Below are 127,209 nucleotides of genomic sequence, written 5' to 3'. Positions count from 1 at the left end.
GCACCTGGAGTATTGCGTGCAGTTCTGGTCACCGCATTATAGGAAGGATGTCGAAGCTTTGGAAAGGGTGCAGAGGAGATTTACTAGGATGTTGCCTGGTATGGAAGGAAGGTCTTACGAGGAAAGGCTGAGGGACTTGGGGTTGTTTTCGTTAGAGAGAAGGAGGAGGAGAGGTGACTTAATAGAGACATACAAGATAATCAGAGGGTTAGATAGGGTGGATAGTGAGAGTCTTTTTCCTCGGATGAGGATGGCAAACACGAGGGGACATAGCTTTAAGTTGAGGGGTGAAAGATATAGGACAGATGTCAGAGGTAGTTTCTTTACGCAGAGAGTAGTAGGGGCGTGGAACGCCCTGCCTGCAACAGTAGTAGACTCGCCAACTTTAAGGGCATTTAAGTGGTCATTGGATAGACATATGGATGTAAATGGAATAGTGTAGGTCAGATGATCGGCGCAACATCGAGGGCCGAAGGGCCTGTACTGCGCTGTAATATTCTAATTCTAATTCTAATTCAGAGTTGCTGAGCTGTTTCTGGCACTTTGTGTTTCCAATTCTTGTGCCCACTTTACATGGGTGCAAAGCAGCATGGCACTGACTGTAATTCATTTTACTACCTGAATGAGACCAGTGCCCAACAGAGCTTACTGGTGCCCAGCTAGTTTACCCCCACTGGGCATGTGATGGGAAATCACCTTGGATAATCAGAGTGTGTAGAACATCAAGTCATACCAGCGAGTTTCAGCTGTGTTGGAACTTATGTTAAACTTTTATCAAACCTTGGTTAGACGGTGTATGAGTACAGTTTTGGTCTCCATGTTTTAAAAAGAATATAGAGTCACTGGAGAAGGTGCAAAAAATATTAGCTTGGATAATGGCAGAACTGAGAGGTTATACCTATCAGGAAGGAGTGAACAAGCTGGGTCTTTTCTCCAGAGAAGAGAAGGCAGAGGAGTGATCTGTCAAAGGTCTTTATAATTATCGAGGGAGTTTGATAGGGTAGAGATAGGGAAAATGTTTCCACTTGTGGGAGGGTCCTAAATGAGGGGCTATATATATAAGATAGTCACCAATAATTTTTAGTAGGAAATTCTGAAGAAACTTCTTCGCCCAGGGAGTGGTTAGCATGTGGAACTTGCTACCACAGGGAGTAGTTCAATTAAATAACATTGATGTAATTAAGGGAAAGCTAGATCAGTCGAGAGAGAAAGTAATAGGATTAGATGAAGAGGGTGGGAGGAGGCTCTTGCACAGTATAAACACCGGCATAGATCAGTTGGGCCAAATGACCAGTTTCCGTACTTGCATTCTACGTAATTGGCAACTGACACTTGTTAACCGGTCACACTTCACGATCACTAATTAATATATAACATGATTACTTTAAAGCCTTGGATCTTGGATCTATATGGGCACAACTCAAAACAAATTAGGCAAACTCGGCAACGTCAGTAACATCAAATTGAACTGTCTTCCCAGAACAATGTTAGCCAACAATCTAATCCAAGGTTCCTAAAAGTTAAACGCCTACACATCCTGGAAATGTTATAGTGAGATGACCCAGCTAGTTGTTGGTTCCTACATCCCAATTTTAGCGTTTCAACCTTGTTTCGAATGAAATGATTGTGCCCAAAGGTAGGTGCATATTGTCCCCTGCTGCTGCTTTGTGGTACTGCAGAATTCATTTGAAAAAGAAAGACTGCTGTTTTCCATTGCATCTTTCAGCTCCTCAGAATGTCCCAAAGTGTTTTATGAACATAGAAACATAGAAACCGGAGTAGGCCATTCAGCCCCTCGAGCATGTTCCACCATCCAATTAGATTGTGGTTGATCTGCACTTCAGCTCCAAATCACAGAATAATACAATGCAGAAGAGGCCCTTTGGCCCATCGAGTCTGCACCGATGCATTAAAACACCTGACCTGTTTATCTAATCCCATTTGCCAGCACTTGGCCCATAGCCTTGAATGTTATGACGTGCCAAGTGCTCATCCAGGTACTTTTTAAAGGATGTGAGGCAACCTGCATCTACCACCCTCCCAGGCAGGGCATTCCAGACCGTCACCACCCTCTGGGTAAAAAAGTTCTTCCTCAAATCCCCCTTAAACCTCCTGCCCCTCACCTTAAACTTGTGACCCCTCGTAACTGATCCTTCAACGAAGAGGAACAGCTGCTCCCTATCTACCCTGTCCATGCCCCTCATAACCTTGTACACCTCGATCAGGTCACCCCTCAGTCTTCTCTGCTCCAGTGAAAACAACCCAAGCCTATTCAACCTCTCTGCATAGCTTAAATGTTCCATCCTAGGCACCATCCTGGTGAATCGCCTCTGCACCCCCTCCAGTGCAATCACATCCTTCCTATAATGTGGTGACCAGAATTGCACACAGTACTCCAGCTGTGGCCTTACCAAAGTTCTGTACAACTCCAACATGACCTCCCTGCTTTTGTAATCTATGCCTCAATTGATAAAGGCAAGTGTCCCATATGCCTTTTTCACCACCCTATTAACCTGCCCTTCTGCCTTCAGAGATCTATGGACAAACACGCCACGGTCCCTTTGTCCTCGGAACTTCCCAGTGTCAGGCCATTCATTGAATACTTCCCGTGTCACATTACTCCTTCCAAAGTGTATCACCTCACACTTTTCAGGGTTAAATTCCATCTGCCACTTTTCTGCCCATTTGACCATCCCGTCTATATCTTCCTGTAACCACTCGGCCAATCTTTGTGTCATCCGCGAACTTACTGATCCTATCCCCCACATAGTCATCTATGTCGTTTATATAAATGACAAACAATAGGGGACCCAGCACAGATCCCTGTGGATACTGGCCTCCAATCACTAAAACCAAGAGGAAGGAATAGCACAACCAATTACAGGCTGCTCAGCCTAAACTGAGTGGTGGGCAAGTAATTGGAAAAAATTCTGAGAGTATTTATTTATTTAGAGATACAGCACTGAAACGGGCCCTTCGGCCGACCGAGTCTGTGCTGACTAACAACCACCCATTTATGCTCATCCTACATTAACTGCATATTTCTACCACATCCCCACAATTCCCCTACCTATACTAGAGGCAATTTATAATGGCCAATTTACCTATCAACCTGCAAGTCTTTGGCTGTGGGAGGAAACCGGAGCACCCGGAGGAAACCCATGCAGTCACAGGGAGAACTTGCAAACTCCACACAGGCAGTACCCGGGTCGCTGGAGCTGTGAGGTTGTGGTGCTAACCACTGTGCCACTGTGCTGCCCTCTCATAAATCGTCATTAAGAGAGGCATGTGTTAATTAAGGATAGTCAGCATGGATTTGGTAAGGGGAGGTCACGTCTGACTAACTTGATTTATCCCTTCTTGTTACCTCCTCAAAAAATCAATGAGGGTATTGCATTTGGTCTATTCTATATGGATTTTAGCAAGGCTTTTGACAAGGTCCCACATGGAAGACTAGTTAGTTAGTTAAAAGCCCATGGGATCCAAAGGTAAGTCGCCAGATGGATCCAAAATTGGCTCAGTGGCAGGAAGCAAAGGGTAATTGTCGACGGGTGTTTTTGTGACTGGAAGGTTGTTTCCAGTGGGGTTCCGCAGGGCTCAATACTAGGTCCCTTGCTCTTCGTGCTAAATATCAATGATTTGGATTTAAATGTCGGGGGCATGATTAAGACATTTGCAGATGATATGAAAATTGGCTGTGTGGTTGATAGTGAGGAAGAAAGATGTAGACTGCAGGAAGGTATCAATGGACTGGTCACATGAGCAGAAAAGTGGAAAATGGAATTCAGTCTGGCAAAGTGTGAGGTAATGAATTGGGGAGGAAAAACAGGAAAATAAATGATACGATTCTGAAAAGTGTAGAACAACTTGGGACTTGGTGTGCATGTCTACAGATCCCTGATGGCAGCAAGACAAGTAAGTTAAGGTGGTCAAAAATCATAAGGGATACTTTCTTTTATTGGCCGAGGCATGGCGTATAAGAGCAGAGAGGTTATACTGGAACTGTATAAAACACTGGTTAGACTACTATGTACAGTTCTTGTTACCACGTTATAGGAATGGGGTGATCGCACTAGAGAGGGTACAAAGCAGATTTACGAGGGTGTTGCCAAGAATGGAGAATTTTAGCCATGAGGAAAGATTGAATAGGCTGGGATATCAATCATCAGTAAAGTGATGGGAGGTGTCATCAACAGTGCCATCAAGTGGCACTTGCTTAGCAACAACCTGCTCAGAGACGCTCAGTTTGGGTTCTACCAAGGCCACTCAGCTCCTGACCTCATTACAGCCTTGGTTCAAACATGGACAAAAGAGCTGAACTCAAGAGATGAGGTGAGAGTGACTGCCCTTGACATCAAAGCTGCATTTGACTGAGTATGGCATCAAGGAGCCCTAGCAAAACTGAGGTTAATGGGAATCAGGCAGCACAGTGGTGCAGTGGTTAGCACCACAGCCTCACAGCTCCAGCGACCCGGGTTCAGTTCTAGGTTCTCCGTGTGCGGAGTTTGCAAGTTCTCCCTGTGACTGCGTGGGCTTCTGCCGGGTGCTCTAGTTTCCTCCCACAGCCAAAGACTTGCCGTTGATAGGTAAATTGGCCATTGTAAATTGCCCCTAGTGTAGATAGGTGGTAGGAGAATGGTGGGGATGTGGTAGGGAATATGGGATTAATGTAGGGTTAGTATAAATGGGGGGTTGTTGGTTGGCACAGACTCGGTGGGCTGAAGGGCCTGTTTCAGTGCTGTATCTCTAAATAAAACCCTCTGCTGGCTGGAGTCATACCTAGTGCAAAGGAAGATGGTTGTGGTTGTTAGAGGTCAATCATCTGAGCTCCAGGACATCACTGAAGGAGTTCCTCAGCGAGTAACTCACCTCCTGACTCCCCAAAGCCTGTTCACCATCTACAAGGCACTTGCCTGGATAGGTGCAGCTCCGACAACACTCAAGAAGCTTGACACCATCCAGGATAAAGCAGCCCGCTTAATTGGCACACCATCCACAAACATTCACTCCCTCCACCACCGATGCACAGTGGCAGCAGTGTGTACCACTTCCAAGATGCAATGCACCAAGGCTCCTTCGACAGCACCTTCCAAACTTGTGACCTCTACCAACAAGAAGGACAAGGGCATCAAGTACATGGGAACACCACCACCTGCAAGTTCCCGTCCAAGTCACACACCATCCTGATTTGGAACTATATCGCTGTTCCTTCACTGTCGCTGGGTCAATATCCTGGAACTCCCTTCCTAACAGCACTGTGGGTATACCTACCCCAAATGGACTGCAGCGGTTCAAGAAGGCAGCTCGTCACCACCTTCTCAAGGGCAATAAATGCTGGCCTGGCCAGTGATGCCCACATCCCATGAATGAATTTTTAAAAAACAAAATACTGCAGATGCTGGAAATCGGAAATAAAAACCGAAAGTGCTGGAAATACTCAGCAGGTCTGGCAGCATCTGTGGAGAGAGAAGCAGAGTTAATGTTTCAGGTGTGTGACCTTTCATCAGAACTGTTCTTGAGCTTCTTGGATAGGCTGGGGTTGTTTCCTTTGGAACAGAGGAGGCTCAGATGAGATTTATTTGAGGTGTAGAAAATTATGAGGGAACTAGATGCAGTGGATAGGAAGGCCCTAATTCTGTTAGCAGAGAGATCAATAACCAGGAGGAATAGAATTAAATTAATTGTTAGAAGGATTAGAGGAGAGTTGAGGAGTAATTTTTTCAGTCAGAGGGTGGTGGGTGTCTGGAGCTGACTGCCTGAAAGGCTGGTAGAGGCGGAAACCCTCATCACATTTAAGAAAACACTTGGATATGCACTTGAGGTGCTGTAACCTACAGGTTATGGACCAGGAAATGGACAATGGGATTAGCTCCTTTTCAACCGGCATGAACTTGATGGGAAAATTGCCTCCTTCTGTGTCGTAAGTCCGTCTTTCTAAATCGCCTATACTCAAGGAAATACAAGCCTCGTCTATGCAACTTTTCCTCCTAATTTAACCGTTTTAGCCCTGGTATCATTCTGCTGAACCAGCGTTTAGTATTCCAGATGGCACTACTAGCACTAGAGCTCTGTGCAGCTGTAACATAATTGGCTCCCCTTGTTCTCCAACCCTCTTGGGATAATGGCCAACATTCCATTAGGCTTTTAAATTCATTTTTGTACCTGCCTACTGGCTTTTAGTGATTTCTGTATATGGGCCCCTATGGACAGAGTTCCATGTAGAGAAATCTCCCTGCTGTTCCACAGTTCCCAGCCTCATGTCATTTAGAAAATACTCCAATCTATCCTACTTATGTCCAAAGTGCCTCACACTTTCCCACATAAAACTCCATTTACCACAGTTTTGCCCACTCACTTAGTCGATCAATGTCCCTTTGTAACTTTATGATTCTATCTACACCTAACTTTGTTTCATCAGCAAACTTGGATATCCAGCTCTCCATCCCTTCAAATAGGTCACTAAATTGAGGATCCAGTACCGATCTCTGGGGGACACCATTCCTAATATCCTGACAATTCAAGTACATGGCCATTATTGCTACTCTCTGTCTCCAACCTCTTAACCAATTCCCTACCCATACAACAAGAACAACAGAAACAACTTGCATTTATATAGCACCTTTAATGCAGTAAAACATCCCAAGGCACTTCACAGACATGTTAGCAAATAAAGTCAGACACCGAGCCACTTAAGGAGATATTATGGCAGATGTCCAAAAGCTTGGTCAAAGAGGTAGGTTTTAAGAAACATCTTAAAGTCCTGCTTTTTGTGTACATTGCCGGTAGATGCCAGTGTTGTAGCTGGAACAGCTTGGCTAGGGGCGCAGCAAGTTCTGGAGCACAGGTCTTCAGTACTATTGCCGGAATATTGTCAGGACCCATAACCTTTGCAGTATCCAGTGCCTTCAGTCGTTTCTTGATATCACGCGGAGTGAATCGAATTGGCTGAAGTCTGGCATCTGTGATGCTGGGGACTTCAGGAAGAGGCTGAGATGGATCATCAACTCGGCACTTCTGGCTGAAGATTGTTGCAAATGCTTCAGCCTTATCTTTCGCACTGGTGTGCTGGGCTCCCCCATCATTGAGGATGGGGATATTTATGGAGCCACCTCCTCCAGTTAGTTGTTTAATTGTCCACCACCATTCATGACTGGATGTGGCAGGACTGCAGAGCTTAGATCTGATCCGTTGGTTATGGGATCGCCCAGCTCTGTCTATCGCATGCTGCTTATGCAGTTTGGCACGCAGATAGTCCGTTGTTGTAGCTTCACCAGGTTGATACCTCATTTTGAGGTATGCGTGGTGCTACTCCTGGCATGCCCTCCTGCACTCTTCATTGAACCAGGGTTGGTCTCCTGGCTTGATGGTAATGGTAGAGTGGGGAATATGCCGGGCCATGAGGTTACAGATTGTGGTTGAGTACAATTCTGCTGCTGCTGATGGCCCACAGCGCCTCGTGGATGCCCAGTTTTGCATTGCTAGATCTGTTCAAAATCTATCCCATTTAGCAAGGTGATAGTGCCACACAACACGATGGAGGGTATCCTCAATGTGAAGGCAGGACTTCGTCTCCACAAGGACTGTGCGGTGGTCACTCCTACCAATATAGTCATGGACAGAAGCATCTGCGGCAGACAGATTGGTGAGGGCAAGGTCAAGTATGTTTTTCCCTCGTGTTGGTTCCCCCACCACCTGCCATAGACCCAGTCTTGCATATATGTCCTTTAGGACTCGGCCAGCTCGGTCAGTAGTGGTGCTACCGAGCCACTCTTGGTGATGGACATTGAAGTCCCCCACCCAGAGTACATTTTGTGCCCTTGCCACCCTCAGTGCTTCCTCCAAATGGTGTTCAACATGGAGGAGTACTGACTCATCAGCTGAGGGAGGGAGGGCGGTAGGTGGTAATCAGTAGGAGTTTACGTGGCCCATGTTTGACCTGATGCCATGAGACCTCATGGGGTCTGGAGTCGATGTTGAGGACTCCCAGGGCAACTCCCTCCCTATTGTAGACCACTTTCCCGCCAGCTCTGCTGAATCTGTCCTGCCGGTGGGACAGGACATACCCAGGGATAGTGATTGCAATGTCTGTAAGGTATGATTCTGTGAGTATGACTATGTCAGGCTGTTGCTTGACTAGTCTGTGGATCAGCTCGCCCAACTATGGCACAAGCCCCCAGATGTTAGTAAGGAGGACTTTGCAGGGTCAACAGGGCTGGGTTTGCCGTTGTCGTTTCCGGTGCCTAGGTTCGATGCCGGGTGGTCCATCCGGTTTCATTCCTTTTCATTGACGTCGTAGTGGTTAGGCACAACTGAGTGGCTTGCTAGGCCACTTCAGAGGGCACGTAAGAGTTAACCACATTGCTGTGAGTCTGGAGTCACAAGTAGGCCAGACCAGGTTAAGACAGCAGATTTCTTTCCCTAAAGGACATTAGTGAACCAGATGGGTTTTTACAACAATCGACAATGGTTTTTTGGCCATCATTAGACTAGCTTTTCATTCCAGATTTATCAATTAAATTCAAATTATTAATTAAATTACATCACACCACTCTTCCACAGCCCATTGTTACGACTGGGTGAGGAAGGGGTCTCAGGCTCCCCTCTAGCCCCTTTCCCAGTTTGGCCATAACAGGGTTTAACTTTTAAAAACACAGTTATTTTAGCTTAACCTCGATGAGTCCTTACTCACTGCTCTCTAATTGTAATTGTAAATGAACCAACCAGACAGGCTCTCTTAGGTTTAAACAAGAAAGATGTAAGTTTATTAACCTTATCACTCTAAATCAGTTAAAATAATTAAAAATACGCGACGCAACCACGCTAGGTTACATATGAGATAAAAACACACACACATAGATACAGAGAAGAAGAAAGAATTAAAGGGGGAGGGTTTGGAGTAGTAGATAGAATTCAGCTACCGTTTTTAGTTTGGATGTAAAGTCCTTGATTGGTGTTAAGTCTTTCAGTTCTCGCTGGGGCCCAGTGCACACTTTCAAACTTGTTTTGCTGGTACCAGAAGGCTGAAGGGGTCCTCTGTCTTTAGGCTTAAGTTGTTTCCATGGATCCCTGGGACTTTGCTAGAGGGTGGGCGGGGGGGGGGAGGTGCTTTCTTCTAGGAGTTCAATTACAGTCTGCCCTTTCTGTATGGCACAATTCAAAAAGTCCCCAGGTTGGCCAGCAGGTTAATCATGTGAACAACTCTTTGTTTGAAACAGCATCGTCTGCGAGGATTGTTGATTTCAAAAGTTGATCCAGTCACACTCAGTACGGGGTGGAGTGCTAGCTCTGACACAGACAGTGGCTCTCAATGTCTTTTGATCATCACTATTGACACAACCCATCTTGCTAATTGAATCAGGGGGCACTCCCTTTGTCTCTCTTTGCAACTGTCTCTCAGAATGCAAATGTGCAGCCATGTTTTCAGCCATTCAGCTCTGTGGTTTTTTTAAACAAGTTATGTTCAATGTCCAGTAAAAGTTCAAATAGTATTCCATATGATGAAATTAATATGTTTCCATTTGGCTGATGTGGTTTCCATCACACCATAAAATTCCACCCCGTGTTTCTGAATGATCTCTGAGGGGCAGAATGTAGATGGCAAATAGGAGGGGGCCAAGGATAGATTCTTATGGTATCCAGAGGTAACGGTTTGAGAGTAGGAAGAGAAGCTATTGCAGAAGATTCTCTGGATACGATTGGATAGATAAGAATGGAACCAAGCGAGTACAGTCCCATCCAGCCAGATAATGGAGGAGAAGGGTTGGAGGAGGACAATGAGGTCAAAGACTGCAGAATAGCTAAGGAGGGATAGTTTACCTTTGTCACAGTCACATAAGATGTTATTTATGACTTTCATAAGAGCCATTTCAGTACTGTGGCAGGGGCAGAAACCTGATTGGAGCAATTCAAATATGGAGTTGTGGGAAAGATAGACAAGGATTTTGGAGAGAACAGGGTAGTTTGAGATGGAGCAGTAATTTGTAAGAATAGAAAGGTCAAGGTATGTTTTTTATAGAGGGAGGTGACAATGGAAGATTTGAAAGAGAGGGTGACAGTCTGTGAAGAAAATGAGTGTGCAGGAACCAAGGGACCTTGGGGATGCATGTGCATAGTTCTTTGAAGGTAGCAGGACATATTGAGAAAGTGGTTAGTAAAGCAAATGAGATCTTGGGCTTCATAAATAAAGACATTGAGTCTTTAGCAGAGAAGTTATGCTGAACCTTTATAAAGCACTGGTTAGGCCCCAACTGGAGTTTTGTGCCCAGTTCTGGCCACCATACTTCAGGAAGGATGTGAGGGTCCTTGACAGGGTGCAGAGGAGATTTACCAGAATGGTTCCAGGGATGGGGGATTTTAGTTACAAGGTTAGTTTGGAAAAGCTGAGTTTGTTCTCCTTAGAACAAAGGAGATTGAGGTGAGATTTAATAGAAGTGTACAAGATTGTGACAGGCATAGATTAATTGAACAAGGAAAAACTGTTCCCATTAATAAATGGTATAAGGACTAGGAGACACGGATTGAAAGTTTTGGGCAAAAGATGCAGGGGGAATATGAGGAAGCACTTTTTCACACAGTGGGTGGTAATGACCTGGAACTCACTGCCCACAAGGGAGGTGGAAGCCGAGAAAATCAATGACTTCAAGAGGAGATTGGATGCTCACCTGAGAGAAATAGACTTGCAGGGCTACAAAGATTGAGCTGGGAGTGGGACTGTCTGTAGAGCTCCGTGGAGACTTGGCATGGACTCGATGGGCCGATTGGCCTCCTTCTGTGCCATGAATGACGCTATGACTCTATGAATCTATGAAACCTCAGGTCTGTGACCTTTCATCAGAACTGGCAAAGGTTAGAAATGTAATAGGCTTTGAGCAAATGAACGGTGTTGTACGATCGCTTCAAGAGTGATGTCCCTTTAAGAACTCAGTATGCTAATGAGCTAAGTACCAGGATGTAGTCATGTGACTAGAAGCTATAGCCACTCTGCAACTGTAACTCTCTGAACAATGGTTCTGTACCTAGTTTGATTTGTATTGTATATACTTGTTAGCTGTTAAGAACCTGTTAGAGATCATCAAAGAACTGAAGCAATGTACCTCATTGTGTTGCTTAAGTTGACACAAAGAACACATGATATGGTGGCAGCTGTGATTAAAAAAATAAGCTAAAATCTTGAAGACCTTGGGCAAAACAGCAAACCAGTGAAGAAACTTTAAAAAAAAGTACCTGAAAAGAGTAAAAGAAATACTGGCCGAAACACTGGAAAGAAGAAAAAACTTACCACCAGCTGAGGGAGACAGAGGCTGCAAATACATTCCTGTGATTGAGTGAGTCATTGTACCGACGGTCGAGGGATCCTGGTTTTAAAAAAAAGCTTTGAAGTGCTTTAAAAATTGATTTTTTAAAAGACTCCATGGGAGAGAAAAAAAAGGAGAAAACACAATCCCTCTCTCAGGCTGATTGAGGTCGGCGCCATGACAGGAGGTGTCCAAAAAAAAAGCGTGGGAAACCCCTGAACACTGTAGAGTCTCCATTGAAGCAGTCAAGCTGAAAAGTCATCAAACCACTCAAACCTGAAGAACATAAACAATCTCCAGCAAAAAAAAACAAAGGGGAAAGCTCTTGAACTGCCTATTGAACAGCTGTGTAAACATACAGGCTAAAGTGCAGAAAGCAAAGTAAACAGAGAACACTGTCAAGCAGCTGGTACTCTCCATCAAAGCAATTAGTCTAAATAAAAGAACTTCTTAAAGAGGAACAGCACAGAGTTAATAGAACAAGTCTTAAACCAAGATAGAAAAGTTATAATAAATACAGTATTGTAGGCACACACACAGCTGAACAAGACTAAATATTGAGCAGAAAGCAAAAGAGCAGAAAGATGGATAACAAATTTCCCAGCATGAACCGAAAGGCCATTGATATCCTATCCAAGTTCAAACTTTTTAAACAGACCAAGTTGTTGTAGGAGAAGAGAAGCAAGCTGTGAAAACATTGATAACAATTGGAAATGAGGGGTGATACAGAATCAATACCTCTGGCTTATCTGAAGAGAACCAGAAAGATCCCGCAAATATACGGAAAGTGCTAGAAGATTAGTGACAGGTAAGAATGAATTATAGAATCCATCGCCTGGAATTGATGTCCTACAGGCAACAGCCACAGAATCAATAGATAAATTTATCAATAGATGCTGTAGTAAGAGCAACGAATGTGATTTTTCAGAAACTGAGCTGTCGGTACATAAATGGAGCTGGTGATTGTCTCAACACCAATTGTAGCATTTCAAACAGACCTCTTGGGGAAAAAGAAAGGTCACAGTATTGATGCACTGCTAGAAGATGGCAGGAAATATGAAGCTATTGTAGTTGGACAACAGGATCTGTAAGCACTAGATTCAGCCGACAGTATTGGCACAGTAACCAGGTCACAAAAAGCAAGCAAGTTGTGTAGCAAGAGTGATTTGTCCCACTCACCGTGAAGTTGTCCTGCATTTCAAGACCTGTGCAAGGTGTGCGATGCAAAAGGACACTGGGCCCGCCTATGCAAGAAATCTGCCTCCAAAGACACAGCCAGAAGTCACAGTAGGACACAAACAAACAGAAGACAGGCACGGCAACAGCAGCAAGGAGAGTGCCAGGGATCTCCATAAACGCAAGCCTATACATAAAGTACACAGACCCGAGACAAGGCTCAGAGTGGAGTGATTATCAGCCAGAACACATTCAGGCATTTCACATTGTGAACCTGACATATTGTGTTGATGACGTCAAACAACTGGAAGTTTTTGCTACTGTCAATATCATGTGTCCAAAACACACACTCTGGGCTAAGATTGACACGAGAGCTAGTGCAAACATCCTACCAGTCTGAATTCTGAAGGATATGTACTGGGGAAATTAATGATACAACCGACAACTGCAATGTTAACTGCATACAACGGGTCACTCATCCCTTGCAGTGGCACACTAACAATACAATGCAGCTATGACAAGTTGGCATGGAAACCCCAAATATTTTACCTGGTAGACACGGGAGGACCAGCAGTGGCAGGACTACCAGCGTGTAAGGACCTCAACATCGCAACCATCCATGAGATCACCAAGCTACCCATTACAGCAGAAGAGACCAAGGGCACCTGCATTGAGTCACAGTCCTTCCAGGATCTCAGTGGTTCTGGTTTGGAGAGTATCAACACCTTCCCAGAGACACCACACCAAGAGAATGAAGATCCAAATCCAGATGGTAAAAGTTCTTTGTCAACAGGCCGGCCAGAAGCTAACGTGACCTGGCGGGGCAGCAGTCTGCGAAGCAGAAGCAGGTACCGAAGGCGCTCCCACTCCACGCTCAACTGCTGCCGCGATTGAGCTCTAGCGAACCAATTAGCGTCTGGCCGGTGGAAGGTCAGCGTCAGCGGGGGTGGGGCAAAATCCAGAAGAAAGTGCTGACAGCCATTTAAAAGGGCTGTCAGCACCTTCAGTGGCTCTGAGAACGCTGCTTGCTTCTCAGAGGACGGTGGGAGGAGCAGGAGCGACATTGCTGACATATAGAGCAGGCTGAGGGGAACAGGAGCTGTCCTCTGACTGAAAGGGAAACCCACCGGACTTTGTCAGAAACCAACCTGAGACATTGAAGGACAAGAACCCACTTGCAGCAATGGCAGAGAGAACCAACCGGGTGACCCTACAGTTGACCTACAGATGACTCCCTGCATGTCCTCCTCCAGACGGCTGAGGCAAGGCGGGAGGTCCCACCAGACAGAAGGAGGAGGCCTCCCCAGATCACCAGGAAGGACTGGCTGGAGGTTGCAGAGGAGGTGAGCAGCTGCGGGGTTGTGAGAAGGACATGGATCCTATGCCACAAGTGGGTCAATGACCTTCTCTGCTCTGCCAGGGTGAGTGGCATATCTCAGTCCTCATTGCTTTGTACTCAGAGGGGTGGGTATCCAGGTGTTGATGCTGCAAAGTAGAAGCCCTCCATCTGGAGTGAATGGCTGCAGCCCTGTCATGGGGCATACGCCGGGCACATCTGAGCCACACAAGGGACCAGAAGTGTGCCAACCTTACACTGGAATGGCAATGGTCCCAGAGGCAGCATGCAACAAGAGGGATGAGCGGGTGTTCCTTCGTCAAGTAACTGAAATGATTGTCATGTGTCTCCACAGGAGAAGAGAGCCCAGATTGCCTGTGAGAGGGCAGGGGCTGGTGGCAGAGTTCCAATCCTTGCCCTTCTCATTGCTGTGGAGGAGGAGGCATTGCTAACTTCTGGTGAGGACAGAGGCCGGTCAGTTGCTGATGGTGAGGCTGGAGCACCTGGCCAGGAGGCTGGGTTCCTCAGAGTGCGGGCATGGCGGGGGGTTGGGTGGTGGTGGTGGGGGGGGAGCGGTTCAAACAATGAAGGTTGTTCACGCGTTCAAACTCAGACATGTGACCACACTGGGGTCTAAGACATATACTTCAGTCCAGAACGTCACTCAGACCTGACCATTCTGTTTTCCCCTGCAGGTGAATCACAGCTGCTGCCAGGTGACATATCCCGGGGACATCTGTCCACCTCTGAGGAGGAGGAGGGGACCTCAGAGGGTGCAGCAACACATCCTTTCCCCGCACCAAGCACCAGTTCAGATGTTGCAGGTGAAGCGTGAGGTGCGTGGAGATCTGGCGGAGTTACCAGAGACAATGTGTGCTCTGGCTTGGATTTTGGAGGCGTCCTTCCAGGCCATAAGTTCTTCACAGTCCCTGTCATCTGAGCGATTGTCTTCCTCCATTGACAGATTGTGACTGCTGTGGAGAGCCAGCTCCAGCAGGCCATGCAGTGCCTGCCAGAGATGCAGATACTTGCACACCATCGTCGTGTCAGTGAGCTCCATGTATCAGTGGCAATGCGAGAGAGGGGCAAGGCACCTGGAGTCTCCTCCAGATGGTCATCCCGCTCAGGTCAGCAGGGAGGCCCAAATGAATCTCGTGATGGCACAGGAGCAACAGCATTCTCCATTTGTGGGCTTCTCTCAGGGCGCTTCTGATCCATACAGTGGCTCCTTGGCCGCTACAGAGCATTGGTCCCAACGATATGGATAGAAAAAGAGATGAGGTCCTGCAGGCTGAGTTTAGGGAGTTAGGGAAGAGATTAGCGAGCAGGACCTCAAAGGTAGTAATCTCTGGATTACTCCCAAGGCCACGTGCTAATGAGTATAGAAATAGGACAATACACCAGATGAATGCATTGCTGGAAAGATGGTATAGGAGGGAGGGATTCAGATTTCTGGGGCATTGTGGACTGGTTCTGGGGAAAGTAGGAACTGTACAGCTGAACAGGACCAGGATGAATATCCTTGCAGGAAGGTTTGCTAGTGCTGTTGGGGATGGTTTAAACTAGTTTGTAGGGGGATGGGAACCTGAGGGCAGTTTCAGATAGGACAAATTCAGGCCAGGGAATGGGACGCAGAAAATTAGCAAGTGACTCTGAAAGACAGAAGAAGCAAAGGTTAAAAAGTGTGCAGCACGAGGATTTGGCAGAATTACTGAAAATAGAGACATGCTGTCGAAGCTTTTCGTCTTGCACTCATCAGGACAATACGCAAGAATAACCAATGTAAGGGAAAACAACAACTTATACTGCATGAGAAGAGAGTGCTGCTTGGTTGGCAAGTGAACTTTGATTGGTAGAGGCATTGCCTTGGCAAATGCACCAGTTTACGGTGACTGACAGCTAACTGCCAAGCTTTGTTTAAAATTTAAACCAGGCAGCTTGACTCTGATTGGCCAAGGCATTGCCCTGAGGAATGAAGCAGCGAATGGTTATGGTCCACCTTTCCCTCTAACACACCATGGCCCACTGGTGCACCTTCCCCCAGTTCTCCATCTCATGCAGAAGTAAAGGTTCACCTCATAGATCATCAGTTACTTGAGACATAAATAAGCCAAAGGGAAACTCTTATAAAGTTTATGGGAAGTTGCACAAAAGTTAACATGAATCAAAATCACACCAGTGAAACCTAAGTGCGGTTACTGTGATTTCTTCAATCTTTTCCGAGTGCTCACGCGTGTCGATTCCCCTTTGCCGTCAGCTATGATGGAGGCAGGTGGCATATTTGTAGATGTGAATGCCCGAAGTTGGATTGACATGTCAGTCGCTGGCAGACTGCATGGGTCATGAAGCTCAGGTCAGGAGAAACGCCTGAGTATTAGAGCCACCCAACTCCTGCAAACCTCCAATTTCTTCCCCCAGTTGCCCCCTCCTCATCTGAGGATGCCTCGTGCTGAACAATTTCCTTGGCATCCAGGGCCTCCCCCTCTGCAGCGTCAGATTAAGAAATGCGCAGAAGACAACTACAATGTGAGATACCCTTGCTGGCGAATACTGAAGGGCACCACCTGAGTGGTCCAGGCACCTAAATGGTCTGCTCAGTGGTGACTCTGGTGGTCGTATGGCTCGCACTATATCGTTCTTCTGTTTCATTCTGTGGGTTCCTCACAGCTGTCATCAGCCAGCTCTTCAGCAGGTCACCCCTGTCGCCAAATATCCATCCTTGCAGGCACTCAGGGGGGCTGAAAATCTTTGGCAGGTGGGAGTCCCGGAGAATGAATGCGTCGAGACTGCTTCCTGGATAACAAGCACACACCTGCAATATACTTTTACGGCGGTCACAGGCAAGTTGCACATTCATCGAGTGAAATCCCTTTCTATTAATGAAGGCCCCTAACAAACCTGCAGGAACTCTGACGGCCGCATGTGTACAGTCAATCACGCCTTGGACCATGGGGAATCCAGTGATGTCGCTGATGCCTCTGGCTGTCTTGGTCTGACTGGCAGAATCAGCCTTGAACTTGATGAACCGGTTGGCCACCTGAATATGACATCAATTCCCCCCCCTTACACAGTGCTGAGTAAATGATTGTGAGATTCTGCACACGTCTCCTGTGGAAGCCTGGAATGAGCCTGATGCATAGAAGTTCAGAGCGACTGTGTTCTTTAGAGCCACTGGCATTGGATGGTCACCCATGCAGTTGGACCTGACCTCCGCTGCCATCATCTCACAGAGATGGCACAGTCTCTCATGACAGGTACCGTTTTCTAAGGCACTGGCACTCTGACATCTGCAGATAGCTCAACCGCGGGTGGTACACCCTGCCCAATGGGTAGACTCATCTCCTCACAGGTCTTTGCTGCCAGTGAACTCTGTGACCTTCTGCCCCTCCCCCTTTACCAGGCTGCAGCTGACCAGCAGGTCTCTGATTTCCTTGGTCACGTGGCCCCCTGTTCCTCCTCGCGACAGGACCCTCCTCCAGAGTGGACAACGCACATGGCAGCAGTGTCCCAAAGATATATTAGGGACAGCGTTTTGCTGCCCGTTGCAAGGACAGGCACTCCCCCACCCTCCCCCACCCTCCCCCACCCAGGATAAATCACAGATACTGTGGCCCAACCAGGAGTATTACTCATTCAAGTGAGCTCTAATGAGCCAGAAATATCAGCCCCGACCTTGGAATTTACTGATAAATACAACACACAAAACAGAAAATTCAAGTACCTCCAACTCCTGCAGTGAGAGAGAGGTTGTCATTCATTAAAGCTGTCTGCATCCCCCTGTGTGACCCTTGCGCAGAACATAAACTGGCACAGGCGACGTAAAATCGCTGTCAATTGGCTTTTTAATCACTTCAATTGGTTGTCAATTGCCTTTAATCAGACGGCGAGTGGCGTCCCCATCTCGCCTGCCATACGACGAGCATAAAATGGGGATTCGGCATCATGACTTCAGGGACTGTTCTGACCTCATCACCCGCCATTTTTCGCTGCAGCCACCTCCGAGGGCACCTGATTAGGGATGGTAAAACTCCGTTCGCAGTGTTTCTTCGCACTCCAGCGACAGAAGAAGAGAATGACGTTGTAACCATTGAGAAGCAAAGGTTGGCAGTGAGGAGCATTGCCAAGGGGAAATCTCCAAAGGTCGGAACCCACTCACAGACTCTGGCCAGTATCAAATGGTGCAGCCTGGAAACCCAACAACAGTACAACTATGCCATCCCTTCACTTCTGCTCTCTAGAGAACTGCCAGCATCAACATGAGCCAGAACAGACAGGTACCTCCATGAGGCCAAGTACTCCTCCCCCTCGACTTTGAGACCTGGGCCTTCAGACACAGAGGATGAGGAGAGGTGAAGGACACACAATATCCTGAAGAAGCAGAGGATGAATGAGTTGAAGCATTGTCTGTTGGCTCTTCGAGATGAGGTGCCAGAACTTTCAACAATGACTAGGCCTCAAAAGTTGTCATCCTGAGAAATGCAAAAGAGTATGTTAGCAGATTGAAGGCACAGCAACAGAAACTGAATGTAGAAAGGGAGAAACTTCAGAAAAAACAGCAACGGCTGAGACGCAAATTCTTCGAGCAAGAGTTGGCAAACCATCGAAACGATATATGGAATCTTAAGCTTCTGCACATGTAAATTTCACAATCTCTATCACTGTGTAAATAATTTTGATGTTATCCAATTTTATGTGTTTTTACTTATAGCGTATGAGACTTATCTTTGGAAAGAAAGGGGTTGTAGTATGATCGCTTCAAGAGTGATGTCCCTTTAAGAACTCAGTATGCTAATGAGCTAAGTACCAGGATGTAGTCATATGACTAGAAGCCATAGTCATTCTGTGACTGCAACTCCCTCGACAAAGGTTCTGTACATAGTTTGCTCTGTATTGTATGTACTAGTTAGCTGTTAATAAACCTGTTAGAGATCTTCAAAGAACTGAATCCACGTACCTCATTGTGTTGCTTAAGTGAACACAAAGAACACATGACAAAAGGGGGCAGGGGAAGAAAAACAAAAGTGAAGGACTGTGATAGGTCGGAGGACAAGAGATTAAATGCCAAAGGTTTCATGGAATAAAAGGTAAAGGGAGTAGTAATAGCCATAGTAAAAGCCAAAGCATTTGGCTAGAGTGTTGATGATAGAATAATGAACAGCTCTGTCTGAAAGCAAAAACACAAAAAACAAGTTTCAGGCTGGTACATGGTATATTGGTTGGAGTCGTACCTAGAGCAAAGGAAGATGGTTGTGGTTGTTGGAGGTCAATCATCTTAGTTCCAGGACATCACTGCAGGAGTGCCTCAGGGTAGTGTCCTAGGCCCAACCATCTTCAGCTGCTTCATCAATGACCTTCCCTCCATCAGAAGGTCAGAAGTGGGGATGTTCGCTGATGATTGCACTATGTTCAGCACTAGGTGCAGCCAACAGTATTGGCACCATAACCAGGTCACAAAGGGCAAGCAAGCTGTGTGGTAAGTGTGGTTGGTCGCACTCACAGTGAAGTTGTTCTGCTTTTCGAGACCTGTGCAAGGCATGCGGTGCAAAAGGACATTGGGCCCGCTTATGCAAGAAATCTGGCTCTGAAGACGCAGCCAGAAGTCACGGCAGGGAGCAAACAAACAGACAATAGGCGCATAAACAAGGCAACAGCAGCAAGGAGAGCTCCAGAGACTGGTGTAAATGCAAGCCGATACACAAAGTCCATGGCGAAATAGACCTGAGACAAGGCTTGGACAGAAGTAATTCTCAGTCAGAAGATGAGCAGATGTTTCACATTGTGAAGCTGACACATCATGTTGATGAAGTCAAACAACTGGAAGCTTTTGCCACTATTAACATCATGTGCCCAAAGAAAGCTGGAAAACATACACTCAAGATTAAGATTGACACCGCGCCAGTGCAAATATCCTACCAGTCCGAATCCTGAAAGATATGTACTGGAGTCATTGGAGATCAATGCTACAACTGACAACTGCCAAGTTATCTGCATACAACGGGTCACCCATCCCTTGCAGTAGCACACTAACAATGTAATACAGCTATGGCAAGTCGGCATGGAAACCTCAAGCATTCTACCTGATAGACATGAGCGGACCAGCAGTGACAGGACTACCAGCGTGTAAGGACCTCAACATCGTGACCATCCACGAGATCACCAAGGTACCCATTACAGCAGAAAAGACCAAGGGTACCTGCATTGAGTCAGTCCAGGACCTACAACAAATGTACTTGGACAGGTTCGACGGCACAGGAGATTTCACAGGGGATGCCGTACTGCACCTCAGAGAGGGCGCAATTCCGTCAATCGACCCTTCCAGAAAATGCAGCGTGCATATTCAAGAAAAGCTTAAGCGTGAGTTAGATGACATGGAATGCAATGGCATCAGCCAGATGTCACGGCAGGGAGCAGACAAACAGATGATAGGCGCATAAACAAGGCAACAGCAGCAAGGAGAGCTCCGGAGACTGGTGTAAATGCAAGCCGATACACTGGTGCAGCTCAATTATGTGCGTACTGAAGAAGGATGGAGCAATCAGGGTTTGTCTACATCCGAGGCGTCTAAACCTCTCCCTAAAGAGATGCCCCCACAAAATTCCGACATTAGAGGAATTGAATCCCAAGTTCACAGGAGCCAAATTCTTCTCCACGTTGGATGCTAAACATGGATATTGGTTGGTACACCTGGCTAAAGAATCTCAGGAAGTCACCACCTTCAGAACGCCATTTGGAAGATTCTGCTTCCAGAGACTACCTTTCGGCTTATCTGTCAGTCAAGATCTGTTTCAGCAGCATATGGACAGAATTATAGAAAATGTGCCTGGATGTATATGCATTGCCGATGATATCGCGATAATGGGCAAAACCAAAGAAGAACATGATCGAAATCTTTACTCACTAATGGAAGTAGCTCGTCATGAAGGGCTTATTTTTAACAGCAAGTAGTGCCAGGTGAATGTAAGTCAGATCAGTTTCTTTGGTTCCATCTATTCAGGTTGCGGAATCCGTCCTGACCCAGGTGAAGTCGAAGATGTAAGGCATATGCCTACTCCACAGGACAAGGAAGACCTCCAGAGATTTTTGATTTAGATTTAGATTTAGAGATACAGCACTGAAACAGGCCCTTCGGCCCACCAAGTCTGTGCCGACCATTAACCACCCATTTATACTAATCCTACACTAATCCCATATTCCTACAACATCCTCACCTGTCCCTATATTCCCCTACCACCTACCTATACTAGGGGCAATTTATAATGGCCAATTTACCTATCAACCTGCAAGTCTTTTGGCTGTGGGAGGAAACCGGAGCACCCGGAGAAAACCCACGCAGACACAGGGAGAACTTGCAAACTCCACACAGGCAGTACCCAGAGTTGAACCCGGGTCGCTGGAGCTGTGAGGCTGATGTCTTGGATTTTTCAACTTCTTGGCACCATACATTCCAAATTTTTCTGACAAAGCATCATCACTGAGAGAGCTCTTAAAGAAAGACATACCATATGAATGGCAGGAGGACCATCAACAGATGTTTGAGTCTCTCAAACAAGCATTGTCAGCAGAAACCTGTACCCTGCAGTACTATGATCCAAGGAAGAAGACAATCCTGGAAGTCAACGCCTCACAGAAAGGGCTAGGAGTGTGCATCCTGCAGGATGGCAAACCAATTGCATTCGGGTCCAAATGTTTATCCTCAGCACAATCCAATTAATCAAACATAGAGCGTGAAACATTTGCTCTGGTGTTTGGGATCACAAGGTCCCACACCTACCTGTTTGGTAAGCAGTTCACGGTGTAAACCGACCACCAGCCACTGGAGATGATCTGGCGCAAACCATTGACAAGCACACCACCTCCACTACAGCGACTCTTAGTGAAAGTACAGGGGTACGGCTTTTACGTCTGCTATAAATCCAGTACCAAAATGGTCACCTCGGATATGCTGAGCAGATTGCCAAACTTGAGCAAGAATGAAGAAGTTCCACTGGATCTACAAGTAGACAGCGTGGACATCGAGGTGGAAGATGTGCTCAAAATTGATTTATTGGTCAGCACAAATGTAACCAACTATAATCAGAAACAGCCAAGACCCACAACTGGAGGCCCTGTGGAGAGTCATCATAGAAGGTTGGCCTGATACGGTAAAAGAGGTGCCAGAAACCCTCAACTGCTTTTGTCCTTATAGAGATGAACTCGGTATCTCAAGAGGTGTAACCTGCAAGAGAAAACAAGTGATTGTGTCTAAAGCTCTCCGACAGTACATCTTATCACAACTTCACCAAGGCTATATGGGTATAGAGCGAACAAGACACAGTTTATTGGCCAGGGATCAACGGTGACATCGAAAAGATAGTGAGGATGTGCGAGGCATGCCAGAGGCACCAGCTACAACAACATAAAGAACCTCTACACCCTCATGAGATTCCGTCAGTCCCTTAGTCCAAAATAGCCACTGATCTGTTTTCAGTTAATGTGAATGGAGATGACTTTATCTTAGTCAGTGACTATTTCTCCAAATTTCCAAATGTCAGACAGGTAAAAGACACTTCAAACGTGGTCTCACAGACACATTGAATGCCATTTCAGTCTATTCGGTGTACCTGAAGAAATTATTTCTGACAATGGGCCACAATAATCGGGCAGACCTTTCAGGGATATATGCGCCAAATGGGGTGTAAACCATGTGACGTCCTCACCACATTATTTCACATCTAACGGTCCTGCCGAGCGAATGGTTCGCACAGTTAAATTGCTTATCCTGAAGTGTAGGACAATGAAACAAGGTTTTCATGTTGCCATGTTACACCTCAGAGCTACACCTATGGATATGGGCTTAACGTCACCAGCAGAGATCATGTTTGGCAGACAAGTGCAGACGACTCTGCCAAGCCATCATCTGTCCAAATTCTCCAAGATGCAGGAAACACTGCTCGAAAAACAGGGGAGAATGAAGATGGTGCATTACCGACATGCAGAGGCGGAACTACCTCATCTACATGTAGGACAAAAGGTCAGGGTCATGCACCCCACTGTGAGAACATGGTTGCTGCAGAGGTCTCTGGAGTGTGCGGTGAGCCTAGGTCCTACGAGATTACAACATCTAGTGGAGCGGTGTTGAGAAGGAACTGAAGCCAACTGACAGAGGTGTGCAGTACTCCAATTACACACGGCGGACACGAGGGAGAACGCTCCGATGGTGGGGGTGTGACAGATCAACAGGATGGCAGACAACGCATTGACAACCTGCCTGCAAACCTGGGAGAGACAAGGGTGAAATCCACATCCCCGGAAGGTTATACCATAACCAGATTGGGAAGAGTTGCCAAATCATCAAAACAATATATGGACTCTTAAGACTCTGCATTTGTAAATTTCACAGATGAGACACAAACTCCCCGAGCAAGAGTTGTCAACCCACCGAGACGGCATATGGACTTCTGAGCCTCAATATTTGTAAATTTCACAATCTCTATCCATGTGTAAATAATTCTGATGTTTTCTAATTTTATGTATTTTTACTTTTAGCATATGAGACTTACGTTTGGAAAGAAGGGGGGAGGTGTTGTTTGATTGCCTTTAAGAGTGATGTCCCTTTAAGATCTTAGTATGCTAATAAGCCAAGTATCAGGATGTAGAACCATAGAACCATAGAAAAATTGCCACACAGAAGGAGGCCATTCAGCCCGTCATGTCCGTGCCAGCTGAAAAAATTAGCCGCCCAATTTAATCCCACCTTCCAGAATCTGGTCCATAGCCTTGCAGGTTATAGCACTTCAGGTACATGTCCAGGTACCTTTTAAAAGAATTGAGGGTTTTTGTCTCCACCACCGTTCCTGGCAGCGAATTCCAGACGCCCACCACCCTCTGGGTGAGAAGGTTTTTCCTCATGTCCCCTCTAATCCTTCTACCAATTACCTTAAATCTGTGCCCCCTGGTAATTGGCCTCTTCGCTAGGGGAAACAGGTCCTTCCTGTCTACTCTATCTAGGCCCCTCATAATTTTGTACACCTCAATTAAGTCACCCCTCAGCCTCCTCTGTTCTAAGGAAAACAACCCGAACCTATCCAATCTTTCCTCATAGCTGCAACTTTCAGTCCCTGGCAACATTCTTGTAAATCTCCTCTGCACTCTCTCCAGACCAACTATGTCCTTCCTGTAGTGTGGCGACCAGACCTTTATGCAATGCTCCAACTGTGGCCAAACCAGCGTTTTATACAGTTCCAGCGTTACATCCCTGCTTTTGTATTCTATACCTTGGCCAATAAAGGAAAGCATTCCATATGCCTTCTTCACCACTTTATCTATCTGTCCTGCCACCTTTAGGGATCTGTGGACATGGACTCCAAGGTCTCTCACTTCTTCTACCCCCTCTCAATATCCTCCCATTTATTGCGTATTCCCTTGCTTTGTTTGCCCTCCCCAAGTGCATTACCTCACACTTCTCCAGATTGAATTCCACTTGCCACTTTTCCGCCCATTCAACCAAACCATTAATATCATTCTGGAGTTTACAGCTATCCTCGTCACTATCAACTACACGACTAATTTTTGTGTCATCAGCAAATTTCCCAATCATGCCCCTAACATTTAAGTCCAAATCATTAATACATACCACAAACAGCAAGGGACCCAACACTGAGCCCTGTGGAACACCACTGGAAACTGCTTTCCATTCACAAAAACTTCCGTTGACTACTACCCTTTGTTCCGGTCACTGAGCCAACTTTGGATCCAACCTGCCACATTCCCCTCTATCCCATGGGCTTTCATTTTACTGACCGGTCTGCCATGTGGTATCTTGTCAAATGCCTTAATAAAATCCATGTAGACCACATTCACTGCACTATCCTCATCAATCCTCCTTGTTAATTCCTCAAAGAATTTAATTACATTAGTAAGACATGACCTTCCCTTAACAAATCCATGCTGACTATCCCTGATCAATCCGTGCCTTTCTAAGTGGCAGTGTATCCTGTCCCTCAGAATTGATTCTAACAATTTACCCACCACCGAGGTCAGACTGACCGGCCTATAATTATTTGGCCTATCCCTTGCACACTTTTTAAACAATGGTATAATGTTCGCAGACCTTCAATCCTCTGGCACCTCACCCGTATCCAGTGAGGATTTGAAGATGATCCTCAGCACATCTGCTATTTCCTCCCTGGCTTCCTTTAACAGCCTGGAATGCAATCCATCCGGCCCTGGCGATTTATCCACTTTCAAGGATGTCGGACTCTCTGGTACTTCTTCTCTCATTATGCTTATCATATCTAATATTTCACACTCCTCTTTTACTACAATGTCTGCATCAACCCTCTCCTTTGTGAAGACAGAGACAAAAAACTCATTAAGAACGCTGTGCATATCATCTGCATCCACGTGTAAGTTCCCTTGAACATCTCTGATAGGCCCTACCCTTTCTTTAGTTATCCTCTTGCTCTTAATGTACTGATAAAACATCTTTGGGTTTTCCTTGATTTTACCTGCCAATATTTTTTCATGTCCCTCTTTGCTTTTCTAATTTCCTTTTTTACTTCACCCCTGCACTTTCTATACTCCTCTAGGCTTTCTAAATTATTAAGTTTTTGTGATCGTCATACCTTGTAAGCCTCTAGATAACCAAGGGGCTCTAGATTTGGCAGGATCACCCTTTATCTTTGTGGGACATATCTACTCTGTGCCTGGAGAATCTCGCTTTTGAATGTCTTCCACTGGTTTGCCACTGATTTTCCTTCCAGAATTGGCCTTTATAGCCACTCCAGGCGCTGCTTCACAAACCACTGACCACCTCCAGGCGCGTATCCATTGTCTCTCGAGATAAGGAGGCCCAAAAGAAAAAAGAAACCTGTATCCAGTCTACTTTCGCCAGATCACCTCTCAGTTTCGTAACATTTGCCTTCCCCCAATTTAGAACTTTAACTCCTGTCTTATCTTTGTCCTTTTCCATGATTTTGCTAAAACTAACTGTATTTTGATTGCAGTCTCCAAAATGGTTACCCACTGCTACTTCATCCACTTGCCCAGCTTTATTACCGAAGACTAAATCTAGAATTGCGCCCCCTCTCACTGGGCTTGTTATGTGCTGGCTAAAAAAGTTCTCTTGAATGCAGTTCAAGAATTTTGTGCCCTCTGTGCCTTTCACACTGTTTGTATCCCAATTGATATTAGGGTAGTTGAAATCCCCAAATATTATTGCCCCATAGTTTTTACACTCAGAAATGTGCCTACATATTTGTTTTCCTATCTCCCTCACTATTTGGGGGTCTACTGTACTAGTAGTGTGGTTGCCCCTTTTTTATTTCTGATCTCCACCCATATGGCCTTATTTTATGATTCATTTACCATATCATCCCTCCTCAAAGTTGTTATTGATTCCTTAACTGATAATGCTACACCCTCCTTTTTCTATCCCCCTCTCTATCCTACATGAAAACTCGATATCTAGGGATGTTGAGCTGCCATTCTTGCCCCACTTTAAGCCAGGTTTCCATTATAGCAATGATATTGTGTTGCCATGTGTCTATCTGTGCCCTCAGCTCATTGGCTTTATTTACTATACTCTTTGCATTTAAATAAATACCTTTTAACACTGCCAAATTCCTGTGCTGCACACTTTTTAACCTTTGCTTCTTCTGTCTTTCTGAGTCATTCACTAATTTTCTGCCTTGTGTTCCCTGCCCTGAAATTGTCCGATCTGAAACTGCCTTCCGATTCCCATCCCCCTGCCAAACTAGTTTAAACCATCCCAACAGCACGAGCAAACCTTCCTGCAAGGATATTCGTCCCGGTCCTGTTCAGGTGTAGACCGTCCGGCTTGTACAGGTCCCACCTTCCCCAGAACCGGTCCCAATGCCCCAGAAATCTGAAGCCCTCCCTCCTGCACCATCTCTCCAGCCACGCATTCATCTGATGCATTCTCCTATTTCTATACTCACTAGCACATGGCCTTGGGAGTAATCTGGAGATTACTACCTTTGAGGTCCTGCTTGCTAATCTCTTTCTTAACTCCATAAACTCAGCCTGCAGGACCTCATCCCTTTTTCTTCATATATCGTTGGTACCAATGTGGACCACAACCTCTGACTGCTCCCTCACCCTCCAGAATGCCCTGTAGCCACTCGGTGATATCCATGACCCTTGCACCAGGGAGGCAACATACCATCCTGGAATCACGTCTGTGACCACGGAAAGCCTATCTGTTACCCCAACTATAGAATCCCTTACCACTATTGCTCTCTTGTCTTTTCTCCTCCCTCCCTGCACAGCTGAGCCACCTATTGTGCTCTGGTCATGAATCTCGCTGCACTCTCCAGAGGAACCCTCTGTCCCATCAGTACTCAGAACTGAATACCGGTTAGAAGGTGGGATGCCCTCTGGGGACTCCTGCACTACCTGCCTTGACCTTCTTGGCTGTCTGGCAGTCACCCAGTCCCTCTCTGCCTGTGCTCTCTTAAACTCTGGGGTGACTAACTCCTGAAACGTGCTTTTCACGTAGCTCTCTGCCTCGTGGATGCGCCGCAGTGACTCCAGCTGCTGCTCGAGTTCTGAAACCTAGAGCTCAAGCTTCTGCAACCGGTGACACTTCCTGCAGATGTGTTTGTCAAGGACACATAGTGTGTCAACGACTTCCCACATACCACAGGAGGCACATTCCACTTGGCCGAGCTGCCCTGCCATACCCTAGCTTTGCAAAACAATATTTCTTTTGCTAATGTAGTAAGTAGAATAACTTAACAATTACTTGCCAATCAGCTTCTTCCCCTGTACCGTGGAGGCAGAGAATAAAGGGACCAAAGAGCACCTCCTTCCCCTAGTCAGTAAAATCCCTCACACAACTGACAGACTCACTCTCTGTCGAATAGCACAATTCTAATTCATTAGTAATTATTATTAAATTACACTAACTAAAACCTTACTAGTACCAACCTTACCACTATTTGAGGGTTTAAGAAAATAACTTTTTTTCTGTTTTTTTAGCTGTTTACAGGAAATGAGAGCTGTTACTTACCAACCAATCAGCTTACAGATTTTTTTTTTAACTCAGCACATGCCGACACAGCCGGACAGAGAGAGAAACCGCTGTCTGCCACCCCGCTCCCAGTGTTGATTTTTATAGCTGCCACTCGGGTTTGCTTCCTCCTATGCCCGCATTCTGCCACTCTGCTCCCGGGTGAGTAAGGGCCTCAAGCCCCGGTCTTGATTTTTATAGCTCCCGCTTGGGTTTGCTTCCTCCTGGGTCCGCTCCCAGGTGAGTCATGTGACCACAAGCCAGATTCTATCTGTAACTAACACCTTGAGTAAGGTTCTGTAAATAGTTAGCTCTGTACTGTATCTAATAGATTAGCCATTTGAGATCTTCAACCAACTGGACTCCATGCATCTCATTTATGTTGCATCTGACAACATAAAAAGAACTCATTACATGGTGGAAGCTCCTCATTACAATAGTCGGTGGTCTTATAATGATTCTTCTGATGTTCTGGCCAATGTTTATCCTGCAACTAACATTACAAAAGGAAACAGATGTTTTACAGATAATCTTATCTCATTGCTTCTTGTGGAACCTTGCTGCGTACACATTGGCTGCTGCGTTTTCTTACATTACACATGTCAAAAAGTTCTTAATTAGCTGTAAAATGCTTTGGGATGTCTCGAGCTTGTGATAAGGGTTGTAGAAATAGAACATAGAACATAGAACATTACAGCGCAGTACAGGCCCTTCGGCCCTCGATGTTGCGCCGACCTGTGAAACCATCTGACCTACACTATTCCATTTTCATCCATATGTCTATCCAATGACCACTTAAATGCCCTTAAAGTTGGCGAGTCTACTACTGTTGCAGGCAGGGCGTTCCACGCCCCTACTACTCTCTGAGTAAAGAAACTACCTCTGACATCTGTCCTATATCTATCACTCCTCAACTTAAAGCTATGTCCCCTCGTGTTTGCCATCACCATCCGAGGAAAAAGACTCTCACTATCGACCCTATCTAACCCTCTGATTATCTTATATGTCTCTATTAAGTCACCTCTCCTCCTCCTTCTCTCTAACGAAAACAACCTCAAGTCCCTCAGCCTTTCCTCATAAGACCTTCCCTCCATACCAGGCAACATCCTAGTAAATCCCCTCTGCACCCTTTCCAAAGCTTCCACATCCTTCCTATAATGCGGTGACCAGAACTGCACGCAATACTCCAGGTGCGGTCTCACCAGAGTTTTGTACAGCTGCAGCATGACCTCGTGGCTCCGAAACTCGATCCCCCTACTAATAAAAGCTAACACACCACATGCCTTCTTAACAGCCCTATTAACCTGGGTAGCAACTTTCAGGGATTTATGTACCTGGACACCAAGATCTCTCTGTTCATCTACACTACCAAGAATCTTCCCATTAGCCCAGTACTCTGCATTCCTGTTACTCCTTCCAAAGTGAATCACCTCACACTTTTCCGCATTAAACTCCATTTGCCATCTCTCAGCCCAGCTCTGCAGCCTATCTATGTCCCTCTGTAACCTACAACATCCTTCGGCACTATCCACAACTCCACCGACCTTAGTGTCATCCGCAAATTTACAAACCCACCCTTCCACACCCTCATCCAGGTCAGTTATAAAAATGACAAACAGCAGTGGCCCCAAAACAGATCCTTGCGGTACACCACTCGTAACTGTACTCCAGGATGAACATTTTCCATCAACCACCACCCTCTGTCTTCTTTCAGCTAGCCAATTTCTGATCCAAAGCACTAAATCTCCTTCAATCCCATACTTCTGTATTTTCTGCAATAGCCTACCGTGGGGAACCTTATCAAACGCCTTACTGAAATCCATATACACCACATCCACGGCTTTACCCTCATTCACCTGTTTGGTCACCTTCTCAAAAAACTCAATAAGGTTTGTGAGGAATGCAATCCATTCCTTCCTTACACTTGAATGATGGGAGCTTCCTGGATAGTACACTCTCGGAAGCAAAGTGATATGCTGGACATCACACACTAGCTGTGCTTTAATAGAATGAAACTCCTCCTTGTTGGTACAATTATAAGGGTCTTTAATGCATTTAACTAGGGAAAGTGTTTCTGTCCCAAGAATGTTAACTGCTCGCTCTCTATGCTGACAGAGTCCATCAAGAAGGTGAACAGAACACCTGTGACCTTCTTAATACAGCGATGCACAGCGGAATGACTGAGACTGAGGCAAGCCAAGACAGCCTGAGATAAAAATTCAGCCAGCACTCTGGTCCCTGGTCATCGGGGCTACGATTGGGGGAGGGGCCACTCCTCTCCCATTGGACACGAGTAACCTCCTGGATGTCAACCCAGCATTCGGAGACCAGAACTCTAGACTCCACTCAGTAAAGCAACACCTAAATTAAACCAATTTAATAATCCCTGAGGAAATATCAAGTAAACAGAAAGGCAACCAAGAGGAATCAATCGGGGTTTTAAAAAGAAATAAATTAAAAGGGAGCAACAGAAGAATTCTAACGTGAAAGGGAAACAGTGAGAGAGGAAAACTGATGCAGAGTCTTTGAGGTATGTTAGCTGCAGGGTATGATACAACAGAGATGCAGAAACTGTGTGTTCATCAGTAAATTTCAGGAATAAGTTATGGCCTGGAGAGGGAACAATACAAGAACATACAGGGGCAAAAAAATTGCACCTGGCTGTTAGTCTTACAGTGTTCAGGATATGTGGATCATCCTCTCTTTATAGCACCTGCCCGGTTCTCATTATATTAAGGCCAATAGAGTGAAAAATCAGATGTGTTCTACAGTGGGGTCATGGGTCAGCAGTGATCCACACTGCCAGATTACTGGAGGTAAACATCTATCCCCTGGGTGTGGGGTCACTGAACCTGCCAGGAATGTAACCCCATGTCACCTGGACAGAGGTGGCACTGGCACTGAGCATTGACACTCTCACCTCAGGACTGGCACTGCCAACTCCCACAACCCCCCAGGACTGGCACTGACAACCCCCCTCACCTCAAGGACTGGCACTGCCAACTCCCACAACCCCCCAGGACTGGCACTGACAACCCCCCTCACCACAAGGACTGGCACTGACTGAGAACTCCTCACCCCTCGGATTGGAACTGAGGACCGACCCCCTCAACCCAAGACTGCAGAGCACTGCTGTAAAATGTTCACCAGGACGGGTAAGGTAACACACTGGCCGCTGTTGCCTTCCTTGTCCACCATATCCCGCTCTATGGCTCTATGACTCTATGGCAATATGGCTTACATGGTTCTTCTTATGGGAGATGTCGAGGTTGTCAGTTAGTGGCTGAGCTCCTGCACTCTCACCCGGGTACTGCAGTGAAGAACGACCCTCACTTCACTGTCTCCTTAGCTTCTACCCTCCTTTCCTGTAGATCAGCCACAACAACAGGAGGAAGATGAGGAGGAGGAGAATCTGTGACAATATTTCTCCCTTGTCACATACATGATGAGGGTGATGATGATGAAGAGGAGGATGATGCCCGTGACACCTCCCTTGTGTAGCTGGTCGATTCTGCCCCAAACCCCTTCAAAATCACCCCCTGCAGCATGTGCTCCTTCACTCCCAGGCACCAGCTCAGGGACTTCGCCAGGGGGTAATTATATAGCAGTAAGGAGCTGCAGCACCGGGGGCCTCATAAAGTGAAAGGGAGCAGAGGAATTGGGAGCAGGTGAGGAGGGCCCAACTTCCCACTGATGGCTGAGGAGAATGCTGCTGATGGCTTCAGACTCACGGGGCCCAGATCTCATGGGCACCCGCCTGAAGGGAAGATGTTAGAGGCTCTGAGGTCAGTCTCTGAGGATGTGCAGCTATTGAAGGCTGTGACTCTTGAATCTACAGCTCTCCTTTACAACATCACAGAAGCTTTCTCATCCTGGCAGGCACCAAAAAAGTGGCAACTTCACTGGAATTTCCAGCATATCTCAAGGAGCAGTTAAGGCTTTGAGGACACAGACTGCAGCTTCAGAGGCAACTGGGGACAGAATGAAGCACATCATGAACAGCTGATTCCAGACCACGGCGATTGTTCTGTCTCAGGGCTTTCAAGATCTGACAGCTTCCATTAGATCAGCCATTCCACTGATCAGCGGGGACTCTGTTCCAGGGCATGTCTGAGCAAAGAGGACCAAGGCATTATCATCTTAATAATAAATATTATCATCTTAATTGAGGGAAAATCTCTTTATTTGCAAGTGGGGGTAAAAGAGGTCAGGCTGATAGACAGAGGAGAAAATATGCAAGACACATGTTGTAGCTTTAAGTGAGTACACCTCCCAGTGCAATCCATCCTGTTAGTCTGCTCCATCCATGGACGATGCTCTGCTAACATGCCAAGTTCAGGTATCCAATTATCGAGTCATTCACAGAGTAGGTTCCCATCATGTCATCAAGGAGCTACCTATAGCTATACAGAGACTCTGATAACCCCTCAAAAAGTCAATAGTTCCTATACAAAACAGAAGGAAAGAAAGAAGTGATAATTAACTTGTTGAGCAATACTTTGCATTGTGACTGCAACTGTCAGCGGAAGGACATGTTGCATTCAGTACTGCATCCCATAGCCTGTAACAAAAGACAGTACCCACAGACTGTACCCACTGACAGTACCCAGGGTCTCTACCCACAGACTATACCCACTGACAGTACCCAGGGTCTGCACCCACAGACTGTACCCAGGCTCTGCACCCACAGATTGTATCCACAGACTGTATCCAGGGTCTCTACCCACGGACTGTACCCGAGGTCTGCACCTACAAATGGTAAACACAGACTATGCCCACGTACTGTACCCAAGGACTGTACCCACGGACTGTACCCAAGGACTGTACCAGGGACAGTACCCATGGCCTCTATCCATAGCTTGTATCCATGGACTGTACTGCAGACGCTACTGTTATACAGTCAATACAGGACATATCACTGTGTTGTGATCACAAGCAGTGTAATGCTAAACATCACTCAGTACTTTCCTGTGTTGCAATTAAGTGGCCGTTGAAATCTAGACTGGTAGACCTTATCTGCAAAATATTGCAGTGCCGTTAACATCATTGTCAACACTAATATCCCTAATTGTTTCTCCTTGACTATTTGAGGTGCGATTATCATTAACACGAATAACAATTTAACAGGAGCACGGTACAGTTAATTTTGGAGGACAGCTTGTCATTAATTTCGGAGCTAATTTAAAGTTGCCAGTGATTTCTTGTGTGTGTGAGTTCCTCCTTTAAAGCCATTCAGCTGGGAATGGAGACCTGCCACAGAGGAAGAAGGCCCCCAAATGTTTACATTAATGACTAAAAATAATGTGCTTGTGAGGGAACTAGGGCAGGGGGTCCTTGCATTTCCTTGTAGGGCTGCCCTTCCTCCTGCCAGTTCCTGAGAGGCTGCAGAGTTCTGGTATTGTGATAGCAGAGCAAAGTGTGTGTTATCAGAGGATGACAGGGTGCTGACTGCAGGGCTTCTACATGAACACAAAGCTGCTCTGGGACTTCAAATGCATCTCGTTTCACACAGGTCATCGAAGACTTCCTCAGCAATGAAAATTCTTCTGTCTGGTAACCCCTCCAAGATTACTGAGGTTATGGTTGAGTAAAACAACCTGGCAACCACAGTTACTGTTTAATTTCAGCACCAAGAACTAAAGTGTTCTCAGCTACAAAAGAGTCACAGTTAGAATTTTACTGATGGTTCAGTGTGTTACACTCTTTCAAAAAATCAATGGCATTCGCTATCAATAAGTTTCAATTGTTTTGTTACATTGGATGATATTGAGAAACAGGGATTGGATTTGCAGTCACCCATGAGGGTGAGTACGGCTGCGGGCACACATTGAAAATAGCGCTGCCGATGGCATCACTGGTTCACCACACCTCCACAACATGACAAAGGGAGGAGGGGGGAGCTAGCAAACCATTCGTGACTCCTCAGATACTGAAGCTGTCCGAATAGAAATGCAGCAAGATCTGGACAATATCCAGGCTTAGGCTGATAAGTGGCAAGTAACATTCGTGCCACACAAGTGCCAGGCAATGGCCATCTCCAACAAGAGAGAATCTAACCATCTCCCCTTGACATTCAACGGAATTACCATCGCTGAATCCCCCACTATCAACATCCTAGGGGCTACCATTGACCAGAAACTGAACTGGAGTAGTCATATAAATACCGTGGCTACAAGAGCAGGTCAGAGGCTAGGAGTCCTGCAGCAAGTAACTCACCTCCTGACTCCCCAAAGCCTGTCCACCATCTACAAGGCACAAGTCAGGAGTGTGATGGAATACTCTCCACTTGCCTGGATGGGTGCAGCTCCAACAACACTCAAATAGCTCAACACCATCCAGGACAAAGCAGCCCGCTTGATTGGCACCCCATCTACAAACATTCACTCCCTGCACCACCGACGCACAGTGGCAGTAGTGTGTACCATCTACAAGATGCACTGCAGCAACGCACCAAGGCTCCTTAGACAGCGCCTTCCAAACCCGTGACCTCTACCAACTAGAAGGACAAGAGCAGCGGATGCATGGGAACACCACCATCTGCAAGTTCCTCTCCAAACCACACACCATCCTGACTTGGAACTATATCACCGTTCCTTCACTGTCGCTGGGTCAAAATCCTGGAACTCCCTTCCTAACAGCACTGAGAATGTACCTACCTCACATGGACTGCAGAGGTTCAAGAAGGCAGCTCACCACCACCTTCTCAAGGGCAATTAGGGATGAGCAATAAATGCTGACCTAGCCAGCGATGCCCACATCCCATGAATGAATTAATAAAAAATTAAAAACCGCACGCCTCAAATTAACTGGCTGTTGAGCTCATTGTGGACCTCATTAACAGGCTTTTGAGCAGCAGTTTTAGATATTCAATGGGGAGCCATGGGGAAAATGGAGGGTTTGGTACACATTAGGTGCAGCTATTGTGAACACAGCAGGGAACCATGAGTTTTAATGGATTCACTGGTCAACAAGCATAAGAAACATAGAATTATACTCAGCTTCTCAACCAGTGGCACAGAGTTGCCATCACTGTTGCTGAGAGGCTTGCATTTGTGAACAGTGAGTGTTTGGACTCCTGAGAGGGACATGAGGCTGCTGGCATCACTTGGGCAGCAGAGGTTACCAGATGAATCGCTGGTGAATGAATGTGCAGCAGCTGAGGGAGTTGAGCTGGGAGCAGGTTATTCTGACATTGGAGAGAGGAATGAGGAGGAGCTTCAGCAGATGCATCCTCCTGGTCAAGAGGAAGCCAGAGGAGCACAGCTGCAAGGGGCAGAAGGCACTATCCAGACATTGGCTGTACCCCCTTAAGAGTCAGCTACCTGCAAATGACAAAGTGCCATCGCCGTAGGAAGCTGGATTCCCTCAGGTCTAGGAATGTCATCAATTGCACCCACGTAGCCATCAAAGCACCAACAGACCAGCCAGCCTGAACAGAAAAGGCTTCCAGTCAATGAATGTCCAGCTGGTCTGTGACCAAAAATAGTGAATCTTGCAGGTCTGCACGCCGTTGCCGGGCAGCTGTCGTGACCCCTTCATCTTGTGAGAGTCCAACTTCCAGACTCCGTGCTGGGGGAACAAGGGTTACCCTCTGAAGAGGTGGCTCCTGATGCCCATCCAGGACCCAGCCATGGAATGCGAAAGGCATTACACAGAGAGCCATCTACTGGCACAAACCGACAAGATGTGCTTTCATTGCCCTGACTGGTCGGGCAGTGCCCCCCGTACGAGTCAGCCTGAGTGCCTCGTATTGTGGTCATCTGCTGCACCCTGCACAATGTGACAATGAAAGAGGCCTGGAGATGGATAACGAGGAGGATCTGGGACACCACTCTTCCTCAGAGGTGTTCAGGCTAAAAGAAGAAAAGGAGGAAGAGGAGGATGAGGAGCCCAGTGCCCAGGCATTGGAGGAAGACCACCAAGGCCATCCCAGGCACACAGCGATCAGCAGGCTGGCACGGCTGCAAGGGTCACGATAATTCAACAACATTCACTTGAGCGCCTCCCAGCCCTTATGACAGGTGTAACTCACCTTCCATCAGAGGGAGAAATAATCCAGCAAACACACACATCTGAATAATCCCATTGTCACCCAAATAGATTGAGAATGGGGTCTCCACCACCAACATTCTCCCCCAACACAGACCATGGCACCACAGCAAACTCAGCCCCGCCCCCCTGCCTCAACCCACCCCTCCCCCCATGCCCCCACCCCGCCCCCAACGTGCCTTAACTCCATGGCCAGAATTTAGTCTTTGTGACTGGGGTCTCAACTACCAGCAAATGTGCCAGTGAGAGCCCCCGCCATCTCCTCTGGGGGAGGCCCGCCAAATCAAGTGTCAATTAGGCACTTAACTGGACCGCGGCAGGTCTTCCCCAAGATCAAGGACCCCGGCGATGGAAGCCCATGCCTGCTGAGAGCTGCCGGCCAATCAGAGACTGGCACCTCTTTTACTGAGTAGTGTCATGGCAGCGGTAGTGGCTGCTGCCAACAGATCACTCACCTGAGGCCCTGGACGCAGGCCACAGGTAAGTCAGGGCGGAAGGGGTTTCTCGTGGTGGGTGTCGGGGGGATTAAGATGGAGGAGCGGCCGGCAGCAAGAGCAGGGGTTTGCTCTCAGTGGGAACCCCCTTTCCAATGCTGGGTCCCATTAACAAGGGATTTCCCCCCCACCCCACCCCCACCGTCTCCCCCGGAGCCAGCAAGCAATCCACACGGGTTTGCTTGAGGTGCTCCACATGCGACAACAGGCCCGCTGCCACTGGGGTAATTAGGCATTAATTGCCCACTTAAGGGCCTCAATTGGCAGCAGGTTGGGAAGGCCATTCACAGCCTTCCTGCCCCAGACTTAAGTTGGTTGGAGGCAGATCCTGCCCGATTATATACTCTCCCCGCCTCCATACCCAACACGGGGAAGAGCATAAAATTCCCCCCATGTTCCTTTCTTCATCAAGCAATAATAACACAAAAGTCTGATTGTAGGCATAAGCAATTATTAAAGTAAATGTTAATGACCGTACAGACTGAGAAAAGATCACCCAGGTGACCAATTAAATGCATCGAACAGCGTGGCGCCTTGCGTTCCCATCCACTTCCGGGGGTTCTCCCAATGTGGCTGAGGAACAGGTGGAGCAGCCTGCTCCCTTGTTTGTGCTCATGCCTGAGATGCCCGTGGTTTCTGTTCTCGACGTGGAGGTGCCTTGGGGGCTTCTCCAGAGGTTGCAGCGCCTGCGTCCTTGAAGGAGCTACCTCTGTCACAGGACCTTGTGGCATGGATGGTTCCTCTGTTGGAGGGGCTGAGGAGGTGAGGGATGACGCCAATGCCTCCTGAGGGGTGTCCCCCTCACCAGCCTCTTTGACTGCCTCAGCCCTTTCATGAGGTCTTGCATGCTGGATGAAGTCACCCGCTGGGACGCAGCTGGCATCCACTCCATGCATCTCAGTGCCATCAGCGACACTGAGCAGACAATGCTATACAAAGTGTCACTCTTTCTGAGCATGTCAGTGCGCTGCTCCTGCATCCACTCAGAATGCTGCTGCATATAGTTCTCCATGAGGTTGGCAACATTCTCAATGGAGGAGCTCATGCACTCAAAATCCTGAGTCATTATGGTGCATATATGCTGCATGGACACCTCCATTGTCTGCCCATGGCTCCACAATGCCTCAGGGATCTCCAATATTCGGGAATTCATCTGCCTCTGATGCTCCAGGAAAACCCTCCTTGTTTGTGACACCCAAGGGCCAGCATCTTAGCCCAGCAGAGCATAGCTGTGTCTGTCCTCCGTCCTCCGAGGACAACTGTCAACAGCTGACTCTGCCTCACTCTCCTCCTCATGCTCATTCATGATGTGCGGTTCACCCAGTGCTCCCTGTTCTGTGTTAGATTGAGGCTGAACCGTGGTGAGTGTGTCTGTGCTGGTGGACGGTGCGGAGGAATGATGTGACGGTGCAGGCTCTGGAGCATCTCTCCTGGCTGAGGAGGCCGCGACAACTGGGCTGGGACATTCTGCTCACCCTCTGCAACTGCACTGGGCAGAAATATCCTGCATGCCCTTCACCTGAAGCTAGAGCAATCAAATGACCCTGCTCTTCATGGCTTCCCATCTCGCCATCACTCATGACCTGTTGCCATGGCACCCTCGTCAGCTCCAGCACTGCCTCCTCCATCAGGGTCAGAGTGTCGAGCTGCGGCACAAGACCATCCATCTGAGACATTTCCCTCGAATTGTGTCCACTCGCTTCTCCTACAGGATGAAGAACGATTTACGAGTAGGCTGCCCTCCCTCACCTATTCCATCATGAGATCCACATGAAATGTTGTGCTCCTCAGTGACACTCCCTCTTCAGTTATGCCCCCTAAACTTATAATGGAGCTCACCTTATTGTCGGCTGACACTGCAGAGCAGCACTGAGGCAGTACGGATGGCGGCGACGATGTCTTTCAGATGAGATGCTAAACTGAGGCCTTAATACTCTCTTAATATAGCGAACTGTGTGGAGAATAGTGGCCTTTATAAATAGAGACACAGAGTACAAAAGCAAGGAAGTTATGGTGAACTTTTATAAAACACTGGTTAGGCTTCAACTGGAGTATTGTGTCCAATTCTGGGCACCACACTTTAGGAAGGATGTGAAGAGGGTGCAAAAAAGATTTCGGAATGGTTTGTCAGATGAGGGACTTCAGTTACATGGGTAAATTGGAGAAGCTGGAGCTGTTGTCCTTCGAAATGGCAAGAGATTTGATCGAGGCAGATTCATTTGTGGCTTTCAAGAGGGAATTTGATAAGCACTGAAAGAGAAATCATTTGCAGAACTACAGGGAAAAGGCAGAGGAATGGGACTAGAGAGCCAGCATGGGCATGATGGGCTGAATGGCCTCCTTCTATGCTGTAACCATTCTATGATTCTATGGTTGTAAAAGACCACACAGCACTATTTCAAAGGAGAACAGGGGATTTATCGTTAGTGTCCTAGCCAATATTTATCCCTCAGTCAACATCACAAAAAAACGATGATCTGGTGGTTCTCACATCGTTGCTTGTTGGAGGTCTGTCTACCTTCCTTCCTTTCTCCCTTTTTTCCTTCCTTCGTTCACATAGAACCATAGAAAAGTTATGGCACAGAAAGAGGTGATTCAGCCCATTGTGTCTGCACCGGCTGAAAAACAAGCTGCCCAATCTCACCCCACCTTCCAGAACCTGGTCCGTCATCTTGCAGGTTACAGCACTTCAGGTGCAGGTCCAGGTAACTTTTACGTGAGTTGAGAGTTTCTGCCTCCACCACCGAGCCGAGCAGTCAATTCCAGACACCAACCACCCTCTGGGTGAAAAGGTTTTTCCTCATGTCCCCTCTAAATCCTTCTACCAATCACCTTAAATCTGTGCCCCCCGGTAATTGACCTCACCGCTAGGGGAAACAAGTCCTTCCTCTCTACTCTATCTAGGCCCCTCATAATTTTGAACACCTCAATTAAGTCACCTCTCAGCCTCCTCTGTTCTAAGGAAAACAATCCTAGCTGATCCAATCTTTCTTCATAGCTACAACTTTCAACATTCTTGTTAATCTCCTCTGTACTCTCTCCAGAGCAATCATGTCCTTTCTATAATGTGGTGACCAGAACTGTACACAATACTCCAGCTGTGGTCTAACCAGCATTTTATACAGTTCCAGCATTACATCCCTGCTTTTGTACTCGATACCTCGGCCAATAAAGGAAAGCATTCCAAATGCCTTCACCACTTTATCTCCCTGTCCTGCCACCTTCAGGGACCTGTGGACATGTACTCCAAGGTCTCTCACTTCTTCTACCCCTCCCAATATCCTCCTATTTATTGTGTATTCCCTCGCTATATTTGCCCTCCCCAAATGCATTTCCTCACACTCCTCCGGATTGAATTCCATTTGCCATTTTAACGCCCACTCAACCAAACCATTGATATCTTTCTGGAGTTTACAGCTATCCTCTTCACTATCAACTACACGGCCAATTTTTGTGTCATCTGCAAATTTCCTGACCATATCTCCAACATTTAAGCCCAAATCATTAATATATACCACAAACAGCAAGGGACCCAACAGTGAGCCCTGTGGAACGTCACTGGAAACTGCCTTCCATTCGCAAAAAATCCGTCAACCACTACTCTTTGTTTCCTGTCACTGAGCCAATTTTGGATCCAACTCGCCACATTCCCCTGTATCCCATGGGCTTTTATTTTTCTAACTAGTCTGCCATGCAGGACCTTGTCAAGTGCCTTACTAAAATCCATGTAAACCACATCCACTACACTACCCTCATCAATATTCCTAGTTACTTCCTCAAAAAATTCAATTAAGTTATGACGACACGACCTTCCCTTAACAAATCCATGCTGACTGTCCCTGATCAGTCCGTGACTTTCTAAGTGGCAGTTTATCCTATCTCTCAGAATTGATTCTAATAATTTGCCCACCACTGAGGTCAGATTGACCGGCCTATAGTTATTTGGCCTATCCCTCGCACCCTTTTTAAACAATGGTGCAACGTACCCAGACCTCCAATCCTCTGGTACCTCACCTGTATCTAGTGAGGATTTGAAGATGATCCTCAGTGCATCTGCTGTTTCCTTCCTAGTTTCCTTTAACAGCCTAGATACAATCCATCTGACTTGGTGATTTATCCACTTTCAAGGATGTCAGACCCTCTAATACTTCCTCTCTCATTATGCTCATCGTGTCTAATATTTCACACTACTCCTCTTTTACTACAATCTGCATCATCCCTCTCCTTTGTGAAGACAGAGACAAAAAAACTCATTAAGAACCTTGCCCACATCTTCTGCATCCATGCATAAGTTCCCTTGAACATCTCTGATAGGCCTAACCTTACCTTAGTTATCCTCTTGCTCTTAATTTAATAAAACATCTTTGGGTTTTCCTTGATCTTACCTGCCAATAATTTTTCATGTCCTTTCTTTGCTTTCCTAATTTCCTTTTTTACTTCACCTCTGCACTTTCTACACTCCTCTAGGCTTTCTCATGTATTAAGATTTTTGTGATCATCATAAGCTTTCTTTTTCTGCTTTAACTTACCCTGTAAGCCTCTAGATAACCCGGGGCTCTAGATTTGGCAGTGCCACCCTTTACCTCTGTGGGGACATGCCTACACTGTGCCTGTAGTATCTCGCTTTTGAATGCCTCCCACTGGTTTGCCACTGATTTTCCTTCAAGTAGCTGTATCCAGTCTACTTTCACCAGGTCACCTCTCAGTTTTGTAAAAATTGCCTTCCCCCAATTTAGAACTTTTACTCCTGTTTTATCTTTGTCCTTTCCATAATTATGCTAAAACTAACTGTATTATGGTCACTACCTCCAAGATGGTCACCGACTGCTACTTCATCCACTTGCCCAGCTTCATTTCCTGAGACTAAATCTAGAATTGTGCCCCCTCTCATTGGGCTTGTTACGTGCTGACGAAAAAAATTCTTTTGAATTCAAGAATTTTTTGCCCTCTGTGCCCTTCACACTGTTTGTATCCCAGGTGATATTAGGGTAGTTGAAATTTGATTTTTTATTCGTTCCTGGGATGTGGGTGTCATTGCCTAGGCTAGCACTTATTGCCCATTCCTAATTGACCTTGAGAAGGTGGTGGTGGGCTGCCTTCTTGAACCGCTGCAGTCCATGTGGTGTAGGTACACCTACGGTGCTGTTAGGAAGGGAGTTCCAGGATATTGGCCCAGCGACACTGAAGGAACGGTGATAAAGTTCCCAGTCAGGATGATGTGTGGCTTGGAGGGGAACTTGCAGGTGGTGGTGTTCCTATGCATTTGCTGTCCTTGTCCTTCTAGTTGGTAGAGGTCACTGGTTTGGAAGGTGCTGTCTGAGGAGCCTTGGTGCGTTGCTGCAGTGCATCTTGTAGATGGTACACACTGCTGCCACTGTACGTCAGTGTTGGAGGGAGTGCATTTTTTTTTTAGATTTAGATTTAGAGATGCAGCACTGAAACAGGCCCTTCGGCCCACCGAGTCTGTGCCGACCATTAACCACCCATCTATACTAATCCTACACTAATCCCATATTCCTACCACATCCTCACCTATCCCTATATTCCCCTACCACCTACCTATACTCGGGGCAATTTATAATGGCCAATTTACCTATCAAACTGCAAGTCTTTTGGCTGTGGGAGGAAACCGGAGCACCCGGAGGAAACCCACGGAGACACAGGGAGAACTTGCAAACTCCACACAGGCAGTACCCAGAATTGAACCCGGGTCCCTGGAGCTGTGAGGCTGCGGTGCTAACCACTGCGCCACTGTGCCGCCCCTGCATGTTTGTAGATGGTGTGCCAATCAAGCGGGCTGCTTTGTCTTGGATGGTGTCAAACCTCTTGAGTGTTGTTGAAGCTGCACCCATCCAGGCAAGTGGAGAGTATTCCATCACACTCCTGACTTGTGCCTTGTAGATGGCGGACAGGCTTTGGGAAGTCAGGAGGTAAGTTACTCACCGGAGAATTTCCAGCCTCTGACCTGGTCTTGTCACCATTGTATTTATGACTATTCTAGTTCCGTTTCTGGTCAATGGTAACCCCCAAGATGTTGATAGTGGGGGAATCAGTGATCAAAGAACAAAGAACAAAGAACAGTACAGTAATATAAAAGCAAAATACTGCGGATGCTGGAAATCTGAAACAAAAACAAGAAATGCTGGAATCACTCAGCAGGTCTGGCAGCATCTGTGGAAAGAGAAGCAGAGTTAACGTTTTGGGTCAGTGATCCTTCTTCGGAACAGTACAGCACAGGAACAGGCCATTCGGCCCTCCAAGCCTGCGCCGATCTTGATGCCTGCCTCAACTAAAACCTTCTGCACTTCCCGGGTCCGTATCCCTCTATTCCCATCCTATTCACGTATTTGTCAAGATGCCTCTTAAACGTCTCTATGGTACCTGCTTCCACCACCTCCCCCGGCAACAAGTTCCAGGCACTCACCACCCTCTGTGTAAAGAACCTGCCTCGCACATCCCCTCTAAACTTTGCCCCTCGCACCTTAAACCTATGTCCCCGAGTAACTGACTCTTCCACCCTGGGGAAAAGCTACTGACTATCCACTCTGTCCATGCCGCTTATAACTTTGTAAACCCCTATCATGTCGCCCCTCCACCTCCGTCGTTCCAGTGAAAACAATCCAAGTTTATCCAACCTCTCCTCATAGCTAATGCCCTCCAGACCAGGCAATATCCTGGTAAACCTCTTCTGTACCCTCTCCAAAGCTTCCACGTCCTTCTGGTAGTGTGGCGACCAGAATTGCACACAATATTCTAAGTGTGGCCTAACTAAAGTTCTGTACAGCTGCAGCATGACTTGCCAATTTTTATACTGTATGCCCCGACCGATGAAGGCAAGCATGCCGTATGCCTTCTTGACTACCTTATCCACCTGCGTTGCCACTTTCAGCGACCTGTGGACCTGTACGCCCAGATCTCTCTGCCTGTCAATACTCCTAAGGGTTCTGCCATTTACTGTATACTTCCCACCTGCATTAGACCTTCCAAAATGCATTACCTCACATTTGTCTGGATTAAACTCCATCTGCCATTTCTCCGCCCAAATTTCCAACCGATCTATATCCTGCTGTATCCTCTGACAATCCTTATCACTGTCCGCAACTCCACCAACCTTTGTGTCGTCCACAAACTTACTAATCAGACCAGCTACATTTTCCTCCAAATCATTTATATATACTACAAACAGCAAAGGTCCCAGCACTGATCCCTGCGGAACACCACTAGTCACATCCCTCCATTCAGAAAAGCACCCTTCCACTGCTACCCTCTGTCTTCTATGACCAAGCCAGTTCTGTATCCATCTTGTCAGCTCCCCTCTGATCCCGTGTGACTTCACCTTTTGCACCAGTCTGCCATGAGGGACCTTGTCAAAGGCTTTACTGAAGTCCATATAGATAACATCCACTGCCCTTCCTTCATCAATCATCTTCGTCACTTCCTCAAAAAACTCGATCAAGTTAGTGAGACACGACCTCCCCTTCACAAAACCATGCTGCCTCTTGCTAATAAGTCCATTTGTTTCCAAATGGGAGTAAATCCTGTCCCGAAGAATCCTCTCTAATAATTTCCCTACCACTGACGTAAGGCTCACCGGCCTATAATTTCCTGAATTATCCTTGCTACCCTTCTTAAATAAAGGAACAACATTGGCTATTCTCCAGTCCTCTGGGACCTCACCTGTCGCCAATGAGGATGCAAAGATTTCTGTCAGGACCCCAGCAATTTCTTCCCTTGCCTCCCTCAGTATTCTAGGGTAGATCCCATCAGGTCCTGGCGACTTACCTACCTTAATACTTTGCAAGACACCCAACACCTCCTCCTTTTTGATAATGAGATGACTGAGACTATCTGCACTCCCTTCCCTAGGCTCATCATCCACCAAGTCCTTCTCCTTGGTGAATACTGATGCAAAGTATTCATTTAGTACCTCGCCCATTTCCTCTGGTTCCACACATAGATTCCCTTCTCTGTCCTTGAGTGGGCCAACCCTTTCCCTGGTTACCCTCTTGCTCTTTATATACATATAAAAAGCCTTGGGATTTTCCTTAATCCTATTTGCCAATGACTTTTCATGACCCCTTTTAGCCCTCCTGACTCCTTGCTTAAGTTCCTTCCTACTGTCTTTATATTCCTCAAGGGCTTCATCTGTTCCCAGCCTTCCAGCCCTTAAGAATGCTTCCTTTTTCTTTTTGACTAGGCTCACAATATCCCTCGTTATCCAAGGTTCTCGAAACTTGCCAAACTTATCCTTCTTCCTCACAGGAACATGCTGGTCCTGGATTCTAATCAACTGACGTTTGAAAGACTCCCACATGTCAGATATTGATTTACCCTCAAACAGCCGCCCCCAATCTAAATTCTTCAGTTCCTGCCTAATATTGTTATAATTAGCCTTCCCCCAATTTAGCACCTTCACCCGAGGACTGCTCATCCTTATCCACGAGTACCTTAAAACTTATGGAATTATGGTCACTGTTCCCGAAATGCTCCCCTACTGAAACTTCAACCACCTGGCCGGGCTCATTCCCCAATAACAGGTCCAGTATGGCCCCATCCCTAGTTGGACTATCTACGTATTGTTTCAAGAAGCCCTCCTGGATGCTCCTTACAAATTCTGCCCCATCGACGCCCCTAGCACTAAGTGAGTCCCAGTCAATATAGGGGAAGTTAAAATCACCCACCACTACAACCCTGTTACCTTTACATCTTTCCAAAATCTGTCTACATATCTGCTCCTCTACCTCCCGCTGGCTTTTTGGAGGCCTGTAGTAAACCCCCAACATCATGACTGCACCTTTCCTATTCCTGAGCTCCACCCATATTGCCTCGCTGCATGACCCCTCCGAGGTGTCCTCCCGCAGTACAGCTGTGATATTCTCCTTAACCAGTAATGCAACTCCCCCACCCCTTTTACATAATCATAATGGCATTGAACGTCAAGGGGAGATGGTTAGATTCTCTCTTGTTGGAGATGGTCATTGCCTGGCACGTATGTGGCAAGAATGTTACTTGCCACTTAGCAGCCCAAGCCTGGATATTGTCCAGATCTTGCTGCATTTCTACTCGGGCTGCTTCAGTATCTGAGGAGTCACGAATGGTGCGGAACATTGTGCAATCATCAGCGAACATCCCCACTTCTGACCTTATGATTGAAGGAAGGTTATTGATGAAGCAGCTGAAGTTGGTTGGGCCGAGGACACTACCCTGAGGAACTCCTGCAGTGATGTCCTGGAACTGAGATGACTGACCTCCAACACCACAACCATCTTCCTTTGCGTTAGGTATGACTCCAACCAGCAGATAGTTTTCCCCCTGATTCCCATTGATTCCAGTTTTGCTAGGGCTCCTTGATGCCATACTCGGTCAAATGCTGCCTTGATGTCAAGTGCAGTCACTCCCACCTCACCTCTTGAGTTCAGCTCTTCTGTCCATTTTTGAACCAAGGCTGTAATGAGGTAAGGAGCTGAGTGGCCCTGGCGGAACCCAAATTGAACGTCACTGAAACAAAAACAAGAAATGCTGGAATCACTCAGCAGGTCTGGCAGCATCTGTGGAAAGAGAAGCAGAGTTAACGTTTCGGGTCAGTGACCCTTCTTCGGAGCTGACAAATATTAGAAAAGTCACAGATTATAAACAAGTGAGGTGGGGGTGGGGCAAGAGATAACAAAGGAGAAGGTGCAGATTGGACCAGGCCACATAGCTGACCAAAAGGTCACGGAGCAAAGGCAAACAATATGTTAATGGTGTGTTGAAAGACAAAGCATTAGTACAGATTAGGTGTGAATACACTGAATATTGAACAGCAGCAAGTGCAAACCTGAAGAAAAACAACCTGAAAAAAACTGAGTAGGTTATTGCTAAGCAAGTGCCACTTGATAGCACTGTTGACGACACCTTCCATCACTTTACTGATGATTGAGAGTAGACTTTTGGGGCAGTAATTGGCTGGGTTGGACTTGCCCTGCTTTTTGTGTACAGGACACACCTGGGCAATTTTCCACATTGCCGGGTAGATGCCAGTGTTGTAGCTTCACCAGGTTGACACCTCATTTTGAGGTATGCCCGGTGCTGCTCCTGGCATCCGCTCCTGCACACTTCATTGAACCAGGGTTGGTCTCCTGGCTTGATGGTAATGGTAGAGTGGGGGATATGTAACCATGAGGGTACAGATTGTGGCTGAGTACAATTTTGTTGCTGATGATGGCCCACAGCGCCTCATGGATGCCCAGTTTTGCGTTGCTAGATCTGTTCGAAATCTATCTTTTAGCACGGTGATAGTGCCACACAACACGATGGAGGGTATCCTCAATGTGAAGGCAGGACTTTGTCTTCACAAGGACTGTGCGGTGGTCACTCCAACCAGTACAGTCATGGACAGATGCATCTGCGGCATGCAGATTAGTGAGGACGAGGTCAAGTATACTTTTCCCTCTTGTTGGTTCCCTCACTACCTGCCACAGACCCAGTCTAGCAGCTATGTTCTTTAGGACTCGGCCAACTCGGTCAGTAGTGGTGCTACCGAGTCACTCTTGGTGATGGACATTGAAGTCCCCCATCCAGAGTACATTTTGTGCCCTTGCCACCCTCAGTGCTTCCTCCAAGTGCTGTTCAACATGGAGGAGTACTGAGTCATCAGCTGAGGGAGGGCGGTAGGTGGTAATCAGCAGGAGGTTACCTTGCCCGTGTTTGACCTGATGACATGAGACTTCATGGGGTCCAGAGTCGATGTTGAGGACCCCCAGGGCAACTCCCTCCCTACTGTATCCCACTGTGCCGCCAATTCTGCCGCCAGGGATGGTGATGGCAGTGTCTGGGACATTGTTTGTAAGATATAATTCCGTGAGTATGACTATGTCAGGCTGTTGCTTGACTAGTCTGTGGGACAGCTCTCCCAACTTTGGTACAAGCCCCCAGATATTAATAAGGAGGACTTTGCAGGGTCGACAGGGCTGGGTTTGCCGTTGTTTTTTCCGGTGCCTAGGTCGATGCCTGGTGGTCCGTCCGGTTTCATTCCTTCTTGACTTTGTAGCAGTTAGATACAACTGAGTGGCTTGCTAGGCCATTTCAGAGGGCATGTAAGAGTCAACCACATTGTTGTGGGTCTGGAGTTACATGTAGACCAGACCAGGTAAGGACTTCCTGGTAAGATTTCCTTCCCTAAAGGACATTAGTGAACCAGATGTGTTTTGACAACAATTGACAATGGTTTCATGGCCATCATTAGACTAGCTTTTTAATTCCAGATTTTTATTAATTGAATTCAAATTCCACATTCTGCCATAGTGGGATTTGAACCCATGTCCCCAGAACAATACCCTGGGTCTCTGGGTTACCAGTTGAGTGACAATACCAATATGCCACCAACTCCCCTCAAAAAAATCCCCAACTATTATTACCCAATTGTTTTTGCACTCAGAAACTTGCCTACATATTTGTTCTTCTATCTCCCTCTCACTATTTGGGGGTCGAGAGTACACTCCTGGTAGTGTGGCTGCCCCCTTTTTTATTTCTGAGCTCAACCCATATGGCCTCATTTGATTCATTTAACATATCATCCCTCCTCACGGCTGTAATTGATTCCTTAACTACTAATGCTACACACCCTCCTTTTATATCTCCCTGTCTATCCTGCCTGAAAACTCTATATCCAGGGATGTTGAGCTGCCATTGTTTCCCCTCTTAAGCCAAGTTTCCGTTATAGCAACGATATCATTTTGCCATGTGTCTATCTGTGCGCTCAGCTCATCGGCTTTATTTGCTATATTCCTTGCATTTAAATAAATATCTCTTAACATTGCCAAATTCCTGTGCTGCACATTTTTAAATCTTGCTGCACTAACCTGGCCCATGTGAGAAGGATGATGAAGCCCAGCCATGTTCGTTTGATTTAAGAATTCTAAACTAACAGCAGCTGTGCTGATTAATTTTTGTCGGCGCACACTTCACAACAATGGGGGTCATTTTCAGTGTCTCCCCATCCTGTTCACCTTCTCTACATAGAGAGAGGTTTGAATGCTTTGGCACTGCTGCTGTTGTTTGTCTCACAGTCTGTCTGCCAGCACACATGGGTGGTCTGATACATGCCTCTGGATACAGAGCACGACTGGGACAACCAAAGCAAACACCACAGAGCAGGAGAAGCTGCCAGAACAGGCAGGAGGAGGGGGGCACTCAGGAGGAGCAGGCCATACCCACAGAGGGCGTCTCCTACCTCAACTTTACTGAGCAGCAATCAATGAGGTGCCTTCACTTTACCAAGGGGGCTGTTGCAGAGATATATCACCCACTGCAGCCACAATAAAATCAGAGCCGGCCATTCAGGAGAGAAGTGAGGAAATACCTCTTCACACAAAAGGTGGTGGAAGTCTGGAACTCTCTTCCACAAAACATGTAGAATGCCTTGCATGCTCCACATCAGTACCCTAGAATATTTATCAATCGAGAGAGATTCCACTCCCTCAATGTGCAGCTGGTTTGTGGCCATCGTGCAGGTCGGTGCCCGTTATCCCGGCAATAGTCCTTTCCTCCTGTGCCATGTTCATTCCAGCCAGGTTGCCAGGTTACAGGCTGGCTATTGGGTGACAAGGGTTATCCCTCCAGACCTGGCTCAGAACTGCAGTGAGGATTCTGTGCACATCTGCACAGCAAGAGTACAATGAGAAGCACACTGCCACAAGGAACATCACCAAGGAAACAACTTCTGTACTCAAACAACACTTCCACTGCCTGGATCATTCCAGGGGGGACTTCCAGTAAAGTCCTCAGTGGATAGCCTGGTTGGTGATCGTCTGCTGCAGGCTCCATAACTTCTCCATCATGAGGACCCTTATCCCCACCTGAAAATCAACAAGTTCAGGGGAGAGAGCAGGAAGAGGAGGAGGAGGAGGAACAAGCAGAGGAGGAGGAAGAGGCGGAGGGGGAGGAAGAGGCAGAGGAGGAGGAAGAGGCGGAGGGGGAGGAAGAGGCGGAGGGGGAGGAAGAGGCGGAGGGGGAGGAAGAGGCGGAGGAGGAGGAAGAGGCAGAGGAGGGAGGAAGAGGCAGAGGAGGGAGGAAGAGGCGGAGAGGGAGGAAGAGGAGGAGGGGGAGGAAGAGGCGGAGTGGGAGGAAGAGGCGGAGGAGGAGGAAGAGGCAGAGGAGGAGGAAGAGGCGGAGGGGGAGGAAGAGGCAGAGGAGGAGGAAGAGGCGGAGGGGGAGGACAAGGCGGAGGGGGAGGAAGAGGCAGAGGAGGAGGAAGAGGCGGAGGGGGAGGACGAGGCGGAGTGGGAGGAAGAGGCAGAGGAGGAGGAAGAGGCGGAGGGGGAGGAAGAGGAGGAGGGGGAGGAAGAGGCGGAGTGGGAGGAAGAGGCGGAGGAGGAGGAAGAGGCAGAGGAGGAGGAAGAGACGGAGGAGGAGGAAGAGACAGAGGAGGAGGAAGAGGCGGAGGGGGAGGACAAGGCGGAGGGGGAGGAAGAGGCAGAGGAGGAGGAAGAGGCGGAGGGGGAGGACGAGGCGGAGGGGGAGGAAGAGGCAGAGGAGGAGGAAGAGGCGGAGGGGGAGGAAGAGGAGGAGGGGGAGGAAGAGGCGGAGTGGGAGGAAGAGGCGGAGGAGGAGGAAGAGGCAGAGGAGGAGGAAGAGACGGAGGAGGAGGAAGAGACAGAGGAGGAGGAAGAGGCGGAGGGGGAGGACAAGGCGGAGGGGAGGAAGAGGCAGAGGAGGAGGAATAGGCAGAGGGGGAGAAAGAGGCGAAGGAGGAGGAAGAAGCGGAGGAAGAGGAAGAGGCTCAGGAGGAGGAAGATGCGGTGGGGGAGGAAGAGGCGGAGGGGGAGGAAGAGGCGGAGAAGGAGGAAGAGGTGGAGGAGGAGGAAGAGGCAGAGGAGGAAGAGGCGGAGGGGGAGGAAGAGGGGGAGGAAGAGGCGGACGAGGAGGAAGCGGCGGAGGGGGAGGAAGAAGTGGAAGAGGAGGAAGAGGCAGCGGAGGAAGAGGCAGAGGAGGAAGAAGAGGCGGAGGGGGAGGAAGAGGCAGAGGGGGAGGAAGAAGTGGAAGAGGAGGAAGAGGCAGAGGAGAAAAAGGCGGAGGAGGAGGGTGGAGGAGGAGGAAGAGGCAGAGGAGGAAGAGGCGGAGGAGGAGGAAGAGGCAGAGGAGGAAGAGGCGTAGGCGGAAGAGGCGGAGGAGCAGGAAGAGACTGAGGAGGAGGAAGAGGCAGACAGGGAGGAAGAGGCGGAGGGGAAGGAAGAGGCGAAGGAGGAGGAAGAGGCGGAGGAGGAGGAAGAAGTGGAAGAGGAGGAAGAGGCAGCGGAGGAAGAGGCAGAGGAGGAAGAAGAGGCGGAGGGGGAGGAAGAGGCAGAGGGGGAGGAAGAAGTGGAAGAGGAGGAAGAGGCAGAGGAGAAAAAGGCGGAGGAGGAGGGTGGAGGAGGAGGAAGAGGCAGAGGAGGAAGAGGCGGAGGAGGAGGAAGAGGCAGAGGAGGAAGAGGCGTAGGCGGAAGAGGCGGAGGAGCAGGAAGAGACTGAGGAGGAGGAAGAGGCGGACAGGGAGGAAGAGGCGGAGGGGAAGGAAGAGGCGAAGGAGGAGGAAGAGGCGGAGGAGGAGGAAGAAGTGGAAGAGGAGGAAGAGGCAGAGGAGGAGGAAAAGTCGGAGGAGGAAGAGGCAGAGGAGGAAGAAGCCAAGGAGGAGGAAGAGGCGGAGGGGGAGGACGAGGCAGAGGGGGAGGAAGAGGCAGAGGAGGAAGAAGCCAAGGAGGAGGAAGAGGCGGAGGGGGAGGACGAGGCAGAGGGGGAGGAAGAGGCATAGGAGGCGGAACAGGCGGAGAGGGAGACAGAGGCAGAGGAGGAGGAAGAGGCGGAGGGGGGAGGAAGAGGCGGAGGAGGAGGAAGAGGCGGAGGGGAGGAAGAGGCAGAGGAGGAGGAAGAGGCGAAGGGGGAGGAAGAGGTGGAAGAGGCGGAGGGGGAGGAAGAGGCAGAGGAGGAGGAAGAGGCGGAGAGGGAGGCAGAGGCAGAGGAGGAGGAAGAGGCGGAGTGGGAGGAAGAGGCGGAGGAGGAGGAAGAGCCGGAGGGGGAGGAAGAGGCAGAGGAGGAGGAAGAGGTGAAGGGGGAGGAAGAGGCGGAGGGGGAGGAAGAGGCGGAGGAGGAGGAAGAGGCAGAGGGGGAGGAAGAGGCAGAGGAGGAGGAAGAGGCGGAGGGGGAGGAAGAGGAGGAGGGGGAGGAAGAGGCGGAGTGGGAGGAAGAGGTGGAGGAGGAGGAAGAGGCAGAGGAGGAAGAGGCGGAGGCGGAGGAAGAGGCGGAGCGGGAGGAAGAGGCGGAGGGGGAGGAAGAGGCGGAGTGGGAGGAAGAGGTGGAGGAGGAGGAAGAGGCAGAGGAGGAAGAGGCGGAGGCGGAGGAAGAGGCGGAGGAGGAGGAAGAGGCGGAGGAGGAGGAAGAGGCGGAGGAGGAGGAAGAAGTGGAAGAGGAGGAAGAGGCAGAGGAGGAAGAGGCAGAGGAGGAGGAAGGGGCGGAGCGGGAGGAAGAGGCGGAGGAGGAGGAAGAGGCGGAGGAGGACGAAGAAGTGGAAGAGGAGGAAGAGGCAGAGGAGGAAGAGGCAGAAGAGGAGGAAGAGGCAGAGGAGGAAGAGGCGGAGGAGGAGGAAGAGGCGTAGGAGTAAGAGGCAGAGGAGGAAGAGGCAGAGGAGGAAGAAGAGGCGGGAGGGAGGAAGAAGCGGAGGAGGAGTAAGATGCGGAGGAGGAGGAAGAGGCGAGGGGGAGCTAGAGGCAGAGGAGGAGGATGAGGTGCAGGGGGAGGAAGAGGCGGAGGAGAGGAAGAGGTGGAGGGGGAGGAAGAGGCGGAGGGGGAGGAAGAGGCGGAGGAGGAGGATGAGGCAGAGGGGGAGGAAGAGGCGGAGGAGGAGGAAGAAGCGAAGGAGGAGGAAGAGGCGGAGGGGGAGGAAGAGGCGGAGGAGGAGGAAGAGTTGGAGGAGGAGGAAGAGGCGGAGGGGGAGGAAGAGGCAGAGGAGGGGGAACAGGCGGTGGGGGAGGAAGAGGAAGAGGAGGAGGATGAGGCGCAGGGGGAGGAAGAGGCGGAGGAGGAGGAAGAGGTGGAGGGGGAGGAAGAGGCGGAGGGGGAGGAAGAGGCGGAGGAGGAGGATGAGGTGGAGGGGGAGGAAGAGGCGGAGGAGGAGTAAGAAGCGGAGGAGGAGGAAGAGGCGGAGGGGGAGGAAGTCGCGGAGGGGGAGGAAGAGGCGGAGGAGGAGGATGAGGTGGAGGGGGAGGAAGAGGCGGAGGAGGAGTAAGAAGCGGAGGAGGAGGAAGAGGCGGAGGGGGAGGAAGTCGCGGAGGGGGAGGAAGAGGCAGAGGAGGAGGAAGAGGCAGAGGAGGAGGAGGCGGAGGAGAAGGAAGAAGTGGAAGAGGAGTAAGAGGCAGAGGAGGAAGAGGCGGAGAAGGAGGAAGCGGCAGAGGAGGAAGAGGTGGAGGAGGAGGAAGAGGCGGAGGGGGAGGAAGAGGTTGAAGAGGAGGAAGAGGCAGAGGAGGGTGGAGTAGGAGGAAGAGGTTGAAGAGGAGGAAGAGGCAGAGGAGGAGGAAGAGGCAGAGGAGGAAGAGGTGGAGGGGGAGGAAGAGGCAGAGGGGGAGGAAGAGGCAGGGGAGGAAGAGGCGGAGGAGAAGGAAGAAGTGGAAGAGGAGTAAGAGGCAGAGGAGGAAGAGGCGGAGGAGGAGGAAGAGGCAGAGGAGGAAGAGGTGGAGGGGGAGGAAGAGGCGGAGGGGGAGGAAGAGGTTGAAGAGGAGGAAGAGGCAGAGGAGGAAGAGGTGGAGGAGGAGGAAGAGGTTGAAGAGGAGGAAGAGGCAGAGGAGGAAGAGGCGGAGGAGGAGGCAGAGGCAGAGGAGGTGGAGGAAGAGGCGGAGGGGGAGGAAGAGGCAGAGGTGGAGGAGGAAGAGGAGGAGGGGGAGGAAGAGGCGGAGGAGTAAGGAAGAGGCGGAGGGGAGGAAGAAGTGGAAGAGAAGAGGCGGAGGAGGAGGAAGAAGTGGAAGAGGAGGAAGAGGCAGAGGAGGAAGAGGTGGAGGAGGAGGAAGAAGCGGAGGAGGAGGAAGAGGCGGAGGAGGAGGAAGAGGCGGAGTGGGAGGAAGAGGCAGAGGTGGAGGATGAGGCGCAGGGGGAGGAAGAGGCGGAGGAGGAGGAAGAGGTGGAGGAGGAGGAAGAGGCGGAGGGGGAGGAAGAGGTGGTGAAGGAGGAAGAGGTGGAGGAGGAGGAAGAGGCAGAGGTGGAAGAAGCGGAGGCGGAGGAAGAGGCTGAGCGGGAGGAAGATGCGGAGGAGGAGGAAGAGGCGGAGGAGGAGGAAGAAGTGGAAGAGGAGGAAGAGGCAGAGGAGGAAGAGGCAGAAGAGGAGGAAGAGGCGGAGGAGGAAGAGGCGGAGGAGGAGGAAGAGCCGTAGGAGTAAGAGGCAGAGGAGGAAGAGGCAGAGGAGGAAGAGGTGGGGGGAGGAAGAAGCGGAGGAGGAGGAAGAGGCGGAGGAGGAGGAAGAGGCAGAGGAGGAAGAGGTGGAGGAGGAGGAAGAAGCAGAGGAGGAGGAAGAGGCGGAGGAGGAGGAAGAGGCGGAGTGGGAGGAAGAGGCAGAGGTGGAGGATGAGGCGCAGGGGGAGGAAGAGGCGGAGGAGGAGGAAGAGGTGGAGGGGGAGGAAGAGGCGGAGGGGGAGGAAGAGGCAGAGGAGGAAGAGGCGGAGGCGGAGGAAGAGTCGGAGCGGGAGGAAGAGGCGGAGGAGGAGGAAGAGGCGGAGGAGGAGGAAGAAGTGGAAGAGGAGGAAGAGGCAGAGGAGGAAGAGGCAGAAGAGGAGGAAGAGGCGGAGGAGGAAGAGGCGGAGGAGGAGGAAGAGGCGTAGGAGTAAGAGGCAGAGGAGGAAGAGGCAGAGGAGGAAGAGGTGGGGGGAGGAAGAAGCGGAGGAGGAGGAAGAGGCGGAGGGGGAGGAAGAGGCAGAGGAGGAGGATGAGGCGCAGGGGGAGGAAGAGGCGGAGGAGGAGGAAGAGGTGGAGGGGGAGGAAGAGGCGGAGGGGAGGAAGAGGCGGAGGAGGAGGATGAGGCGGGGGGAGGAAGAGGCGGAGGAGGAGGAAGAAGCGAAGGAGGAGGAAGAGGCAGAGGAGGAAGAAGTTGCGGAGGGGGAGGAAGAGGCGGAAGGGGAGGAAGAGGCGGAGGAGGAGGAAGAGTTGGAGGAGGAGGAAGAGGCGGAGGGGGAGGAAGAGGCAGAGGAGGGGGAACAGGCAGTGGGGGAGGAAGAGGCAGAGGAGGAGGATGAGGCGCAGGGGGAGGAAGAGGCGGAGGAGGAGGAAGAGGTGGAGGGGGAGGAAGAGGCGGAGGGGGAGGAAGAGGCGGAGGAGGAGGATGAGGCGGAGGCGGAGGGGGAGGAAGAGGCGGAGGAGGAGTAAGAAGCGGAGGAGGAGGAAGAGGCGGAGGGGGAGGAAGTCGCGGAGGGGGAGGAAGAGGCGGAGGAGGAGGAAGAGGCAGAGGAGGAGGAGGAAGAGGCAGAGGAGGAGGAGGAAGAGGCGGAGGGGAGGAAGAGGTGGAGGGGGAGGAAGAGGCGGCGGGTGAGGAAGAGGCGGAGGGGGAGGAAGAGGCGGAGGTGGAGGAAGAGGCAGAGGGGGAGGAAGAGGCGGAGGAGGAGGGAAAGGCTGAGGGGGAGGAAGAGGCGGAGGGGGAGGAAGAGGCGGCAGGTGAGGAAGTGGCGGAGGGGGAGGGAAAGGCAGAGGGGGAGGAAGAGGCGGAGTGGGAGGAAGAGTCGGAGGGGGAGGAAGAGGCGGAGGGGGAGGAAGAGGCGGAGGGGAGGAAGAAGTGGAAGAGGAGTAAGAGGCAGAGGAGGAAGAGGCGGAGGGGAGGAAGAAGTGGAAAAGAAGAGGCGGAGGGGGAGGAAGAGGCTGAGGAGGAGGAATAGGCTGAGGGGGGGGGAGGGCAGATGAAGGAGGTAGAGGCGGAGGGGGGGGAAGGGCAGGAGGAGGAGGAAGAGGCGGAGGGGGAGGAAGGGCAGGAGGAGTGGCAGCGACCAAGAAAGCCTGTCCCTGTTGATAATTTTGCTGACCCCATAAGACTGTTATCGATGAGAAGTTTAATTAATTCACATCGATCACTATTCATTCACCAACTGTCCCACAAACGTTCCCTCTTCTTAATCCACCGTCATGTTGCTTTCCTTCACTCCAGTTCTCACTTCAGTATGAACACAAATCCAAATCCAAAAACAAATTTACCAAATAAATAATCTTGGCCTTTCCAGAAAATATGACAATTTATCCTCATGCAGACGCTTGGTGCTTGCCTTTTGTGTTCCTTTGCCTACCCTTGTGTTCCTGTGAGGTTTATTTTCCCAGTATCTAAAACTTGGGAGGTGGAAGGCTGCTGTGCTTCCAATGAGGACACTGCAGATGGTCTTGGAGGGCAACTTTGAGCAGTTCTGGGTCTGAAAGACCTGGCCTCAGACTGGACCATGTCAGCCTGGGCTGTAGCAGTCTGAGCCAGCTGGCTGACAGGCCTGCTGAGGCACTGGCAGAATGGCTGGCTGGAAACAAGATACGCTGTCATCCTGAGAGAGGACAACAGTTTTGTGCAGCATGAAACCAAGGCCACTCTCCTGTGGCCGCACCTCATCACTCCGAGTGCACTGCTTGAGAATAGAGTGCTGGAATGCTGTGACACCCTGGAAGCTCCTTTCGACACTGGCACCCAGAGTCAAGATGGCAGCTGTCCAATCTTCCATGGCAGCAGTTAATGCAGTGAAGGAAGTTATAAGATTTGTCATGAGGCACTGCATCGTGATGGGTTCCACTGCATTGCTGATGGAGCTAATCACTCGGTCTGTGTTGGCCAGAAAGGTATCCATGCTCTGAAAATCCATGCACTAAGTTGGAGCTGGTCTCCCATGAGCATTTCCAGATGTCTGCCCATTAGATTTCTTTCATCGCCTGGTAAATTGAAGTCTGCATCTGAATCATTTGCAGCAGACCTGGTATGCATCCTCATCCTCAGGCGAGCTGGTACTTGTAGTGTCCCAACCATCGGAACATAGGAACAGGAGGAACCTTGAGCCTGTTCCACATTCAGTAAGATTATGTCTCATTGGTGAACTAGCTCCACACTGCACTTTACAGCACCTAGAAAAACTAGCGATGACCTGACCAGATCTAACATTGAGAAGATAACTTTACATCACGTATCTTTACCCAGCCTTTGTCTATATCCCTTAAAATCTCTGCATAACAAAAATCAATCAATCTCAGATTTAAAATAAACAATTGATTCAGCATCAATTACCATTTACGGAAGAAAGCTCTGAACTTCTACCACCCTTTGTGTGTTTTTTTTATTCTTTCGTGGGATGTGGGAGTCACAGGCCAGGCCAGCATTTATTGCCCATCCGTAATTGCCCTTGAACTGAGTGGCTTGCTGGGCCATTTCGAGGGCATGTAAGAGTCAATCACATTGCTGTGGATCTGGAGTCACATGTAGGCCAGACCAGGTAAGGACAGCAGATTTCCTTCACTAAAGGACATTAGTGAACCAGATGGGTTTTTACAACAATCGACAATGGTTTCATGGCCATCATTTGACTAGCTTTTTTAATTCCAGATTTATTAATTAAATTCAAATTCCACCTTCTGCCGTGGTGGGATTCGAACCCATGTCCCCAGAGCAATACCTGGGTCTTTGGGTTACTAGTCCAGTGACAATACCAGTACGCCATCGCCTCCCCTAGAAGTGCTTCCTCATTTCACTCCTAAAGGTCTGGCTCTAAATTTTAGACTAGGTCCCCTTGTCCTTGACACCCCAACCAGAGGAAATAGTTTATTTCGATTTACCCTATCACTTCCCCTTAATATCTTGAAAACTTTAATTAAATCACCCCTTAACCTTCTAAATTCCAGAGTATACAACCCTAGTTTGTGTAATCCCTCCTTGTAATTTAACCCTTGGATCCAGATATCATTCTGGTAAATCTGCTCTGCACTTCCTCCAAGGCCAATATATCCTTCCCAAGGTGTGGTGCTCAGAACTACTGACAGTAACAGCAGGTGTGGTCTAACCAGGGCTTTGTATAACTGTAAGTATGACTTCTACCCCCTTGTATTCTAGTCCAATAGATATAAAGGCCAGTATTCTATTAGCCTTTTTTATTATTTTCTGCACTGGTTTGTGACGTATTAATGATCTATGTACTTGAGTCTTTTTGGATCTCACTTTTCACTCTTTACAAATTACACTGTTCTATCCTTTTTAGGTCCAAGGTGGATGGCCTCACATTTGCCTATATTGAAATCCATTTGCCACAGTTTTGCCCAGTCACTTAATCTGTCAATATCTCTTTGTAATGTTATGCTTCCACTGACACTGCTTACAATGCTGCATATCTTGCGTCATCAGAAATCTTGGATATGACTCTTTCTATCCCATCATGTAAGTCCTTAATATTCAATGAGGCTCGTTGAGGAGTATAGGAGGGCATGCCAGGAGCAGCACCAGGCGTACCTCAAAATGAGATGCCAACCTGGTGAAGCTACAATACAGGACCACATGCATTCCAAACAGGGGAAGCAGCATGCGATAGACAGAGCTAAGTGATCCCACAACCAATGGATCCGATCAAAGCTCTGCAGTCTTGTCACATCCAGTCGTGAATGGTGGTGAACAATTAAACAACTAACAGGAGGAGGTGGCTCCACAAATATCCCCATCCTCAATGATGGGGAGCCCAGCATGTCAGTCCAAAAGACAAGGCTGAAGCATTTGCAACCATCTTCAGCCAGAGGTGGCAAGTGGATGATCCATCTCAGCCTCCTCCTGAGGTCCCCAGCATAACAGATGCCAGTCTTTAGCCAATTCAATTCACTCCACGTGATATCCAGAAATGGGCCCTGTCAACATCCCAGCTGTAGTACTGAAGACTTGTGCTCCAAAACTAGTCACATCCCTAGCCAAGCTGTTCCAGTACAACTACAACACTGGCATCTACCCGGCAGTGTGGAAAATTGCCCAGGTATGTCCTGTCCACAAAAAAGCAGAATTTCCGCCCTATTAGTCTACTCTCAATTATAAACAAAGTGATGAAAAATATTGTTGACAGTGCTATCTAGTGGCATTTACTCACTAATAACCTGCTCACTGATGCTTAGTTTGAGTTCCACCAGGATCACTTAGCTCCAGCCCTCAATACAGCCTTGGTCCCAACATGGAAAAAAGAGCTGAATTCCAGAGGTGAGAGTGCACTTAACGTCAAGGCAGCATTTGACCAGGTGTGGCATCAAGGAGCCCGAGCAAAATTGAAGTCAATGGGAATCGAGTGGAAAACGCTCCACTGGTTGGAGTCATACCTAGCACAAAAAAGGTGTTGGAGGTGAATAATCTCAGTCCCAGGAAACATTACAGGAGTTCCTCAGGGTAGTGTTCTAGGCCCAACCATCTTCAGCTGCTTCATCAATGACCTTCCTTCAATCATAAGGTCAGAAGTGGGGATGCTCGCTGATGATTGCAGTGTTCAGCACCATTCGTTACTCCTCAGATACTGAAGCAGTCCGTGCCCACATGAACAAGATCTGGACAATATCCTGGCTTGGGCTCATGCCAGACAAGTGCCAGGCAATGACCATCTCAACCAAGAGAGAATCTCACCGTCTCCTCTTGACATTCAATGGCATTACCATCGCTGAATCCCCCACCATTAACATCCTGGAGGTTACCATTGACAAGAAAATTAACTGGACCACCCATATAAATGCTGTGGCTACAAGAGCAGGTCAGATGCTGGGAATTCTACAGCAAGTAACTCATCTTCTGACTCCCCAAAGCCGGTGCACCATCAACAAAGCACAAGTCAGGAGTGTGATGGAATACTCTCTACTTACCTGGATGGGTGCAGCTCCAACAACACTCAAGGAGCTCGACACCATCCAGGACAAAGCAGCCTGCTTGGTCAGCACCCCATCCACAAACATTCACTCCCTCCACCACTGACGCACAGTGTTAGCAGTGTGTACCATCTACATGATACACTGCAGCAACTCACCAAGATTCCTTTGACAGCACCTTCCAAACCCACGACCTCTACCATCTAGAAGGACAAGGGCAGCAGATGCATGGGAACACCACCACCTGCAAGTTCCCCTCCAAGCCACACACCATCCTGACTTGGAACTATATCGTCGTTCCTTCACTGTCACTGGGTCAAAATCCTGGAACTCCCTCCCTAACAGCACTGTGGTTCAGGAAGGCAGCTCACCACCACTTGACCAAGGGCAATTAAGGAAGGGCAATAAATGCCCTTGCCAGCGACGCTCCCATCCCATTAACAAACAAAAAAAAAATACAATGAATATTTAAGGCCCCAACACAGATCCTTACAGGACACCATTAGTTACATCCTTCCCATTATCCCTACTCTCTGTCTCTGACACTCAGCCAGTTTTCTAACCATGTCAATAACTTGTCTTCAATTCCATGAGTTTCAACATTAGCTAATAGTCTCTTATGAAGGACTTTATCAAATGCCTTCTGGAAGTCCTTATAAATAACATCCATAGACATTCCCCTGTCCACTACTATAATCACCTTTTCAAAAAATTCAATCTGATTCATCAGGTATGACCTGCACTTTACAAATCCACACTGGCTCTCTCTGATCAGCTGAAAATTTTTAGGTTGTTCAGTCGCCCTATCCTTAATTATCGACTCTCGTAATTTCCCAACAACAGGTGGCAGCATATCTGGTCTATAATTTCCTTTATCTTAGCTACTGCAAGCTTGTGCCTGGTGAGTCACCATGTGCAGTTTCCTACTCTGAGCGTCTCTCTAACATTCGCATGGTGTCAGCATTCGAGCTAATGGCTCTGAGAGTCAAATACAGCTCAGGGTGGGTTGCAGATGTGATGTGAAGGTATTTGAACAGTGAACTTACCTTGACAACTCTAGTCAAATTGTTGAACTTCTGCTGGCAATGCATCCAAGACCTGAAAGCAATGGTCCTGGCATTGACCTCAAAGAACAAAAAACAAAGAACAGTACAGCACAGGAACAGGCCATTCGGCCCTCCAAGCCTGCGCCGATCTTGATGCCTGTCTAAACTAAAACCTTCTGCACTTCCGGGGTCCGTATCCCTCTATTCCCATCCTATTCATGTATTTGTCAAGATGCCTCTTAAGCGTCGCTATCGTACCTGCTTCCACCACCACCACCATCTCGTCCCACTGCCTCAGCAGTAGCAGCTTGGAAGGTTTCCTTCCCTCAGCAGATAAATGGATGCCCTTCTTCATCTCTACATCCTGCAACAAGGCCTCCAGTACCGCATCAGAAAACTCTGGTGCCGCGATCTCTCTCCTTCAGCCATTTCAATGATATAAAGGACTTCTGCTCGGCACTTCTTGTATCCACAACTCACCACCCCTTGAAGAGGTGCTGGCTGCCTTTAACTAGCCCACTCACCCCTGAGAGGCAGCCAATGAATAATGCAAGTTTACCACTGGCTGCTTACACAGACCATTGAAAAGAGCAGACAGCATGGATTTCACATACTGCCTGCACTCCTCTCACTGGGCATGGATTAACATGGCATCAGCCCCACAACATGCATTTTACCGTGTTATTGCATATCAGCCTTGGCTCAGTGGGTAGCACTCTTGCCTGTGAGTTAGAAAGTTGTGGGTTCAGAGACTCCAGAGACCTCAGCACGTAATCCAGGCTAACTCACTCAGTGCAGTACTGTCACTCTGAGGGCCTGGAATCAGAGGTCGAGGGGGGGTGCCTGGTTTCCGAGGTTGAAGATTTGGAGTCACAGGGGTCAAGGGAGCCTCATGATAGGGGTGGCCTAGGTCACAGGGCTTTGGCGGCCTCGTCTTAATGATTGGGGGAGGCCTGGGTCACAGAGGACCTGGTATTAGGGGTAGGGGAGGACTGGGATCACAGTGGTTGGGGGCCTGGTGTTAGGGGTAGGCAAGGCCTGGGATCACAGGGTCGGGGGAGGCCTGGTGTTAGGGGTAGGCAAGGCCTGGGATCACAGGGTCGGGGGAGGCCTGGTCTTATGGGTAGGAGAGGTCTGGGGGTCACAGAGGTTGGGCGGCCTTGTCAGTGGTTGGGGGAGGCCAGAGGTCCCAGGGTTCAGGGAGCCTGGTCTTAGTGGTTTGGAGGTTTTGGAATCACAGCAATTAGGGGAGTCCTGGAGTTGCTGCCTTGAAGTCAGAAGAGTTATGGGTGCCTGGAATCATCGGGTAGGGAGATTGGGGTTTGGGTGAGCTGAGGGCAAGTTGTGGAGTCTTTGCTGTAGAGGATCCTGAGGACTCGTTTCCCTAGTGTAGTCTACAATGGTGCCAAATGTCTTCGGGCAAACCAGGCACCCACTATATGCAAAGGGCCCAATGCCTGCGCCAGCTGTGGGTGAAGGACACTGCTTGTTTGTCCTTACCCATTGGGGCAGTTAACACAATTCCAGCCAGAAATATGTGCACCCCTCCTGTCTGCCCCCTTTCGGGGCCTGAGATGTCCTTGTCATGCCTGATAAACAAGTGCTGCAAATTCTTAGGCCATTAAGTTTAAAAGAGCCAACACAGGCAAAATAAAATATATCCCCTGGGGAGAGAGTGAGAGGGGATTCACTGGATTTGCTAGATTCCCCTGGGGAGAGAGTGAGAGGGGATTCACTGGATTTGCTAGATTCCCCTGGGGAGAGAGTGAGAGGGGTTTCACTGGATTCCTCTGGGGAGAGAGTGAGAGGGGTTTCACTGGATTCCTCTGGGGAGAGAGTGAGAGGGGTTTCATTGGATTCCTCTGGGGAGAGAGTGAAAGGGGTTCACTGGATTCACTGGATTCCCCTGGGGAGAGAGTGAGAGGGGTTTCACTGGATTCACTGGATTTGCTAGATTCCCCTGGGGAGAGAGTGAGAGGGGTTTCACTGGATTCACTGGATTTGCTAGATTCCCCTGGGGAGAGAGTGAGAGGGGTTTCACTGGATTCACTGGATTTGCTAGATTCCCCTGGGGAGAGAGTGAGAGGGGTTTCACTGGATTCACTGGATTTGCTAGATTCCTCCGGGGAGAGAGTGTGAGGGGTTTCACTGGATTTGCTAGATTCCCCTGGGGAGAGAGTGAGAGGGGTTTCACTGGATTTACTGGATTTGCTAGATTCCCCTGGGGAGAGAGTGAGAGGATTTCACTGCCTCTTTGTGAATCGATGTGTTTTGTTTGTGAGACCTGTTTTCAGTGTTAGCTGTACAGAGAGAGATCGAAAGATAGGCCCATATTGATCACCACATCCCTCAGTAACAGTCTGATACTCACATTTATGGACTAGAATTGTGTCCCGTTGCCCTTGTCCAACTGCAGTTAATGACAAATTGTCCATTTTATTTACAGGCACCTCAACAGCACCTAAGTTCAGCCAGATCCTAACTCTCAGTAAGCCCACTCACCCATCCCCCGCTGTGTTTGCTATCCTATGTTGGCTCCGGAACAAACAACACTTCTATTTTAAAATTTTCATTCTTCTGTTTAAATCCCTCCATGGCCTCGCCCTTCCTCTATAACTTCCTTCAGCCCTTCAGCCCTCTGAGATCTCTGTGCTCCTCCAATTCTGGCCTCTTGTGCATCCCCTATTTTAATTGCTCCAACATTGACAGTCGTGCCTTCAGCTGTCTAGACTCTAGGCTCTGGAATTCCCTCCCGAAATGTCTCTGCCTCGCTCTGCTCCTGGAAGACATCCTTGAAAACCTATCTCTTTGATCAAGCTTTTGGGCCCAGTCCTAATATCTCCTTCTCAGGCTCAGTGTTGAACCTTTGCCTGATCTGTTCCTGTGAAGCAGAGTGGAAGGTTTTGCAATGTTAAAGGTGCTACACAGATACATATTGTTGTTGAAGCTCCCTCAGCTACATCAGGCATCATTTAAATAAAATAAACCTCAATTCTGTATTGTAAGTTGAATTAAAACACCAGAGAAGCACCTAGACTAATTGAATTCCAGGCATTTATATTTTATTACAATCACTCGGAACAACTGCCAAGTTAATTATGTATCTGGAGCACGGTGTTCCCAAGTACTGATTCATGGACAGATTGGCCAGGACTGCTCCCAGTGACTGAAATGCCACAGTTTCAGGTCCAAAACAAGGAGCAAACACACTCACACACAGGTCACAGTGACCACAGCAAAGTCCTTACTTTAGAGTGCTGGGTCAAATCAGGGATGTTTTCTTGTGCTGTTCATAGTATATATAAATGATTTGGAGGAAAATGTAGCTGGTCTGATTAGTAAGTTTGTGGACGACACAAAGGTTGGTGGAGTTGCGGACAGTGATGAGGATTGTCAGAGGATACAGCAGGATATAGATCGGTTGGAGACTTGGGCGGAGAAATGGCAGATGGAGTTTAATCCAGACAAATGTGAGGTAATGCATTTTGGAAGATCTAATGCAGGTGAGAGGTATACAGTAAATGGCAGAACCCTCAGGAATATTGACAGGCAGAGAGACCTGGGCGTACAGGTCCACAGGTCACTGAAAGTGGCAACGCAGGTGGATAAGGTAGTCAAGAAGGCATACAGCATGCTTGCCTTCATCGGTCGGGGCATAGAGTATAAAAAATGGCAAGTCATGTTGCAGCTGTACAGAACCTTAGTTGGGCCACACTTAGAATATTGCGTGCAATTCTGGTCACCACACTACCAGAAGGACGTAGAAGCTATGGAGAGGGTACAGAAGAGGTTTACCAGAATGTTGCCTGGTCTGGAGGGCATTAGCTATGAGGAGAGGTTGGATAAACTCGGATTGTTTTCACTGGAACGACGGAGGTGGAGGGGCGACATGATAGAGGTTTACAAAGTTACGACTGGCATGGACAGAGTGGATAGTCAGAAGCTTTTTCCCAGGGTGGAAGAGTCAGTTACTAGGGGACATAGGTTTAGGGTGCGAGGGGCAAAGTTTAGAGGGGATGTGTGAGGCAAGTTTTTTACACAGAGAGTGGTGAGTGCCTGGAACTTGCTGCCGGGGGAGGTGGTGGAAGCAGATACGATAGCGACGTTTAAGAGGCATCTTGACAAATACATGAATAGGTTGGGAATAGAAGGATATGATCCCCGGAAGTGCAGAAGGTTTTAGTTTAGACAGGCATCAAGATCGGCGCAGGCTTGGAGGGCTGAATGGCCAGTTCCTGTGCTGTACTGTTCTTTGTTCTTTGTTCTTTTTTCTGTGTGTCACAAAAACCTAATGAAACACTTTGTAGCCTGAGCTCCGAAGAACGGTGTCAGCCAAGGCTCAACTGTTGCCTTAGTCACGAGATCTTGGTTTCAAGTTCCACGCCAGAATCTTCAGTAAATAATCCCAGGCTAACACTCCAGTGCAGTACTGAGAGAGTGCTGCACTGTCAGAGGTGCTGTCTGCTCAGGTGGATGTAAATGATCCCAGGGGACTCTTTGAAGAAGAGCAGGGGAGTTCTCCCCATTGTCCTGGCCAATATTTAACTTTAAACAGTAAAACAGATGATTTGGTCATTATCACTATAGTGTTTGTGGGAATTAGCTGTATGCAAATTGGCTGCTGAGGTCATGAAAAGGTGCTTTATAAACTCAAGTTGTTTCTTATTTCTTTCCTACAATAGGACAGGGATTATGTTTTAACAGTTTATTACTTGGCTTTGGGACGTCCTGAGATCAGGATGGAAATATAAGATTTCCTTTCTTTTGCCAGGGATGTGGAGCATGTCTGACTCTGATGAGTCAGGTTGAGGTCCACTTATTTCTTACTGTCACAATTTGGCAAATTAGTTTACTCTCTCGATTATTTATTTATTTACTTTTTAAAATTTTATTAATTATTTATACTCCTCACTTTTTTTCAGAAAATGTATTTCCTTCCTCTCTCTTCAGTCTCCCCACCCTGTCCATTCCACACACTGTAGTGAATATTATTCAGGGGCCACGCTCCGCGGCAGTGACCTTTCAACTCAGCAGGGTGCCCTCATTTAGCAGCTGCTGCAGAGCATCTGCGATATTACGCGCGGAGGCTCATTAGCATTACTGTGCCGAGCCGCCCTCCCCATATTACGTGGGGAGAGGTGGGACATTCGGCGCAGTGAGGAACTCTTTGACAGTTGTGCAGCAGGTGCTGGGGGCCTATTTTAAAGCGCCCCAGCACCTGCTTCCTGACAGTTGTCAAAGAAATATTTACCTGACTGCTGAAGAGTGGGGCTGCTGTCAATCTGGCAGCAAAGCAGAAAGTGCTGCAGAAACTCAGCAGGTCAGGCAGCATCTGTGGAGAGAGAAGCAGAGTTAACTTGTCCAAGTTCACAGACCTGAAAGTTAACTCTGCTTCTCTCTCCACAAATGCTGCCTGATCTGCTGAGTTACCCCAGGACTTTCCGCTTTGCTGCCACATACTTACCCTACTGTGTCCCAGTGTCCTGTGAAGTTGCGATCCACTTCTTCCACTCAAGTGTAACATTCCTTCTTGTAGGTGTGCCGCACCTGGGTGAATAATCGTAAATTTGCACATTCCAGGATGTGACTTAAATAGACCATAAAAGGTATTACAGAGGTTTATAGAGAACACACTGACACAAATGGGAATGCAGGGGTGTCACAGCAATGTAAATACAACTTTCACTAAATGTTCCTCACCAACATGTGTGTCCTTTTCTCTGTGGGAATGATGTGTGCCAGCATGTAACGCCAATGTCACATCTCTTTGCACCGTTGGCCCTTCAGGAGAGCCGACGTATGCAATAACATCATTGTCATGCCACCATTACTCATGAACGTCTCCATGGACTCAGTGACATGGACATTGGCTCAGTCAGCTGCTGCCTCTAATGGTTTACACAGGGATGCTGCAGATGTGGACTGGTGCACAGCAGGTGAGCGAGGGTGATGTGTGGCTTGCAGAGCTCATGTCAGTTCCTATGGAGCAGACAGCCTTTGTCTGATAAGCCACTGCCGTACATCCCTCGCTCACTGCTAGCCCTGCGTGCAGAGCCTGGATGCCATCTGCCCTCCCACGCCTCTTTCATGTTGTAGGTCATCAGAGTCCTCATAGTCCGAGGAGGAATCCTGTTGACGTCTCTCCTCATCATGACAGGCCTGGCCCCTATTTGGTGCGTAGTTATGCAGAGCAGCAAAGAAAGGAGCTGGCCTTTTCGGCCCGTAGTACAGGGCATCAGCCTATCCATACAGGCATTGGAGGTGCTCTTTCAGCATGCCGATCTCCTGCTCAATGGTGGCTGATGTAGCTCAGTGGCTGGCTTTGTATCTCTCCTCTGCAGCAGTGGTGGAGTCTCTCACCAGTGTCGGGAGCCATGTCTGCAAAGGATAGCCCATATCTCCAAGAAGCCACCCCTCCATCTGAGCCAGTTCAGTGAACAGCGGTGGCAGCTGGGACTGGAGCAAGACCTAGGTGTCATGTCAGCTGCCTGAGAAGCGGTTACACATTCGCTGCAAGCATCTGCAGTGTTCACATACCAGCTTCACCTAGATTGAGAGGGCTCCTTTAATGGTGTCGTCTGCAGGCGGTAGCCTGGCAGTAGGCCTGATGGCCACATGAGTGCGGTCTATGAACATTACAACCGATGGTTCTCTGGCAATGGTGTCAGAACCAATGGCCCTCTGGGCCTGGCTGTGAGAGTCCGTCCTGAAGTGGACATATTCACTGGCCCTCCGGTGCGGGGCATTGGTGACCTCCCTGATACAGCGGTGCACTGCTGACGGGACCCCACAAAGGTCTCTGGTGGACCCCTAAAAGTCTGCAGAGGCATCAGGCATGAGAACCACTGCCACTATGAGGAACAAAGGCGTGGCATGTCCACCGGAGCCCATGGGCTGCAGGTCACCCTTGATCAGGGCGCAGAGTCGTGTCACCACCTTCTCTATATGCGCAATCTCCTCTGACATTGGTGCTCTGACATCCGATGGCATGTCATGTGGGGCCTGTAGATGCATGGCAAACGTAATGGTGAGCTCTCCTTGGGGGCTGCTGCTTGTGACTGGGGGCCTCTACGTGGATCGCACCTGCCTGTTGATTTTGCCTCTGGTGCATACAGATCCTCACACGCAGAGAATCACACATTGTAGGATGAGCCATACCTATTTCCATGTGATAAATAAAGTTGAACCCTGCATGTAATCAAAGGTTCCTAACAGGGCAGGGATTGGTGTTGACGGGTACATCAGCTGCTTTCCTGGATCAACTATGTGGTGTGCCATGGCATTGCCCATCTTGGCCAACACTCAGAGTGGCACAACATGACCACATCAAGATCCTACCAGCTGAATCGATTGCCCCCACCATCCATAAAACCTTAATGCTCCTGCCCTTTCTGGCACCCTCCCCAAACACAGGGTGCCCTGTGTGCCATTGCCCCCTCACGAACACAGAGCATACACCGTTAACGGAGGGATGTTACACGGTACCTCTCTTCATGCCAGCACAGCTTTCCCTCCAGTAATCTCAGACCCCCTTCTTTCCAGAGTGCAGAGTTAGACCCCTGAATAACAGAACCTGGCTTCACTGGCGACAACGTCTGCCTCTGAGGACCCGCCGGCTTTTCAGATCGTAAATGGGACGGCACGTGATGGCCACCCGTTCAGCAAAAAATATGGAAGTGTCAGTGGAGAGGCAGTGGGCTGCATAATCAGCAAAGGTAAGTAATCTTTACCATATGTTAATTGTGGTGCCACCGCCGTGTGGCGGGGGGGGCTGCACCGAGGTCCTGCCACCGCCGGTAATATGCGACAGGTCCTGCTCGACGTCGCGTATCCTGGCGGGCCTCTCCCCGCAGCATTTTACTGGACCCCGTGCCGTGACCCGTCCCGTCGAGGGGCCGTTAAAATTCAGCCGACTGTAGTGAATTTTCACTTTTACCGTCCATTTTACACACTGCTCGATCTTAACTTGCACTGGAATTACTCAATCTTGCGATGTTGGTGTTGCTGTAAAAAGCTGCATTGGCAGACCATCGCAAAATGCGCTTGATAAGCCACCTACTTGAACCACTGTAGTCCCTGCATTGCAGTCCAGCGTGCTGTTGGGGATTTGGCCCAATGATTTTCCAAGTCACGATGCTGCTCGACTTGGAGGAGAACTTGGAAGTGGTGGTGTTCCCATTCCCACACAAAGCTAGGTGGGAAAGCAAGCTGTGAGGAAGACGTAAAAAGGCTGCAAAGGGATATTGAGAAGTTAACTAATTGATAGGAAGAACGGAAAAGCACAATACTCTTGTTTAGAGACAAGTAACTGTTGCGATGAAGAGGGATTTGGGTGTCCTTATACACAAATCATGGAAAGTGAACATGCAGGTACAGCAAGCGATTTGGAAGACAAGTGGTATGTTCGCCTTTATTGCAAGAGGATAGCAGTACTGGAGTAAGGAAGTCTTGCTGCAGTTATATTGGGCTTTGGGGAGACCACACTGCAGTATTGTGTACAGTTACCTAAGGATGGATATATTTGCCTTAGAGGGAGTGCAACAAAGGGTCAAAAGATTGATTCCTGGAATGAAAGGTTGTCCTATGAGGAGAGATTAAGTAGAATGGGCCTATATTCTCTGGAGTTCAGAAGAATGAGAGGTGACCTCATTGAATTCTTGGAAGACTTTACAGTATAGATGCTGAGAGAAACTGTTCCCATTGACAGAAGGGTTGAGAACCAGAGGACACTGATATTTCCCCTGGCTGGCGGGTCTAGAACTAGGGGTCACAGGTTCAGAAAAATGGTTCAGGCATTTAGAACTGAGGTGAGGAGAAATCTTTCACTCAGAGGGTTGTGAATCTTTGGATATCCCTACCTCAAAGGGCTGTGGATGATCAGTCATTGAGTATATTCAAGACTGAGATCAATAGATTTTTGGGCACTAATGGAATCAAGAGATATGGGGATAGGTCAGGAAAGTGGAGTTGAGGTAGAAGGTCAGCCATGATCTTGTTGAATGGTGGTGACTTGAGAGGCTGAATGGTCTACTCCTGTTGTAGTAGACTTTTAAGTGTGAGTGGTTACATTTTCAGTACACCTTGCTAGACAGGAAAGATTGTATCATACCATGTGACTGAGTCTCATCCTCAGTCTGCTACTGATCATCAAACAGGCCAGCCATTACAGATGTTCTCTTGCAATGTAATGCCATGTTTCTACTGTCAATAAAGGAACCCACTATTGAAGTGTTAACTGACCCCGATGCGTGGTTACTGTTTTGATGACCAAAGTCTTAGTAAGCACAAGGAAAAGAAACACAATATGGTGGCAATGGTGGAGTTTTTTTTTCAATTTGGAGCCCACCAAATACAACATCAGCAATGAAGATTTGAAGAGTTGAAGGCTCGAAGATTCTTGGAATCTAAGTTCACCGGGGCAATGCGGAACCATCGATAGTGGAGAAACTGGAAGGGACTGGTAAGCAACAATGAACTTCGAAGTTAAAGTCGTTCAGTCTACAAAGAGAGAGAAGTGTAAAAACCGAAGACCACTACACCGCGAGTTCTGTAAGTTATAAAAATCGGAACAGTGTGTCGAGAGGTATAGCAGGGGGCAGTGCTCAGCTCGGGAAGGCAAGTTATGGGGACATGGACAGCCAAATTGATCGTGAGCAAGGGAAATGGGAACCATCATTGAAATTGGGCTGAGAAGGATTAGGAAAATGAAAGTACGAGTCTAGAAAAGTCTGCGTTGGCATTACAGGCTGTGCAAGCATCATTGGTGCATTCCCGCCACAACTGAGCTTCATGGGTGGAGTCAGGAAAAAGCACAGGAAAGCAACAACAGCGCCACCCATCTTAACTAGTGCTTCAGCAATAGGACAAGCTGAGGAACTGCAGTGTCTACAGTGACTGCAGCATTCAGACCCTGCACAGGGTCTGACGACAGGGACATCATTTTAAAACACAGAAAGCAGCAGGAAAGTCCTGGAAAACCAGAAAAATTACCACAAAATTTCCAAGCATCATTTGGAAAGCCGCCAATTTATTATCGGAGTACAGGCTGTTCAAACAAAGAACATTGCTATAGTACGTCAAGCTGGGAGTGTCTGAGCCAGATAAGCAGGCTATCAAAATCCGTATTGTGATTGGAAATGAAGGCCTACATTGATTAAATTCATCTGGGCTCACAGAAGATGACCAAAGGGATCCAAAGAAAATCTTATCATCTCTAAAAGACCAGTTAAGAGTCCAAATTATTTTTTGCATCCATTGACAAGAGTTTATGGCGTTTTGTTAGCAACCCCATGAGTCCATTAACCACTTTATTAGTAGGTGCAGGGAAAAGGGTGCATACTGTGACTTTTCAGACACCGAGCTAGCAGTAAGAATCAGCAAGCTGGTGGTTGCGTCCACACCGATTGATGCATTTCAGAAAGACCTGCTAGATAAACCTAAAGGTTGCAGCATTGATGAGCTGCTCAAGGACAGGTGCAAATATGAAGCCATCATTGCGGCCGACAGAGTCTACAAGGTCTATGTACAACCTCGATGATGAACACACTGACGAGAGTATCCAAGCCTGGGAAGCTGTGTAAGAGATGTGGACTCCTGCACGTGGAAAAGAGATGCCCAGCATTCTTTGATATCTGCAAAGCATGCGGCATGAAGGGTCACTGGCAGAGGCAATGCAGAAGAGTAAAGGCTGAAGGAGTTGCGAGGTGTCGTGCAAAGATTCCAGCGGACCACAAGCAGACAGTACCTTCAGGCAGCAATAAAGACTGGAGCAGATTCAGCAGGAAAAGCATACACGGGGTAGTGGACAAAGAGGCCAGTGGCAATGAAGAGTAAGCTGATTCGAGGCGAGGTGAGAACACTTTCCATACTGTCATTATCACAGAACACATCAATGTCATCGCACCATCTGAAGTTTGTGCCATGATCCAAATCATCTGTCCACAAAACGTTCATTATTGGCCAAAATAGATGTGGGGCGAGTGCAAATATACTTCCTCTGCCAATTCGACAAGAAATCTAGCCAAGCAAATGGAAAGCCATGGTGAAACCAACTGCTATAAAATTGTCTGCATGCAATAGATCAGCCATTCCCTGCTTAGGATCCATCATGATGGAGTGTAAATATCATCCCGGATGTTGCAAACATTCTACATTGTAGAGACAAAAGGTCCAACAATTGGGGATCTACCGGTGTGCTAGGATCTAAACTTGGTGACGATACATGGGATCAACCAGGTGCCGGAAGGCAAACCAGTATCAGAAGATACACCCATCAGTCAGCGATCTAACAGCACGGCACCCAGATTGCTTTGATAGAATTGATAGCTTCAAGGGAGCCGCAACTTTACATCTGAGAGGGGATGTTGTACCATCAATTGACCCACCTCACAAATGCAGTGTCCACATTCAGTCCAAGTTGAAAGTCAAACTGGACAAGATGGAAACCAATGGGATCCTCAGAAAGGTACAAGAACATACGGATTGGTGCAGCTCAATAACAAGTGTACTCAAGAAAGACAGAGCACTTAGAGTCTGCCTGGATCCGAGAAGGTTGAACAAACTGCTCAAGCTTTGCCCTCACAAGATTCCCACACTGGAAGAGCTTAACCCGAAATTCACAGGAGCCAAATTTTTCTCAAAACTAGATGCAAAGAATGATTATTGGTCAGTACCTTTGGCTAAGACGGTTCAAGAGCTAACTAAGTTCCGTACCCCATTCGGTCGGTATTGTTTTCAATGGTTATTGGTCAGTACCTTTGGCTAAGACAGTTCAAGAGCTAACTACGTTCCGTACCCCATTCGATCGGTATTGTTTTCAATGCCTTCCTTTTCGACTATCAAAGATCTCTTTCAGGCACAAATGGATTCTATTACTTGTGAAGTACCAGGTTGCAAATGCATCGCGGACGACATTGTCATAGTGGGAAGGACGAAACAGGAGCATGACAGAAATCTACATCTCCTAATGCAAGCAGCACACAAAGAAGGGCTGGTCTTCGACAACTACAAATGCGAGATCAATATACAACAATTCAACTTCTTTGGGTCAATATACTCGAGTGCAGTTATTCATGCTGACCCGAGCAAGCTAGAGGATGTTCGTGTGATGTCAACACCCCAAGATAAGGAGGATCTCCAACATTGCTATGGTCCCTTCAATATTTTATCTCCATATATCCCAGATTTTGTGCAGAAAGCATCGTCTTGATGGGAATTATTGAAGAAGGAGGTGCTTTTTCTTTGACACAAAGACCACCAACATCTTTTTCAGGAAGTGAAGAAGTCAATATCGGAAGCATCGTTGTTACAGTTTTATGACCCCAGAGAGGTGACCATTCTCGAAGTTGACACATCCCAGAAAGGATTAAGAGCATGTATCTTGCAGAAAGGCAAGTCCTTTGCATTTGCATTGAAATCTTTGTCTGCAGCGCAGTCAAACTGCTCAAATATCAAGAGAGAAACGTTAGCCTTGGTGTTTGGATTTATGTGTTTTCACACATACCTGTTCCAGAAGAGATTTGTGGTAGAAACAGACCACAAATTGCTCAAGATGATTTGGAGGAAGCCATTGACTAGCGCGCTGCTCAGATTGCATTGCCTATTGATAAAAATACAGGGTTACGACTGTGATGTGCGGTACAAACCTGTCAATCTGATGGTTACGTCCGACACGCTAAGCAGGTTACGCAATCAGGCAAAGATTACAGAAGTAAAGGTCGGTTTACAAGTGGATTTGATAGACGTGGAGCTGGAGGATGCACTCCATGTGGAGCTGATGAACTTGGCACAGCAGAAATGGCAACAATTCCAGGTTGAGTGAACAATCCAACACTACAGCTTCTTTGGAACATGATCATAGAAGGATGGGCAGACTCGATTCAGGATGTCCATGAGCATGTGAGACACTTTTGGGCACATCGAGACGAACTTGGTATATCCAGGGAGTTATTTTTGAAGATAAATAGGTCACCATACCAGAAGTAGTGAGACGTGACATACTACAATATATGGGCATTGATCGGACCAGAAGACTAGCCAGAGAAACAGTCTGTTGGCCAGGCGTCCACGTCGACATTGAGGTCACAGTGAAGCAGTGAGAGGCAAGCCAATAAAACATGCCAAGTCAGCAAAAGGAACCGTTCATCCCTCACAAGGTGCCCACTCAGTCATGGGTCAAAATAGCGTCTGATTTATTCCATGTCCATGAGGATGATTTCTTAGTTGTCACTGACTACTTTTCAAAGTATCCCATCATCTGTCAATTGCACAATATGTCGAGCACAATGGTTGCTGAAACACTAAGTGCCATTTTCAGTCTATTTGGAGCACCCAGGGAGGTTATATTGGAGAATGGACCTCAGTTCATAGGGAAACCATTTGGGACACATGTGAAAAATGGGGCATTGACCACACTACATCATCTCCACACTACCCAAAATCCAACGGCATGGCTGATAGAATGGTTCGTACGATGAAATCACTAATTCAGAAGTGTAGGAAAACCTTGCAGGATCTACACATTGTAATGTTTCACTTCAGAGCCACTCCTCTGAGCTCATCAATACCCTCACCAGCTGAACTATTATTTGGCAGGCTATTTCGTACAAATTGACCTCATTTCCATTGCTCAACCCTTCCAGGAGTGAAAGAGGCATTTTTTGAAAAACAGGGGTGGATGAAAGATGTGCATGACAGGAAAGCAGGTAAAGATTTGCCAGATCTAAGAACAGGACAGAAAGTAAGAGTTTAGCATCCCACAGAAGGTACGTGGCAGCCAGCTGAAGTAACACGGATCTGCCCAGTGCCAAGGTCATACGAGCTCAGTGCACCCAGTAGAGCAACTGTGACAGATCTGTTCTCACCCCACTGAAATTGGCCCTCCTCTAATTAAATATTTTTATTCAAGATTGTTCCTTGTCCTTTCCCATGGCTAACCTGAACCTTATGATATTATGATCACTGTTCCCTAAAAGTTACCCAACTGATAACCTGATCCACTTGACTCACCTCATTCCCCAGTACCAGATCCAGCAAAGCCCGTTTCCTCACTGGGCCAGAAACATACTGATCAAGAAAATTGTCCCGAACACACTACAGAAACTCTTCCCCCTCTCTGCCCTTTATACTATTACTATCCCAGTCTATATTAGGATAATTGTTGTCCCCCATAATCACTTCTCAGCCCAAGTCCAGGTATTGCTGCACGTGAGCGTGGACTGCTCATTATCTGAGACATTGCAAATGGAACTGAACACTGTGTAGTCATCAGCGAATATCCCACTTCTGACCTGTTTCTGCCTGAAATAAATGGAGCTATAGCTTTCTGTCAAACACTGCAACTGGAATCTTTGAAATTGACAATAATGCAAATGGTTACTATTTTTATCTTTTTGGCCGATATTAGTGACTGCCCCTTTTGAATGTGGAAGTTTTAAGTCGTGGTGGCTGTATGTTCAAGTCAGGATGGTGTGTGACTTGGAAGGGAATTTGAAGTCGTGGCAATCCTGTGATATTGCTGCTTTCACCTTCTTGGTGGTAGACAACACAGGTGAAAGACTGGCCATAGAATAATACAGCACTGAAGGAGGCCATTCGGCCCGTGGTGTCTGTGCTGACACTTTGAAAGAGCTATCCAATTAGTCCCACTCCCCCACTCTCCCGCCGCCAGTCCCTACCCCAAGCTCCACCCTGCTTAACCTTGCGGAGTTGCTGCAGGGAATCCTGTAGGCAGAGAGCGCCAGTGATGGAGGATCTCAAAACTGAGTCCATTGGCATGGGTCTCAATTAAGTAGACTTGTCATGAGTTGTATATTTAGGGCTGTTATCAAAATTTATTTCTTTCCTGGAAAAGTGTTGGTTTTTGCCAGTTTTCTAAACTGGCCTCTATGAATACAAGAAAGACAACATGAGTTATTGTGACTTTCTGTATTAAATATCACTGTGCATGATTGCGATTACAGCTATTCAAGCCTCTTTATAGGAAAAAAACATTTTCATATTAACAGACAGTGTCTGGAGGGGCAAAGGGGCTATTCCCTGCTCCAAGTTAACCCACAATGGACTTTGAGCACCAGGTATTCTGTGTCAAAAGAGACATTCCAGGGTCGCTAAGACAAGAGAATCCACAAACAGATGTAGTCAAACCAGCTAGTCACATGACGAACCTGCTTGGCAATCTGGGTTTTTTTGAATTATACAAAGAGTTTGAACGGGGAAAGACTGTTTGCTCCTGGAGTGAGAAGACCTCTCCTGTCTGCTCCCATTTCTTTCTCACAAGCCTCTGAACCCATTGAGGACACATGAACTTCAAAAGAGAAAAGTCTCCTACATCGAAAAAGGTTTAAGAAAAATACTGGGCCTCAACGAAAAGGAAGACCTACCTACAATCAAGGAGTCTACAGGGAACTCGAAGGACAGTAACTAAAACCATCTGCAGATATTGCCTCAAACTTTTCCACTTTTTTTTTGCTCTTTTCTACCTCTGTCTGCATGTGTGTATCGCATATGCATGCTAGCGTAGGCGTGTCACGTAACAGTGGGTGTTAACCGAATTAGAGTTTAAGTTTAATAAATTTCAACCTTTTTTCTTTAAACCTAAGAAAACCTGTTTGGCTAGTTTCTTTGCCTTATAATTGGAAGTTAGCGAACAAGGATTCACTAAGGGGGAACTAAAAAATGGTGTGTTTAAAAATTAAACCCTGTTATGGTAATACCAGGTGAAAGTTGAGAGGATCCCCTAGACACCTTTCTCACCTGGATGTAACACTTGTGAAGTTTCACTGTATCTAGTCCAAACTCATTGTTTGTATTTAATACTCTACATGTGCAGGTAATTAAGGACCATGATGTCTCTTTGCTCAATTTTTGTTTTCCTGAACCTAAACCAGGCCAAGTCTGAATTTCTTGGAACCCACTTCTCTGACAAATAACACTTCAAATATCCTAAATATGCCAGATTTTGCCTTTCTTGCATTCCATGGTTAGTCAATGAGTCATTACACAAATCTGCAGCGGGAATACAACAGGGAAGGTTTCCTCTGTGTGCTAAATATGGAAAATATAAAAATCACTAATCCATTTATAAAGGTCAGCATATTGGGTTTGCACCTCTGATTCATCACGGACTCCTATGGCCAATTGAGAAGGCAGGCACTGAGCCCAGAACATGTGCGATCCCAGAGAAGGAAGGGATGATTTATTGCAGTATGAATAAAAAATAACTAAAGTACACGATGGACTTGTTCAACCTGTGAGTGGTGGAGAAACCATGAGAGACTCCAGGTGAACTTTATTGGAGGCTCGATATAACATTGATGTATATACTGTGTTTGGAAAGTCAGTACCACCATTGTGCAAATAATATAAAGGACATTCTTTGCAATCTTGCAGCTTTACATCTGAGCCACATATTCCATCTCCCCTCCCTGGCCACTGTCTCAAGCTGAACCTATTTGACACAGAGCTCAGTCTCTGACCCCAAGATCCTCTCCAACAGAAAGACAGACACCATCCAGCCCTGATTTACATATTTAAACAAAGAACCCACAGATTTAAGGCGTGTCCATTTCATTCTGATCTGAAAACAATGGTGAGTCACCTGCTTAAATATAACTGCCCGCACACCCACTATAGCACTGTAACTGCAATTTTCCCTGAAACACTGTACCTGCCGACATACCCATTTCTCTGTAACACTGTAACTGCCCACACACCCATTTCCCTGTAGCACTGTAAATGCCCACACACCCATTTCCCTGTAGCACTGTAAATGCCCACACACCCATTTCCCTGTAGCACTATAACTGTCCACACACCCATTTCCCTGTAGCACTGTAAATGCCCACACACCCATTTCCCTGTCGCACTATAACTGTCCACACACCCATTTCCCTGTAGCACTGTAAATGCCCACACACCCATTTCCCTGTAGCACTATAACTGTCCACACACCCATTTCCCTGTAGCACTGTAAATGCCCACACACCCATTTTCCTGTAGCACTATAACTGTCCACACACCCATTTCCCTGTAGCACTGTAAATGCCCACACATCCATTTCCCTGCAGCACTGTAACTGTCCACACACCCATTTTCCTGTAGCACTGTAACTGCCCACACACCCATTTCCCTGTAGCACTGTAAATGCCCACACATCCATTTCCCTGCAGCACTGTAACTGTCCACACACCCATTTTCCTGTAGCACTGTAACTGCCCACACACCCATTTTCCTGTAGCACTGTAAATGCCCACACACCCATTTCCCTGCAGCACTGTAAATGCCCACACATCCATTTCCCTGCAGCACTGTAACTGTCCACACACCCATTTTCCTGTAGCACTGTAACTGCCCACACACCCATTTCCCTGTAGCACTGTAAATGCCCACACACCCATTTCCCTGTAGCACTGTAACTGCCCACACACCCATTTCCCTGTAGCACTGTAAATGCCCACACACCCATTTCCCTGTAGCACTGTAAATGCCCACACATCCATTTCCCTGCAGCACTGTAACTGCCCACACACCCATTTCCCTGTAGCACTATAACTGCCCACACACCCATTTCCCTGTAGCACTGTAACTGCCCACACACCCATTTGCCTGTTGCACTGTAACTACCCACACACCCATTTCCCTGTAGCACTATAACTGCCCACACACCCATTTCCCTGTAGCACTGTAAATGCCCACACACCCATTTGCCTGTTGCACTGTAACTACCCACACACCCATTTGCCTGTAGCACTATAACTGCCCACACACCCATTTCCCTGTAGCACTGTAAATGCCCACACACCCATTTCCCTGTAGCACTGTAACTGCCCACACACCCATTTGCCTGTCGCACTGTAACTACCCACACACCCATTTGCCTGTAGCACTGTAAATGCCCACACACCCATTTCCCTGCAGCACTGTATCTGCCCACACACCCATTTCCCTGCAGCACTGTATCTGCCCACACTCAGACCCATTTCCCTACAGGGCAATATTGAATACACTTCAAATGTTCTTCACCAGCTGTGGATTACTGTGGGATTTTCTGCGGAAGTGCAAGGTGCAGGACAAATCCAGATCCTGTTCTTTCTAGTTAGTGGATAAATGTGGACGAGTTAAACCAGAAAGTGAGACAATTAAGAATGTTGAGTCTTCGAATTCAGCGTTTCATTCTAACTGTGTGAGATTCAGCAAAGGTAGCATCAGTAATCAATCTTTCTTTACAGAAATAAAACGGTTTGGTAAAAATTGAAGTTAAATATTTTACTGCAAATATCAGCTTGGAATGGAGCAGCTACAGTATAGGTTTCTAATCACAAGTTTGATCAACATAAAAAAGGATCAATGAGGGACAATTGTAGTCTTCCAAAGGGCTTTAAGCCTTAATGCAGACATAAATGATAAGCTGCAAATGAGTGATGGATCTAAATATCACAGGGCTTAATGTTTCCTTTGGTGTTCGCAACAGACTTTCTTGTACTGTTTTCCTGCTTAAGATGTCCATATATACATTTAAGTGGGTTTGAGAGAATCTCAAAGCAACTCCATATTGTCACCCACCACTTAAAGCTTCACATTTTTTATACATGATAAATATTTCCTATTTTTTAAAATATTTAAATCGTAAAGCTTTCACCACATTCACATGTTCCTTTTATATTGGGTTGTTGAAAATAAGGCTTTTGAAAATGGTTTGTCCCAGGCAAATGTTTGGCAACGGTGTCGTGACCAGTGTTCAGTGAACAGTGAGTGGTGACCAGTGGCCAGAAACCGGTGACCAGTGACTGGTGAGTGGTGACCAGTGAGTGGTGACCAGTGACCGGTGAGTGGTGACCAGTGGAGGTTGGCTCCTGGATCTTCAGAGCCTGCAACCCCTGGCCTGTAAAGGAAGATATTTGGATATTTCCTGGGTATGCTCATTTGCATTTCTATTTGTGTAAGCATTGAGATAAAACCAGTGCAAGCAGCTGAACAGCAGGAAACATCTGTGCAGACTTTCAGAAGCACTGTTCACGCGATGCTACTCAGCAAGAAGATAAGGAAGAAACACTCTTTGATCGTGCTCTCAAATTTTTTCAACTGTATGTGTTCCAATATTTTTCTTACACTTGATTAGAATTATGGAAATTTAAGTGCCATCTGTGCCAAGAGGGCATCAAGGCCTGGCACACCAGAAGAAAAAAATGCACAAGTTTACCTGTACAGATCTCAAAGCCCTCCTGAGGGGAACTGGGGACAGGATGAACAGACTCCTGGGTGTGTTGTCAAGGTAGGGAGGAAGGGACAGCCCAGTCCCCCTAACCACGGTGATGGGCACATTATTGGAAAAATTTCTGAGAAACGGTATAAGCCATCATTCCAAAGACAGGGATTAATCAAGGACAATCAGCATGGATTTGTTAAGGGAAGGTCATGTCTGACCTGAGGAGTTTACAATAAGGGTCAATGAGGGTAGCACATTTGATGTAGTCTATGGATTTTAGCATGGCTTTTGAACAGGTTCCACGTGGGACCTAAGGGAAAGCAGCAAGTTGGATCCAAAATTCACTCAGTGGCAGGAAACAAAGAGTAATGGTCCATAGATGTTTTTGTGACTGTAAGGCTGTTTCCAGTGAGGTTCCGCAGAGCTCAGTACTAGGTCCCTTGCTTTTTCTGGTATATAGCAATGATTTAGATTTAAATGGAGGGGGTATCATTAAGAAGTTTGCAGCTGATACAAAAGTTGATTGTGAGGTTGATAGTGAGGAAGAAAGCTGTGGACTGCAGGAAGTTATCAATGGACCAGTCAGGTGGACAAAAAAGGGCAAATGGAATTCAATCTAGAGAAGTGTGGGGTAATATATTTGGGGAGGGCAAACAAGGCAAGGGAATACACAATAAATGATAGGATATTGAGAAGTGTAGAGGAATAGAGGGACCTTGGAGTGTATGTCCACAAATCCCTGAAGGTGGCTGGACAGGTAGATAAGATGGTCAAGAAGGCATATGGGACACTTTCCTTTATTAGCCAGGGCATAGAATATAAGGGCTGGAAGGTTATGCTGGAACTGTATAAAATACTAGTTAGGCCACAGCTGGAGTACTGCATGCAGTTTCAGTCACCACACTATAGGAAAGATGTGATTGCACTAGAGAGGGTACAAAGGAGATTGACAAGGATGTTGCCTGGGCTAGAGAATTTTAGCTATGAGGAAAGATTGGATAGGCTAGTGCTGTTTTCTTTGGAACAGAGGAGCTGAGCGGAGATTTAATTGAGGTGTATAAAATTATGAAAAACCTATATAGAGTAGATAGGAAGGACATACCTCCCTTAGAGAGGTCAAGAAGCAGGAGTAAAGTAATTGGCAGAAGGAATAGAGGAGAGTTCAGGAGAATTTTTTTCACCCAGAGTCTAAAGATAGGCACTTGAGGTGCAGTAACCTACAGGACTAAGGACCAAAAGCTATAAAATGAGATTAGATGAATGGCTCTTTTTAAGTCAGCACAAACACTATGGGATGAATAGCCTAACTTCAGGGAGCAGAGAGGAGCCGGACCTGCAAGGGAGCAGGAAAATAGAGAGCGATGCTCGGGGCCTGCACCTACCTTCAGGGAGTGGAAAGGAACTGCATCTGCAAAGGAGCTTCAGGAATTGATGCGCGTTGACAGAGTTTGAAAAAAGAATCACATCACAGAAAAGCTGTAAGGCGATTGGTTGGTGAGTAACTGCTATTAGCGGGTGTCTGTAAATAGCTAGGTTAGTACAGTGCTGTTAGCGTGTGTGTGTTAATGGCTGGAAATTAGAAAAACATAAAATAAAAATATCAAAATTTAAGTAACTACATTATAATTAATTAAAACACACAAGCCAAAGGGAAGTAAGAAACTGGTGAGTCTACTATTTTGCTTTATTTTTAAGCAGACAGTTTTTCTTATTCTTTCATGGGATATGGATGTCACTGGAAAGGACAGCATTTGTCGCCCATCCCTAATTGCCCTTGACAACTGATTAGCTTACTAGGCCATTGCAGAGGACAATTAAGAGTCAACCACATTGCTGTGGGTCTGGAGTCACATATAGACCAGATAAGGTAAGGACAGCAGATTTCCTTCCCTAAAGGACATTAGTGAACCAGATTTTTTTTTTACAAAAATCAAAAAGAGTTCCATGGCACCATTACTGAGACTGGCTTTCAATTCCAGATTTTTATTAATTAATTGAATTTAAATTCCACAAGCTGCCATGATGGAATTTGAACCTGTGTTCTCTTCCTCAAAAGGCGGTGGAAGCAGAGACTTTGAATATTTTTAAGGCAGAGGTAGATAGATTCTCGATAAGCAAGGGGGTGTGGAAGGTTATCGAGGGTAGGTGGAAATGTGGAGTAATCAGTTCAGTCATGAACTTATTGAATGGCATAGCAGGCTCGAAGGGCCGAGTGGCCTACTCCTGCTCCTAATTTGAATGCTTGTATGTTCCCAGGGCATTAGCCTTTATCTCTGGATTGCTAGTTCAGTGATATTAACACTACACCACTGTCTCCCTTTATTGTAATACCAAGGTTTAAATTTGTACAATATGTGCTGGTGAGGAGAGGCATTCATTTTTTAAAATTAAGAAAATAATTAATTAATTAGTTAATTAATACACAGTAAGGATGGCAGAGCAGGTGATGAGTTGACGCTGCTGTATGTGGGAGCTCATCGACACCAGTGTGATCCATGCAAACATGTCTTCAGTAAGTCTCTACGGCTCAAGGAGCTTTGGCTCAGAGTCAGTGAGCTGGAGGCAGAGCTACAGACACTGCGATGTATCAGGGAGGGGGAAAGTTACCTGGACACTTTGTTCCAGAAGACAGTTACACCCCATAGGATAGGATCTTCTGATTTGGTCAGTGGTCAGGGACAGGGGTGTGTGACTGAGAATGAGGCAGGTAAGGGGATCGGGAAGGCAGCAGTGGAGGAGCCTCAGCCCTTGCAATTGTCCAACAAGTCTGAGGTTCTTTCAGCTTGTATGGATGAGAGCGAGGGCTGCAGGGTGGATGAGCAAACTGACCATGGTACTGTGGTACAGGAAGTCATTCAAGTAGGGGGAGTAAATAGGAATGTAATGGTAGTAGGAGACAGTTTAGTCAGTGGGGTAGATACAGTTCTCTGCAGCTGACAGCGGGAGTCCTGACGGCTGTGTTGCCTGCCCGATGCCTTTGTTCGGGACATCTGCTTAGGGCTAGAGAGGAACTTACAGTGGGAGGGGGAGGATCCAGTTGTCGTTGTCCACATAGGTACCAATGACATAAATAGGACTAGGAAATTCTGCATAGGGAGCATGAGCAGCTCAGGGCAAAGTTAAGAAGTAGAACCTCAAAGATAATAATCTCTGGATTATTACCTGTGGCACGAGCAAATTGGTGTAGGTAAATAAGATTAAGGAGTTAAATGCATGGCTCAAAGATTGGTGTGGAAGAAATGGGTTTCAATTCATGGGGCACCGGCATCAGTACTGGGGAAAGTGGCAGTTGTATTGGGATGGTCTTCACCTGAACCGTGTAGGGACCAGTGTTCGGGCACGTCATATAATTAGGATGGTAGTGAAGGCTTTAAACCAAATAGTGGTGGGAAGGGATCATGTGGGAGGAGATGTAGTAAATCAAAGTGAAACAACGAGGTAATAGAGCAGGGTAGCGATTTGGATAATGATACCCAGAGTGTGGCAGGAAGGAACAGAGCGTACAAATATAAGACCGCACCAGCAGATAAGTCCAAAGTGATGGTGGTATAGTGGTGAGTATAGCTGCCTTCCAAGCAGTTGACCTGGGTTCGATTCCCAGCCATCGCAATGCCCAATCCGAGGTCAGCCTCAATTCTGGGGCAGCGCAGTGGTTAACACGGCAGCCTCACAGCTCCAGCGACCCCGGTTTGATTCTGGGTACTGCCCGTGTGGAGTTTGCAAGTTCTCCCTGTGACTGCATGGATTTCTGCCGGCTGCTCTGGTTTCTTCCCACAGCCAAAGACTTGCAGGTTGATAGGTAAATTGACCATTGTAAATTGCCCCTAGTGTAGGTAAGTGGTAGGGAATATGGGATTAATGTAGGATTAGTATAAATGGGTGGTTGTTGGTCAGCGCAGACTCGGTGGGCTGAAGGGCCTGTTTCAGTGCTGTATGACTCTCTATTGCAGAAATGGTACAAAGACAGACATAAAGGTCCTGTTCTGAATGCATGAAGCATTCATAACAAAATGGATGAATTGTTAAGACAGATAGAAATAAATATGTATGACCTGATAGTCACTGCAGAGGTATGGTTGCAAGGTGGTGAAGACTGAATATTGAACACTTTGAAAAGACAGGAAGCTATGAAAAGGTGATAGGGTAGCTTTGTTAATTAAGGATATCATTAGTATAGTAGCAAGAGATGACTTTAGCTCAGAAGAGCAAGATGTAGAATCAGTTTGGGTAGCGTTTAGAAATAGGAAAAGGAAGAAGGCACTTGTGTACTTGTATTTCCAAAAGGCATTTGCTAAGGTGCCACATCAAAGGTTACTACACAAGATAAGAGCACATGGTGAAGGGGGAAACATATTAGCATGGATAAAGGACTGGTTAGCAAACAGGAAGCAGATAGTAGTGGTAAATGGGGCATTTTCAGGTTGGCAAGCTGTAACGAGTGGAGTGTCACAGGGATCAGTGCTGGGGTCTCAACTATTTACAATTTATATCAATGACTTGGCTGAAAGGACTGAATGTATGGTAGCTAAATTTGCTGATGACACCAAGATATGTAGGAAAGTATGCTGTCAAGAAGAGGTAAAGAGTCTACAAAATGATATAGATAGGTTAAGTGAGTGGGGAAAAATTTGGCAGATAGAGTATAGTGTGGGAAAATGCGAACGTGTCCTCTATGGCAGGAATAGAAAAGCTGTATACTATTTAAATGGCGAGAGATTGTAGAACCCAGTGGTACAGAGGGATCTGGGTGTCCTGGAACATGAATAACAAAAGGTTAATCTGCAGGTACAGCAAGTGATTAGGAAGGCAAATGGACTGTTGGCATTTATTGCAAGGGGGATCAAGTATAAAGGTAGGCAAATTTTATTGCAACTGTACAGAAGCTGTACAGGGCGGCACAGTGGCACAGTGGTTAGCACCGCAGCCTCACAGCTCCAGGGACCTGGGTTCGATTCTGGGTACTGCCTGTGCGGAGTTTGCAAGTTCTCCCTGTGTCAGCGTGGGTTTCCTCCGGGTGCTCCGGTTTCCTCCCACATGCCAAAGACTTGCAGGTTGATAGGTTAATTGGCCATTATAAATTGCCCCTAGTATAGGTAGGTGGTAGGGAAATATATAGGGACAGGTGGGGATGTGGTAGGAATATGGGATTAGTGTAGGATTAGTATAAATGGGTGGTTGATGGTCGGCACAGACTTGGTGGGCCAAAGGGCCTGTTTCAGTGCTGTATCTCTAAACTAAACTAAACTAAACTAAGCTTGATGAGATCATATCTGGAATATTGTGTACAGTTTTCTCCTTATTTGAAAAAGGATAACTTGTATTAGAAGCAGTTCAGAGAAGGTTCATTCGACTGATTCCAGGAATGAAGGGCTTATCTTAAGAAAGGTTGAACAGTTTGGACCTATACCCATTGGAGTTTGGAAGAATGAGAGGTGATCTTATGGAAACATATAAGATCCTGAGAGGACTTGATAGACTGGAGGATAGGGAGGATATTTCCCCTTGTGGGGGAGACTAGAGCTAAGTGACACAGTTTAATAATTTTTCCCCACTCACTTAACCTATCTATATCCTTTTGTAGACTCTTTACCTCTTCTTGACAGCATACTTTCCTACATATCTTGGTGTCATCAGCAAATTTAGCTACCATACATTCAGTCCTTTCATCCAAGTCATTGAGTTCCGATGAAGGGTCACTGACCCGAAACGTTAACTCTGCTTCTCTTTCCACAGATGCTGCCAGACCTGCTGAGTGGTTCCAGCATTTCTTGTTTTTATTTCAGATTTCCAGCATCCGCAGTATTTTGTTTTTAATTAAGAATAAGAGGTCTCCCTTTTAAAATGGAGATGAGGAGAATTTATTTTCTCAAAGGTTCGTTAGTCTGTGGAATTCTCTTCCCCAGAAAGCAGTGGAGGCTGGGTCATTGAATTTGTTCAAGGCTGAGTTAGATAGATTTTCGATAGACAAGGGAGTCGAGGGTTATGGGGGGCAGACAGGAATGTGGAGTTGAGACCGCAATCAGATCAGCCATGATCTTATCGAATGGCTGAGCAGGCTCGACGGGCCAAATGGCCTACTCCTATGCTTCTCCTTCAGGGCTATAAATATTTTATGTTTCTGTTTCTATGTGTGGGAACCACTTGGTCACCCCCACCTCCACCACCTCCCCCCCCCCCCCCCCCACCCCCCGAAGGGAGGTGGCACTGACCCTGACTGCCAAGCTCCTCACTCCCAGGACTGCCACTGATTCCCAACCCCTTCACCCCAAGACTGGCACTGACTGCCAACCCCCTCACCCCTGTGCAAGATGAGGAGTTCGGTAGAATTTTGTTGGTGCAAAGTTGCTGACTAACTGCCTGCACCTTGGCATCCTTGTGAGGCATCATACAGACACAACCTTCAGTCTCCTAAATGTCAAGGGGATGATCACTGGCTCTTAGCTTTGAGTCTCCCTTTCTGCAGTTCCATCACAGCAACGAGCACTAGGTGGAGGATGATGAAAATGATGATGGTAAAGAGGAAGTTGAGACCAGGTCACTCAGTGGTCACGGTTGCCCAATACCATTGTCTCTCAGAACACCCACACCAGGGGTGAGCTGTGGTTGAGTGGTAGCACCCTTACCTCTGATTCAGGAGCTCATGGGTTCGAGACTTAAGCACAAAATCTAGGCTGGCACTCCAGTGCAGTACTGAGGAAGAGAGAGTGAGACAATAGACAAAAGCCCAGTCTGTCCTCTCAGGGGGACATCAAAAATCCCACGGCATTATTGAAAGGTGAATGAAGAGCAGTTAGAATGTGGAACCTGCTACCAGAAGGGGAACCAGTAGATGTGGTGGACTTGAATTTCCAAAAGACATTTGATAAGGTGCCACATCAAAGGTTACTACATAAAATAAGAGCATATGGTGTAGGGGGAAACATATTAGTATGGATAGAGGATTGGTTAGCTAACAGGAAGCAGACAGTAGGGATAAATGGGTCAGTTTTGGGTTGGCAAGCTGTAACTCGTGGAGTGCCAAAGGGATCAGTGCTGGGGCCTCAACTATTTACAATTTATATCAATGACTTGGATGAAGGGACAGAATGTATGGTTGCTAAATCTGCTGATGACACCAAGATAAGTAGGAAAGTACGTTGTCAAGAGGAGGTAAAGAGTCTACAAAAGGATATAAATAAGTTAAGTGAGTAGGCAAAAAGTTGGCAGATGAAGTATAATGTGGGAAAGTGTGAACTTGTCCACTTTGGCAGGAAGAATAAAAAAGCAGGATATTATTTAAATAGAGAGACTGCAAAACTCTGCAGTACAGAGGGATCTGGGTGTCCCGGTACATGATTCACAAGAGGTTAGTATGCAGGTACAGCAAGTGATTAGGAAGGCAAATGCAATGTTGTACTTTATTGCAAGGAGAATGGAATATAAAAGTAGGGAAGTTTTGCTAGAACTGTACAGGGTGACAGGGCTTTGTTGAGACCACATCTGGGGCACTGCGACCAGTTTTGTTCTGCTTACTTAAGAAAGGATATAATTGTGTTAGAAGCAGTTCAGGAAAGGTTCACTTAACTGATTCCTGGAATCAGTGTTATCTTATGAGGAAAAGTTATACAGTCATACAGCATTGTGGCGCAGTGGTTAGCACCGCAGCCTCACAGCTCCAGCGACCCAGGTTCAATTCCGGGTACTGCCTGTGTGGAGTTTGCAAGTTCTCCCTGTGTCTGTGTGAGTTTCCTCTGGGTGCTCCGGTTTCCTCCCACAGCCGAAGACTTGCAGGTTGATAGGTAAATTTGCCATTATAAATTGCCCCTAGTATTGGTAGGGGAGTATAGGGATAGGTGAGGATGTGGTAGGAATGTAGGATTAGTATAAATGGGTGGTTAATGGTCGGCACAGACTCGGTGGACCGAAGGGCCTGTTTCAGTGCTGTATCTCTAAATCTAATTCTGAAACAGGCCCTTTGGCCCACCAAGTCTGTGCCAGCCATCAACCACCCATTTATACTAATCCTACATTAATCCCATATTCCTACCACATCCCCTCAATTCCCCTACCTACACTAGGGGCAATTTACAATGGCCAATTTACCTATCAACCTGCAAGTCTTTGGCTGTGGGAGGAAACCAGAGCACCCGGCAGAAACCCACACAGTCATAGGGAGAACTTGCAAACTCCACACAGGCAGTACACAGAATCGAACCTGGGTTGCTGGAGCTGTGAGGCTGCAGTGCTAACCACCGCGCCACAGGATAGGTTGGCCCTATATCTATTGGAGTTTAGCAGAATGAGAGGTGATCTTATTGAAACATATAAGATCCTGAGGGGACTTGACAGGGTGGATGCTGAAAGGATGTTTCCACTTATGGGAGAGACTAGAACCAGGGAACACAGTTTAAAAATAAGGGGTCTCCGATTTATAATGGAGATAAGGAGAATTTTTTTCTCTCAAAGGGTTGTTAGCCTGTGGAATTCTCAACCACAGAGAGCAGTGGAGGCAGGGTCATTGAATATTTTTAAGGCTGAGTTAGATAGATTCTTGATTGACAAAAGAGTCAAAGGTTATAGCAGGCAGATCGGAAGTAGAGTTGAGTCCACAATCAGATCAGCCATGATCTTATCAAATGGCGGAGCAGGCTCGAAGGGCCAAATGGCCTACATCTGTTCCTAATTCGTATGTTCGCATGTAGGTAATGAGTAATTGAGGTCAATAGCATCAACGCATTTAATGGGAAACTATATTATCACACAATACTCAAAGTAATACATAGATTTGCAGCACAGAAACAGGACATCGGGCCCAACAGGCTCATGCTGGTATTTATGCTTCACATAAGCCTTCTCCCGCCCTTCTTCATCCAATATATCATCAGAGAGGCAGCGAGGAGCACCCCGCAGAGAGACAGCCAGGAGCACCCCCCCCCCCCCCCAGAGAGACAGCCAGGAGCACCCTGCAGAGAGACAGCCAGAAGCACCCCCCCCCAGAGAGACAGCCAGGAGCACCCCTCAGAGAGACAGCCAGGAGCACCCCTCAGAGAGACAGCCAGGAGCACCCTCCCCCCCCCCCCCCCCGCAGAAAGGCAGCCAGGAGCACCCTGCAGAGAGACAGCCAGGAGCACCCCACCCCCAGAGAGACAGCCAGGAGCACCCTGCAGAGAGACAGCCAGGAGCACCCCCCCCCCCCCCCCCAGAGAGACAGCCAGGAGCACCCTGCAGAGAGACAGCCAGAAGCACCCCCCCCCCAGAGAGACAGCCAGGAGCACCCCTCAGAGAGACAGCCAGAAGCAACCCCCCAGAGAGACAGCCAGGAGCACCCCCGCAAAGAGACAGCCAGAAGCACCCCCCCAGAGAGACAGCCAGAAGCACCCCCCCAGAGAGACAGCCAGGAGCACCCCCGCAAAGAGACAGCCAGGAGCACCCCCCCAGAGAGACCACCAGGAGCACCCTGCAGAGAGACAGCCAGGAGCACCCCCCCAGAGAGGCAGCCGGGAGCACCCTGCCGAGAGACAGCCAGGAGCACCCTGCAGAGAGACAGCCAGAAGCACCCCCCCAGAGAGTCAGCCAGGAGCACCCTGCAGAGAGACAGCCAGGAACACCTCCCCCCAGAGAGACAGCCAGGAGCACCCTGCAGAGAGACAGCCAGAAGCACCCCCCAGAGTGACAGCCAGGAGCACCCTGCAGAGAGACAGCCAGAAGCACCCCCCCAGAGAGACAGCCAGAAGCACCCCCCCAGAGAGACCACCAGGAGCACCCTGCAGAGAGACAGCCAGGAGCACCCCCCACCAGAGAGACAGCCGGGAGCACCCTGCCGAGAGACAGCCAGGAGCACCCTGCAGAGAGACAGCCAGAAGCAACCCCCAGAGAGACAGCCAGGAGCACCCCCCCAGAGAGACAGCCAGAAGCACCCCCCCAGAGAGACCACCAGGAGCACCCTGCAGAGAGACAGCCAGGAGCCAGCTGCCCAGGGTCAAAGAGCATGATCCCTCTGTGCAACATGAGGAGCATATCACTTTGAACAATCCTGTCCCTCGGCTGGCACCTTGAAGAAGCACAATACCAGGTGCCCATAGGGGATAACATTCCTGCTGCCAATACGTTTGACTTGGGGTTAGGGAGGAAGTAGTGTTTTTAAATTTGTTAAAGCTCCTGGAAGGCAGTCAGAGGCAAATACAGGATGAATGCAAAAATAAATCTTAAAAATCTTTTCTACATTGAGAAATCTTCAATAAAAGACCTGCGTCCTCTTGTATTTGATGAGCTCCTCATTTGCAGCCTTGACATCTGGTCCTGTAACCCACTGCTCCACATACAACCAGATGTAACTTACACTTAATTTGCAAACAAATGAACAATGATGAACAGGTAAAGATCCTCTGATTAATCCAGCTAGTCCCACACAATTGTGATACCTGTTGTCTCATAATATATACAGTGTCCAGCCCACCCAGAACCGTGTTATCTCCTGGGAGAAGCGAAAAATCGGATAAAAACCCAGGCCAATTTGGGAGAAAAGTTCTGGGAAATTCCCCTCCCACACATATAGGCAATTGAAACTAGTCCAAGAGATCACAGAGGAGTCAATCATGAGTTAGTCGGTAGCACTCTTGCCTGAGTCAAAACTTGTGGGTTCAAGTCCCACTCCAGAGACTTGAGCACAAAATCTAGACTGACGCTCCTAGTGCAGTCCTGAGGGAGTGCTGCAATGTCAGAGGTGCCATCTTTCGAATGAGACATTAAACTGAGATCCCTCAGGTGGACACAAAAGATCCCATGGCACTATTTGTAAAGAGGAGTTAGGAGTTCTCCTCAGCATCCAGGCTGATACTAATTGCTCAACCAACATCATTAAAGCAGTTTATCAGGTCATTACCACATTGATGTTTGTGGGAGCTTGCTGTGCACAAACTGGCTGCTGTGTTTCCTAAATTATAACAGTGACAATATTTCAAAAGTATTTAATTTGCTGTAAAATGTTTTGTGACATTCTGAGGTCAGGAAAGATGCTGTATAAATGCGAGGCCCAATTCTTTTGTCTTTTTTCTTTTGGGCCTCCTTATCTCGAGAGACAATGGATACGCGCCTGGAGGTGGTCAGTGGTTTGTGAAGCAGCGCCTGGAGTGGCTATAAAGGCCAATTCTGGAGTGACAGGCTCTTCCACAGGTGCTGCAGAGAAATTTGTTTGTTGGGGCTGTTGCACAGTTGGCTCTCCCCTTGCGCCTCTGTCTTTTTTTCCTGCCAACTACTAAGTCTCTTCGACTCGCCACAATTTAGCCCTGTCTTTATGGCTGCCCGCCAGCTCTGGCGAATGCTGGCAACTGACTCCCACGACTTGTGATCAATGTCACACGATTTCATGTCGCGTTTGCAGACGTCTTTATAACGGAGACATGGACGGCCGGTGGGTCTGATACCAGTGGCGAGCTCGCTGTACAATGTGTCTTTGGGGATCCTGCCATCTTCCATGCGGCTCACATGGCCAAGCCATCTCAAGCGCCGCTGACTCAGTAGTGTGTATAAGCTGGGGATGTTGGCCGCTTCAAGGACTTCTGTGTTGGAGATATAGTCCTGCCACTTGATGCCAAGTATTCTCCGAAGGCAGCGAAGATGGAATGAATTGAGACGTCGCTCTTGGCTGGCATACGTTGTCCAGGCCTCGCTGCCGTAGAGCAAGGTACTGAGGACACAGGCCTGATACACTCGGACTTTTGTGTTCCGTGTCAGTGCGCCATTTTCCCACACTCTCTTGGCCCAATAAATGCGAGGCCCAATAGGCTGTGGATTAAGACAGGCCCAACCCCATTTCACATTTGACCCTATCAGTCTGGGTCTGCTACAAACCTCAGCTTCAGGAGAGAAAGGGCAGTGTGATACACCACTGTGCCATGACACCTTCCGCCACTGCACTACTGCAACTACATCGCAAATGTCAGCCAGACTTAAACGTTGAGGTGGTGGCCCCGCCCACCAGCTGAAAAGTTGGGGACGAGCCCGCCTCCATCAGGCCTGGAAGCCATCCTGCTGTTTTTGCGAGGCTCAGGCCCTTAGTTGGCCTCGGTCAGGACTTCCACCCCTCAGAGGCAGGAAGTTCCACCTCCAAGAGCTGCCAGCCAATCAGAGGGCTGGCAGCTCCTCAGGCTCAGCAGCGCCATGGGTGGCCACTGCTGAAACTGCACCCAGTAAGAAGAGGACGATGGACGTCGCCCTTCAAAGAGGTAAGTGGGGGTTGGGCCTCACCAGGAAAAATCGGCCAGGCCATGACAAGGTGGGGGTGGGTCAGAGATCAGGGCAGGGGGAGTAGTTTTAGTGGGGGTGGCCCATGCTGCTGGGGGCATTCCGTGGGGCACTGCGTGCCTGATCAGGAGGAACCCCCCCCCCACCCCCGAGCCTGCAAGGAGGCCGCCATGTATTACTAGGCGACCTCCTCAGGTGCCAAAGTGCCCATACGCTAACGGTAAAATACCGGCAGTGGTGGGAAGTGGCCCTTGTGGCAATTTATTGGCCACTTAAGGGCCTCAATTGGCCTGGGGCAGGCAGGCCATTTGCCACCTCCCTCGCTCCTGATAAAATAGCTGCAGGGGCAGGTAGGCAATGGGCAGGGAACCCCCTGCCTACCATATGATTTTACGCCGTCCCCACCCCCTCAGCCTCCTAGCTCACTCCCGGGAGGGGATTTAAATTCCGGCTGTGACGTCAACCCAGTTACTGCATGGAAGTGGAATCTACAACTCACTTCCAGCCTGCAGTGAGAGCAACCCCAAGGAATTTCAAAGCCTTCAGACTCTTTTAGAAATGAGAAGAAAAATACTTAAATCTCCTTAAAAAGAACACTTAACAACTTAAGTAAACATCTCCCAGACACACCCCACCCACACTCAATGTTGCACAGTTAAACTACCAGATGACTGATAACCTCGCAATTCAAAATAAAAACAAAAATGGCTGTTGCCAATAGCTAAAGTTCAAAGGTTAGCAGATTTTCATGTAACCTAAAAAGGGCCAAAGGTTGCTGTGGTTAGTGAAGATTGCTCACTCTGCATTGTTAGAGGATGTTGTCATTCCAATATATCTCTGAGACCCAGGCTGTGAAGAGCATGTCACAATCCCCAGCCTGACTGCACTCTAAAGAATAAATCCTCACTGTCTCAACTCAATCCAGTGTCTCATTAAAATCAGAACTTCATTGTAGGAGTTTTCTCTGTTACATTCTGCCCATTCCTTCAGTCAATTGCTATAAAGAGGGCCCCCATCTGCAGAATTCACATTTTGGGGGAGGGTGGGGAGAATTCTTTCATAGCGCAGGGTTGAAACAGGCCCTTCGGCCCACCGAGTCTGTGCCGAACATCAACCACCCATTTATACTAATCCTACACTAATCCCATATTCCTACCAAACATCCCCACCTGTCCCTATATTTCCCTACCACCTACCTATACTAGTGACAATTTATAATGGCCAATTTACCTATCAACCTGCAAGTCTTTTTGGCTTGTGGGAGGAAACCGGAGCACCCGGAGAAAACCCACGCAGACACAGGGAGAACTTGCAAACTCCACACAGGCAGTACCCAGAATTGAACCCGGGTCCCTGGAGCTGTGAGGCTGCGGTGCTAACCACTGCGCCACTGTGCCGCCCTCATTACTTGTCATTAATGCAAGTGTGACAGTGAAGATCTGAGCTGCAGGCTGCAGAGATTATCTGTTGTGGAGTCCACAGTGTAATGAGGAGCTGCCACCATGCACTCAGTTCTTTTTATGTTGTCTGATGCAACATAAATGAGATGCGTGGAGTCCAGGTTGTTGAAGATTTCAAACAGCTTTATTAACAGCTAACTATTATATACAGTACAAAGCTCACGATTTACAGAACTTGCCTCTTGGTGTTACAGTTGCAGAGTGCTGCAGGCTCCTAGTCACATGACTGCCTACTGGGCCATAGCTCATTAGCAGACTAAGATCTTAAAGGGACATCACTCTTAAACACAATCACACAACAATTATCTGTTGTGGAGTTCACTGTAAAATACCAACACCAGGCCGATTAGAAACTGTTTCGGGACAACCTCGAAATGAACACAGCCCCAGAGAGTGGGCAAATATTCAAAAATACAATGGAGAGAAAGGAACTAGATAGACACCTTACACTAGGATTGGGAACTAGGGGAATGGTTTCATATACATTATACATACATTTAGGGAAAGCAAAAATGAATACACAATGTAACCAAACAAATTAAAGATAATAGACTGAGACACAGAGAGGCAAACCAGCTGGAGTCAGTAAATCCTGAGAATTGGAGAGGGAGGGGAGGGAAAGAGGGAGTGTGACAGAGGGGAATGGAGACTGCAAGATTAAGTGGAGTGAGAGAGGGATGCGAGAGAGAATGAGATGGAGTAAGAAAGAGCTGGTGACAGCATGAGAGAGTGAAGTAGTGTAAGAGAGAGAGAGAAAGAAGAGGATGGCAGTGCAAGAGGGAGCGGCAGAGAGGGAGAAGAAGGCCTTGAACCCCACAGCCCCCTGAGATCTCTGTGCTCCTCGAATTCTGGCCTCTTACACATCCTCGATTTTAATTGTTCCACTATTGGTGATCTTGCCTTCAGCTGGCAAGGTCTGGAGCTCTGGAATTCCCTAACCTTCTCCGATTCTGTACCTCTCTCTCCCCCTTCAAGATGCTTCTTAAAACCAGCTCTTTAACCAAGTATTTGGTAACCTGCTCAAGGGGTCGAATGGTCTACTCCTACTCCTATTCCTTATGTTCTTATTATAAGCCACCCCACCATGTTAGAGTAGGCAAAAAAATAGGTTTCCAGGGCCCTCGGCTGAAACACCTGGCTCACTGGCTTCAGGAAAACCATATCTATATGTGGCCTAACAGAAAGTCCTTAAAGGAACTACTGTAGGCCATAACCAACAAGGGAAGTGTTTAACATATACTCATCTGAATGTGGAGACAGGAGGAGCAGGAAACAGCATTTTCAAAGACTGGGTATCGCTGCCAGACACACATGCCCCCTACGCCCCAATCAGCACTCGTCCCAATCACTCCCTCCCAATCACTGCCCTAATTACCCTCCATCTTCCCCCGATCACACCCTAATCATACCCTATCATCTCAATCAACCCCCATCATCCCCCATTACCCCAATCAGCCCCCCAATCACCCCCGTCAACCTCCCAATCACTGCCCCATTACCCCAATTACTTCCTGCCGATCACCCCACCCCCACCTCCCACAATCCATCCCTCTAATCTATGTTCTCTTCAATGCCTTACCTGAGGACCACCACTAGTGTCACAGGGACACAGAATCAGAGGAAGCCTATTCTACCATTACAGCCGCTCATGGCTGAACTATGTCTTAACTCGTCTTGCTTCCGTAAATCCTTGTATTACAAAAAATGTTGAAATGTTCAATTGATTTCCAGCCCCAACAGCTTTTAGGAATCCAGATAATACCAGATTTCCACTAGCCTTCATTTGAAGAAGATCAAATGGCCTAGCTCTCATTTCATGGGTATGTCCCCTCGTTCTGGACTCCTGCACCAAAGGAAATAATTTCTCCCTCTCTATCCTATCAAATCTTTTAATCATTGTAAATATCTCAATTCATGCACTCCTTCAATTTTCAAGCAAATACGAACATACATACGAGCATATGAATTAGGAGCAGGAGTAGGCCAATCAGCCCTTCGAGCCTGCTCCATCGTTCAATAAGTTCATGGCTGAACTGATTACTCCACATTCCCACCTACCCCCGAGAACCTTCCACCCCCTTGCTTATCAAGAATCTATCTACCTCTGCCTTAAAAATATTCAAAGACTCTGCTTCCACCGCCTTTTGAGGAAGAGAATTCCAAAGACTCACGACTCTCTGAGAGAAAATATTTCTCCTCATCTCTGTCTTAAATGGGCGACCCCTTATTTTTAAACAGTGACCCCTAGTTCTAGATTCTCCTACAAGGTGAAACATCCTTTCTACATTCACCCAGCCAAGACCGCTCAGGATCTTATATGTTTCAATCAAGTCGCTTCTTACTGTTCTAAATTCCAGCGGATACATGCCTAGCCTGTCGAATCTTACCTCGTAAGACAACCCGCCCATTCCAGGTATTAGTCTAGTAAACCTTCTTTGAAAGGACTTCCAACGCATTTACACCCTTCCTTATATAAAGAGACCAATACTGAGCACAGTACTCCAGATGTGGTCTCACTAATGCCCTGCAAAACTGTAGCATAACCTCATTACTTCTATATTCAATTCCCCTCACAATAAATGATAACATTCTATTAGCTTTCCTAATTACGTGCTGTACCTGCACACTAACCTTTTGTGATTCATGCACTAGGACACCCAGATCCCTCCGCATCTCAGAGCTCTGCAATCTCTCACCATTTAGATAATATGCTTCTTTTTTATTCTTCCTGCCAAAGTGGACAATTTCCCACTTTCCCACATTATAGTCCATTTGCCAGATCTTTGCCCGCTCACTTAACCTATCTATATCACTTTGTAGCCTCCTTATGTCCTCTTCACAACCTACATTCCTACCTATCTTTGTGTCATCAGCAAATTTAGCAACCATACCTTCGGTCCCTTCATCTAAGTCATTTATATAAATTGTAAAAAGTTGAGGCCCCAGCACAGATCCCTGTGGCATACCACTCATTACATCTTGCCAACCAGAAAATGACCCATTTATGCCTACTCTCTGTTTCCTGTTAGCTAGCCAATCTTCTATCCATGCCAGTATGTTACCCCCTACACCATGAGCTTTTATTTTCTGCAATAACCTGACAAGCTGACTTTATACAACCCGTCCTCATAATTTAACCCTTTGATCCCCAGTATCATTCTGATGAATCTGCACGACAACCCCTCCAAGGCCAGTATATTCTTCCTGAGGTGCGGTGTCCAGAACTGAATGGAGTATTCCAGTTGGGGTCTAACCAGAGCTTTATATAATTGTAGCTTACTTTTCAGTGCTCTTTACCAGCAAGCTGCCTGGGGACACCCATCAAGCTGCCTGGGGACACCCAGTAAGCTTCCTGGGGACACCCAGCAAGCTGCCTGGGGACACCCAGCAAGCTTCCTGAAGCTCACCAGCTCAATGGTAATGAAGCGTGAGGCCCACAATTATGTACAGCTCAGGTGTGGGAATCGAACCTGTGTCCCCGTTTCTCAGTCACTGTCTCTACCAGATGAATGCTGAGAGTGGAGTCATTATTGAGGAAACCTTATGTTGGAAGAAGGATCCAAACTTAGAAAGAAAAAGAAAGGACTCGACTTTATATTGCATCTTATATGACATCAGGACACCCCAAAGTGCTTTTCAACCAATGAAGTAGTTTTGAGTGTAGTCACATTTGTAAAGCAGAAAATGAGGCAATCATTTTGTCCACAGCAAGATCCCACAAACCGTCATGACCAGAAATGAAAACGAGAAACGCTGGAAATACCCAGCAGGTCTGGCAGCATCTGTGGAGAGAGAAGCAGAGATAATGTTTCAGGCCCTTAAACATTAACTCTGCCAGACCTGCTGATTATTTCCAGAGTTTCTTGTTTTTATTTCAGATTTCCAGCATCCGCAGTATTTTGCTTTTAGTCATGACCGGATAATCTGTTTCGTGATGTTTGTTGAGGAATGTACATCACACTGGACACTGAGAAGCACTCAAAATAGGGACAGGGGAGCTTTGACTCATGGACAAGCACACACAAGTCCCTTTGAAGTTCAACACTTCCCAGACTCTCACCATTTAAGAAATACTCTATATTTCTGTTTTTCCTACTAAAGTGGATAACCTCACATTTTTCCACATTGTATTCCATCTGCCAAATCTTTGCCCACTCGCTTAGCCTCTCCAAATCCCCTTGAAGCATCTTTGCATCTTCTTCACTACTCACACTTCCACCTAGCTTTGTGTCATCTGCAAACTTGGAAATATTACATTTAATCCCACATCCAAATCATTGATATAGATTGTGAATAGCTGGGGCCCAAACACTAATCCTTGCAGTAGCCCACGAGTCACAGCCTGCCAATCCGAAAATGACCCGTTTATTCCTACTCTCTGTTTTCTGTCCGTTAACCAGTTCTCAGTCCATGCCAGTATATTCCCCCCAATCCCATGTGCCCTAATTTTGTTTACCAACCTCTTGTGTGGGACCTTATCGAAAGCTTTCTGAAAATCTAAATATACCACATCCACTGGTTCCCTCTTATCTATTCTGCTAGCTACATCCTCAAAAAAATCCCAGGTTTGATAAACATGATTTCCCTTTCATAAATCCATGTTGACTCTGACCATGCCTACTATTATTTTCTAAGTGTCCAGTTATCACATCCTTTATTATAGATTCTAGCATTTTCCCTATGACTCATCTTAGGCTAGCAGGTCTGTAGTTCCCTGTTTTCTGTCTCCCTCCTCTTTGAAATAGTGGGGTTACATTTACAATAAGGGGCAGGCCACTTAGGACTGCGATGAGAAGAAATTTCTTCACTCAGAAGGTGGTTAATCTTTGAAATTCTCTACCTCAGAGGGCTGTGGAGGCTCAATCATTGTGTATGTTCAAGACAGAGAATGATAGATTTCTAGATATTAAGGATATCAGGGATATGGGGATAGTGCGGGAAAATGATGTTGAGGTAGAGGATCAGCCATGATCTAGTTGAATGGTGGAGCAGGTTCGAGGGGCCGAATGACCTCCTCCTGCTGCTATTTTCTATGCTCCTATGTTTCCGGTGCTGTTGTCGGGGTCCATAGACTTTGCGGCATCCAGTTAACTCAGCCGTTTCTTGATATCACATGGAGTGAATCAAATTGTCTGAAGACTGGCATCTGTATTGCTGAGGACCTCAGGAGGAGGCCCAGATAGATCATCCACTCGGCACTTCTGGCTGAAGATGGATGCAGGTACTTCAGCCTTGTCTTTTGCTCTTGCAAGCTGGGCTGCCTCATTGAGGATGGGGATATTTGTGGAGCCTCCTCCTCCTGGTAGTTGTTTAGTTGTCCACCACCATTCACGACTGAATGTGACAGTACTGCAGAAATTTGATTGATCCGTTCGTTGTGGGATCGCTTAGCTCTGTCTATCGCTTGCTACTTCTGCTGTTTAGCATGCAAGTACTCCTGTGTTGTGGCTTCACCAGGTTGGCACCTCATTTTTAGATATGCCTGGTGCTGCTCCTGGCATGCTCTCCTACACTCTTTATTGAACCAGGGTTAGCCCTCTGGCTTGATGGTAATGGTAGAGTGAGGGGTATGCCAGGCCATGAGGTTACAGATTGTGGTTGAGTACAATTCTGCTGCTGCTGATGGCCCACAGCGCCTCATGGATGCCCAGTTTTGAGCTGCTAGGTCTGTTCTGAACCTATCCCATGTGACATGGTGCTGGTGCCATATAACATGAAAGAGGGTGTGCTCAGTGTAAAGATGGGACTTTGTCTCCACAAGGACTGTGCGGTAGTCATTCCTACCAATACTGTCATGGATAGATGTATCTGCGGCAGATAGATTGGTGAGGACAAGATCAAGTAGGTTTTTGCTCATGTTGGTTCTCTGGTATAATGGGCAGACATGTGTCAAATGAAATTTTATGCAGAGAAATGTGAAGCGAGACAGTTTGGTAGGAAGAATGAGGTGAGGCAATATAAAAGGGTGCTAGTATAAAGGGGGTGCAGGAACAGAGAAATCTGGGGCTATTTGTGCACAAATCATTGAAAATGGCATGGCAGGTTGAGAAAGGGTCAATAAATGTTACAGCCACATGGAGTTACATGGGTGGTACCCACTGTTCAACTCCCCACCTGACCTCAGCAAGTATATTTGTTTAAGTATTTGAATTTAGCCCCTTGGTATTTTGTTTTTCAAATAACTAGACAGCGACAGGTTTCCTTGTAGGTTTTGAAAACAGAAAGTCAATTGTTTATTGATCAATGCACCTTATTGTCACAATCGCATCCACTCACACATTCACTCACATGCATTCACTCGCACACAGTCACACAAGAAGAAACAGATAGAGAAGCGAAGGAGGAAAATGGTTTTTAGTGCGGGAAAAAGGTTGAATTCTCTTGTGACTCAAGTTCTAGATGGTTGCAGGCCTGAAATGATTGTAGATTTCTCTCTTGATTGAAGGTTCTGTTGAAGATGGTGGCTCACTTCCAGCTCTCTCTGCTGTATCATGTAGATGCCAGATATTTTCAGCAGGGTATGTGCTTTCTGACTTGCTGGAATGCCAGCAGTTACAAGTAGCTTCACCTTCTGAGTCAGTCTCTCTCTCTCTCTGGCTGTCTTTGTTTTTATGTAAACACTCTGGTTTCTTCCCCTTGGTGATTACACAATGGCCCAGGATGTAGCTACTTCACACTTCCTTGGTTTCAGAAAAAGACATTCAGTTCTGGAATGTTCTCAGGATAGGTGTAAGATGGGTTTCATTAGCACCTTTTGGCTTTGAAGATTTGTCCTTTGCCTTGTCAGACTGTTTGAATACACAAAAGGCTAATCCTCTTTTTCTTTGGTGACCATTATGGACCATTGTTCACTTTTTAAAAATAAAGTTTCATTTTTTAAAGACAAAGTCCATTTTTTCATAACTCTTCAGAGTTAGCCCATGAATGTTGTATCATCACACATCCGGTGTACGAGACATAAGGCATAAGGAATCCTGGGCTTTACAAATAGAGGCATAGAATTCAAAAGCAAGCAAGTTTTGATGGACTTTTATAAAACTCTGATTTGGTCTCAATTGGAGTGTTATATCCAATTCTGGGCACCGCAATTTAGGAAGAATGTCACACCTTTAGAGATGCTGAGGAAAGATTTACAAGAATGGTTCCAGGGATGAGGCAATTCAGCATGCAGATAGATTGGAGAAGCCGGGATTGTTCCCCTTAAAAAAGAGGAGGTTGAGAGGAGATTTGATAGAGGCATTCAAAATCATGAGGGTCCTAGGCAGAGTCGACAGAGAGAAACTGTTCCCAAACAGATAGGGAGACTCTTGTCTCCTGTCACACAGAGAGAGAGGGTCCTGTCCCCTGTCACAGGAATAGAGAGGGTCCTGTCCCCTGTCACACAGAGAGAGAGGGCCCTGTCCCCTCTCACAGAGAGAGAGAGAGTCCAGTCCCCTGTCGCAGGAAGAGAGAGGGTCCTGTCCCCTGTCACACTGATAGAGAGGGCCATGTCCCCCGTCACAGGAAGAGAGAGGGTCCTGTCCCCTGTTGCACAGAGAGGGTCCTGTCCCCTGTCACAGGAAGAGAGAGGGTCCTGTCCCCTGTTGCACAGAGAGCGAGGGTCCTGTCCCCTGTTGCACAGAGACAGAGAGTCCTGTCCCCTGTCACAGAGAGAGAGAGAGTCCTGTCCCCAGTCACAGAGAGAGAGAGACAGTTCTGTCCCCTGTCGCACAGAGAGCGAGGGTCCTGTCCCCTGTTGCACAGAGACAGAGAGTCCTGTCCCCTGTCACAGAGAGAGAGAGAGTCCTGTCCCCAGTCACAGAGAGAGAGAGACAGTTCTGTCCCCTGTCACAGAGAGAGAGGGTCCAGTCCCCTGTCACACAGAGAGAGAGAGTCCTGTCCCCTGTCGCAGGAAGAGAGAGGGTCCTGTCCCCTGTCACACTGATAGAGAGGGCCATGTCCCCTGTCACAGAGAGAGAGAGAGAGTCCTGTCCCCTGTCACAGAGAGAGAGAGGGTCCTGTCCCTTGTCACAGAGAGAGAGAGAGAGTTCTGTCCCCTGTCACACAGAGAGAGGGTCCTGTCCCCTGTCACAGAGAGAGATAAAGGGTCCTGTCCCTTGTCACAGAGAGAGAGAGAGAGAGAGAGTTCTGTCCCCTGTCACAGAGAGAGAGAGAGAGAGTTCTGTCCCCTGTCACAGAGAGAGAGGGTCCAGTCCCCTGTCACACAGAGAGAGAGAGTCCTGTCCCCTGTCGCAGGAAGAGAGAGGGTCCTGTCCCCTGTCACACTGATAGAGAGGGCCATGTCCCCTGTCACAGAGAGAGAGAGAGAGTCCTGTCCCCTGTCACAGAGAGAGAGAGGGTCCTGTCCCTTGTCACAGAGAGAGAGAGAGAGTTCTGTCCCCTGTCACACAGAGAGAGGGTCCTGTCCCCTGTCACAGAGAGAGATAGAGGGTCCTGTCCCTTGTCACAGAGAGAGAGAGAGAGTTCGGTCCCCTGTCACAGAGAGAGAGGGTCCTGTCCCCTGTCACAGAGAGAGAGAGAGGGTCCTGTCCTCTATCACACATAGAGATAAAGTCCTGTCCCCTGTCACACAGAGAGAGAGAGTCCTGTCCCCTGTTGCAGAAAGAGAGACGGTCCTGTCCCCTGTCACAGAGAGAGAGGGTCCTGTCCCCTGTCACACACAGAGAGAGAGAGAGTCCTGTCCCCTGTCACAGAGAGAAAGAGGGTCCTGTCCCCTGTCACAGACAGAGAGGGTCCTGTCCCCTGTCACACAGAGAGACAGAGTCCTGTCCCCTGTCACAGAGAGAGAGAGAGAGTCCTGTCCCCTGTCACAGAGAGAGAGAGGGTCCTGTCCCCTGTCACAGACAGAGAGGGTCCTGTCCCCTGTCACACAGAGAGACAGAGTCCTGTCCCCTGTCACACAGAGAGAGAGAGTCCTGTCCCCTGTCACACAGAGAGACAGAGTCCTGTCCCCTGTCACAGAGAGGGAGGGTCCTGTCCCCTGTCACACACAGAGAGAGAGAGGGTCCTGTCCCCTGTCACACAGGGAGAGAGAGGGTCCTGTCCCAGGTCACAGAGAGAGAGGGTCCTGTCCCCTGTCACACAGAGAGACAGAGTACTGTCCCCTGTCAGAGAGAGAGGGTCCTGTCCTCTGTCACAGAGAGAGAGGGTCCTGTCCCCTGTCACACAGAGAGACAGAGTCCTGTCCCCTGTCACAGAGAGAGAGGGTCCTGTCCCCTGTCACACAGAGAGAGAGAGTCCTGTCCCCTGTCGCACAGAGAGACGGTCCTGTCCCCTGTCACACAGAGAGAGAGAGTACTGTCCCCTGTCACAGAGAGAGGGTCCTGTCCTCTGTCACAGAGAGAGAGGGTCCTGTCCCCTGTCACAGAGAGAGGGTCCTGTCGCCTGTCACAGAGAGAGGGCCCTGTCCCCTTTCACGCAGAGAGAGAGGGTCCTGTCCCCTGTCACAGAGAGAGGGTCCTGTCCCCTGTCACAGAGAGAGAGAGAGAGTCCTGTCCTCTGTCACAGAGAGAGAGAGAGTCCTGTCCCCTGTCACAGAGAGAGGGTCCTGTCCCCTGTCACAGAGAGAGAGAGAGAGTCCTGTCCTCTGTCACAGACAGAGAGGGTCCTGTCCCCTGTCACAGAGAGAGAGAGAGTCCTGTCCTCTGTCACAGAGAGAGAGAGAGTCCTGTCCCCTGTCACAGAGAGAGGGTCCTGTCCCCTGTCACAGGGAGAGAGAGAGAGAGTCCTGTCCCCTGTCACAGACAGAGAGGGTCCTGTCCCCTGTCACACAGAGAGAGAGAGAGGGTCCTGTCCCCTGTCACACAGGGAGAGAGAGGGTCCTGTCCCGTGTCACAGAGAGAGAGAGTCCTGTCCCCTGTCACACAGAGAGACAGATTACTGTCCCCTGTCACAGAGAGAGAAGGTCCTGTCCTCTGTCACAGAGAGAGAGGGTCCTGTCCCCTGTCACACAGAGAGAGAGAGTCCTGTCCCCTGTCGCACAGAGAGACGGTCCTGTCCCCTGTCACACAGAGAGAGAGAGTCCTGTCCCCTGTCACAGAGAGAGAGGGTCCTGTCCCCTTTCACACAGAGAGAGAGGGTCCTGTCCCCTTTCACACAGAGAGACAGAGTCCTGTCCCCTGTCACAGAGAGAGAGGGTCCTGTCCCCTTTCACACAGAGAGACAGAGTCCTGTCCCCTGTCACAGAGAGAGAGGGTCCTGTCCCCTTTCACACAGAGAGACAGAGTCCTGTCCCCTGTCACAGAGAGAGAGGGTCCTGTCCCCTTTCACACAGAGAGACAGAGTCCTGTCCCCTGTCACAGAGAGAGAGGGTCTTGTCCCCTTTCACACAGAGAGACAGAGTCCTGTCCCCTGTCACAGAGAGAGAGGGTCCTGTCCCCTTTCACACAGAGAGACAGAGTCCTGTCCTCTGTCACAGAGAGAGTGGGTCCTGTCCCCTTTCACACAGAGAGACAGAGTCCTGTCCCCTGTCACAGAGAGAGAGGGTCCTGTCCCCTTTCACACAGAGAGACAGAGTCCTGTCGCCTGTCACAGAGAGAGAGGGTCCTGTCCCCTTTCACACAGAGAGACAGAGTACTGTCCCCTGTCACAGAGAGAGAGGGTCCTGTCCTCTGTCACAGAGAGAGAGGGTCCTGTCCCCTGTCACACAGAGAGACAGAGTACTGTCCCCTGTCACAGAGAGAGAGGGTCCTGTCCTCTGTCACAGAGAGAGAGGGTCCTGTCCCCTGTCACACAGAGAGACAGAGTACTGTCCCCTGACACAGAGAGAGAGGGTCCTGTCGCCTGTCACAGAGAGAGGGTCCTGTCCTCTGTCACAGAGAGAGAGGGTCCTGTCTCCTGTCACAGAGAGAGGGTCCTGTCCCCTGTCACAGAGCAAGAGAGAGAGTAATGTCCTCTGTCACAGAGAGAGAGAGGGTCCGGTCCCCTGTCACAGAGAGAGAGGGTCCTGTCCCCTGTCACAGAGAGAGGGTCCTGTCCCCTGTCACAGAGAGAGAGAGAGGGTCCTGTCTTCTGTCACAGAGAGAGAGAGAGTCCTGTCCCCTGTCACAGAGAGAGGGTCCTGTCCCCTGTCACAGAGAGAGGGTCCTGTCCCCTGTCACAGAGAGAGAGAGAGGGTCCTGTCCCCTGTCACAGAGAGAGAGAGAGGGTCCTGTCCTCTGTCACAGAGAGAGGGTCCTGTCCCCTGTCACAGAGAGAGAGAGAGAGAGTCCTGTCCCCTGTCACAGAGAGAGAGGGTCCTGTCCCCTGTCACAGAGAGAGAGAGAGGGTCCTGTCCTCTGTCACAGAGAGAGAGAGAGTCCTGTCCCCTGTCACAGAGAGAGGGTCCTGTCCCCTGTCACAGAGAGAGAGAGAGGGTCCTGTCCTCTGTCACAGAGAGAGAGGGTCCTGTCCCCTGTCACAGAGAGAGAGAGAGCCCTGTCCCCTGTCACAGAGAGAGGGTCCTGTCCCCTGTCACAGAGAGAGAGAGAGGGTCCTGTCCCCTGTCACAGAGAGAGGGTCCTGTCCCCTGTCACAGAGAGAGAGAGAGGGTCCTGTCCTCTGTCACAGAGAGAGAGAGTCCTGTCCCCTGTCACAGAGAGAGAGAGAGGGTCCTGTCCTCTGTCACAGAGAGAGAGGGTCCTGTCCCCTGTCACAGAGACAGGGTCCTGTCCCCTGTCACAGAGAGAGAGAGAGGGTCCTGTCCTCTGTCACAGAGAGAGAGGGTCCTGTCCTCTGTCACAGAGAGAGGGTCCTGTCCCCTGTCACAGAGAGAGAGAGAGGGTCCTGTCCCCTGTCACAGAGAGAGGGTCCTGTCCCCTGTCACAGAGAGAGAGTCCTGTCCTCTGTCACAGAGAGAGAGAGAGTCCTGTCCTCTGTCACAGAGAGAGAGAGAGTCCTGTCCTCTGTCACAGAGAGAGAGAGAGAGTCCTGTCCTCTGTCACAGAGAGAGAGAGTCCTGTCCTCTGTCACAGAGAGAGAGAGAGTCCTGTCCTCTGTCACAGAGAGAGAGAGTCCTGTCCTCTGTCACAGAGAGAGAGAGAGAGTCCTGTCCCGTCACAGAGAGAGAGAGAGGGTCCTGTCCTCTGTCACAGAGAGAGAGAGAGGGTCCTGTCCCCTGTCACAGAGAGAGAGAGAGTCCTGTCCCCTGTCACAGAGAGAGAGAGAGAGTCCTGTCCTCTGTCACAGAGAGAGAGAGAGGGTCCTGTCCTCTGTCACAGAGAGAGAGAGAGGGTCCTGTCCTCTGTCACAGAGAGAGAGAGAGGGTCCTGTCCCCTGTCACAGAGAGAGAGAGGGTCCTGTCCTCTGTCACAGAGAGAGAGAGAGTCCTGTCCTCTGTCACAGAGAGAGAGAGTCCTGTCCTCTGTCACAGAGAGAGAGAGAGTCCTGTCCTCTGTCACAGAGAGAGAGAGTCCTGTCCTCTGTCACAGAGAGAGAGAGAGGGTCCTGTCCTCTGTCACAGAGAGAGAGAGAGGGTCCTGTCCCCTGTCACAGAGAGAGAGAGAGTCCTGTCCTCTGTCACAGAGAGAGAGGGTCCTGTCCCCTGTCACAGAGAGAGAGAGAGAGAGTCCTGTCCCCTGTCACAGAGAGAGAGAGAGTCCTGTCCACTGTCACAGAGAGAGAGAGAGGGTCCTGTCCCCTGTCACACAGAGAGAGAGTGGCTCCTGTCCCCTGTCATACAGAGAGGGTCCTGTCCCCTGTCACACAGGGAGAGAGAGGGTCCTGTCCCCTGTCACACAGAGAGAGAGGTTCCTGTCCCCTCACACACAGAGAGAGAGAGGGTCCTGTCCCCTGTCTCAGAGAGAGAGGGTCCTGTCCCCTGACACACAGAGAGAGAGTGGTGTCCCCTGTCTCAGAGAGAGAGAGGGTCCTTTCCCCGTCACAGAGAGAGAGAGGGTCCTGTCCTCTGTCACACAGAGAGAGAGGGTCCTGTCCCCTGTCACAGAGAGAGAGAGAGTCCTGTCCCCTGTCTCAGAGAGAGAGAGGGTCCTTTCCCCTGTCACAGAGAGAGAGAGGGTCCTGTCCTCTGTCACACAGAGAGAGAGAGTCCTGTCCCCTGCCACAGAGAGAGAGAGGGTCCTGTCCCCTGTCACAGAGAGAGAGAGAGTCCTGTCCCCCGTCACAGAGAGAGAGAGGGTCCTGTCCCCTGTCACACAGAGAGAGAGAGAGGGTCCTGTCCCCTGTCACACAGGGAGAGAGAGGGTCCTGTCCCGTGTCACAGAGAGAGAGAGTCCTGTCCCCTGTCACACAGAGAGACAGATTACTGTCCCCTGTCACAGAGAGAGAAGGTCCTGTCCTCTGTCACAGAGAGAGAGGGTCCTGTCCCCTGTCACACAGAGAGAGAGAGTCCTGTCCCCTGTCGCACAGAGAGACGGTCCTGTCCCCTGTCACACAGAGAGAGAGAGTCCTGTCCCCTGTCACAGAGAGAGAGGGTCCTGTCCCCTTTCACACAGAGAGAGAGGGTCCTGTCCCCTTTCACACAGAGAGACAGAGTCCTGTCCCCTGTCACAGAGAGAGAGGGTCCTGTCCCCTTTCACACAGAGAGACAGAGTCCTGTCCCCTGTCACAGAGAGAGAGGGTCCTGTCCCCTTTCACACAGAGAGACAGAGTCCTGTCCCCTGTCACAGAGAGAGAGGGTCCTGTCCCCTTTCACACAGAGAGACAGAGTCCTGTCCCCTGTCACAGAGAGAGAGGGTCTTGTCCCCTTTCACACAGAGAGACAGAGTCCTGTCCCCTGTCACAGAGAGAGAGGGTCCTGTCCCCTTTCACACAGAGAGACAGAGTCCTGTCCTCTGTCACAGAGAGAGTGGGTCCTGTCCCCTTTCACACAGAGAGACAGAGTCCTGTCCCCTGTCACAGAGAGAGAGGGTCCTGTCCCCTTTCACACAGAGAGACAGAGTCCTGTCGCCTGTCACAGAGAGAGAGGGTCCTGTCCCCTTTCACACAGAGAGACAGAGTACTGTCCCCTGTCACAGAGAGAGAGGGTCCTGTCCTCTGTCACAGAGAGAGAGGGTCCTGTCCCCTGTCACACAGAGAGACAGAGTACTGTCCCCTGTCACAGAGAGAGAGGGTCCTGTCCTCTGTCACAGAGAGAGAGGGTCCTGTCCCCTGTCACACAGAGAGACAGAGTACTGTCCCCTGACACAGAGAGAGAGGGTCCTGTCGCCTGTCACAGAGAGAGGGTCCTGTCCTCTGTCACAGAGAGAGAGGGTCCTGTCTCCTGTCACAGAGAGAGGGTCCTGTCCCCTGTCACAGAGCAAGAGAGAGAGTAATGTCCTCTGTCACAGAGAGAGAGAGGGTCCGGTCCCCTGTCACAGAGAGAGAGGGTCCTGTCCCCTGTCACAGAGAGAGGGTCCTGTCCCCTGTCACAGAGAGAGAGAGAGGGTCCTGTCTTCTGTCACAGAGAGAGAGAGAGTCCTGTCCCCTGTCACAGAGAGAGGGTCCTGTCCCCTGTCACAGAGAGAGGGTCCTGTCCCCTGTCACAGAGAGAGAGAGAGGGTCCTGTCCCCTGTCACAGAGAGAGAGAGAGGGTCCTGTCCTCTGTCACAGAGAGAGGGTCCTGTCCCCTGTCACAGAGAGAGAGAGAGAGAGTCCTGTCCCCTGTCACAGAGAGAGAGGGTCCTGTCCCCTGTCACAGAGAGAGAGAGAGGGTCCTGTCCTCTGTCACAGAGAGAGAGAGAGTCCTGTCCCCTGTCACAGAGAGAGGGTCCTGTCCCCTGTCACAGAGAGAGAGAGAGGGTCCTGTCCTCTGTCACAGAGAGAGAGGGTCCTGTCCCCTGTCACAGAGAGAGAGAGAGCCCTGTCCCCTGTCACAGAGAGAGGGTCCTGTCCCCTGTCACAGAGAGAGAGAGAGGGTCCTGTCCCCTGTCACAGAGAGAGGGTCCTGTCCCCTGTCACAGAGAGAGAGAGAGGGTCCTGTCCTCTGTCACAGAGAGAGAGAGTCCTGTCCCCTGTCACAGAGAGAGAGAGAGGGTCCTGTCCTCTGTCACAGAGAGAGAGGGTCCTGTCCCCTGTCACAGAGACAGGGTCCTGTCCCCTGTCACAGAGAGAGAGAGAGGGTCCTGTCCTCTGTCACAGAGAGAGAGGGTCCTGTCCTCTGTCACAGAGAGAGGGTCCTGTCCCCTGTCACAGAGAGAGAGAGAGGGTCCTGTCCCCTTTCACAGAGAGAGGGTCCTGTCCCCTGTCACAGAGAGAGAGTCCTGTCCTCTGTCACAGAGAGAGAGAGAGTCCTGTCCTCTGTCACAGAGAGAGAGAGAGTCCTGTCCTCTGTCACAGAGAGAGAGAGAGAGTCCTGTCCTCTGTCACAGAGAGAGAGAGTCCTGTCCTCTGTCACAGAGAGAGAGAGAGTCCTGTCCTCTGTCACAGAGAGAGAGAGTCCTGTCCTCTGTCACAGAGAGAGAGAGAGTCCTGTCCCGTCACAGAGAGAGAGAGAGGGTCCTGTCCTCTGTCACAGAGAGAGAGAGAGGGTCCTGTCCCCTGTCACAGAGAGAGAGAGAGTCCTGTCCCCTGTCACAGAGAGAGAGAGAGAGTCCTGTCCTCTGTCACAGAGAGAGAGAGAGGGTCCTGTCCTCTGTCACAGAGAGAGAGAGAGGGTCCTGTCCTCTGTCACAGAGAGAGAGAGAGGGTCCTGTCCCCTGTCACAGAGAGAGAGAGGGTCCTGTCCTCTGTCACAGAGAGAGAGAGAGTCCTGTCCTCTGTCACAGAGAGAGAGAGTCCTGTCCTCTGTCACAGAGAGAGAGAGAGTCCTGTCCTCTGTCACAGAGAGAGAGAGTCCTGTCCTCTGTCACAGAGAGAGAGAGAGGGTCCTGTCCTCTGTCACAGAGAGAGAGAGAGGGTCCTGTCCCCTGTCACAGAGAGAGAGAGAGTCCTGTCCTCTGTCACAGAGAGAGAGGGTCCTGTCCCCTGTCACAGAGAGAGAGAGAGAGAGTCCTGTCCCCTGTCACAGAGAGAGAGAGAGTCCTGTCCACTGTCACAGAGAGAGAGAGAGGGTCCTGTCCCCTGTCACACAGAGAGAGAGTGGCTCCTGTCCCCTGTCATACAGAGAGGGTCCTGTCCCCTGTCACACAGGGAGAGAGAGGGTCCTGTCCCCTGTCACACAGAGAGAGAGGTTCCTGTCCCCTCACACACAGAGAGAGAGAGGGTCCTGTCCCCTGTCTCAGAGAGAGAGGGTCCTGTCCCCTGACACACAGAGAGAGAGTGGTGTCCCCTGTCTCAGAGAGAGAGAGGGTCCTTTCCCCGTCACAGAGAGAGAGAGGGTCCTGTCCTCTGTCACACAGAGAGAGAGGGTCCTGTCCCCTGTCACAGAGAGAGAGAGAGTCCTGTCCCCTGTCTCAGAGAGAGAGAGGGTCCTTTCCCCTGTCACAGAGAGAGAGAGGGTCCTGTCCTCTGTCACACAGAGAGAGAGAGTCCTGTCCCCTGCCACAGAGAGAGAGAGGGTCCTGTCCCCTGTCACAGAGAGAGAGAGAGTCCTGTCCCCCGTCACAGAGAGAGAGAGGGTCCTGTCCCCTGTCACACAGAGAGAGAGAGTCCTGTCCCCTGTCACAGAGAGAGAGAGTGTCCTGTCCCCTGTCACACAGAGAGAGAGAGGGTCCTGTCCCCTGTCACACAGAGAGAGAGAGTCCTGTCCCCTGTCACAGAGAGAGAGAGGGTCCTGTCCCCTGTCTCAGAGAGAGAGAGTCCTTTCCCCTGTCACACAGAGAGAGAGAGTCCTGTCCCCTGTCACAGAGAGAGAGAGGGTCCTGTCCCCTGTCACACAGAGAGAGAGAGGGTCCTGTCCCCTGTCACACTGAGAGAGAGAGAGTCCTGTCCTCTGTCACAGAGAGAGAGGGTCCTGTCCCCCTGTCACTGAGAGAGAGAGAGTCCTGTCCCCTGTCACACAGAGAGAGGGTCCTGTCCCCTGTCACAGAGAGAGAGAGAGGGTCCTGTCCCCTGTCACAGAGAGAGAGAGAGTCCTGTCCCCTGTCACACAGAGAGAGGGTCCTGTCCCCTGTCACAGAGAGAGAGAGAGGGTCCTGTCCCCTGTCACAGAGAGAGAGAGAGTCCTGTCCCCTGTCACACAGAGAGAGGGTCCTGTCCCCTGTCTCAGAGAGAGAGAGGGTCCTTTCCCCTGTCACAGAGAGAGAGAGAGGGTCCTGTCCCCTGTCACAGAGAGAGAGAGAGACCTGTCCGCTGTCACAGAGAGAGAGAGAGGGTCCTGTCCCCTGTCACACACAGAGAGAGTGGCTCCTGTCCCCTGTCATACAGAGAGGGTCCTGTCCCCTGTCACACAGGGAGAGAGAGGGTCCTGTCCCCTGTCACACAGAGAGAGAGGTTCCTGTCCCCTCACACACAGAGAGAGAGAGGGTCCTGTCCCCTGTCTCAGAGAGAGAGGGTCCTGTCCCCTGTCACACAGAGAGAGAGAGTCCTGTCCCCTGTCTCAGAGAGAGAGAGGGTCCTTTCCCCTGTCACAGAGAGAGAGAGGGTCCTGTCCTCTGTCACACAGAGAGAGAGGGTCCTGTCCCCTGTCACAGAGAGAGAGAGAGTCCTGTCCCCTGTCTCAGAGAGAGAGAGGGTCCTTTCCCCTGTCACAGAGAGAGAGAGGGTCCTGTCCTCTGTCACACAGAGAGAGAGAGTCCTGTCCCCTGACACAGAGAGAGAGAGGGTCCTGTCCCCTGTCACAGAGAGAGAGAGAGTCCTGTCCCCCGTCACAGAGAGAGAGAGGGTCCTGTCCCCTGTCACACAGAGAGAGAGAGTCCTGTCCCCTGTCACAGAGAGAGAGAGAGTCCTGTCCCCTCACACACACAGAGAGAGAGGGTCCTGTCCCCTGTCTCAGAGAGAGAGGGTCCTTTCCCCTGTCACACAGAGAGAGAGAGTCCTGTCCCCTGTCACAGAGAGAGAGAGGGTCCTGTCCCCTGTCACACAGAGAGAGAGAGGATCCTGTCCCCTGTCACACAGAGAGAGAGGGTCCTGTCCCCTGTCTCAGAGAGAGAGAGTCCTTTCCCCTGTCACACAGAGAGAGAGAGTCCTGTCCCCTGTCACAGAGAGAGAGAGGGTCCTGTCCCCTGTCACACAGAGAGAGAGAGGGTCCTGTCCCCTGTCACACAGAGAGAGAGAGTCCTGTCCCCTGTCACAGAGAGAGAGAGGGTCCTGTCCCCTGTCACACAGAGAGAGAGAGGGTCCTGTCCCCTGTCACACTGAGAGAGAGAGAGTCCTGTCCTCTGTCACAGAGAGAGAGGGTCCTGTCCCCTGTCACAGAGAGAGAGAGAGTCCTGTCCCCTGTCACACAGAGAGAGGGTCCTGTCCCCTGTCACAGAGAGAGAGAGAGTGTCCTGTCCCCTGTCACACAGAGAGAGAGAGGCTCCTGTCCCCTGTCATACAGAGAGGGTCCTGTCCCCTGTCACACAGGAGAGAGAGGGTCCTGTCCCCTGTCTCAGAGAGAGAGAGGGTCCTTTCCCCTGTCACAGAGAGAGAGAGAGGGTCCTGTCCCCTGTCACACAGAGAGAGAGGTTCCTGTCCCCTCACACAGAGAGAGAGAGAGGGTCCTGTCCCCTGTCTCAGAGAGAGAGGGTCCTGTCCCCTGTCACACAGAGAGAGAGAGTCCTGTCCCCTGTCTCAGAGAGAGAGAGGGTCCTTTCCCCTGTCACAGAGAGAGAGAGGGTCCTGTCCTCTGTCACACAGAGAGAGAGGGTCCTGTCCCCTGTCACAGAGAGAGAGAGAGTCCTGTCCCCTGTCTCAGAGAGAGAGAGGGTCCTTTCCCCTGTCACAGAGAGAGAGAGGGTCCTGTCCTCTGTCACACAGAGAGAGAGAGTCCTGTCCCCTGCCACAGAGAGAGAGAGGGTCCTGTCCCCTGTCACAGAGAGAGAGAGAGTCCTGTCCCCCGTCACAGAGAGAGAGAGGGTCCTGTCCCCTGTCACACAGAGAGAGAGAGTCCTGTCCCCTGTCACAGAGAGAGAGAGAGTCCTGTCCCCTCACACACACAGAGAGAGAGGGTCCTGTCCCCTGTCTCAGAGAGAGAGGGTCCTTTCCCCTGTCACACAGAGAGAGAGAGTCCTGTCCCCTGTCACAGAGAGAGAGAGGGTGCTGTCCCCTGTCACACAGAGAGAGAGAGGATCCTGTCCCCTGTCACACAGAGAGAGAGGGTCCTGTCCCCTGTCTCAGAGAGAGAGAGTCCTTTCCCCTGTCACACAGAGAGAGAGAGTCCTGTCCCCTGTCACAGAGAGAGAGAGGGTCCTGTCCCCTGTCACACAGAGAGAGAGAGGGTCCTGTCCCCTGTCACACAGAGAGAGAGAGTCCTGTCCCCTGTCACAGAGAGAGAGAGGGTCCTGTCCCCTGTCACACAGAGAGAGAGAGGGTCCTGTCCCCTGTCACACTGAGAGAGAGAGAGTCCTGTCCTCTGTCACAGAGAGAGAGGGTCCTGTCCCCTGTCACAGAGAGAGAGAGTCCTGTCCCCTGTCACACAGAGAGAGGGTCCTGTCCCCTGTCACAGAGAGAGAGAGAGTGTCCTGTCCCCTGTCACACAGAGAGAGAGAGGCTCCTGTCCCCTGTCATACAGAGAGGGTCCTGTCCCCTGTCACAGAGAGAGAGAGAGAGTCCTGTCCCCCGTCACAGAGAGAGAGAGGGTCCTGTCCCCTGTCACACAGAGAGAGAGAGTCCTGTCCCCTGTCACAGAGAGAGAGAGAGTCCTGTCCCCTCACACACACAGAGAGAGAGGGTCCTGTCCCCTGTCACACAGAGAGAGAGAGGATCCTGTCCCCTGTCACACAGAGAGAGAGGTTCCTGTCCCCTGTCTCAGAGAGAGAGAGTCCTTTCCCCTGTCACACAGAGAGAGAGAGTCCTGTCCCCTGTCACAGAGAGAGAGAGGGTCCTGTCCCCTGTCACACAGAGAGAGAGAGGGTCCTGTCCCCTGTCACACAGAGAGAGAGAGTCCTGTCCCCTGTCACAGAGAGAGAGAGGGCCCTGTCCCCTGTCACACAGAGAGAGAGAGGGTCCTGTCCCCTGTCACACTGAGAGAGAGAGAGTCCTGTCCTCTGTCACAGATAGAGAGGGTCCTGTCCCCTGTCACAGAGAGAGAGAGAGTCCTGTCCCCTGTCACACAGAGAGAGGGTCCTGTCCACTGTCACAGAGAGAGAGAGAGTGTCCTGTCCCCTGTCACACAGAGAGAGAGAGGCTCCTGTCCCCTGTCATACAGAGAGGGTCCTGTCCCCTGTCACACAGGAGAGAGAGGGTCCTGTCCCCTGTCACACAGAGAGAGAGGTTCCTGTCCCCTCACACACAGAGAGAGAGAGGGTCCTGTCCCCTGTCTCAGAAAGAGAGGGTCCTGTCCCCTGTCACACAGAGAGAGAGAGTCCTGTCCCCTGTCTCAGAGAGAGAGAGGGTCCTTTCCCCTGTCACAGAGAGAGAGTGAGGGTCCTGTCCCCTGTCACAGAGAGAGGGTCCTGTCCCCTGTCACAGAGAGAGAGTCCTGTCCTCTGTCACAGAGAGAGAGAGAGTCCTGTCCTCTGTCACAGAGAGAGAGAGGGTCCTGTCCCCTGTCACAGAGAGAGAGAGAGAGTCCTGTCCTCTGTCACAGAGAGAGAGAGTCCTGTCCTCTGTCACAGAGAGAGAGAGAGTCCTGTCCTCTGTCACAGAGAGAGAGAGTCCTGTCCTCTGTCACAGAGAGAGAGAGAGTCCTGTCCCCTGTCACAGAGAGAGAGAGAGGGTCCTGTCCTCTGTCACAGAGAGAGAGAGAGGGTCCTGTCCCCTGTCACAGAGAGAGAGAGAGTCCTGTCCCCTGTCACAGAGAGAGAGAGAGAGTCCTGTCCTCTGTCACAGAGAGAGAGAGAGGGTCCTGTCCTCTGTCACAGAGAGAGAGAGAGGGTCCTGTCCCCTGTCACAGAGAGAGAGAGAGTCCTGTCCTCTGTCACAGAGAGAGAGAGAGAGTCCTGTCCTCTGTCACAGAGAGAGAGAGTCCTGTCCTCTGTCACAGAGAGAGAGAGAATCCTGTCCTCTGTCACAGAGAGAGAGAGAGTCCTGTCCTCTGTCACAGAGAGAGAGAGAGGGTCCTGTCCTCTGTCACAGAGAGAGAGAGAGAGGGTCCTGTCCCCTGTCACAGAGAGAGAGAGAGTCCTGTCCTCTGTCACAGAGAGAGAGGGTCCTGTCCCCTGTCACAGAGAGAGAGAGAGAGAGTCCTGTCCCCTGTCACAGAGAGAGAGAGAGTCCTGTCCCCTGTCACAGAGAGAGAGAGAGGGTCCTGTCCCCTGTCACACAGAGAGAGAGTGGCTCCTGTCCCCTGTCATACAGAGAGGGTCCTGTCCCCTGTCACACAGGGAGACAGAGGGTCCTGTCCCCTGTCACACAGAGAGAGAGGTTCCTGTCCCCTCACACACAGAGAGAGAGAGGGTCCTGTCCCCTGTCTCAGAGAGAGAGGGTCCTGTCCCCTGTCACACAGAGAGAGAGAGTCCTGTCCCCTGTCTCAGAGAGAGAGAGGGTCCTTTCCCCTGTCACAGAGAGAGAGAGGGTCCTGTCCTCTGTCACACAGAGAGAGAGGGTCCTGTCCCCTGTCACAGAGAGAGAGAGAGTCCTGTCCTCTGTCACAGAGAGAGAGAGTCCTGTCCTCTGTCACAGAGAGAGAGAGAGGGTCCTGTCCTCTGTCACAGAGAGAGAGAGAGAGGGTCCTGTCCCCTGCCACAGAGAGAGAGAGAGTCCTGTCCTCTGTCACAGAGAGAGAGGGTCCTGTCCCCTGTCACAGAGAGAGAGAGAGAGAGTCCTGTCCCCTGTCACAGAGAGAGAGAGAGTCCTGTCCCCTGTCACAGAGAGAGAGAGAGGGTCCTGTCCCCTGTCACACAGAGAGAGAGTGGCTCCTGTCCCCTGTCATACAGAGAGGGTCCTGTCCCCTGTCACACAGGGAGACAGAGGGTCCTGTCCCCTGTCACACAGAGAGAGAGGTTCCTGTCCCCTCACACACAGAGAGAGAGAGGGTCCTGTCCCCTGTCTCAGAGAGAGAGGGTCCTGTCCCCTGTCACACAGAGAGAGAGAGTCCTGTCCCCTGTCTCAGAGAGAGAGAGGGTCCTTTCCCCTGTCACAGAGAGAGAGAGGGTCCTGTCCTCTGTCACACAGAGAGAGAGGGTCCTGTCCCCTGTCACAGAGAGAGAGAGAGTCCTGTCCTCTGTCACAGAGAGAGAGAGTCCTGTCCTCTGTCACAGAGAGAGAGAGAGGGTCCTGTCCTCTGTCACAGAGAGAGAGAGAGAGGGTCCTGTCCCCTGTCACAGAGAGAGAGAGAGTCCTGTCCTCTGTCACAGAGAGAGAGGGTCCTGTCCCCTGTCACAGAGAGAGAGAGAGAGAGTCCTGTCCCCTGTCACAGAGAGAGAGAGAGTCCTGTCCCCTGTCACAGAGAGAGAGAGAGGGTCCTGTCCCCTGTCACACAGAGAGAGAGTGGCTCCTGTCCCCTGTCATACAGAGAGGGTCCTGTCCCCTGTCACACAGGGAGACAGAGGGTCCTGTCCCCTGTCACACAGAGAGAGAGGTTCCTGTCCCCTCACACACAGAGAGAGAGAGGGTCCTGTCCCCTGTCTCAGAGAGAGAGGGTCCTGTCCCCTGTCACACAGAGAGAGAGAGTCCTGTCCCCTGTCTCAGAGAGAGAGAGGGTCCTTTCCCCTGTCACAGAGAGAGAGAGGGTCCTGTCCTCTGTCACACAGAGAGAGAGGGTCCTGTCCCCTGTCACAGAGAGAGAGAGAGTCCTGTCCCCTGTCTCAGAGAGAGAGAGGGTCCTTTCCCCTGTCACAGAGAGAGAGAGAGGGTCCTGTCCTCTGTCACAGAGAGAGAGAGAGTCCTGTCCCCTGCCACAGAGAGAGAGAGGGTCCTGTCCCCTGTCACAGAGAGAGAGAGAGTCCTGTCCTCTGTCACAGAGAGAGAGAGGGTCCTGTCCCCTGTCACACAGAGAGAGAGAGTCCTGTCCCCTGTCACAGAGAGAGAGAGAGAGTCCTGTCCCCTCACACACACAGAGAGAGAGGGTCCTGTCCCCTGTCTCAGAGAGAGAGGGTCCTTTCCCCTGTCACAGAGAGAGAGAGAGTCCTGTCCCCTGTCACAGAGAGAGAGAGGGTCCTGTCCCCTGTCACACAGAGAGAGAGAGGATCCTGTCCCCTGTCACACAGAGAGAGAGGGTCCTGTCCCCTGTCTCAGAGAGAGAGAGTCCTTTCCCCTGTCACACAGAGAGAGAGAGTCCTGTGCCCTGTCACAGAGAGAGAGAGGGTCCTGTCCCATGTCACTCAGAGAGAGAGAGGGTCCTGTCCCCTGTCACACAGAGAGAGAGAGTCCTGTCCCCTGTCACAGAGAGAGAGAGGGTCCTGTCCCCTGTCACACAGAGAGAGAGAGGGTCCTGTCCCCTGTCACACTGAGAGAGAGAGAGTCCTGTCCTCTGTCACAGAGAGAGAGGGTCCTGTCCCCTGTCACAGAGAGAGAGAGAGTCCTGTCCCCTGTCTCAGAGAGAGGGTCCTGTCCCCTGTCACACAGGAGAGAGAGGGTCCTGTCCCCTGTCACACAGAGAGAGAGGTTCCTGTCCCCTCACACACACAGAGAGAGAGGGTCCTGTCCCCTGTCTCAGAGAGAGAGGGTCCTGTCCCCTGTCACACAGAGAGAGAGAGTCCTTTCCCCTGTCACAGAGAGAGAGAGGGTCCTGTCCTCTGTCACACAGAGAGAGAGGGTCCTTTCCCCTGTCACACAGAGAGAGAGAGTCCTGTCCCCTGTCACACAGAGAGAGAGAGGGTCCTGTCCCCTGTCACAGTGAGAGAGGGTCCTTTCCCCTGTCACACAGAGAGAGAGAGTCCTGTCCCCTGTCACAGAGAGAGAGAGGGTCCTGTCCCCTGTCACACAGAGAGAGAGAGTGTCCTGTCCCCTGTCACACAGAGAGAGAGAGGGTCCTTTCCCCTGTCACAGAGAGAGAGAGTGTCCTGTCCCCTGTCACACAGAGAGAGAGAGAGTCCTGTCCCCTGTCTCAGAGAGAGAATCTTGTTGAAGAAGTACAGTGATTTTCTCCCCATTGTCCTGGACAATACCTATCCCTCAAAAAATACGAAAACACATGATCTTTTCACCATGTTGCTGATATACACAAATAACTGGTGCATTTCCTGTGTCACAACAGCAACTACACTTCAAAACATATTTCATTGACTGGAAAGCACTTTGGGATGTCATGAGATCTTGAAAGGTGTTATATAAATACAGGTCTTTCTTTCTTCCTTTCATTCCTTCTTTCATGTCTGTTTCTGAACCTTGGCTGGTTTGACAATGAGGTATTGTCTGGTGTAAGTGTCACTCAGCTCACAACACTTCAACCCAGCACACATCCAATAAGTCCATTCCTCTGACTGTTACTGTTACCCTCCAGCTCCAGTTGTGGTTAACAGCAGCAGTCCAGAGCTGGGGAGTACACTGATAACAAGCAAGTCCTGTCAAAAGGATAACTGGTGGACTGGTTGGCTCCATCTCAGAAACTGATCAGTGCTACCGATGTTACTAAGCAACCAACAATCCAAGAACTAAAACACATCCCAAGCTGAGGTATTATCTGACTTAAGAGAACATGACTCCATTTTTATATTTGGTAGGGGGGGGGGAGGGGGGCCAGGGGTTTTGAGGCTTGTGGATGTGCCTGACTGAAGTAACGACATCCCATACAAGGAATACCCTGCCATCAAGGGCAGGATATTCTCAGGAACCAAGTCTATTCCAGGGCCAATGAATCAGTCCTAGCTTCATATCAGTGGGACCACATTGCATTGTGCATGAAGCACACAGCTATCACAGGGAGATGAGCTGAAGATGTTTTGTGAGATCAGCTCATTCACAACATTTAAGCTGTACATGTTAGGATGTGAGAGATACCCCACAATTCGAGGGACAGCTAGGGGAATTTTAATGTGATGCAGCCGCTTGTGGTCTTAGTCTACTCTGCTGCAAAATACTGATCTTTCTATGGCCCTGCAGATGGTGGACATGTGGCTAAACAGCACCATAAGGACGGTGTCAGGAAGCACCAAGTCCATACCCACTGAGTGGCTCACAGTGCTGCCCTGCATTGCCTCACCTGCCATTCACCACAATGCCAATCGTGCTCTGTGAGACGGAAAACGTCATGAACTACACTGACCTTCCCATTCACAAGGACTTGAAGAATCCACCCAGAAAGCGTTTAAAACGGCATTGCCTATTTTGGGAAACAGCAGCTAATATTCATGTAGCTGGTATCAACGCACTGTCCAGATGGATGGGATCATGAAATACATTCAGCATAAAGAAACAGCTCATCACTGACTCAACAGCAGAGCTGGCTCCGACCTCTCTCGAAGACAGTGGACAGCACTCAACCGAATCCACACAAGGCATGGGCGATGTGGCCACTTGCTCCCTAAGTGGAAGATGAGGGACAACCCGAGGTGCGATTGTGACCATGAGTCTCAGACCATGAAACACATCACATCAACCTGCCCAACCAGATCTGTTGCAGGAGGCACCCCATTTTTCCACTTGGCATCTCAGGTGGCTATGGAATGGATCGCCAAAATAGACATCCCATAATAAGCTTTTCCCGTCATATGGATGTAGCAGTCGTACTCGGGTTCGTATTCAGGGGTAGGCAGGAATGTGGAGTCGTGGTTGCAATCAGATCAGCAATGATCTTATTGAATGGCAGAGCAGGTTCGAGGGGCCGAGTGGCCAACTCCTGCTCCTAATGCAGCATATTTGTATCTACTCTAGACCATCCTCCTCAGCTGACAGCACAGATCCATTCTAGTCGGGAGACACAAGTATTAGGAACACTAACAAGAAGGGTTGTATCAAAGAGTCCATCTTATGGTTAATGACTCCACAGAACCAGGCAGTATGTGTAGAAAGCCAGCAAGGTAACTCCACATCTCTGCGGTTCCTTGCAAATCTGCTACTAACTCTTGCCACTTCAGATCGATTCTGATTCCTCATATAATTCTGACCATCAGGTAGATATATCTTTCTGTTTGAGGAGTATCTGTTACCCTTTGTATGCGTGTAAGGAGATAAGTCAGCTTTTGTTATGTCCTGAGACTCACTGTGGAACTATCACTCACAGATTCCAAATCTGTGGAATGTTCAGCTATGCTAGTTTGAGTAAACCAAGGGCAAAGGTCACAGAATGCAAGCAATGATGTAATAGTCTTTCAACAGAGGCCATAAAAATGAGGACATTGTATTGTGAAATTAAGAAGAGCCTGAGGCTGCTCACTTTGCGGCTGAGCTCACTAACTAAGGTGAGGTCTCCTGCAGCCTTTACATCATCGAGTGTGTTGTCTGTGATTATCAGTTCCTGTAAATAATCTGTAAGCAAAAGACTCAGTGTTTAGAACTCTTCTCCCTGGTGTTGAGAAACAGCTCCAAGCTTGTCTCTCTGGTACTTTTCAATACACCCAGCCTCAGTCCTATGCATGTCAATGAAGGAGATGGAGGGGAGGATATTGTTTGGGAGGACTATTCAATAGTACTACGTATGAGGTAGATGGCCCAACTATATATGTCACAATGTGTTGCCTCTCTACCTGTTTCATATTTACCGCTCATTAATGCCAAGTGAAAATACAATCTCACAGCGCTTGCATTGAATCTCAAGCATACCCAACAGAACATAAATTCAAGCTGCAGGTTATAATTAAAAGCCTTGACTTTCGACAAAGGGCTTCCCACATAAAAGCATTGCAATTTGGCTTCAAGCATGGTCACATGGTCAGGATACAGGACTGTCACTGTGTTTCTGCGGCTTGGGACTGTCACTGTGTTTCTGCGGCTTGGGAATGTCACTGTGTTTTGCGGCTTGGGACTGTCACTGTGTTTCTGCGGCTTGGGAATGTCACTGTGTTTTGCGGCTTGGGACTGTCACTGTGTTTCTGCAGCTTGGGAATGTCACTGTGTTTTGCGGTTTGGGAATGTCACTGTGTTTCTGCAGCTTGGGACTGTCACTGTGTTTCTGCGGCCTGGTACTGTCGCTGTGTTTCTTCAGCATGGGACTGTCACTGTGTTTCAGCGGCCTGGTACTGTCGCTGTGTTTCTTCAGCATGGGACTGTCAATGTGTTGCTGCAGCCTGGGACTGTCACTGTGTTTCTGCAACTTGGGACTGTCACTGTGTTTCTGCGGCTTGGGACTGTCACTGTGTTTCTGCAACTTGGGACTGTCACTGTGTTTCTGCGGCTTGGGACTGTCACTGTGTTTTGCGGCTTGGGACAGTCACTGTGTTTAAGCAGCATGGGACTGTCACTGTGTTTATGCAGCTTGGGACTGTCAATGTGTTTCTGCAACTTGGGACTGTCACTGTGTTTCTGCGGCTTGGGACTGTCACTGTGTTTTGCGGCTTGGGACTGTCATGTGTTTAAGCAGCATGGGACTGTCACTGTGTTTCTGCAACTTGGGACTGTCACTGTGTTTCTGCGGCTTGGGATTGTCACTGTGTTTCTGCAGCTTGGGACTGTCACTGTGTTTCTGCGGCCTGGTACTGTCGCTGTGTTTCTGCGGCTTGGGAATGTCACTGTGTTTCTGCGGCTTGGGACTGTCACTGTGTTTAAGCAGCATGGGACTGTCACTGTGTTTCTGCGGCTTGGGAATGTCACTGTGTTTCTGCGGCTGGGACTGTCACTGTTTTTAAGCAGCATGGGACTGTCACTGTGTTTCTGCGGCTTGCGAATATCACTGTGTTTAAGCAGCATGGGACTGTCACTGTGTTTCTGCGGCTTGGGACTGTCACTGTGTTTCTGCAGCTTGGGAATATCACTGTGTTTAAGCAGCATGGGACTGTCACTGTGTTTCTGCAGCTTGGGACTGTCACTGTGTTTATGCAGCTTGGGACTATCACTGTGTTTCTGCAGCTTGGGACTATCACTGTGTTTTGCGGCTTGGGACTGTCACTGTGTTTTGCGGCTCGGGACTGTCACTGTGTTTATGCAGCTTGGGACTATCACTGTGTTTCTGCGGCATGGGACTGTCACTGTGTTTTGCGGCTGGGACTGTCACTGTGTTTATGCAGCTTGGGACTATCACTGTGTTTTGCGGCTTGGGACTGTCACTGTGTTTCTGCAGCTTGGGACTGTCACTGTGTTTCTGCGGCATGGGACTGTCACTGTGTTTCTGCAGCTTGGGACTGTCACTGTGTTTCTGCGGCATGGGACTGTCACTGTGTTTTGCGGCATGGGACTGTCACTGTGTTTCTGCGGCATGGGACTGTCGCTGTGTTTCTGCAGTTTGGGACTGTCACTGTGTTTCTGCGGCTTGGGACTGTCACTTTGTTTATGCAGCTTGGGACTGTCACTGTGTTTCTGCAGCATGGGACTGTCACTTTGTTTATGCAGCTTGGGACTGTCACTGTGTTTCTGCGGCATGGGACTGTCACTTTGTTTATGCAGCTTGGGACTGTCACTGTGTTTCTGCGGCATGGGACTGTCACTGTGTTTCTGCAGCTTAGGACTGTCACTGTGTTTCTGCGGCTTGGGAATATCACTGTGTTTAAGCAGCATGGGACTGTCACTGTGTTTCTGCGGCTTGGGACTGTCACTGTGTTTCTGCGGCTTGGGAATATCACTGTGTTTAAGCAGCATGGGACTGTCACTGTGTTTCTGCAGCTTGGGACTGTCACTGTGTTTATGCAGCTTGGGACTATCACTGTGTTTCTGCGGCATGGGACTGTCACTGTGTTTATGCAGCTTGGGACTATCACTGTATTTTGCAGCTTGGGACTGTCACTGTGTTTTGCGGCTTGGGACTGTCACTGTGTTTATGCAGCTTGGGACTATCACAGTGTTTTGCGGCTTGGGACTGTCACTGTGTTTCTGCGGCATGGGACTGTCACTGTGTTAATGCAGCTTAGGACTGTCACTGTGTTTTGCGGCTTGGGACTGTCACTGTGTTTCTGCAGCTTGGGACTGTCACTGTGTTTCTGCGGCATGGGACTGTCACTGTGTTTATGCAGCTTGGGACTATCACTGTGTTTTGCGGCTTGGGACTGTCACTGTGTTTCTGCAGCTTGGGACTGTCACTGTGTTTCTGCGGCATGGGACTGTCACTGTGTTAATGCAGCTTAGGACTGTCACTGTGTTTCTGCGGCTTGGGACTGTCACTGTGTTTCTGCAGCTAGGGACTGTCACTTTGTTAATGCAGCTTAGGACTGTCACTGTGTTTCTGCGGCTTGGGACTGTCGCTGTGTTTCTGCAGCTTGGGACTGTCACTGTGTTTCTGCAGCTTGGGACTGTCGCTCTGTTTCTGCAGCTTGGGACTGTCACTGTGTTTCTGCGGCATGGGACTGTCACTGTGTTTCTGCGGCATGGGACTGTCACTTTGTTTATGCAGCTTGGGACTGTCACTGTGTTTCTGCAGCTTGGGACTGTCACTGTGTTTCTGCGACATGGGACTGTCACTGTGTTTCTGCAGCTTGGGACTGTCACTGTGTTTCTGCGGCATGGGACTGTCACTGTGTTTCTGCGGCATGGGACTGTCACTTTGTTTATGCAGCTTGGGACTGTCACTGTGTTTCTGCGGCATGGGACTGTCACTTTGTTTATGCAGCTTGGGACTGTCACTGTGTTTCTGCAGCTTGGGAATATCACTGTGTTTAAGCAGCATGGGACTGTCACTGTGTTTCTGCAGCTTGGGACTGTCACTGTGTTTATGCAGCTTGGGACTATCACTGTGTTTCTGCGGCATGGGACTGTCACTGTGTTTATGCAGCTTGGGACTGTCACTGTGTTTCTGCGGCTTGGGACTGTCGCTGTGTTTCTGCAGCTTGGGACTGTCACTGTGTTTCTGCAGCTTGGGACTGTCTCTCTGTTTCTGCAGCTTGGGACTGTCACTGTGTTTCTGCAGCTTGGGACTGTCTCTCTGTTTCTGCAGCTTGGGACTGTCACTGTGTTTCTGCAGCTTGGGACTGTCTCTCTGTTTCTGCAGCTTGGGACTGTCGCTGTGTTTCTGCAGCTTGGGACTGTCACTGTGTTTCTGCAGCTTGGGACTGTCTCTCTGTTTCTGCAGCTTGGGACTGTCGCTGTGTTTCTGCAGCTTGGGATTGTCACTGTGTTTCTGCAGCTTGGGACTGTCTCTCTGTTTCTGCAGCTTGGGACTGTCGCTGTGTTTCTGCAGCTTGGGACTGTCACTGTGTTTCTGCAGCATGGGACTGTCACTGTGTTTCTGCGGCTTGGGACTGTCACTGTGTTTCTGCGGCTTGGGACTGTCGCTGTGTTTCTGCAGCTTGGGACTGTCACTGTGTTTCTGCGGCATGGGACTGTCACTGTGTTTCTGCGGCATGAGACTGTCACTTTGTTTATGCAGCTTGGGACTGTCACTGTGTTTCTGCAGCTTGGGACTGTCACTGTGTTTCTGCGACATGGGACTGTCACTGTGTTTCTGCAGCTTGGGACTGTCACTGTGTTTCTGCGGCATGGGACTGTCACTGTGTTTCTGCGGCATGGGACTGTCACTTTGTTTATGCAGCTTGGGACTGTCACTGTGTTTCTGCAGCTTGGGACTGTCACTGTGTTTCTGCGGCTTGGGACTGTCACTGTGTTTCTGCGACATGGGACTGTCACTGTGTTTCTGTGGCTTGGGACTGTCACTTTGTTTCTGCGACATGGGACTGTCACTGTGTTTCTGCGGCTTGGGACTGTCCACTGTGTTTAAGCAGCATAGGACTGTCACTGTATTTATGCGGCTTGGGACTGTCACTGTGTTTCTGTGGCATGGTACTGTCACTGTGTTTCTGCGACTTGGGACTGTCACTGTGTTTCTGCGACATGGGACTGTCACTGTGTTTCTGCGGCATGGGACTGTCACTGTGTTTCTGCAGCTTGGGACTGTCGCTGTGTTTCTGCAGTTTGGGTCTGTCACTGTGTTTCTGCGGCTTGGGACTGTCACTTTGTTTATGCAGCTTGGGAATGTCACTGTGTTTCTGCGGCTTGGGACTGTCACTGTGTTTCTGCAGCTTGGGACTGTCACTGTGTTTCTGCGGCCTGGTACTGTCGCTGTGTTTCTGCGGCTTGGGAATGTCACTGTGTTTCTGTGGCATGGGACTGTCACTGTGTTTCTGCGACTTGGGACTGTCACTGTGTTTCTGCGACATGGGACTGTCACTGTGTTTAAGCAGCATGGGACTGTCACTGTGTTTATGCAGCTTGGGACTGTCAATGTGTTTCTGCAACTTGGGACTGTCACTGTGTTTCTGCGGCTTGGGACTGTCACTGTGTTTTGCGGCTTGGGACTGTCATGTGTTTAAGCAGCATGGGACTGTCACTGTGTTTCTGCAACTTGGGACTGTCACTGTGTTTCTGCGGCTTGGGATTGTCACTGTGTTTCTGCAGCTTGGGACTGTCACTGTGTTTCTGCGGCCTGGTACTGTCGCTGTGTTTCTGCGGCTTGGGAATGTCACTGTGTTTCTGCGGCTTGGGACTGTCACTGTGTTTAAGCAGCATGGGACTGTCACTGTGTTTCTGCGGCTTGGGAATGTCACTGTGTTTCTGCGGCTTGGGACTGTCACTGTTTTTAAGCAGCATGGGACTGTCACTGTGTTTCTGCGGCTTGCGAATATCACTGTGTTTAAGCAGCATGGGACTGTCACTGTGTTTCTGCGGCTTGGGACTGTCACTGTGTTTCTGCAGCTTGGGAATATCACTGTGTTTAAGCAGCATGGGACTGTCACTGTGTTTCTGCAGCTTGGGACTGTCACTGTGTTTATGCAGCTTGGGACTATCACTGTGTTTCTGCAGCTTGGGACTATCACTGTGTTTTGCGGCTTGGGACTGTCACTGTGTTTTGCGGCTCGGGACTGTCACTGTGTTTATGCAGCTTGGGACTATCACTGTGTTTCTGCGGCATGGGACTGTCACTGTGTTTTGCGGCTGGGACTGTCACTGTGTTTATGCAGCTTGGGACTATCACTGTGTTTTGCGGCTTGGGACTGTCACTGTGTTTCTGCAGCTTGGGACTGTCACTGTGTTTCTGCGGCATGGGACTGTCACTGTGTTTCTGCAGCTTGGGACTGTCACTGTGTTTCTGCGGCATGGGACTGTCACTGTGTTTTGCGGCATGGGACTGTCACTGTGTTTCTGCGGCATGGGACTGTCGCTGTGTTTCTGCAGTTTGGGACTGTCACTGTGTTTCTGCGGCTTGGGACTGTCACTTTGTTTATGCAGCTTGGGACTGTCACTGTGTTTCTGCAGCATGGGACTGTCACTTTGTTTATGCAGCTTGGGACTGTCACTGTGTTTCTGCGGCATGGGACTGTCACTTTGTTTATGCAGCTTGGGACTGTCACTGTGTTTCTGCGGCATGGGACTGTCACTGTGTTTCTGCAGCTTAGGACTGTCACTGTGTTTCTGCGGCTTGGGAATATCACTGTGTTTAAGCAGCATGGGACTGTCACTGTGTTTCTGCGGCTTGGGACTGTCACTGTGTTACTGCGGCTTGGGAATATCACTGTGTTTAAGCAGCATGGGAGTGTCACTGTGTTTCTGCAGCTTGGGACTGTCACTGTGTTTATGCAGCTTGGGACTATCACTGTGTTTCGGCGGCATGGGACTGTCACTGTGTTTATGCAGCTTGGGACTATCACTGTATTTTGCAGCTTGGGATTGTCACTGTGTTTTGCGGCTTGGGACTGTCACTGTGTTTATGCAGCTTGGGACTATCACAGTGTTTTGCGGCTTGGGACTGTCACTGTGTTTCTGCGGCATGGGAATGTCACTGTGTTAATGCAGCTTAGGACTGTCACTGTGTTTTGCGGCTTGGGACTGTCACTGTGTTTCTGCAGCTTGGGACTGTCACTGTGTTTCTGCGGCATGGGACTGTCACTGTGTTTATGCAGCTTGGGACTATCACTGTGTTTTGCGGCTTGGGACTGTCACTGTGTTTCTGCAGCTTGGGACTGTCACTGTGTTTCTGCGGCATGGGACTGTCACTGTGTTAATGCAGCTTAGGACTGTCACTGTGTTTCTGCGGCTTGGGACTGTCACTGTGTTTCTGCAGCTAGGGACTGTCACTTTGTTAATGCAGCTTAGGACTGTCACTGTGTTTCTGCGGCTTGGGACTGTCGCTGTGTTTCTGCAGCTTGGGACTGTCACTGTGTTTCTGCAGCTTGGGACTGTCGCTCTGTTTCTGCAGCTTGGGACTGTCACTGTGTTTCTGCGGCATGGGACTGTCACTGTGTTTCTGCGGCATGGGACTGTCACTTTGTTTATGCAGCTTGGGACTGTCACTGTGTTTCTGCAGCTTGGGACTGTCACTGTGTTTCTGCGACATGGGACTGTCACTGTGTTTCTGCAGCTTGGGACTGTCACTGTGTTTCTGCGGCATGGGACTGTCACTGTATTTCTGCGGCATGGGATTGTCACTTTGTTTATGCAGCTTGGGACTGTCACTGTGTTTCTGCGGCATGGGACTGTCACTGTGTTTCTGCGGCATGGGACTGTCACTTTGTTTATGCAGCTTGGGACTGTCACTGTGTTTCTGCAGCTTGGGAATATCACTGTGTTTAAGCAGCATGGGACTGTCACTGTGTTTCTGCGGCATGGGACTGTCACTGTGTTTCTGCGGCATGAGACTGTCACTTTGTTTATGCAGCTTGGGACTGTCACTGTGTTTCTGCAGCTTGGGACTGTCACTGTGTTTCTGCGACATGGGACTGTCACTGTGTTTCTGCAGCTTGGGACTGTCACTGTGTTTCTGCGGCATGGGACTGTCACTGTGTTTCTGCGGCATGGGACTGTCACTTTGTTTATGCAGCTTGGGACTGTCACTGTGTTTCTGCAGCTTGGGACTGTCACTGTGTTTCTGCGGCTTGGGACTGTCACTGTGTTTCTGCGACATGGGACTGTCACTGTGTTTCTGTGGCTTGGGACTGTCACTGTGTTTCTGCGACATGGGACTGTCACTGTGTTTCTGCGGCTTGGGACTGTCCACTGTGTTTAAGCAGCATAGGACTGTAACTGTATTTATGCGGCTTGGGACTGTCACTGTGTTTCTGTGGCATGGGACTGTCACTGTGTTTCTGCGACTTGGGACTGTCACTGTGTTTCTGCGACATGGGACTGTCACTGTGTTTCTGCGGCATGGGACTGTCACTGTGTTTCTGCAGCTTGGGACTGTCGCTGTGTTTCTGCAGTTTGGGTC

At 49.0% G+C, this 127,209-nt stretch overlaps 2 protein-coding genes, 1 long non-coding RNA gene and 1 other non-coding gene across 5 annotated transcripts in view; all 4 read left to right on the top strand.

Moving 5' to 3' along the window:
* Positions 1-27,863: 27,863 nt before the first annotated feature.
* On the top strand, positions 27,864-32,165 carry LOC137351808 (uncharacterized). Of its 2 annotated transcripts, none has more exons than XR_010969576.1 (3): positions 27,864-27,979; positions 29,933-30,347; positions 31,697-32,165. It is a non-coding gene; the product is annotated as an uncharacterized lncRNA (long non-coding RNA). The 2 variants fall into 2 exon arrangements; XR_010969575.1 differs by having other exon boundaries at positions 31,656-32,165.
* Positions 32,166-38,935: 6,770 nt separating this feature from the next.
* On the top strand, positions 38,936-55,220 carry LOC137351479 (cilia- and flagella-associated protein 251-like). Its single transcript, XM_068015926.1, has 4 exons — positions 38,936-39,065; positions 52,257-52,485; positions 53,290-53,727; positions 54,818-55,220. Exons 1-4 carry the CDS (start codon positions 38,936-38,938, stop codon positions 55,218-55,220), a joined length of 1,200 nt encoding a protein of 399 aa, XP_067872027.1.
* Positions 55,221-82,968: 27,748 nt separating this feature from the next.
* trnag-ucc (transfer RNA glycine (anticodon UCC)) lies at positions 82,969-83,040 on the top strand. Its single transcript has one exon. It is a non-coding gene; the product is annotated as a tRNA-Gly (tRNA).
* An 8,522-nt stretch (positions 83,041-91,562) lies between these two features.
* LOC137351806 (tropomyosin alpha-4 chain) overlaps positions 91,563-127,209 on the top strand; it is a 252,254-nt gene continuing 216,607 nt past the window's right edge. Inside the window, exon 1 of the mRNA XM_068016661.1 lies at positions 91,563-91,634. The gene's annotated coding sequence lies outside the window, so the exon portion shown is untranslated. The remainder of the gene's footprint in view (positions 91,635-127,209) is intronic.

Source organism: Heterodontus francisci, chromosome 36 (genome assembly GCF_036365525.1).
Source record: "Heterodontus francisci isolate sHetFra1 chromosome 36, sHetFra1.hap1, whole genome shotgun sequence".
Lineage (NCBI taxonomy): Eukaryota > Metazoa > Chordata > Chondrichthyes > Heterodontiformes > Heterodontidae > Heterodontus > Heterodontus francisci.
This window is presented reverse-complemented; position numbering and strand designations above follow the sequence as displayed.

What these genes read in the sequence shown, in the direction of transcription:
- LOC137351479 (XM_068015926.1), top strand. Translation starts at nt 38,936, where the DNA reads ATGGCACAGAAAGAGGTGATTCAGCCCATTGTGTCTGCACCGGCTGAA. An exon ending in CACTTCAGGTGCAGGTCCAG is followed by an intron (nt 39,066 to 52,256) that starts GTAACTTTTACG and finishes AGGGGGAGGAAG; the next exon opens with AGGCGGAGGAGGAGGAAGAG. An exon ending in GAGGAAGAGGCGGAGGAGGA is followed by an intron (nt 52,486 to 53,289) that starts GTAAGAAGCGGA and finishes GAGGGGAGGAAG; the next exon opens with AAGTGGAAGAGAAGAGGCGG.